At 40.4% G+C, this 144179-nt stretch overlaps 1 protein-coding gene and 1 long non-coding RNA gene across 10 annotated transcripts in view; one reads left to right on the top strand and one right to left on the bottom strand.

The window, feature by feature from the left end:
• Positions 1-14587: 14587 nt before the first annotated feature.
• On the bottom strand, positions 14588-98841 carry LOC135188236 (uncharacterized). 7 transcript variants are annotated; one of them, XR_010307626.1, is made up of 5 exons: positions 98724-98841; positions 91278-91391; positions 44812-44889; positions 30286-30424; positions 14588-14775 (listed from the first exon to the last, which is right to left on the bottom strand). It is a non-coding gene; the product is annotated as an uncharacterized LOC135188236 (long non-coding RNA). The 7 variants fall into 7 exon arrangements; XR_010307623.1 differs by lacking the exon at positions 14588-14775 and adding an exon at positions 21420-21532; XR_010307625.1 differs by lacking the exon at positions 14588-14775 and adding an exon at positions 25297-25977.
• Positions 98842-126521: 27680 nt separating this feature from the next.
• The window catches only part of TSHZ2 (teashirt zinc finger homeobox 2), a 231887-nt gene continuing 214229 nt past the window's right edge, over positions 126522-144179 (top strand). For all 3 annotated transcript variants that reach the window (XM_064168021.1, XM_064168022.1, XM_064168020.1), the window contains exon 1: positions 126522-128250. In XM_064168021.1, coding sequence (XP_064024091.1) covers positions 128211-128250 — 40 coding nt within the window. In that variant the 5' untranslated portion in view covers positions 126522-128210. The remainder of the gene's footprint in view (positions 128251-144179) is intronic.

The following is a 144179-nucleotide window of genomic DNA, read 5'->3' on the forward strand; positions in this document are numbered from 1 at the left end:
TGACAGGAACTACTCAGCAGAAAGGGGATCTACTCCAAACTGTTCAGAATTTTGGTAGATTACAGAAGTTCCTTTCCACCTATGCAATCTGTGTCATCAGATGTTTACCACGATGAAATCCCCAGCCCTCAATTTCTTTGTTTCTCTGTGTTCCACAGCTCTAAAATGGAAACATCCAGGCTTTCCTGCTCTTGGAAATAGCTTTCCTGCTCTTGGAAATAAAACACAAAAGCACATACCAAGCATAGGGAGGGACCTTGGTGCTGCAGTAAGGAAGTCCTAGAAGTTGAAGCTTAGGACATAGAAGAAACTGCGGAGCCTTTTAGTGCTCACTTCTATGCCATTCACCAAATGTTTGTTTTCTGTAGCATCTATCTGTAAATCAGCTATGAGCTACTCTTTTTCTGTTACCTCACATTTCTCATGAATTTATTTAATTTTGTCTACTTCAGAAGGACAGAAAGGACAGAAAAAGACATGTACATTGTGAAGGAGAGCTGGCACATTGAATGCTGGCCTTAGGTATTCCATTATGAGGTTTATATTGCCAAAATCCCTTCTGATCTGTTTCACCCCTTTCCTTCAGGTTTACAAAAGCATTTCATTTGGAATCAAATTTAATTTAGTACTGCCTGAGCTCTGCCACCAATGACTTATCTGTACTTGCTGTGAAATATATGTATTTAGATTTATACAAAGCATTATAAAAGTATCTATTCCAGTCCTCCAAGGAGCCTTTGCCATGTATCAGTTTGTACCAAATCAACCCAGTACAACATAATACATGCCTAAGTTCTCTACTCCTCTTCTCCATTCTCCTGAATGTTTTGGTCTCCCAGACCAATAGATTATAATCCACAATGGATTTGTCAATTGAGCAAAGAAGCACTGGTTAAATTTTACAGTTCCCCACAAATCAGCAAACTGGAAGTTTTACATATCAAAATGGAAAGAGGTGAACTTCAAATCCGGGGTGTTACATTGCAGATAGCTACCAAGAGCACTAGCATCTCTTACCTCTGTTCACCTCCATTGTAATGCCACTACATCAAAAGAAGTAGTAACTTAAATATGCAGGTATCAAATGGTGAAAAGGTCTTTTGCAAGCCAGAATTCAGACTGCTATCAACCAGCACCAATGTGATAAAAGCTCTGAGAAATGCCACCAAAAACTCCTGCTGTAAGAAACAGGAAGGAAAGGTCTATGAAGGGAGTTTAGAAGCTATGGTAACAGATAGTAAATAGCAACCACTGCATCTCTTTGTAAAGGTATAAAACCATCAGGCAGGCCTGATGAGTGATAATAGTTGCAGTTGCTTTAACCCAGTAGCAAGGATGAACATTCTCCCACTTTTTCACAGTACAACATTCACCACCCAGCTTTAACGAAACATTTTTTTCTTGTAGGTCCTGGGACAAAAAGAGAAACGTGACAGAACAAGCCTATTTTCATGTGCAGTATCCCACTACTGTACCCAGGGTTGATTTGCCTGCTGAACATTCTCAAACATCCATTTATATAAGAAATTACCCAGGCTGACAATTACTTGAATGCACAGCTGAAGTAACTACAGACAGAGAAAAAATGACTGTGCTTATTTTTGTGCACGTATTCACATTACCAAGTTTTGCCCCAATCTAAGGCTCTTACAACATTCACAACTTCCTAACACACCTTTGTCTGCAAACTCAGTCTCTTCTGTTTCTGGAAATAGCTACTAATTCATTATTATCACTGACATTTCTAGCAATTTCATGTGTTTCCCCAGCAGTGCCTGTTTCCTCAGTTTCATTATCATCAAACAGCTCTGCTGTGATAGACTGCTGATCCTCATCTTCATATTGATTAATTTCATTTTCACATGTATCATCCTGATTTTCAACATCTTCAGCACAGTCTTACAATGAGTCATTTGCAAGACAGATTTTCATTAGGGGAGTCATCTTCAGCGTAGGAATATGCTGGACCACTTTCAGGTACAAGGCCATATTCTGCTCAGATGGTTTAGTATAAATTCAAAACACATGCACAAAACTTTACAGAATTATTTGCAACCTCCAGTGGTGTAAAGAATAAACTGAATCTGGCCCACTGTGTTGGCTGTCTCAGGGAAAAAATATGGCAATCATACTTGGCCTTGATCATTATCAATGTAATTAGAATGCAATTTAGTTTTTTGGATTAATTTGCAGATTAAAGAGAGTCATTTTATTATGTTTATCTCGGACATCTGAAATATTTAAGCATTTAACATTACCAAGTTAGCCAAATAAATCTTTAATTTACTGTAATTAGATTTGTTTAAATTAAAAAATGCATTGATATTCTAAAATAGTTTCATATTCATTTGGAACACTAAATTGGAACTTTAAATAACTTGTAGTTGTCCCTTCTTTTTCAGTGTACAGGTGATGAAATACTGTTATCTAATACAATGTGTGTTCTTCTCTACATACTAATCCAGACCTTTGCAGCTTATTACACCATATCATCAGTCCTTCAAGCTCATTCTGGCAAGATGAGAGAGGCATCTGTGTTTAGCAGACACAGGCATAAGATGCTCTGGAAAAGTTCAAAAGCAACTGGGCAAATTGATTGAAGGAAAATCCATCATCCAAGACTGGCTGAGGAGGTATGAGCTAGGTCTGAGGCATGTTTGGGGCAGTATTGCTGTACCCTGTGCCCAGCCAATGGTCCTGCAAACAGGGCGCTGCCTGGACCTCTGTTGTGAACCTCAACATGAGAACATAATGGCTTTAACAGAAAGATTAGTGCTCTCTAATGCCCTTCTAAAACCTAGATGCATGAGATGAGGTTGCCTTCCTTTTAATGTGTGCAATTACAAATGTTATTGTAGGTCATAAAATTATCGGCTATTATATTAAAATCCAATTCTAGAGCCAGAATTCATCTGGTAAAAGGACTGGGAAAGTAGCATAGCCAGTGGTGACAAACAGTATGATAATATACACAAGCCAGAACCTTGCATTTCAAAAATTGCACTTTGGGGAGTGGCTCCAGAAGTGCCATTTAAGCGCTTTCTCTTTTGTGAACCTTTTCTTTATATGACATAGACTCCAGCCTGCCCCACAAACTGTCAGCTTTACCTGTAGGAAAGGGGAGAAGATGTAGGGAGTGTTGGGAACAGAGAAAGACATGCAACAGGGAAGCACTGTGAAAAGGCTCACTCAGATGCTGACTTTCTGGCTAAGTCACTGTAGTTATTTTGACCTTTCCTATCTTCTCAGATTCTTCAGTCTCCCTCAAACCTTCCTTTTGGACTTTTTAAAGATGCTTTCCACATTTTATAAACTGCAGCACTCAAAAACCAGATGTAGTTGAGGCAGCACTGAACAGAACAGAGGGATTGCTTCCCATGTCTTGAAGTTCTTGGTCATCATCTCACAGTCCAGTTGCTTGCCACAGAACAGCATTGATGATTCATGCTCACCTTGGGCTCCATGTGTTGACTTGCAGAATCTGTTACTAAGTAGTTGTTTCCTGATCTTCTTTTTGCTCAGTTGGTTATTTTCACTGAGGCTCAGGACCTTGAATCTGCCTTTCTTGAATTGCATCCTTTTCTTCAGGTTATTTTAGCTGCTTGTACCACTTTGAATTTGAATCCCATCTTCCAACATAATCACAACCCTTCTCAGTTTGTGTCATTTGAAATGGTAATAAGCACTCTCTCTGGTCCAACACACAGGTCTTTAATGAAATATTGCTAAATCTACAGAAACCCACTTGATACATTTTCTATTTCTACAGTAAGCCCTTGGAAAGGTGTTTGGTTTTTAAGTGATTTTTTTCAACTAACTGGTATATTCAGCTAGGCTATGCTGTTTACTGGGGTGTCACCTGAAGGTCTCTCCAAATCCTGTACTGAAGAAACTGGATATATTAATATGGACACTATCCACAGAGAGTGGCTACAATTTTGTTTTGAAAGACAATCACTCAAAGTCTTGAGAGGCTGACAGTATTTTTACCCATTAATTTTATGTCTTCCAGATGCAACAAAACAAAAAGCAGGGTCTGTTAGTTGTCAGAGGTTTTTTTTGAGCTTCACACAAATTAAGATCAATTGAAATTATCACAGTATCACAGTATTATCAGGGTTGGAAGAGACCTCACAGATCATCAAGTCCAACCCTTTACCACAGAGCTCAAGGCTAGACCATGGCACCAAGTGCCACGTCCAATCTTGCCTTGAACAGCTCCAGGGACGGCGACTCCACCACCTCCCCAGGCAGCCCATTCCAGTGTCCAATGACTCTCTCAGTGAAGAACTTTCTCCTCACCTCGAGCCTAAATCTCATATTCTAGTTAAAAGGAACTCAGCTTTAACATGGGTACACACACTCATCCGTATACTGACATATCTTTTCTGCTAAACTCTTCTGCTACAGGAAGTTGTACACACATGGTAGAAACTTTACATCCAGCTGTATGATTTGTATGAAGGTGGCTACAGATTCTGTTATTTACTCCCATGGCTAAACTTGGCTCAAACAAGTTATGGGCAGGATTTTATGCTGATATAACTAGTTTTCCCAGAGACTTTCTATTTCTACCTAGAGGAGTATATGAGCTAGATTTATCTATGGACCAAAGAATCACTTTGGAACCAAAAGATCTTTTTTTAGCTACTGTTATGGTTACTGTAATCATTTTGCCCTTCTCTGGCAGGGAAGGGTTAAGAGGAGGTTAAAGTGATGTAAGATATTTTAAGGTGATTGTTGTCCTGCCACCTGTCCTTTACCCATAGATTTGTACCTGCGCTACAGCTGCATTTACATGAGTGGCTGAATCCACACTTTGCACATTTCATCTGTAGTTCCTTTGGCTGCCTTTTATAAGGGTCAGTCCCTAATTTTAGGAAACTTCTCATCTGCTGGACCAGCTCTTAGAGGTCTTGCTTTAAAACCCCACTCCAAAAGTGCTCACACTTCTAATAAAATGCGGGTGCATCTGCTCTCAGGGATGGTACATTCCTTTTTTCAGTATTAGGGATAAAAAAAAGCCTAACACGAACAATCCTATTAAAAGATCATTTTGTTTGATCAGCTTGAAGAGGAAGACTCTGAAGTAGCAAGTTAACCTTGATTCTACAGCTTGTCTCTGCAGCAATCAGCAGACCATCAGGTTCTTGTGAGACATGGTACCTGTCTTGACATTACTGCGCTAACTCACAGGGAGGACAGTTTTATGAAAAAGTGAGATCCCCAGAGGAGGGTGGCAGACTTTGTGCAGGCAAAAAGCTGGCAATCCTGTGCACATATCCTTCTGCACATCATAAAGAGGTGACAGTTATGATAGTGTTTATTAGAGTGGAAATTTTTCATGCTCCTGTGGCATCTGATAACTGCTATATGCACTAACAAATGGCTCATGAGTGGCTTCCAGAAGCATGCCAGGACATAAACTAAAAAATTCAGAATTTAAAAGGAGGTTCAGATTTGCAAGCAGCAAAGGCTTTTCACATCTCTCACACACTCAAGAAGCCCAGAGCACCTCAGTAGAGTACCAAATGCAGTTTGCTTCACAATAAAACCAGGGAGATGTTACAAAACAATAATCACACAGACTCTGCCAGCTGTCTGCATTCTTCCCTTTCAGATATAGGCATTTTATAGACTACAAGATAATGGCCATAATGTGCCATTTGAACCAAGTTCCCATCTGACACTAATTCTGCTGCCATAAAATTTCACATTTGCAAATTACTGCTTGGATCTCATAAGACAAAACTTTGACTATCTGAAGGAAAATGAAGATGTTATCAAATATGCATTTTCCCCACCACAGTGCTGCTCAGCCACATGAGAGTCTCATGTGGACATCAGCAAACCTTGTATGTAACTCTGAATATGCACACACTTGCCAGGCTTCCCAATATCACTTGAGAGACAGGTTTCTCAAAGGGGACTCAGGTTTTTCATTCATTTAGCCAGCAACCTTTATTGTTGTAGTGAAGATGCCATTTATGTGTATTCTTCCTTAAAAATGGATTCACGTTGTCTTTGTAATTCTGTGTCTGTTGCATTTAACAGTCTGGAAATTGTCAAGGTTTCCTCAGACACTCAGTGTTGCAGTCACTGCTAAGGAGCAGAACCCAGCAGTAGGCATGCAGCTCTGACTTCTGTATCAAGATGTTCCCTTGTTTCATCAGTTGCTCATAAAGCTTTACTGAACTGCCCCCACTACAGAACTTTTAGCCTAATATAGGAGACTCTTGGAACACAGACAGTTATCAATGAAGCAGGAATCCATACATTTCATATAGCCCATAAAAGACTGTCATAAATAAATGCAGTTCCTTTTGTAACAGAAATACAGGACAGACAGCATTTCCCCTCTCCAGAGTTGGCCACAGCCTCCTTTCTTCTCTGCATCAAATATATCCACTCTCCCTATCACTGAAACAGTAGATGAGCTTCTCTTCCCCCTTGATTTTCTCTAGGTAATATTAAAATTCAGCATTCAAGGTGCTCTTTCAAAAGTAGGTTACCCCCCGATGAAAATAAGAGTTCATATTTGTGCTGACAATAGTGGATGATGTTAGAACTGTGCTGCCTGTATGAAAAAAACAAACCACAGAACACCAAGAACAAAAGATACCTTTACTTCCTCACAAAACTCCCTCTGTTTGAGTCAAGGACACCTTTCACCACTTTAAACAGCAAGCAAATGCTATCACACTCCAACCAAATTGTGAATTTCAGGGCAACACTCTTACTATTCTCACAAAACACCAAGGAGACTTTCATAACTGGAAAGACTTCTAAAAGCTGCTTTTTCATTCCCTGAAAAAAAGAGAAAGCTTGGATTTTTACAGGAAAGATCCATCCTCTGTGTATACCCCCACACCATGTCTCAGAGCTGTAATTCCTTCAGTACTCCCTGTAAGATCTCTAATCTTTACAGTCAAGCACAAAAGCTGCTAATATAAATATTTGCAATACTATCATATGCTGGAGAGCCTTGAGTGATGAACTGTTCTGTAATTTGCAGCCCACTAGCTGTGGGTGCTGTTTCCATTATGCAGAGGAATGTGGTAGTCTGACAGAAAGTATTAAACAATGGGAAGGTTTTACACAGTGCTAAGTACGGGGGTTTGCCACTTCAGAGCAAAATACTACCACGTATTTGTACTACTTCTAATAAGACAAGGATAAGTAAATCAGGGTCACCAAGTGGACTGTTCCAGTGAGTTATGAAAGTGAGAGTAACAAACTTGAATTTACAATGCATGCCCTTTAGCTAAATCTGAGATTTGTTGCAGTTATTTTGGCCTTATTAAAGTATAATATTAACGTCCGTAAGAGAAAATTTGTTATTCCAAAGACACTTCTATACCAAACAATGCTATATTTAGAGACAATAACTATCCTGTATTGCATAATCTGGCATTTGTACCACCAGGGAGTCATATGGCATTATTCACTAATGACAGAAAGGCTTCTGGCTCCTTTTCCTGCTGTAATAAATATCTCTTCAGAGCAAGTGAACTGGCGGTATAATGTGGTACTGTGGAAGTGAAAGCTTTTCTGGTTTGGGTTTTGTGTTGTTACGGTCTTCTTGTTTGTTTTGCCTTTTGCTTGTGGTTTTGTCGGAGTTGTTTTGCTTCTTTGGGGTTTTGTTGGTTTGGTTTTCCATTTTAAATTGTAAAATAAGTCTCTACTGTTTTCAGTCTTTACAACACATAATACTGCTGGTGTGGTAGGAGTTAAGTTTTATCAAACTTTGAGAATCAATAATAAATCAATTACAACTACTGAAAAATCATCTTGTGCTTAACCATGAAAAGGGACCTTTTACTACTTGATGTCCTGCACAAGTTTGGCAAACAGAGGCTGAGGGAATGGGGTCCCTTTACGATAGAAATCACAGCTACGCCCTGTAAGTATGGCATGGATTTAGGCTACTGCTTCTTCAGCAAGGATGAAGAACACAACTATTCTATGGCTGGACTGGTCTTGGGCTACAGCACACTATAAATCAACTGTTCTTGGCAAATCTATGTCTTTTGAGAAGATTTTGGCAAGTGGAATGTGATTCTTAGGTACCATTCTTAGACAAATAACGTTGGTTAAACAATAATAACTAAACTTTTAGGGGAAAAAAATTTTAAACCAATAAGCTGTACATACACCTATAGGAACTAAATACCCTGGCGAGGAAAAAGAAAAAAAGATGCCTACTTTTTTCAGACTTTCCAAGAAAAGTGTCTTCTGCTAGTTTCCCTCCCCTTTGTGAGAGACTCAGCCTTTTTCAGACTTGCCAGAATAGATCTGATTGTCTGTGCTCTTTTTCCTGTCCTAGTTAAAAGTGGTTGTGTCAGTTTGATGATTTTTCCTCATTCTCGGCTAAGTTAATACTTTGGCATTGCTCCTTTACAACTAAATGCTTTGCAATAAGATGGTGTGTCGCAGACCTCTCCTGCATGAGCTTTCTCTGTATCCCCCCGACAGTCAATCCTCTGTTGTGTTAAATCAATTTGATTGTAAAAAAAAAAAAAACAAAAGACAAAAAAGAATCCAAACTGCCATAAAAATAGCCGAGCAAGCAAGTAGTTATTGCAGAACAATTTCAATTCAGTGCCACCAGGGATCTGATCTTTGCATTGGGTTGAATCACAAAGTAAAAGTGATGGCTATTTCCAAATTGCCCAGCCCAATACCATGCTGTTTGCTGCAGGTGCATAGTCGAGTAGGATGGGAAAACAGGGCAGAATGAGAGCAGGAATCATCCAAATCTCCAAATTACAAAGGCTCATATCTCTGTTAAAAACTAATTGGAACAATAGGCTGAAGTTATCTACGAAGTTAACAGCTTGCTGCTTTGCATCACAACTTTTTGCTCTGACTTGATAGTGCTCCCAATTCCTTTTTTGGTATTTTACTCTCTTACGTCTCTTTGTTCCCTAGAGCCTTTGGCAAGCTTCCTTTTCAACCTACGTGTTTTTAAGGCATGCTGATGGGTGATGATGGGGTACCCAGATTACTGGCACCAGTGACTCATGAATCGCTCCCACTCCGAGCGCTGTATGGCATCCCCCATGTGTGTGCCTTGTCAGCTTTTGTAATTTCTCCTTGGAGATGCCTAAATGAGCCTGACAGACATTGAATCGATGTAATGAATAAGAGGGCCACACCTGGCAGCAGCTGGCCATTGTCTTCAGAAGTTTTGCACAAATGGAAAGATCTGATCCCAAAAGCATGGCTTAGAAAAGTCTGTACTTAAGAACTCAGGGGGCAGGGAAGATAACTCATGTAGCTGCTTCTCATTAAGATACAAGTGAGCAATAAAATGGAATGCAGAAAATTAAATCTCCATGGTTTGTGGCATTATGCCATTTACCTTCAAGTGCTCAGAAAAAAAAAAAAAAAGAAAAAAAAAAAAAGAGAAAATGATAAAGAGAAGAAACATAACCAAAAGGCTAAGTGAAACAGAATTTCAGTGAGTAAAAGGCAAACATTTCAGAGTGCTTTGCAGTACCCGCAGCCCTTCTCCCACAACCTTCTGAAATGGCAGAGAAGACACCTCCACATCACAATCCAGAGACTGATAAGTCATTCTTCTCTTTAAATTTTGTGGAGTTTAGGTTAGAAACCACTGCCCAGCCTTTCCCCTCCCCTAAAGGAAGCCTCTTAGCCCCTTCATTTTAAGAAAAAATATTTCTAGAGAACTGTAAAAGGCATATTGCTTCCTTTTTGTAAAGGAGAACTGCTCTGCAACAGGTTAAACACATATGTTCTTTTATATTTTTTTTCATGCTCTGGATAACACATCAAGGCATTTTATAGACATCAGGTCAGCACTAACACGTAACCATTGAAACCAACAGCTGCACTGAAAGTAACAGCCCATCTCAGCTCTATCCAAATGTAGGAAGTGAGGATAGACTCTGCATCACATCAAAAGTTCATCAGCCCTTTTAATAGGCAGAACACAATTATTTATACTGAATTCTGCCAATTCAATTACAATGAAGCAACTAAAAATGACATAAGTACAAGGAGTCGACAGCCAGCCAAAATGAAATCAATAACATCATATTGTCCATTCTGTGGGAAAAAGAAAAGCAGAGAAGTCCACAAGCAAATAAGTGTCTCTGTTTAAGATCTCTTTTCATCCTGGTTGTGAGAAGTCAGAGTGACTGCAGTAAACACTGGACCAGAAAATGAAACCTGCCACAGCCATTGTGTGAGATAGCTTCAGGCACAGTTTGTTTCTCTCATCATTAACAATGCATATTCTGATGAGACACCACCATCCCAATCTGCTCTAAGAGCCCAAAATAAGATTCCAGAAAATTTACACATATTGGCAGTCATGTATTTTACACAAACATGATTTTCCCAGTCAGGTCATAATGCCATCTTAAACTCAGAGTAAATTTTTGCAGCTAAGTTACAAACCCCTGAAAGCAGCATTTTATAATGGAAATGCTGATACAAGCTTAACTAGAGCAGCAAGAAGAGTGCCATACACTGTAAAAATAAAAGTGAATCATAAAGCAGTTAAGGTTTGATTACTATAAAATACCTGGGCTTGAAATTTTGATTCAGGGTTTTTTGGTTTGTGTTTTTTTTTTAATTGCTTCTCATGACCTAGAGATACTTTTTGGACAGATAATGTCTAGGGAATTAGATCAAAGATCCTTTTTGTAATTTCAGAATACAGCACTAATGTGTTCAATGGTCTCCTTCGAGCATAAAACACAGGACTTTGAAAGTTATTTGGTCTGCTTGTAAATAACAGAGCAAAGTGGAGCTTGCAATTAAAAGAGAAACTTCTCAAAACTCCTGTCAACCAAAATGGAAATTTCTAGGGGTAAACAAAAAAAACCCCCAAAAAACCCAAAAAACCAACCAAACAAAAAAAAACCCCAAACCCAAAAAAAGCCCAACAACAACCCAAAAAACTACCAAGAAAGAAAAAAAGTAAAACCTCCAAAGATTTCAAAGATGCCTGGTAGGAATATTTCTTAATTGAGCTATGCTTTAGAGCTGCATGGAATTGTTCTTATTAAAAATTAAATAAGAACAGAGGAGAAGAACATGGGAGCTTTTGAGAGATTAGAGCTTTGTAAGGCTTACTTAAAAGGTTTCTATTAGACTTCAGGGGTTCTCTCACATAAAAAAACTCACCTACACAAAATAGTTTGAAAAGCTGGGGTTCCAGCTATCAACAATCAGTTGACTGGGGGCAAAAAAAGGGGACAAAGAAGAGCCTTTCTTTCCAGTACAGCAATAATGCTCAATGTTCAGGCCATGTGTTTTCTTGGTTTTCTCAATAATCACTATCCTTTTTTTTAAAACTCATCACCTTCATTTGCAACCTACATTTCCTCCTGATATTTCCAATGTAACTCCTTGAAAACCACAGTATCACACAGTATCACAGTATCAACAAAGTTGGAAAAGACCTCACAGATCATCAAGTCCAACACTTTACCACAATTCTCAAGGCTAGACCATGGCACCAAGTGCCACATCCAATCTTGCTTTGAACAGCCCCAGAGACGGCGACTCCACCACCTCCCCAGACAGCCCATTCCAGTATCCAAAGACTCTCTCAGGGAAGAACTTTCTCCTCATCTCAAGCCGAAATTTCCCCTGATGTAGCTTGAGGCTGTGTCCTCTCATTCTGGTGCTGGCCACCTGAGAGAAGAGAGCAACCTCCTTCTGGCCACAACCACCCCTCAGGTAGTTGTAGACAACAATAAGGTCACCCCTGAGCCTCCTCTTCTCCAGGCTAACCAATCCCAGCTCCCTCAGCCTCTCCTTGTAGGGCTGTGCTCAAGGCCTCTCCCCAGCCTTGTCGCCCTTCTCTGGACATGCTCAAGCATCTCAATGTCCTTCCTAAACTGGGGGGCCCAGAACTGAACACAGCACTCAAGGTGAGGTCTAACCAGTGCAGAGTACAGGGGCAGAATGACTTCCCTGCTCCTGCTGACCACACCATTCCTGATGCAGGCCAGGATGCCATTGGCTCTCTTGGCCACCTGGGCACACTGCTGGCTCATGTTCAGGCGGGTATCAATCAGCAACCCCAGATCCCTCTCTGTCTGGCTGCTCTCCAGCCACTCCGACCCCAGCCTGTATCTCTGCATGGGGTTGTTGTGGCCAAAGTGCAGCACCCTGCACTTGGAGCTACTGAATGCCATCCCCTTGGACTCTGCCCATCTGTCCAGGTGGTCAAGGTCCTGCTGCAGAGCCCTTCTGCCCTCCAACCCAGCCATATCTGCCCCCAGCTTAGTGTCATCTGCAAACTTGCTGATGACTGACTCCATGCCCTCATCCAGATCATCTATGAAGATGTTAAAGAGGATGGGGCCCAGCACTGATCCCTGAGGGACACCACTAGTGACTGGATGCCAGCTGAATGTGGCACCACCACTCTCTGGGCTCGGCCCTCTAGCCAGTTCCTAACCCAGCACAGAATGTTGCCATCCAAGCCAGCTCTGCTGCTCACAGCTGCCCTGTTTGCTGATGTTATGAAGGGGTAATTAATTAATGCGAGATTATATTTTCCCAAAATTAATATTGTTTATTAATTTTGATGTTCAGAATTCTCACCATGCCCAACCACTAATTTTAATAATAATTGGTTCTTGCATGGTCATGAAAACATTATACAGATAACAACTAGAATCTTGACATAGCTTGCAAAAATATAAACATTAACTGAACTGGAAGAGAAGATCCTTGTGGCCAAATATCGCTTGCAGTCGATACCACTTGCCCACTAGATGGACTCAAGGAGCTCCTTTCTGCTTATGGCAGAAGGCAATGGTGAGTCACAAAGAGGCTATGCAGGCGATTGCGGGGAGGCATTTAGAGCCTGTTCCTGGCAGTTTCCAGGCAATTCATCTATAGCTTTAGCATAATGCTGCAGAAAGCAATGGCAGAATCACTGCCAGAAACAGAAAGTAATAGCAGCAGGTACGAATACAATGACAGAGCACACTGAGTTACTTGTTTAACTCTCTTTTATCAATGTAGCTGAAACTAATGGGCCTTTGGACACAGAATAGCCAATCAGAATGGCAGTTATCCAAGCTTGACCATATTACATAAAACCACAGGCTTGCTTTACCCAAATTTGGGAAAAGCATAGGCCTTGCACAAGGCAGGCACAAGCCAAGCATGTGCACCTTGTCTACCACAGGGGCAAAACAAGTCTGGGCAGGCCAGAGTCCTCAGATTCAGTGGCCTCAGGCTCCCTGTCCTCCTTCCTGTGGTTGCTTCTCCCCAAAACAGAAGGAGGGAGAGCAGAAAAACATGCCTGGGCAAGTCAGAACATGTACAAGTCCATTTTGGGCTATCAAGCCTACCACAGCACCTGACCAATGCATTGTGTGCAGCAGGCTGGAGATGTTTCAGAACACGCATTCGACAAAACTTTCCTTACTCTGACTGCCTGCTGTGACTCACAACATCCCCGGAGATCAGGGATATTGTATCTCTGGTCAAATAATCTATAGGGTGAGTAGGATGTAAAACATAGCTTAAAGATCTTGCTGCAAATGCAGGCCCCTTCTGGAATGTTATCACCTTTCTTCAGTAAAACTGCAGGTTTGCTTTGAAATCCTTAAATATGCCACCTGCTATCTTATTTTGGAATCCACCTGCAAAAATGGAGCCTAAAGATTCATCAGATGGGGACAAAAACGTTCTCAGTTCTTTGGCTCCCATCTGTGCTAACCCTGTCTTAGCAAGTGCACCTTCTGCATCATGCCAAGCTTTCAAGTATTGGCAGACTTTGGGGATTTCACAAATGAAACACTTAATACTTCTGGGCAACCTGAGGAGCTTTGCTGATCTTTGTTCATATTGCATTTCTAGCTCGCTCAAGTTGGCTCATGGACCAATTTCCCATTAGGTATTTATCAAAATCTCAGATGACACATTCTCAACCCATTCCCCTCTGCAAAGCTAATACATGTTTTAAAAGGAGCTAATCCCGAATCCCATATAACTATCAATGGGCATAGAAAGTTTTGGGATTTTTTTTTTTTAAAGGTACTAAATGTGGCTTGGGCTGATATTACAGATACATGGAAATACAAAAGGCTGCTAATACACTCAGTATATATTAATGTAATGCATGCTTTATTGCTTGCTTTAGTTTAAAAGGGTGCAACTGCTACTGATCAATTACAAATTTGTAGGAGATTGCTCAAGAAAAAAAAAAAAAAAGGAAGAAAAGCCATTACGAGGGATCTTATCCAAAAAGCTTGAACACACCAGGTACTTGGGGCTCTGAGCTGCCCAGTCTGCCTTGTTTCAGCAAGCCCTGTAGCCTGCCTGACCACAGACCCTCTCTGGCTCAGGGGTGCTTAGAGCCTGCAGCACCTTTCCCCACCATGCACTCTGTTTTTATAAAGCTTTCTTAACAAGCACCATAAACTCAGTCTCTTTTATAGCTTGCACCATGGCAGCCTAAAATCTCCTCTACATAGAGAAGATGTTAAGAGGAATGACAGGTCAATCCAGCTTTCTCCCAGAACTGCAGCAAGTGCTGTTTGGTTATGACTGAGGACACGAAGACTGCAAGTCCAGGTATTTCCAGCTCAGCAAGGATTTACTACTTGATCTTTATAAACCCCATCTCAAAAATACAGAAATTATTAAAAGCAGTAAGTGAGAATAAAAAGGATGCTAATTCTGTGCCCAGTTCTTCTGGGAACTGTGTTACTTCTGCAGTCAGTCCTTCTGGTAACAGCACTTCAGAGCTGTTGGTGTGCCTGTGCTTTCTAGAGACTAGAGCCAAGCAACAAATCAGAATTAATAATTTAATCTGGAAGTTTTGGGGTTTTTTTCTTGTTTTAATACTACATCTATGAGCAAACTATAATTTGGTATCATCTTAATTCATTACAATAAACACTCTGAGTTTGAAATTAAAGTGAAAAAGAATAAAATACAATATAAAATAATTAAGACTGGACATGGTTAACAGTAGAAGGGAGTTAACCAAGGCAGGTTAGGTACAGGCTTACAGTAAAATTCATTAAAGAGGACAGAAGACACCAGGATGGGTTACATAAAAAAAGACCAGAGAGTGCCAGCTCAGCTGTGCAATACACGACAGCACAGCTTTAAGGACCTCAGCATCAGCCTGGTGCTGACATAGCAGAGAGAAACTGCACAACAGCAATCAAGGTTTCACAGGTGAGAAGGACAAAACAACTGTACATAGAAAAAATTTTTGAGCACATGACAAATGCAGCCATGGGACAGATAAGAGGAGAAGAATAAGATATTTCTTACAATTATTTCCTATAGACAGATGTAAAGAAAAGTAAAAATTGTGAACACCTTAAAAGGTATGGCTGGGAATAATGGAAACCTCAGGATTAATATTAGATATTAGAGTTGCTGTGACCTCTAGCAGTCCAAAAAATAGCATCACAAATTAAGATGATTTTTACCACTTCCTTGCTAAAGAAACAGTGTGTCTAGCCTGGAGAAATTTAGTTCTTGTGATAAAGGAAAAAGGAAATAAAGGCAAATTAAAGTTAAGTGCTAAAACCCTTCTTATTCTACTAGGCATGTTAACTCTTAACACCACGCAATACATGTTCTTCATATGCAATCCAGTATTGTACTCCTGCTTTCAGCAGAACTGCCATAATTACTGTTTTCAATGAAATCTCAGATTTTCTTTATACACGCTATTTTTAAAGGGAAAGGTATGCAGTCTTACAGAACACACACATCTATCATATAATTATATTTCTTCTCCATTTTAATAGTCTATAATTTGCCTCATATCTCTATATGAATTTCATGTTGCAATGGTTAGACTCCACTGCTTGTAGCATACAAAAAACATTTTAAGAGGCTCTGAACAAGCCTTCAGCAAACTTGAATAAAATCTAAATTTATGTGCAACCAGGTTGCTTTGTCTTGGCTGTTCTTTTTTTCTTTAAAAATTCGAATCAATAGCCAAATAAAAATCCACCTGTTCATCATCTCACTGATTTAGGCTCTTAAAAAGGTCTCCCTGGGAATGTTCTTTCTTAGAACGTTAATATCCCTTCTAAAAATGACACTACACAACCATTACCCCAGCAAAGGACACTAGAATGTCTTAACATGCAAACCACATTCTTAAAAGACTCTTAAAGGGATTTTTAGTTGTTTTTTTTTCAGCAGGGTGAGATGGCTTGTGCTGACAGCATCAAATCGTGATTTCAACATAAGACCTCTGCTCTTCAGTATTAACTCCCACAAGCCACTCTGAGGCTCTCCTATATCTTAGTATAGAACCAAGATAACTAGAGAAACCTATGTATAGCTTAGTTTCCTCACAGAATTATCCAGAATTTACCAATATAATCTAAAGAATAATCTAAAAAAATCAGATCTAGTACAAGATATGACTAGAAAACATAATTTCTTAGAGGAAAATCTCTTGCAGCCTGTATCACTCCAGAAAAAAAGTTCTATGTAGAATTTTTACCTAAGAAGTTATTTTTGTGATGGGTTACATATAAAAACATTAATAACAGAAGGTAAAATGGCTCAGTATACACTGACATGCCAGGCATGGACAAATAGGTGTGTATGCCTTATTCTGTCTATGAAAACAGCATTTTTAAATTCCTAATCCTAACAGTCAGCTGCTGGACCTTTCTTTAAAAGTGATGGTGTCAATCAATTACATTTTAAGTTCTGACTAGCAATGAATCCAGTCACAGGAACCAAAACCGATGAAAACTAACAATGTTTTGGGGAGTTATTCAAATAGTAAGCTTCTGTGAACTTAAATGTGGTTTAACACATTTCCTGTGAGGGCTATATTAATGCAAACCTCTTTTTCCCTCTATCATTGTGCTCTGTATTTAGGGTCATCAACTGCTCAGTCAATGGAATTTAATTGTTTACTGACATCACATTAGTCTCAGATTGCTTCCATTCTTATTGCACACCAGAACAGCACACACAAAGTGAATATATCAACATCTTGTATATAACAGATATAAGTCTAATGGGCAAAGTCTCCAACTGCTGCTGCCATTCATTTTGATAAAATACTAGCCATGAATAATTAGTATTCATTTGCTCTAATTAAGGAACATAGATAATAGAAGCTGGATTTAGAATACTGCAAAGCAGTTTTCTGGGGCCTATCATGCTCAGTCCATGCCAGATCTAATCAAAGATATGGGTGCTGCCCACACAGGGCTGCATGAGTCTGCCAGTGCCCCGCTCAACAGGACAGGACACAGGGACAAAGCATTATGTAAGGAATTACTGAGACATTTCCAACGGCAGTCATGGACCGCAGGAATTCTCAGGTCCTACACTTCTCAAGCACCAGATTCTGTGAATTATGCCTAAAGCAGAAATACAGTACTAGAAGTACAAGTCAGCATAGCAGATGCACAGATGCTTTTCTTTATATATTATTATGCAGTAAACTTGTACATGAGTGAGCAAGTAACACATGTACCAGGCAGAGAGTTTGTACAGCTCTGTTTGGTAGCTGAGTGGGTGCAAATAAGCTTCGCCCAGTGGCTGAAGCTACACAGAGAGGAGATGGAAGTCTTGTTTCTTATCTGTCACTGCACTACTTGATAGCCATGGCTGAACTTGATCAATGCCTTTGTCTGTCTACTCAGAAGCAAGGCACAAAGGAACCAGTGTGCAGACACCATTGGAACAGAGTTTCAAAATCTCTTTCCAGAAAATGCTAAATATAAGCACCAAATTATTGACACCTTGGCCTAAACCAAGTCTTTAAATAAAGAAATGCCCTCTGCTGTGGGTGTTGCCAGGCACATTTGGGCAGGTCTGTGCTTCTGAAACACTGTAATGATCTCCCCTTCCTCCTTTGTCTAATTGCTGTATCTAAAAATTTGGGCAGGTTGAAACCTGTGGGTTCAGCCCAGCAAGCCACTGCTGTGACATCCAGACCAGCTGGCAAAGGCAGCAAACATTGACAGCTACTCAAACAGAAGCATGCAGGACACACAACTGTATGTCCAAACACAGCCTACATGCACTCTGAGGCTTAAGAAAAACATGGTTGATTTTTTCCTAACCTGAAGAGTATACACACAGGCACTCATCTCAGCCAAGAGGCAGGCGCTCTGACTCCTGTAACCTGCCAGCTTAATTACTACCTGCATCATTTCTTTGCTAAGCTCCATCACATTTAAGCTTTTTACTGCAGGCATCAGTGCAGCAGCACTCGTGATTTTTTTAGCCATGAGTAGGTAACTGGCAACACTCCTTACACTGCAGATAAAGCTCAAATCTAAACATTTGTTTCTGCTTGGTTTCTAAGAAGCAGGTCCCACTTCTGTCTGGGAAGGGTGCTGTTTACTGATGCTTCTCAGGAACAAAGCAGAAGAATAGCACTTGCTTAGTCTCTAGACTCAGCTAAGGAGTGATATTGTTAGTATCTGCTTCCAAAAAATCATTCTGCATGAGTGCCCCTTTGCTGTAACTCCCTGGGAGACTGGCAGCAGTGCATCAGTCATGCCTGGGAGATGGTGCTGCTTGTGAGTGCACCTCACTCAACGTTGAAGACAACCATTTGGGCAGCTGAGCTCTACTCTTGGTCAAAACACTATGGCTGGCAGCGGAGGTAGCAAGGAACAGCATGCACTTCTCCTTCAGGGCACTGACGACTCCCTCAGCCCATCCTGTGTAGCAGGTTGCTACAAAGGCCGCAAGGGCTTTGAGACCAAGGACAAGGAGTAATGCATGCAAGGCTTGCAGGTTTAACTACACATACAAAAAGAAGATAGGAATCAAACCTTAGGTCAGAGCTAGAAAATGGAAACATAGCCTGCGTATGTAATTTCATGTTTCCTCTAGCAAGCAGACACATTTTCTGTGTCTGTGAACATCTCTTACAAAACAAAAAGAAAGAAAAATATATTTGGAATTTAGGATCACAGCATGCAAGAACAACCATATGAACTTTGCACCTAAACCAAGCTTCAGCATCTTAATGTTAATGGTAGTGGGCAATATATAGGCAGTTGTTAACTGAAGTTCTTGGAATAAGCAGAGGATGTCATATCCATTACATGAGAGTTTTGATTTTTCTCTCCTTTGAAAATACAGAACCACTGACACATTAAAACAGAATTCCCACCTAGATTCTCTTGAAATGCTACCTCTTGACTAATTCCTCTATGTTTTCAGTTCATTAAAAGAAAACTATTATGCTTGTTAAATAAGTGAAATTTACAGTGCAACAGAAGAATCCTCTATCTCTAGCTTTAAAATGGTAATAATGTGTTTTGTTGGGTTTTTTTAAAAACCCCACCCAACCACAAACCAGACAAACCACATAAATGGACACAGTTTACCCCAAATCTCTCTCTGCCTTGGGTTTGTTTTTTTTTTTTTTTTGTTCCTCTTCCTAAAATACCTTCTGGGAGGAGGCCAGATTACATACTAAGCACTTCTAAAGGGCTTAATAACACAATCAGATTTGATGTGAAAATGGTTATAGATTCTGCTGTACAGTACTGTTAGTTGGCTCAGCTATAAAATATCTATATCTCTGTATCAATGATAGATGACCCAGTATAATAAAAGATCTTGACTTGCGTGTATGTTAACAATTAATGGGATGTATAATGTATCACATACTGTGTGTGGAAGGTAATAAAGAGGTGTAAATGAGAATTACACTGGTTAATTGGTGTCATTAATGGTTCTTTTGTTCTGCTAGAAAAGCAGTATCTTACTCTGAAGATGATATTGTAGGGCTGACTACAGACTTCAAGTCAAGACTTGAGACAAGTTAAAAATGCCAACTCAGCTATGAAATTGCTTGACAAGAAACCAGCTTAGAAACCCGATTCAGTCCTACTGAATAGACTTATTTCCTTCTTGTGATCACCCCTCAGGCTTCACCCATACTTTGCGAAGTAGATCACTGTGTGTCTCCCTCTAGTATGTCTGCAACAGATTGGACAATTGCTCTCCATGTTTCCAGACAGTCATAGTCTGGGCTGAATTGGTTGCAAATGAGCTTAGTCACCTTGTGATCTTCTCTGACTACCCTGTCCCATCTTAAACTATGTAACACAAGCAGCAAGTCACCACAGTGGATGACATTGTGATAACCTTTACTTTCTCCACACCACTCAATCAGGTTTTTTAATTCAACCTGTTCCCTGATGCAGTTTACAAAAACAATTGATGCTGACAATGAAAGAGGTAATTTTTATATGTAGGATGCACTGGCCTAAAAGTGATTCTTTCAGTATCTTGCCAAGCAGGATACCACCTACATCTAAACAGACCCTCTGGGCAAACATTTTGGATCTCAAGAGCTTTGATAAGTCATAGATATATGTAGAGTCAATAAGAAAATCTGGACCAAACATTTCATTCCTTTCATGAATCTAAAGTAAACAGAAGAACACAGCACAGAGACGCCATCATTTTGAGAAATAAAGTTGAACAGGGTGTAAAAGAAGTCCTGAGATCAAAGGAGATAGGCCCAGGAACATACCATTATACCAAATTTTCTGTTATTTGGAAGAACAGTCTCCTTAAAATCCTTAAATCCTATTATCATCATCAACTGGATGGAGGCTCCACAGTGTTTTTATACAGAACCTGTGGAACATTTTATGACAGGTGGATCTGAACTCAGCTATTGTGAAGGGGAAGGGGAGGAGTTAGCTTCTCCCAGTTCAGAGAGGAAGATGATACCTGGGAATAAAAGTCAGATTTCCAAATGCTATCATATCCAGAAGCAAATGCTGATAGTCCTCTACTTCAGGAAAGCAAGCATGTGAAAATGCAAAGCACTGCAAAGCCTCTGCCACTTCAATACAAATCTACGAGCCAGTGGCTCTGACTCAACAGCTAGGGAGAAGAGCCAGAATGCATACATCATTTTAAAGGTGAAACTCACTAACCACACCAAAAAATATTTAGCAATTATAATAAAAGATACCTTTTTAACGAGTGACTTTTTAATCAGCTCTACAGTGCTGTAAATCAAGTCATGCAGGATGTTTTCCGAAAGACTAAGTGCTCAGCCACTGAATTTAAATGGTCTGACAAACGACAGGCCATATAGTGCCCACTGACATGATCAGGAGATCTGTAGTGGATTTAAGGCAATGCAGAACTCCTTAAAACTACTGTATCATATTCTGAGTTTTGATTTTTACATCCTTCTTCAATATTTGTGTGTTAATTTAGTGCTTGTGCAATATGTCAGGTATACTGAGGCCCTTTTCAAGCTGAAGAATCGGCACAGCACAATGTAAGTCTACAGAAAAATTATATAAGCCTCCAGATATGCTGCTAGATTTGGTTTTTAATGTTAAGCATCACAATCAAGTAGTCTACAAGGGCAACCTCAAAATTATGCAAAATCCATCTCCCTGTGCTGTTAGATTGGTGGAGATGGATGTGTCACTGGAGAAAGCAGGCAGAGATGTCTCCTGAAGTCTGCCCCTACCTGCATCTCCAGATAGAGCAGGAGCTGTGCTCAAGTTTAATTCCTGTGAATCTGCTGGAGTGACAGCTGTGAAAGACAAGTGTGAAGGTCAAATACACAGAATCCTGACTGAAAGCTTTATGCCTAATCTTAAAGTCTCTGAGCCTAACAAGATATATGTCCTGAACAGTGACAGACCATACAACAATCTTTTTCAAGTATAGCATTGTTTGTATTGTGCCCAAGGCCGAAAGCAGGATCACCACCCCAGGGTGGTGGCTGCTTGCTGAATACCCAAGCAGTGAAAGACGATATTTACCCACGGAAGGAAGGTCTCCATTTCCCAGAGCTGTTGAACCATTTCTCTGGCCACCATTGCTAAACCCAGGTTATTTAGAGGGTTAACTCACCTTTTAAAAAATGATCTAGGCATGCTAGAAAGTTCCTTTCTATTACCATTTAAAAGAAATTGACTAATAACAATAATAAGCATTGCAGAGATGAAAGCAGTCTTCAGACAATCTAACTTAGTTCACCTCTATAACAAGCTAGTGCTGAAATGAGGTGCCTGAATGATACTATAAAGGCAGACCACTGACCAATGCCTCATTTTACTTATACTTGGAACCAGCCACAAACTTCAGATCAGCACATGCCCTTAACCTGGTTGGAGAGCATTGACTTTTTTATTTCTTTACATTCTGTCACACCACAGACATCTGTAGGTTCTAAAAATTTCAGAGCATTCTGAGTACATCGTTTCTCTTGAACAAATTTGCATAACTAAAAGCAAACAGGCAATATAAAAATGCATTTGTGTGATCATCATTTTAAGGGGTTGACTAAAACCTTTTTAGGGAGACAATTAGAAATGCAGAGGGAGTGTGGCTGATTTATGTGTATGACAGATTCACTAACTACTCTGTCTTGGTATATTCTGAGCTCTCTGTTCCCATCACCAACTGGTAAACACTCCTATTAAATATTTCTCTTTTGACCTGTACACTTACATTTCATTATCATACATTACACATAGTCCAACCTCAGAGTAATTTATCCAAACTGAAGTTCTGTTGGTGTAGTCAGTTTTCAGCATGGAAAGTTGCAATGCAAAATTAGAAGCCAGAAAGAAAAAATAAATCCTTAAACTACTCATGACACAGTTGTGGCTTCTAAATTAGCTTAAGGTTAAATAACCTTTGAATTTTTGCCTGAAATCTTTGCATGAGTTTACATTAAAAAAGCAGAACAGCAAACTATTTGCTAACTGTGTAGGACCCATAAGAGACCCTGTAGTGGTCTGTCTCTAGCTTTCCTTCCTAGCTTAAGCTGAGAAGCAAATCTAATTCTATTTAGTTGTCTCTGTCCTAGAACTATCTTCTTCAGAGAAACCTGAGGTGAATTACTGTATTTTTATTAGTTATTTGGGTCCATTCCTCAAGGATGTCTCATTGTGAGATTTCTCACCCACAGTTAATGACTTCAACTATATAGATCAAGGCATTTCACACAACATTAAGGGTGATACAATTTTCTAAATTCTGCACCTTTTAATTTTTGGAAAAAAAGAACAAAAAAAACAAGGAAAAGTTTTTACTTAAATGCTATGAAAGTATTCATCAACTGTTCTGAAATGTGCACTGTCTTCTTGCACAGCATCTTGAGTGCTGAGGTCCTGTGAACTTGTTATTCTTTTTGAAGCAATGTGGAATAACAAGAGGGCACCTCCTGGAGGAGCCATAGCATTTTTCTTGCTTGGTGAAAAACATGGTGCTAAGATACAGTCTTTGCCACCACAGACTTCTTATCTAGGACTTGTGCTTGCAACTCTCACTTCCTTGGATAAAAAAGAGGATGACAGTAGAGAAATATCAGTAGCACAATAGCCTGTAGTATAAGGCAGGCCCTGTCCTCTGATGCTGGTTAGGAATTGCACAACATGTTTTATAGAAATATGTGTTTTGATTTAAGGTAACAAGCATCATGCATATGTCCAAATTCTCACAATATCAGGAGCAGAAGTGAGCTTACACATAAGGTGGTATGCATATCTACCTCATGAGACAGAAATGAGCACTCATGCCTACACCCATGCCACTCTATATCGAGTCAGCAGTCCAATCTTGGGAGATGCTTTGGATCCAGAATTGTGAATGGATCAGATCCCAGAAAAGCTCATGTATACACTTGCAAAATTCATTACTTTGACAGTTGCTAATATTTTTTGAAAGATCTCATGGAAAAATATGCCTCATGTACAATAAGGTGGAAACAGCTAATTGACTAATGATTTTCATGACAAGAAGAAGAATAAACATTAAAAAATATTCCCTTTCTCCTTAGTAACTCCTCCAAAAGGACACATTATACACTTGCAGCCTTATAAACTCTAATGGGACTTTGCATGAGCAGACACTGCAGGACAGCAGCACTGAGCATGGCAGCTGTAAGCACACTTATCCTGAGAAGCTCATCTTTCTACTTTCCTGGACTCTAAGAATAGTCACCTCTGACACTGCCAAAGGTAAACCACATTTAGAGAACAGGAATAACAATTGTAACATTCAGCATGTCACCAGAGTCCTTTATCCTTTTATTATTCCTAGTTAGGCTGTCAGGAAACATTTGCTATGTACAATAGTGAAGAAGCATGGCACCAAGTGAATAACCAGGGACTAATCCTAACCAACCTCAATTCACTATTTCACCCTGGTTCTTACAGGATAGATTTCTAACACAAAGGGCAAAATGATATTTTGCTATTCTTTCATCCTTCGCTGTCGTTAGGTTCTCTCTGCTACAATCCTATTATCAGCAAACATGATGAAAGCGAATTTGTGCTCCTTCAGTTTAAGGACGTGGCTCAAGGCAGCTCAGTCCAGGCAGTCACCTTGCATCCTCTGCCATTTCTTCACCAGCTTTTAAATTCAGTGCAAGGATTTTAATTTTAGTTTCTATACTCTGATCTCGATCCAGATTAAGTTTAAATGCTAATGACCAACAATGAATCACGCTTATTTCAGATTATAAATGTGTCTGTACTCTGTGCAGTAGTTTTTAAGGAAAACAGGCTTTCATAGAAGACTTGGTTGTTTTTTTTCCCTTGCCTAAACACATCAACTCAAGACAGACCACTCCAAAATTCCAGTTTCATTTAGTTGTCATTGACTTCTTCACAGAGCTCAGTGCTGAAAAGCACACATCACATTGCCTCAGGAACCAGGGGAAGATTGAAAACTAAAGCTACAAGGCACACAATAGAGGCTCGCAGATGATAGGTGTATTACAGTGCATTTTGATTTCTGTGTGTGGGAATATTCCTACTAATATTGCTAAGAATTGGTATACACATCCGGAGGCAGAAGTATGCCTTTGTTTGCTTATAAAGAATTTTTAAACTCAAGGAACAAATGTGTCAGTGTTGTTTTCAAGGACCCCTTAGATTCAGGTGGCATTACAAAGACCAGAGGTCCCTGACTGGGAAATAATTTCTGTTTCAGGGAGCTCATTTCTTTGAAGCAAAGAATCTTAAAGTTTATAATCCTGACTAGAAATGAGTAATAATTTATTACTTAGAGATAGGTCTGTGCTCTGAAGTGTATGGGACATGGGATGAAATCTTGGACCTACTCAAGTTAATAACAGAACTACCACACTTTAAAAGGGTGTTAGCCTCTATAATTTACAGTCTAAGAGCAGATACTGGACCCTGGAAAAGTTTAATTTGAACTGTATCAGACTAGAAACTTCTCACTGATTTTAGGAATCACTTGACTGAGTTGAAGCAACTGCATTAAAATGCCTCTCCGGAAATGTCAGTGAATAATATTTATTGAAACAATGGATGAAAAATAATTAGAAAAATCCATAGCAAAACCACTCAGAAGCAACAATCAAGCTTATGCAGACACAGGACAAGCAACATGAAAAAATTAAAACAATTCTGAATCTTCAGGGAAATACAAATCACATCCTCACTTACAGGAGCTCATGATTAAGAAAGGGGAAAAAAAGGAAAAAGAAAAAGCACACTGACAGTGCCCTTTTAAGTGTACAAGCTCCCTACACTGAAGAATATAGTCTAGTTGAAATTAGTATAAATCTCACAGTGTATTAAGCATCAGAAGATGAGGGTAGCTATGGTAATTCTAGCACTTTATTAAACACCAGACAAATTGAAGAGTACATTTCCTGCTTTTTGAAAGAAATGAATGATATCTTCTGATTGGGGAATGCTAAAGGCAAAGGAAGCTGGTTGAAATGGCTTAAAACAGTACTGCAGTACATTTATCAGGACATTTAGTGTGGTTTTTCATGGGAAAATGGTGGAAGGAGAAGGAAGGAGTGATTTTTATTGCTAAAATTAATTTTATTGCAGTGCTAACTAACCCTCTTCCCCCCTGGAATCATACACAAATAAAGAAAAATGACTGGGAAAGCTCTTCCTCTCTGTGGCTTTTCAGTGCTCATTTGTGTTTTCAGCAGCACAGTGCTAGATCTGGGCTGTGCACTGCACCATTCTCCTGCCCAAACTACAGCACAGAAAACAGAAACATAAAGAACAAAAAATCTGATTAAAAAGCGTACATTTATATTTTGACTGTGTTTTATTTTTAACATAAAACATCTTGGAAAAAAAGTTTTATGATTTAGCATTTATGAATGACTAGATTTTAAGAGAATTGTAATATTTTTTTAGGGTATTTCAGCTCTATGAGTTATTTCTTGTAGATTCAGATAATGACATTATAAATCTTTCTGTGGAGGCAATTACTAAGGCAGAAATGGCCTATTCCCCATTGGCTTTTAGGCTCAGCTTACTGACATATTACAAGCAGGCTTACCATGGTCATTAAAAACTGATCTGGGATTTATTGTACCTCTTTAAACTCCCAGTACTTCGAAAAGTATCGAACAGAAAGGAATACAAGGTGAAGTTACAAAGAGATCCAATGAAGCAATCAGGGGAAAAATAGGCTTAATTTATCCCAGCAAGGCCCACCAGAAGCGCCACAAAAATATTTGAAATTGAGCTTTGAGTCCTTAATAGAGAGCACTCACAAGAGCTATTAATCATATCAAATGGAAACACTTTTAAACAGAGGGTTTGGGAACATAAAGGACATCAACGCAAGATCACAGGGCAGAAAACAAAGCCAAGATTTTAAGACTGCCAGTGATGACAAAATAGCTGCCTGGCGCTGCCTGGTGCAGTAGACGAGAATGAAAAAAATTCAGCTACAGCAACTTTTCTTGCCTAGACCCCAGTCACCTGCAGTGCAAGCAGGAATTTTATCTATACCTTGTGTTAACACCAGACCTCAGATCATTGCTCCAGTTGGTTTTCTGGGTAATCTCTGATGGCCAGCAGTAGAGCCAGCAGTTGAACAAATGCCTGAGAGCACAAATGCACCATCACCTTGTGCAAACGGACCTAAAAGGCGGCCAGAGTAAGAGAAACGCTAACTGCCACTGGATCTGAGCAGGACTGGCGCACTCACTAGCGGGTAAAGGTCAGTGACAAAATTTCTGTTCCATCGTCTGCCAGTTAACTTTCACTTTTGGGTTGCCAGTGACAGGACCTGCATCTTCAGAGCAGCTGCAGTTTCAAACTGCTTGCTCCTCTAGGACATATTCTAGAGTAGAGGGTTCAGAGTGTTTGGGAGATTGCCTGATATAGTGCACACCTTCCCCTTCCTGTGGCTTTTGACCTGAGCTTAAAGCTGCACTCAAACAGCTGCTTCTTGAGACAGCTACCTTATGGCTGTCTTCCTTATGGCTGTCTTTTAATATTCTCCTACAATCATCTCCAAGAATCCCATTCATTTCAGGGAAGAAACCCTCCAAGGGTGACTAGGTTCTCAGTCTATAATACAGCTTTAGAAGAGATACCTGTTATCTCTACGTTACTGTAGCCAAACCCTCAGTTTTATCAACAGCTTGCCATAATTCCCTGAAATAGAATAAAAATTCACTTTTTTTTTTTTTTTTTTTTTTTTTTAAAGCATCATCTTTGGTTATAATTCTGAAAAATAGGTGGCAATTTGGTTATCCTTCTAGAAAGCTGTGAACAGGCATCAGATTTGCAATGGATAATAACAATTTGGTACCTTTCCGAAAGCCATACTCCACATGTTTGAAGGCTGTTGATCTAAGACCCAAATGTCACTTTTGCCTTGTAAGTAACTTTTCCTTTCTCAAAATGATCCTGACAGGCACATGCATATTCCAATGTTGTACAGTATGTTAGGTTGGTCAACACTCATTTTGAAGAATGTGTTTTAGCATAATATCCATTTCAAATCTGAAACCAAATTATTACAGGTAAACCCTTCCATCAGGTTTGCATTTTCCAGAGAGATTTGTCACTCTAAAATTCTCTTTACTTTTCACCAGGAATAAACTGAACTGTATTTGAAAATAATGGCTTTAATTATAATTGGCATATCTGAGCCTACAGCTAGTGCCAGTCACTTTACTAAGTGACATTACTTATGACACTGGCAAGATCAGAGTCTTTTATCACTTTTTTTTTTTTTAATTATTAATAGGAGACCAATTTCCAACCTTCTCTAATATCTGATTATCTCTGGATAACTGGAGACGGGTAAAGATAGAGGATCACATGCAGAACTGGGCCCCCACTAGTAATCCCTAAAAATCCCTGGTATTCAGAGTACGGAATCTTCTCAAGATGAGCAGAAATTAAAAGATTTACACCCCATTTGACTCAAGTGGCTGTCGTAAGATTGCTATATATAAATCAGGAACGAGAAAACCTACGCCCCAGAACTAGGCACAGCCCACGACCTCAACTAATATTTTTGGTGTGTGTTAGCATACAATCCACCAAAAGTGCCTGACAGACCTATTCATCACTGCTAAATTCATGAAGAAATATTGGCTAGTAGAATTGGCAGAGTACTGCGCCAGAGACCAAGGGGTAGAAGCTAAGGGCCAGCAAGAGAGGGAAAGGGGAAGACTGGCAGGGGCTGGGTAGGCACATCTTTGTGCTGCACCAGCCAGGGTACAGCACACAAGGGATGAGCAGGCTGAGGGGTGCAACGTTACATTCTCTGTCCCTCCTCTTGCTACTCATGTGAGCCCAGCTTAGGCTCACACTAGGGTACTTAGGTAGCAAAACTAACAAGGTTAACACAGTCATTAATTAAAAACAGCAGCAGCACAGGTTTGCTTTAAACTCACCTTTGTTAACAGAGAAGGAGAGGACAGTAGACCTGATTGTAGAATATGAAACCATACATGCAGAAATTACCTCCATATATGCAGAATGTGTCCAAAATACTCATTCCATTAAAACAAAACTCATTCAGACCTGCTCTTCCTCCTTGGAATGTACACAGCATTGATTTACACTTTACTAGTAATAACTCAGCTATTAGAGTGCTCTTAGCATCCTTTTAAAATTGGCTTCAGGTATTTGGGGAGTTATTGTCAGGCCATCTAGAATGTAGATAAAGGGATCCTATGGCAGAGTGATATTCTGTATAAACTCCTGTTTGGGGGCGATGATATACTTCCCATAACTCTTGTGTTGTAGGCATTCCGATAACATGTGGACAAAGTGGTCCAGAATATATATTACATTGCCAGCCCCCTGATTATTCCAAACACCAGCAAACTGAACTCCCTTCAGAGTCCAGGAGATCCACAATGCAATTTTGTTGTTAGAGAAGGCCTTAATCACCAGGTGATTTTTTTGCCTGCTACTACAAGCATTATCCTAGGCTTAGTCTGACATTTGAGAGTTTGTCTCTAAATCAGAGTTCCTTCAGCATCCTTAGGTAGGTAACATTATATTGCAGCATTATTTTTAAAAAAATAATTATTATTTTAAAATATAATTATTTTAAACATAATAATAATAATAATAATAATAATAATAATAATAATAATAATTATTATTATTATTATCTAGAAGCATTGACTGTATTGAACCAGATTCTGGTTTAAGGCAACATATTTCGTGGATGATCAGCTCCTGATATTCCAGGAATGAGTGAATAGCCCTCAAACATGCCTAATTCTTCAACCAAACCATGTGAGAATTATCCTTCTGATAGCTGTTGAAATACTCTGCCTGATTGGCAAAGTCAAAATGGTATGGGCTATATCAATATTATAGTACAGATTATGGCTTCAGTTTTTAAATTTGCTTAAACTTAATGGTGTAGCATCAGCTGCAAAATATGAAAATGACACCCAGCTCAATTTTCTAAACTTGAGTGGTTAAAATTCTGGGTGGTTTCCTTTAGCTCCTTTTAAATGAGTATCATAAGGATTTCTTCTTAAGGGAATCATTTTGCGCTTTTCAAGATAGAAATAATAGATTAACACACAAGATTAGTTCGTGACAACTGCTGAAGCTTTTCTCAGTCTAGCAGAAAGAAAAAGAGACAGGTCCTCAAAGATGTAACTTGATAATGGGTAATGCCTATTTGTATTTTATATCATCACATAAGGATAACTATAAAGGATAACTAAGATACTCGAGTTCTGTGAATGTTGATTGCTTAATATAAGACAATATGTTAATTTTTTTTCTTCTAGGGAAAGCATTATATAGAGACACATAATTTAAAATAATAGTAACCAGAACTGGAGTGCAGCTGGAAGGGTAACATAATCATCTCATGTGATAAGTTCGAGTATACAAATTCATCCAAAGAATATTGGCTAAGCACTGCTGCTACCAGGGACAAGGAAACACTCACCAATGTGCATGCTCCAATTTTACCTTTGCAGATGCATTTAAATTTTTTTGTAACAACTTTTACTTATTTCCTGAATAAGTAAATGGACATCACAAGATGTCCTACCTGAGAGCTGGGTTGGAAAATCAGTGGTTCCATACAGACGGAAGTGGCTTCTTGTGGCACCATGGCTGTATACAGAGGTGCTCCCCTTTTCCAAGATCCCCAAGACATTGGCTCTTCTCTGCCGGTTTTCATGGAGAGTCTGTGGGAATAAAAGATCATGCTGCTGAGAGCTCAGTACAAGTTAGTGTGTCTGCCAGGGCTGCTTGCACAGAATAGCCTTGAAGAAGTTGGACAAAGGTCCCTCTAAGCATTGATCACACTTTTCTCTGATCAGGTGGATTGTAATGCACAAGTTAGATGAAGTAATTGGGCAGTTTTGGAAGTAAAAGCTCAGAAGTAAAAGCTTCAAGCCCACAAGACAAAGCAGAGACAGAAAGCACACCTAACTGATGTATTCTTTTACTCTCTCCACATATACTGTAGCCAGCAACCTTTCACTGTCTCCCTTCACAGTCATTGTAACAGACCATCAGCTGACATGAAGACTAACTTGCAAAATTTCCCTGACAGGTTGTTAGTGTAGGCAAGTAAGCATATTGCTAAGAGTGGGAGAAGTAATTAATAATTTTGGATTTGGGAATTTAAGTTTGGAAGGTCAATCTAAATACATTTTTTTCCCCTCTTCCTCAGAAGTGCGCATGAAACAGAGATAACTGAAGCACCTCCAAGTCTCTTAAACTACATAACTTATTGATTTTTATGCCATATCAAAAGACTACTGCCACTTAAGCACACTTTAAAAGATTCTTACTAATCTAATTTCTGGGGTAGGTTACAGTCTTAAGTGTCAACTGAAACTTCCTCAGGTGAACGAGATGGCTTCCAGAAGTCCCTTCCAACCTCAGTTATTCTGTGATTCTAGAAACATTCTGAATCACCATTTTCTATCCAGTATGTCTGGTGTTAAGAATGTCATTTAGCATGCTCAGAAACAAACTATGCAGCAACCGAGTTAGAAGTTAGAAGAATGCAATTTAGAACCCATTTTCTTCACAGATAATATGATACATGGTCTTCCCAGGGGTAACTTTCATGACCTGTTCCAGCCATAACCCGTATTTATGGTTGATGATGGAATGAATGAAACCTGCTGCTCCATAGTGAGAAATTGTTGTGATGCAATAACTGAAGTAGACATCACAGAAAATTACGTCCGTGTATGATTGTGTATGAAAATAGCTTGAAGATTCTCTCTAGACTAAGTGATTTACAGTAGAGAAATATTTCTCACTGCTACACAAGGTCCAAACTGAATCTTTGATGGAAGAGCTGTAATTCTGAACTGAGTAGGGGGATTTAAAGGTGTTTTTAGAAAATCTGGGAAAACTCTGAAAAAAAAAATCTAGATTCTGTAAAGATAATGAGCAGAAGAATTTGACCTTTTTTTTCTTGAAGACTGGCTGTTGAACCAATAATTTTCTTCTGCACAGAAGGGAGTTTTGTGGACAGAAACAATAAGATGTCATTAAATCAGAAAAAAAATTCTGACTGCTATTAGATATCTTGTACTTAAGTGGATGAAGCACAATGCAGATAAACAATGCTAGGGTGGATTCAAAATCAGTTTCAAAACTGTACTCAGAGTAGTCATCAAAGGCTCATGGCCAGAACGGGAGGTTGTATGAAGCGAGGTTCCACAGGGACCGGGGTTGGTACTACTCAATATTTTCATTAGTGACCTCATTGATGGAATAGATTATGCTTATTCCGTCTGCAGACAACATCAAATTGCGAGTATGCTGGAAGACAAGATTGGAATTCAAAATGGCTGTGACAAATCAGAGAAGTAGTCTGAAAAATAGGATGCTGTTCAGACGGGATGGGTGCATCAAATTTCATGTAAGCAGCCACATCCAAGAGTACAGCTAGCCAAGTAACAATACTGTACAAAAGAATTCAGGGATTATAATCGATCACACACAGCTTCTATCAAAGTTGGGCCTTAGATGTGGAAGTAAAAGCAAGAGACAAATCCGTGTACTTCATTTGCCTGAAGCTTTAGCTGATGGAAGGAAGTCACTTGCAAATGCAACTAGATTATTAAAATAATGTTGCTTATCCTGCTTAGAAATCCTTCTAGATGCAGACGTCCAAAGCTTAATCTTTCTGCAGAGATGCGTGGCTACTGGAGAGATACCTCTACTACCAAACTCTTAATTTGGAATTACTGATATGAAGAATTGCTGACAGGAAGACCTTTACCTCACTAATCCCAAAATATGGGTTACTTTAAGAAAAGCATGACATGATCAGTTGCTTTGATGCGCTTGAAGGACAAGAGTTGTGTGAGCATGCATTAAGTGTCTGATACTCCATTAGGCTACTGAATGGCACAGAAAATCAAATAGTAGTGTCTTGTAAATGGTTATAAATAATGGACTTCAAAGTAAAAATTGGCTAACAGGCCTTGTGCCAGAAAAAGTCCATCTACACTCTATCCACTGGGGGAAATTGCATGTAAGAGTTTATTTATATGAAAATATGACCATAGCACTGTTGTCAAGGTCAGTAAGACTTATTGTGATCTGCTGAATAACTCTTATTTGTGCAAGACTAATCTGCATAAGAAGTACCTTCAGTTTCCATAATAATCTGGCTAAGAATTCATGGAAGGATGGGATTAATAACATTAGTCTGGAATCACACTCATCTGTGATAATATTGCTATATTTACATACCTCGGGCATCTTTAACATATCCATCTCTTTAAATACTTGTACAATGACCTCATAGAGATATCAGACAAGAATGGAGTCTAACATTACAACATATTATTAGTGGAAAAGAAACTTCTTATGCTATCTGTGGGTATAATCTACCTTGTCTTGTTTATCCATTTTTGATGCTGTCCACACTGCATTTGAAATAGGTGCCTGGCTCCAATTTGCACCAAGATGATTGATAACCAAACAGCAGGAAAACTCATTTCAAATAATTTTCAGTAACATGATTTGTTAAAATGGCATTAGCAGCTAAGATTATGTAAAAACAGTATCACAATGAAAACATGGAGGAGTAGTATGTAGGGCATAAGTAACAACCAGATAAGGCTGTTGCATGTAGTACTTTCTCTCTGACCCCAGTTCATTAGAGAAAAAGCAATGATTTAAACTACCTAGCTAACCTCTTCCAGAGCTATAGTTTATAATCATAAATCAGGCATGTGACTACCTGGAGGCATTGGGGAATTTGCTGCTACACTATGTTACAGAGCTAGGAGGGAAAGAAAGTTCCTATTATTGGATCATGCGCTAGACATTGGTGCTTGAAATTTCCACTTACACTACATTAGCTCGAGGCAGTTCATTTGCTAAAATAAAAGAAACAAAGTGTAAAATATTCACTGACTTGCTCAACAAAGCAATCAGCAAAAGGGAGAAAGAGCCAGAGAGGGAAGGAGTGTGATTTCCACCACCACCCCACCCCCAGCTATCACACTGTTGATAAATACCATTAGTGTTTTAGAATTATCTCACCCATTCAGTCTAAATTTAAAAGTATTAGTGGCATTATCAGTCTGTCTATCCATCTCCTTTTATTTTGTCTGTCTCCTGCTTCTATTTTGTGTGAAATTTCAAGAGATGAATCCCATTTTCTATTAATTCAATGGCTGTCATCTTGCATTGCATCATGTAGCCCAGATCACAACAATGAAATCTAAGGGTTTAAATTAATAATATTGCAACACATCACTTTGTAAAGCATTGTACTCATCCATATGTAGCCAGCTCAGGTACCTTGCCTCCCGACTGATGCCTTTCACTGGTAGCTATGGGTGGGATTACACCTGTACAGTTGCAAACAATCTATAATTGGTAACTGAATACTCAGACTTCATGGTGAATAGCATTATTTAATAGGGTGTTGAGATTTAACAAGATGTTTTTGCTTAAAAATAAAATAGTTGAGAAAAGCTTCAGGGAATATGAGATCTCTGTTCTCTGAGTGGCATTCTCCACACCTACAAATATATGCTGACAGGTAACTGTATTGCATTACAATTGCCTTACATACAATGTCAGCTAAAGCTACATGGAAAGTCAGCATCTTGGAGCACCTATGCATCTTGAAACAGCTGATAGATTTGGTTAACTATTAGAAGTTCAGATATAATTTCATTATAGCTTCTAATTTGCAAAAGTAAAGGAAAAAAACCCTCAACACAAGTACCCAAGATCATGTGTAAGTAAATCATCAGAACCACTACAATTTCAGGAAGGAATAAAACATTATGCCTAAAGGAAAATAACACACAAGATCAAAAATACACCCTATCCAACATTTACTGTTGGTATTCAGGCATGTCTCCTATTATGTTTTGTCATGTAGAAACAAATCCACTAGTGGGAATCTACATTTTTAGTTTGAGTGTTTCTAAAAGAAAGGATAAAAAAGAAATATGACCACAAGTCCTTCAGTGGCCAACCCAAACTACAAGAAACAGACGTACAGCTGGGAGTTGCTACCTTTTTTCCCTCTTTCCTCAGAGCACACTTGCAGCTGCAAGAATATTCATAAGACTTTACATACTGACAAACACATGAATCTCTTGGTAAGCAGATAGGCACAGAGTTATAAGGGATTCATTAGATAGCTGCTAATCGTCAAATACGTTCCAGCCCAACCTGCTGAGTGTAAATGCAAATTTACCACCTTTGGAGCTGCCTCATTGTACAGCTATTGATTTATGTTTGAATGGGAGTTCAAAAAAAAAAAGTTGTCTTTTGAAGCCTTACTATCTGAGCATGGCTCCTTTGTCCAGGTGTCTTGGGGATCTCTTGCTGCAATTTTGATCTTTGTATTCCAAAAGCCTTAGAGAGTCAATTCAGGTAACTTAAAAGTGAGATATAATCAGAAAGGATTTGGAAATAAAGTCTTTGCCTTGTCACATTAATGCGGCCCTATCAAGTGGCAGTTTATCAAGAGGCAGCTCACAAGGTTTTAATGAGCATGCTGCCTGTTCTTGTACAATACTAATTAATCCCATTTTTTCACACTGGTGTGATTGCTTCATGAAACCCGCATTGTTTTATGCTCAGCAGCAAAGCGGGCTCTCACTGATTAAATCTCCTTCCCAGAGCTGGAGCCTGACAACTGAATTATACCTTGCTCAAAATAATAATGGGTATCAGCTAATAAATACGGTTTAACACACACAAAACTATGCAGCCAAAATCACACCACAAAATAGGAGTTTGACTTATAGGCACAGCAGTGTTTCATTAAACATCTGTATTATAATTCACTGGTTTTCCAACTGATGTAATAACTTAATTGATGAGAACAAAGACAAGCTTATTTATTCACCCAATTGCTTGCTTCTTGACTAACGTTTTTCCTTGGTGTTATTGTGGAAATAAATATGCAATATTCTTTTTATAGAAGTCTAATTTAGGCCCTTTTTTTCCCCTATTGAGAAGTCAACATCACAATCTGTTTCTGACAAGTTCTTGCTGCAGTGAAGCAGACCGCATTATGATAAGACAGCAGTGTGTTGTTTACCCTAATGTTCAGACATTCCAGCAAAGGTGAGAGAGGTGTGATGCTTCAGGCAGTTAATAATGAATAATTGTCTGCAAATTTACATTACAGGGTTCAAAAAGCTTGTTTTCTCTCTTTTCTCTTCCCTGTTCTCCCACATGATTTAAAGCCCCTTCCATCTCAGCCAGGGAAGGGATAACTGCAAAGTACTAATGAGAAGCATAGCACTTTTCTCTGCAAGACCAAGTCACATTAAGGGCATCACAGACATGAAATAATTTTGAAAAAATAAAGAAAAGAGATATTTTTACCCAAGCTGGCAAATACAAAAAGACGAGTTTTACTCCCTTGTACTCTGCATAGCTTGTATGTTGCAGAATAGGATGGTCAAAACTTAATTCTTGTGTTAAGACCCTCTGAAGAAAGCTACTTTACCTCCTAGGATTTCCTCCAGAAAGTGTTCCCCACGGAAAATAAAGAGTCATCATCAACCTTGAAGTTACTACAGACTTTTATATATAGCTTGGGATTCTCTAGAATAAACTGTCTATTAGACAGCGCAAAGGAAAACATAAAGAATTTTGTAGCTGCCTCTAAAAAAATAAAGGGGTGGGATTTTCAAGGAGAAAGAATATTCTTACGTCCAGCACCTCCAGTATCATTTTTGCAGCTGAATTTGAAAGGAGAAAAAGAAGTAGAAACAAACAAAAAACTCCAACAAACCAAAGATCCCCCCCAAAAAAACCCAAAACAAACAAAAGAACCCAACAACACACTTTCAGAATAAAAATATTGCTGTTACGTAAGTTTTTGCACAGGGCTTTTTTGTTGCTTAGAGTATCACTATGATCAGCACTTCCATAGGTATAAGAATTACTCCAAATCCTTAAAAAGTAAGAATTAAACACCAAATTGGAAGAGCATTCAATTGAAAGTGTTGAATGACAAGCTGCTATCAGATAAGGCCTAGAACAAGATGAAATAGCAGATTTCAATTTGTGCTGCTCTTTGATAGGATTATGAAAATGAGGAACAAGACAGCTTGGAAAACATGAGAAAAAAAAATTTGACCATCTCTTTCTTTTCACTTATTCCAGTTTTAGCTAAATTATGATATCACAACAACTGGACTAAGTCTCTCTAGTCTCCATTCAAATCTTCACCTGATGCAAGCTGCAGCTATCCCCTGGGGATCTTGTCCATGAAGTCTTCCAGACCCTCCCCTCCAGACTAGAGGACCGTTTCCACATTGCTCACAGCAGCATGATGCCAGTGCATTGCCTGTGTATGGTGCTACCAGACCAGGATTTCTCTCCTCAGACTATGGCACTACCTTATTTCACTAGGAGTGATTTTTCCCCATTGAGTGTGCTGTTGCTTATACTTCTACTAGAAGAGTGGAGACATAAAGACTAACAAAGCAGAACGGTTCTCCCCCTAGCTCACAGGCAGTTTGCAGAGGTAGGAGTTCCTGGGGAATCAGACACTATATCTATCCTCACAAATGTCGTAACTCCATGACAGATCAAGCTATAATTAGATCATGACCTATGTCTGATATTAGAACTCAATTCGTAGAATTTATGTGCCATATGAAGTAAAAACAGAGAATAATTAGTTTAGGTTATAAAAAAATATTAGCCATCTGCAACAATAACTTCTCCGTGCTCAGGGGACATACATATTGGCATAAAAATACCCAAACAACTTATTTATACTTTTATATATAAAAATATATGAAAGATAGGGTTTGAGGACCAGATTCAAACTATTTTTAAAGATCTGCTTGTAGGAACAGAAGGATTTGAGCCTATCTTTAAATAAAATAGCTGCAACATTATTTTCTAATAATTTAGTTCAGGAAAAAAAAAACCCTTTCCCTTCTTCTAGAGAATCTAATTATTCAGTGACAGCAGTTGGCTGACTTGGGCACAACACAACATGTCAATTTTCAGTTGCTTACACAGTATCACAGAAACTGTTAGAAATTGTTTTGAAATCTGGCATACTTTTCAGTCATCCTAATTCCTCCAAGTGAGCCAAACCTGATTACATTTGGCTCACCCACAAAAGATCTGCAAGATGGGGAATAGAATGAGGAGGAAAGAATAAAAAAAAAAAAAAAATCAACAAGATTTCCTCCCCCCTGCTGCCTTCAGCTATGTCTCACTGCAGCAGCAATCCCCTCTGCTGCCTGAAACCCTATGGATTTCAACGTTCTAAACCAATCTAAAATTCTTAAACTCATTTTTCTATCATAGAATGGTTTAGGCTTGAAGGGAGCTTAAAGATCAGCTACTTTCAACCCCCCATGCCATAGGCAGGGACACATTCTGCTAGACCTGGTTGCTCAAGGCCTCATCCAACCTGGCCTTGAACACCTCCAGGGAGCTGCTTTCCACAATTTCCCTGTGCAACCTGTTCCAGTGTCTCACCATCCTCATTGTAAGGAGCTTCCTCTGAGAGGAAGGCCGGGGAAGGCTCGTTTAAAAGGGTGAGGGGCCATTGCCTCCAGTTTGAATCACAGAATCAGTCAGGGTTGGAAGGGACCACAAGGATCAGCTAGTTCCACCCCTCCTGCCATGGGCAGGGACACCCTACCCTACCTCAGGCTGCACACAGCCTCATCAAGCCTGGCCCTAAACACGTCCAGGGACAGGGCCTCAACCACCTCCCTGGGCAACTCGTTCCAGGCCCTCACCATTCTCATGCTGAACTCCTTTCCCCTCACATCTAGTCTGACTCTCCCCACCTCCAGCTTTGCTCCATTCCCCCTGGTCTTGCCATTACCTGATATCCTAAAAAGTCGCTCAGCAGCCTTTTTGTAGGCCCTCTTCAGACTCTGGAAGGCCACAATAAGGCCACCTCGGGGCCTCCTCTTCTGCAGACTGAACAGCCTCACTCTTTCAGTCTGCCCTCAAAGGAGAGGTGCTCCTCTGGAAAAGTGGAGCAGAATAGAAACTGGAGCAGAGTAGATTTAGGTTAGACAGAAGGAAGAAGTTCTTTGCAATGAGAGTGGTAGAGTACTGGAACAGGATGCCCAAGGACATGGTTCCGGGCCCATTCCTGGAGACGTTCAAGATCATACTTGATGTGGCTGGGGCAACCTGATGTAGCTGGAGATGTTCTTGCTCACTGCAGAGGGGTTGGACAAGATGGCCTTTGAGGTTCCCTTCCAATCCAATCCAATCCAATCTGTAAATCTGTAATGTCCAGTCTAAACCTAACCTCCCCAAGCTTCAGTCCACTCCCTCTCATTCTGTTGCTACAAGGCCTTGTAAAAAGTCCCTTCTCAGCCTTCTTGGAGGCCTCTTTCAGGCACTGGAAGGTGACTTTAAGGTGTCCCTGGAGTCTTTTCTTCTCCAAGCTGAATTGCCCCAACTCTCTAAACCTGTCCCAATAGGGGAGGTTCTCCAGCCCCCTGATTACCTCATGGCCTCCTCTGGTTCTGCTCCAGCAGCTCAATGTCCCTCTCATGCTGGGGGCACTAGAACTGGACCCAGTACTCCAGATGGGGTCTCCTCAGAGCAGAGAGGAAGATTCATCCCCCTCATCCTGCTGGCCACACTCTTTCTAATGCAGCCTTGGAGGAGATTACAATCTGCCCATGAAGAGATAAATCCCCTACTTCAGGGGATAGCTCACAAATACATACTCATTTGCTCTCTCTTCAGACTTATGTCTGAAACCAGCCTTCCCCATGCTGATTTAGGCTGGGTCCTGGTTACAGTGTGAGACTATTCACGGCGAAAACATTCTCACCAAATTTATCCTATATAAGGTATTTTTGGAATAGCCAGTTTTGGAATGTGGTAAATGCAAGACGATGGAAATAGGCAAAACATTCCAAGTCTGAATATGAATTCAGATGCTGTAGTGAAAATAGTACCTGGCTCCTCATACACAAACTATTTTACTTCTGCAACATAATTCCACCCTATCAGCAATGTTCTCCAGGAGATCTGTTATTTAAACTCTTCCTTTGACACCAGATTAATGTAATGGATTTCCTTTTGGATTTAAGCAGGAAACATATACATTTATTACAGAATACTTGCACTTTTTCAGCTGCCAAAAATACAGAGCTCTATAAGCATAGAAGCTCAGACCAAACCTCCTGTTTCCAATATGAAATAAAAAGTCTTACCTTTAATACAAGTAAATATAATTTGGTCTTTTTACACTGCAACTACCAGATTTTAAGCCATTAAAAAAAAAAATGTGTTTGAATGGAAGGGTAAAAAAACTGTGAAGACCATTATTCAAATGTTTGTGGACCTTTTCAGCTAATGGATTCAAATCTCTAATTCTGCACTTGTCAACAAGATAATTCTTCAATCATATTAAGAGTCCCTAACTCAGTTCAGTCCGAATCTTCAAGGACTCTATTTTTGAAAGCAAACAACATTTCCTAAGGGGGAAAATATGTACTCATAATATCCAGAGTTCAGGTTCTCTCAATATTTTCTTTATTTTCTTGGTGTCTTTTTTTTTTTTTTTAGTTTTTGGTAATACAGACAGATTTCTTGTAGGTCTGGCTCTATTTACATAAAACCTTGTCCCCTCCATGCACTTACCCATCCAATAAGATACTCAGAAGAGCACTATTTTAGGGCAATTGTCTGTGTTCTCCAAGGTAGTACTGGACTTTTTTTACACTAGGTTTTCAGAGGAAAGTCTGTGCCTTATTGTAAGTAGCTTAGAAGGTAAATAGTTTAAACATTTAATTATATTTATGTCTTTATGAGAACTTGACTCTCCCTTATCACATTACATTACTAAAAGATGAACTAATAAAAAAAGTTTTGCACAAATGAAATTCAGATTAAAAATGGACGTTTTAAAGAAGTTTTGTAACTGTGCTTCTGATTGACTACCAACCTGAAGAAATTAACTATATTTTTAGAGGCCTATGGCACAGCAAGTCCTACACAAAGTCTGTAACCCAGCAAGACCCTTAAATATGGCATTCGTTAGGACAGATGTTTCAGTTCCCACTTGAATTATAATGCAATTTACACACATGTATCAGGAATAATACACACATCTTTTAAGTAAGAAAATAAGCAATACGAGTTTTAGCAGCAGTTTGCTTGTCTACTTTCATTTTCACCTCTGAAGGGAATACTGGAAACAACTGAGAGAATACGCCCATCACTAAGGGTGGGGAGATGACAGTGCTCACCTAGGACATTTGTAAAGCACTATCCATCATGGCAAGTAGCATCTAGCATTTAAAAGTTAGCATAAACAGCACCTCCAGACTTTCTGCATTATCTTTTAATACATCACTTCTATGGTCTTCAGTACTAGAATTGCCCCAACAGAGATCAGACTGTGCTGATGAAATCAGGTGTTTCTACTAGAAACACACAATTATTCTTCTAGACTATAAGACGTACAAAGCTGACATGTGCTTTGCCTTATCTATTCTTTCCTTTTTGATTGTTTGTGCTGGCATAAAACCCATTCTGCTCCCATTATCTACTTAAAACACTCATTAGAGGAGTCAACAAAACCTGCAGAATTAAATGGCACATGTGATGTAATGCTGAATTTCATATACTATTTGAGCATCATAATGCAAGCCAGGTGTGCAACATAGGCAAACAAATGGTATTTTAATAATATGTTAAACAGTTGCAAAAGGCAGATTGTGAACTACTGCTGGGCTAAGCAGAGCTCACTCATAGCTGGCTGGACAGTGCTGGTTCCAGTACCACATGATCATGTTCTGTATAGGTCAAAATCAGTACCATATGCTTCCCTGTAGCAGCTATATGAAGTAAGGCTCAATGACTGCAAGCAGGTGAGTTGCCATACGTTAATGAGTTATCACTCACTTGCTGAGCCACAGTAACTAGTTGCTGTTCACCAGAGTTGTGAAGCTTCGTAACCTTAAAATTTACAGTATTTTGAGAACCTTTAGGCCTCACAGGATGAAATACTTCCCTGGCTTCTGGTGGTTGAAGGAAAAATAGGAGGTGCCACTGTGCAAGCCTTTTTGCACTACAGACCAACCAATATTAACAGGCATTTAATAAGGATTCCTGAAGTGGCTCCTAGTGTCTGTTCTCCATAGAGAGGTTGAGGTACACCTAATATTCTGAAAGTAAAATACATTAGATTTGATGACCCTTTCTTCATTTTCTGCTGTGTACCTCAGAATTAGAGGTGGCAGCAGCCCCAATTTTACCTGAAAAATATTAGCATAAGTAGGAAGAGAGGAAAGACAAAAACTCTCCTTAATACAGGTTGATATGTGACTTTGCATAGCACTTTGAATGTTATTAAGTGTTTGAATTCCTTCCTGTGTCTTTTTAGCCTAGATGACTGTCTTTCTCTTTCACTGACAGCCTCTGCAGGACCAAATTGACAGCTCTTTAAAGCAGTCTGACAAAAAGCAGCATTAATTAAGTCATTGCCGGACTGTAATTGTGTTAAGAAGTAAAAATCTAATATGAGAAAAGGTTAGTGAGTCCTCTCTTGTGTCAGATTTTCTACTCTCTATGAATATTAATGTCCTTAATGAAGACAATCTTTGCCTCATCAAGCCGTTGTTCTGCATTCAGGTGCCAAATCCCTGCACCATTGATTTGTTTTTAAAGAACAAATATGTCAGGGGAGAGTGACTGTCCTGTTTCTTATCAACATCATAGAGAATGCTTTTGTATTCCTGGAAAGAGTTTATAGATTTTGTGTGCCATGTACAAGCAGTGTCTGTGATGGCAGAGGAGCAGCAGGGAGGGGGATGATGTTGAGGCAAGGTAAAGTAGTTTAAGTAATTTAATAGAAGCATTACGTTTTATCATGTTAGCTTTTTTTCGTGTGTGTTAGCAATATCCATCTATTAACGAGGTTATGATCAGCAGTTTTAATGATAAAATATGAATTATCTCTCCAGAAAGAATCCTGCAGCTTAAGCACTGAAATGAAGGAGCTCGGTGATAAGACGCTGATCGTCTCTTGCTGATTATCCCTCCCCTCCTCCTCCCGATCGAGTAGATAATGATGATGGTGCTGATGAGTGATGATCCTTTTTAAATAGGTTGAAGGCCCTTAGGAGTCTAACTCTGGTGAGGAACCTTTCCTGCGCTTCTCAGTCTTCCTTGCTCAGCTCCCACATCTCCCATCATTTCTCTTACTACCCTCCTCAAAGCTTTATCAGCTGTGAAATATTTCTGCATTATTAGTTACTACAGTATTGCCAGTGCTTTTGGTAAGAAAGTGTTGTGTCTCCTTCAATGAACATATGACAGTCCTCTGACACCCAGTTAAAACTCAGCACACCACACTGAAAGGCAAAAGCATTCTCCTGACAGTGCTGGAAACCAGATTGAGTGTGAATCCCACTGAGGGCATTAGAAGGTATATGAATTTCTATACAGGGTATTTAAAAGATTCATGCCCCTTCTGAGAGCTGAGAGGTAATTAATATTCTATTTTCCAAGCAGATATCCCTGCAATAGCTCAGTTTTAGAAGAAATTCTGGTACGTGTTTTACTGCAGAAAAGTAGCAAAAATCTGAGTAGCATGGTTCTTTTTAAAGAAAATCTCAGCATATGTTACACTGACAGAAGAACATGAACATTTTTCCAGACAAAATTAAACATTTTAAGTTTTTAGCTGAGATGGATTACGTCTGCCAGTTAAGATGGCTACAAGAAATGTTAAGCGATGATAGCACCAACAATTGCAGAATGATTTGTACGGCAAGAGGAGCAGAGAGAGTTTTTGACCCTACGTACTGGAAAGTACAAACTCAGACCTCAGAAGCTTCTTAAACCAAGAGCCAAACAACACTGACAAGAATCACAGGGACTAAAGAAGATGCATGAATTTTGCACTTAAAGCACAAAACAGCGCACTCCAAACTCATCCTTGGCCAGCGTATCTTATTTTTCGCTCTAGAGCAGTATCTTTAGCTGATAGTCTACCTATATGGGTTTCTTTGTTTGGCTGGTTGGGGTTTTTTGCCTTTACTTAGTCAAGCTAGAGATGTGCAGCTGGTCACAACAGAACAGGATGTACGAAAAAGATACCCAAATTCATCTGCAATCAGTAAATCTACACTGGAGCAAAAGCAGTTGACTTCTGGATGCCAGACTGGTTGTCAAGAACAGCTCAACATTTTTAAAACCTGGCTGCAGCACAAGACCTGAACTGTTGTGTTATAGCAGCATTCCCCATGGAGATGAGGGATGTGTTACTATTTGGCAAGAGTTAGCCTTCTCATTTCTCGCTGCCTCACTCTACATCTGACCAGGCTTCCAGGCACCAGCACAGAGTTTGCCTCCTTTTAATGTTTTACAGAAACTGCAGCTTTTGTAAATGGTCTGCTCTTGCTGCCCCACTGTGTACCACCTTATTCTCTACTCAAAAGCTTTTCTTAAATCCAAGTCTGTGATTCTGCTTTCTTGGCTTCAGATCAGTTCTTTGTCCTACTTTCCCTGGATACTACCTGCTCCTTAAAACTTCTAATCCACACAACAAGACGTAGGATGGAGTATTCAAGCTCATTCATTAGTTAACTATTCTCTGCACAATCATTCAAAAAATATAGCAATTGTGAAAATGTAAGTGGAAAAGGGATTGAAACCAGGATGTTTTAGAGAAGCAACAAACTGGGATTGGCCCTTCAACTATTTATCAATCTAGCAGCTCCTTAGCATTTCAGCTTGTTATTCCTATGTCTAAGAAAAGGAGCAACCTTGATTGCAAAAATACTTATGTGACATCAAATAGTACTAGGGAAACAAATAGGCTAGTGGCATAGTAACCCACTTTGGGAAAAAAAAACACTTCAGGATATGTTTGGAAGATATTTTTACAGCAAAATAGAACCTCACTGTAAACTTTTTCCTGGATGAAAAAAAAAAACAACAAAACCAAACCCCCTTAATCTCAGTACAGCATCCATGAAGATCATAAAGGTTGGGATTGTTTGGGTTTTTTAAATTAAAACAACAACAACAAAACAGTCAACACAATGAATGTCCTTAGCCCCCTCGACAAGGGAAAAGAAGTTTAATGCCATATTCTTACCTCATTGGGGAAATCGACTTCACTGTCCTTCCAGTGGTTTAGTGTGAAATCACCAGCTGGCTCCACCACTACATTAACCTATGGGACATAAAAGCAAGTCTCTAGCACTTATCTGTTCCATCTAACTTGCACTGAATTTTCTAGAGGAGTTTGAATAACATCACTGAGACGACACTTTCTGAGGTTTGCAGGTGTTCCCAAAGGCACAGAACAGCTTTAGTGAGTCCCTCCTGAATCACAGAATGGTTTAGGTTGGAAGTGTCCTCAAAGATCATCTAGTTCCAGTCCCTCATCATAAGCAGGGACACCTCCCATGAGAGCAGGTCACTCAAGGCCTCATCCAACCAGGCCATGAACAGCTCCAGGGAGAGAGCATCCACAACCTCCCTGGACAACCTGTGTTAGTGTCTCACCACCCTCATTGTAAAGAACCCATTCCTAACATCTAGTTTGAATCTCCCCTCTGCCAGTTTAAACTCATTAGCCCTCATCCTGTCATTACAAGATCTTGCAAATAATCCCTCCTCAGCCCTCTCGTAGGCCCCTTCAGATGCTGGAAGGCTGCTACGAGGTCTCCTCAAGGCCTTCTCTTCTCCAGGCTGAAGAGCCCCAGCCCTCATAGCCTGTCCTCACAGCAGAGCTGCTCCAGCCCTCTGAGCGTCTTCATGGCCCTGCTCTAGACTCACTCCAGCAGTTCAGTGTCCTTCTTAAGTAGGTGATACTGCAGCATTGGTGCAGACACCGAGGAGAGTTCAAGAAGGACAGAGATATCCCCAAATGCAAGGGAAAAAAATTCATGAGGTTGAAAGGGAATGTTTGGAGTTTGATTTAAACGATAATTGATGGAGAATTTGACAGATGCTCAATTGCTGGCTTTTATTCAGCTCTTCTCACCTTTTGAGCAGAATGCTACCCCTAAGTAGGACTCCCCTTGGCCTTCTGAGGGTCTTTTTAGGGGCATCCTCACTACTCTGGAATATCTGAAACTGTACAAATAATGTCAAGCCAGCTCCCCTCAACTGAAGTTCAGATTGGCTCCTATGTAGTGAGGGGAATTACTGTAGATATGTGCTGTCAGTGACTTACACTGTAACTCTGAATCCAGGTAAGGGAGTTATAAATACAGTATGTAACATGAGTGTTTCTGACATCCCATGTGGGAATTGTGTTTTTCATACTCATTTTCCTCTCAGATTTTTTTCCCTCAGCTTTTACTGGTCCATCTTAGCTTGTTAACCTAGAAGTCTTCTCTTGGGACAGCCTTCCTTAATTTAGCTTTCCTATTGTCCAACTGACCCACTTGTAAAGCAGATGGACAACACAGAGGACATTTAGAGGAAACCATATAGTCACACCATTGTGTGACCAACAGGTCAGTTTTCAATTAGTTATCAAAATAATTCATTGTAATTCTAAGTTAATCATCACAAAGCTCCCTTTTCTGCATTTAATTATTCTTCCTGCAAGTGTGACTCTCTTTAGAAGGATGGGGACTGTGGCCTCACTAAGTTTATAGTCTTTAACCCCTACTTCATGCTCATGTCCCTATATTTGATCACTCTTTGTCTGACATCCCACTTCCAACCCCTGACAGCACAGCTGGAAGTCAGTGTTGCTAAAACACCTCAAATTATATATAAACACGATATTTAAAATTGTGTGAACATTAAATATAATTACTTTCTGTCAATCAAAACTTACACACTAGTAAAATAGCTATATTCCAGGCTGTTTCCTACTTGTCTTAAAATTTCTGGACAACTCAAAGCAGTCAGAAATAGTCAGTCCAGTACTAGTGATCTTTTTTTTTTTCAGGGCACTACCCTGCATTTTGGCACTTCTTAACCAATTTGCCAAACACCTAAGACGTGCGGTGTACATCTGAACACTTATCCCATCCGCACAGAAAATTCTAGGCTACACAGAGAATACTAAACTGCAAAGCTCTCTTTTCTCCTCCCTACACAGTGAAATTTATAGCCTAAGTTATATTGTATAGAGAAAGTTTCAAGAACACCTGCCCAACTGTGTTTTAAGGGTGCCTGCCCTACTTTCTTTGTTCTCTCAGTGTTAACTCCCCTTTGCACATAGTGTGAGCCAAGCACATATCTGATATTTGGTGTATTCTACTGAGTTCCAGCTATAGGCAGCCTGGCAGATTAAGTGCAAGCTTTGTGAACAGAAGAGAGATAATTCAGAGGCTTCTTATTACTTCTGATCTCTGAGCTGTGCAGGGATCACAGCTCCTGGATTGCATCTGTTCCCAAAATTTTCAAAACAAAACAGCTTCTATGCATAATCTGTTTTCTTACTATTATGGAGGAAGATATTCAAGAATCATTTAAAAAAAACCCCTCTAAAAGAACACAACAACCTTCAGGTGATGAAAGTAACCACTGATAAGATGAAAATGACAGGACTTTTTTCGACGTATATCTCTCTGCAAGAACACACACACACAAATTGTGCCCCTCAGTTGAGAATTGCAGGAGAAACCATATGGACCAGGGGCAAGCTTAATATATGGACCCTTTTGCAGATGCAGCACAGTTTCTTCTGCAGTCAAACTGAGGTAGGAGGTGGATTTGCATGCACCGATCTAATTATGACCTTGAAAGGTCACTAAGAGAATAGCATTCACAATTTCCTTCCCCACCAGCAAAGCTCAAATATTCCCTTATCAACGTATGAGTTTGATAATTTATTTTCTGACTGTGCAATTGGATACAATGCCAGAGGTCTCTCCTTGGATTTTAAAAATATTTTTAAAGGTGATGTACTTGTATGACAGTTTTGTACCACAAACACATGGGACTGAGTGCCCTTAATCCAACTCTTGTATCTGTGTGGGAAATGCCATGAGCTTCTTCCTTTCTAGCATGTAAGTATGCTCCATCTGTCCCAAAGAGACTACTGCTTCTTCCTTTCTAGCATAAAAGTATGCTTCATATCTGCCCCAGAGAGACTACTTTTACAGGTGAAAGGATATAGTAGTAATTTCAACTATAAATAGGATTTGAGACATGAGACGAAAGAAATTAAGAGGTGTATAAATGAACCTTGCTATAACACTGACCTAGCTTCTTCTCTCCAATTAATTTAATTGAGAGTTTTGGTTTACTTAGCACTTTTCATCCATAGATCTAAAAGCACTTTATAAAGATATGTAAATGTCAATATCCTCATTTTACAGACGAGGATAAAAGGGCACAGGGAACTTATATGAATCACCCCAGGTCAGCAAGTAGGTGGCAAAACTAGGAATAGAAACGAGCTTGCTTGGTCTGTCTGCTGTGCCACTCATCCACCAGAAACTGTGAATTCCAGGTCATTCAACAAAAAGCTACAAAACTGAGAGCTATGCATTTTACATACAGAGGTGCAGGCAACCCTTCTGTAGAGCTCTGCAATCTCAAACCTTAGTAAAAAGAGCTGTACAGTTGTGAAAGTTTGTACTTTTTAAATAATTAAACCAAACCAAAATAAAAAACCAAAGCCAAACTATTTTAGCTAGCTAAGATTATGAAAACAGTGGTATTTCTCAAATTTTCCCCTCCAGAAAAATGTTATGTGCATAGAAGTAGCACATAGCAGCCCTGGTTGTAGCTATTTAAAGAAACCTGATTTTATCTCCCTGAAAGCTGATATTCTCAGACTTTAACTTCTCTTCTCCCATGGCAAAAACACTGGGAGGTGACCGAGGAGAGAGAAAGGTTAGAAAGTCTCCTGAAATGGAGTTATGATCATAGAGTGGTTTAGGTTGGAAGGGATCTCAAGGATCATCCAGTTCCAACCCCCCCACCACAGACAGGGACACCTGCCACTATAACAGGTTGCTCAAGGCCTCATCCAACCTGGCCTTGAATACCTTCAGGGAGAGCATTCACAACCTCCCTGGACAACCTGTGCCAGTGTCTCACCACCCTCACTGTAAAGAACCCTTTCCTAACATCTAGTTTGAATCTCCCCTCTGCCAGTTTAAATCCATTACCCCTTGTCCTATCATTACAAGACCTTGTAGATAGTTCCCCCCCAGCCTTCCTGTAGGTTCCCTTCAGATATTGAAAGGCTACTATTAGGTCTCCTCAAAGCCTTCTCTTCTCCAGGCTGAAGAGCCCCAACTCTCATATCCTGTCCTCACAGCAGAACTGCTCCAGCCCTCTGATCATCTCCTCTGCACTCGCTCCAACAGTTCCATGTCCTTCTTGTGCTGGGGTCTCCAGAACTGTACACAGTACTCCAGGTGGGGTCTGGCAAGAGCAGAGTAAAAGTGGAAAACCCCTTTCCTTGCCTGCTGGCCACATTTCTCTTGATGCAGTCCAGCACACAGTTGCTGTCTGGGCTGCACTCATACTGCCAGCTCATGTTGAGCTTTTCACCAACCCAGACCCCCAGAGCCTTTTCCTCAGGGCTGCTCTCAGCCATTCAGCACCCAGCCTGGATTTGTGCTTGGAATTGTGCTGACGCAGGTTCAGGACCTTACACTTGGCCTTGTTGAATTTCAAGAGGTTGGCCTGGGCCCACCTCTGCAGCCTGTCCAGGTCCCTCTGGATGGATCTCTGCCCTCTAGCAAGTCAACTGTGCCACACAGCTTGATCATCTGCAAACTTGCCAAGGGCTCACTCAGTTCCTCTGTCCATATCACTGACAAAGATGTTAAACAGCACTGGTCCCAGCACTGACCCCTGAGTGACACCACTTGGCACTGGTCTCCAGGTAGACATTGTGCCCTTGATCACCACTCTCTGCATGTGATCATTCAGCCAATTCCTTATACAATCAATGGAGTTGGTAAATCTGACTATCTCTGCTTCTGGTTGGTGTTTAGAAGAGATGCTGAAGTACCCTCTTCAAGATTTAGTACTTATTCAATGTTTTTCACAGAACATATAGGAGTACATCTGGACTATTGAAGTTCAGGTAAAATACTTGACAAAGTTCCTCCATGCTTTGCTTCACAGTGACTATGACAGCTGTGCTAGTTTGAAGCAAGCTGGAATGTTTTGGTAACAGAACTAGATAACGGGCAGTGAAATGAAAAACAATTGATGTCAACTTCTCTCACAGTCTCGCTGAGAACTCTGGGAAGAAGAAGAAAACATTCTCCATTTTGTTTCTCACTCTTGCTTTTGCCTTAGACCTGGTCACATCTCATTAACCCTGCTCCTACTAACCCTGCTCCCTAACCTCTTGGCTGCACCTCTCTTCTTCCTGAGAACTGGGGTAAGGTTGAGAGGGCCGGGGGGAGGTGTTGGGGTGGTTTGAGAGCCCCTCCTGGGGACCTTGGTTTCTGGGAGGGGAGTTGTGCTTTTGTATTGTTTATCCTTTGTATATTTCTGTATATAATTGTATATAACTGTATATATTGTAAATAGCTGCTTGTAAATTCTGCTAGCTGTAAATAAATTGCTTCATCTATATTCCCAGGGTCCGTCTGAGTTAGCTGGGGCAAATTCAAAAGTGTGGGGGGGCGGGGTAACCCCCAAACCATCACATTTTTAATTGGCGCCCAACGTGGGGCTAGATATTTCAGTGAGTGGAAATTAGCTCTGGGAATTAAGATGAAGCTAATCAAGCAGCTATTGTATTTGGTTGGTGCATTGCTCTGGTCTGGTTTTGTTTTCTTGGTATTTAGTTGGTTAAAAGGTCAAATTGTTGCTTATTTCATTGATCTGGCTTATAATAAGGCTAAAGCTAAGGTTTCAGATATGTTCTGGAGCTGGGGTGATTTTATTCTTGGTTATGCTGGTTTTAATATCTCTGAAAATATTACCAAGGACATTACAGGAGCTCTGGTCAATAATGTGACAATCAATGGAAATTCTGCTTTAAATATGGCTCTAATGAGAGTTATTCAGCCTAAGACAGGAATTCCAACTGTTTGCCTAGGCACATGCTCTTGTAAAACTGTTTTTCTTCTCACAATTTTTAATATTTGCCTCATGATTTTAATATTCATATTAATTTTGGCATTATTGGTGAAAAATTCAAAACCAGGTTCTGTAAGAGCTAGGAAAAATTCTGTGTCTCAGAAGCAGTCTCTTTCACAGCAAAACAAGGGAACACAGTCATCGGCTTCCCCCTTGCCAGCCTCTGCCCCTCCTTCTCCAAGTGCTGGGAACACAGCCAGTGTTCCCGCCACTAACGTAAACAATGATAAGGATAACCAAAACAAGCCACAGAGTTCAGCAGGAGCCTCAGGAGGACAGGCAGGTACCCAAAATCAGAATGTCCCTAGCAACAATCAAAACACGTCAGGGTTGGCAGGCATCCCAGGAGGACAGGCAAATAATCCCACTAATGTTAATAATACCACTAGTGCTAGTAACGCTAGCCCAGTCAGTCCAAATCCTAATGACACCAGCTCAGCCAATTCAAACCCCCAGCCAGCAGACCAGAACCAAAATCCTCCTGTTAAAAGCAAGGCAGATTTGAACTCACAAGCTCCAGTTCAGACCCCTAAGGATACAAATGCTCCAAGTCAGACCTCCAATAATTCAAATGCTCCAAGTCAGACTCCTAAAGATTCAAATCCTCCAGCAGACACATCCAAGTCTGTTGCTGCTCAGGCCCTTCTAGCACCTGCTAAGGCAAAAGCTAAAACAAAGAGTGGTTCGCAGGAGGATGTAAGACAGGGGACCTCTGGTGATCAGCAGCAAGAGGAGGATGAGGAGGCAGTTAGTCTACGAGACCTTGTAGATGTGCTGAGACAACAATACTCAAGTGAGAGGAGCGCTGTGAGGTTAGCTGCCAGGAGAGAGGATGGTTCCAATGAGTTTAGGAATGCTATGAGGAAGATTGTGTTAGGCCCGGCACCACCAGAACAACAGGAGGAAGAGGAGGAAGATGACATCCAAGGTTCCAAGGATCCACTCAGAGAGGTCAGGGAAGTTAGGAAGGAATACACAAGGGAATCAGGTGAGCCAATCTTAAGCTGGTTAGTGAGATGCCGTGGCATTGGTGCTAATGCTCTGCAGGTAGGAGACAAGTCTGCCAAGCAGCTGGGACCACTCACTAAGGAGAGTGGAGTGGACAAACACCTAGCAAGTCCTCTTGGTAGGGTTAGCTTGTGGACACGCCTTCTGTTGGCTGTGGCTATGAGATATCCTTCCCGAGATGATTTGCCATGGGCTGCCAAGAAGTGGAACACCGTTGAGCAGGGAATTAAGCTTCTGAAGGAGTTTGCTGTGAAGGAAGTGCTTTATGGAGATCATGGTACTCATGAGCCTGACGATATTCCTTTGGGAACAGGTCTCATGAAGAAGCTGATTAAGCTTGCTCCTTCATCCTATGCTAACATCTTGGCCAGTAAGTTTCTATCAAGGAGTGATAATGGAAGATCCTTCACTGTTGGTGAATTCACTGACCAGCTCAGGCAGATTGAGGACAGCTTGTCACATTCTGGTATAATCTGTGCCATAAAGACTATGACTACAGAGCTTAAAGATGGTATAAGAGATGGCATTAAGGAGAGCATGAAAGAACTGAAGGAGGATCTCAAAAATCTGGTAAAGGATACCATTCCTGCATCATCTGAATGGGTGCATGATTATCAAAGATCTCGATAGGCTGTTTTAGCTACAAAGATAAATAGAGGATAATATGATATGAAACAGAGCTTAATCCATCATACTGAAAGTCTCAGCCACAGCATAAAGAGAATCTAAATTGATTCATCTGCAAACCCACAGCTGAGAGACCAGTTTACAGAGAACTCATGGTACCCTGCAATGGCAAACTGCATTTGATCATATTCCAGTGGAGACTCACAGGCAGAACCATCAACAGCTACGCTGTTAAGTCAAAGTCTGCATATCTCATTGCTGCCTTCCACATTGAGATTTCATCTGAAAGCCCAGGGACATTATAGATACTTGAGACATTCCGTCAGTATTTTATATCACCCAAGGCTGGAGAAAAGAAGCAAGAGAAACTGGCATCTGGAGAAGCAATCACTTCTCTATATAAATATAGTACCAAACCTGGAAAGTGAGATGGATTTTCTGATACTAACAACACTCACATACCATTTCCTTCTGAAGGACTCACTCTCCAGTTGTGAGCAAGATAAAGGTTGATCTACTAATCAGAGGCTTATGGCAATTTCTTCCTGCATCTTTTCTGGAAGAGAAAGCTCACTGACCAGTTACCCTAAAATGTTTGAGAATGAAACAGAAGTCTGGAAGGGCAGATTTTGGCGTTCTTTTGCTGAGCTCTCTGTGATATTTCAAGACTTCAGTATAGTGCATGACTCATGAATTCTGTAGTAAATAGGCCAGACTCGCAGCTCCAGGTATTTTTAACCTCCTAAGCAGAAAAGGGGAATATTTAGGATAAGAGATGAACATGAATTTAACAATAAAAATAGAAAGACCACTTTGCATACAGCACTTGGGTAACCCTCTGGGACAGAACTATACTGATTACCATATGTTCTTTTCCAAGCAATATAAAAAACAAACAACCAAACAAAACCACAACCAAAGACAAAATGTGCTTTATGAAATTCTTTACAGTGTAATAGCACTGATGCAAAGCTGTAGCTAAAATAAATATGATACTTTCCTTGTGGTACTCTAAGGCACTGGTGACCTATCAATTTCTCAATCTGAGTAGAAAGAGAGCTAAAAGATGACAGGCCTTTCCCAGTAGAATGGTTGATATACAGCAAACAGCCATAGCTCTGTCCCTGATTATTAGTTGTGACTAATACAAAGCAAGCAGATGCTAAGAATGCCTGGGGCTAGCTATGAAACTGGGAGGTCTCATTTTACCCTCCTCCTAGTATGTGTGTTGGGATAGGACGGTGACTACCTGCAAGAGGGTAATCTGATGACTAGAGGTGGTCTTCAACACACTGCTATTTTTCTGTGTTGATGAAGTACACAACAAGTCAATCAATCTGTCTCCATGAAATTCTCATTCTTGTGTATCCCCTTTATACTGTGGAGCTCTGGTGTGACCAGGACCTGAGTAGAAGCATGCAAAACTCTATTAAAAATAAAAGAAGGAGAGGCAAAGGCCCTGCCTTTGAGCAGAGCTACAAATTAGGTCCAATTTGGAAGAGGATGAAGAAGTAGTAAGGTGGTAGAACTCACAAGCACCTGAGAGTGGCTTTTACATTGGGTGTTTTCACTCATGCCTACAAGCTACAATTTTCAGGTGGCTATCAGATTCAAGCACTTAACTGCCATTGAATTTGCTAGGTTTTGGGCAACTAGCTCCCTCAGGCTTTTTCAGAAATCCCATCCGCAGTCATTTTCCTGTCCTTGTTCTCGCTAATTAGCACGATGCTCCTGTGTGTGACTGTACAACACTGCAGAGGATTCTCCTCAATATGTGTGGGGGTGGAGGGGAGTTATCTTATTGAAATTTGATTCAAAAGAAGGAAGAAGGAAAACATTTCCATTCACATTAGGTTTTGTAAAACCATTTAGTGTTATGAAAAGCCTAATGTTTAAGCCTAAACTAAGTAGACAGTGATCCTTTAAGTCCCTGTCTTCCAGTACGTTTCACCATTCCGCTCTTTCAGGGGAAGTTAGATTTGTTATTCTTTCACCTTCCAAAGTCCTTGATGGGTTATTTCTAGAGAATATTTAAAACTACAAAGTATTTTTGTCAGCACAGATGTCTATAGAAATTTTCTTAAAATCCAGGAGATATTTACCCACCTCTCAGAAATTCTTCTTCAATTTTCTATTAATATTATTTCACTGGGATCAGTCTCTGTTGAGAAATTTAGTTTAAGCTGCCTAGCAGTCTTAAAAGAGAAAGATCTATTAATTTAATCATTTATATGAATCATGTCTAAATGATCTCAGCAGAGAAAATGTGTTAGCCATTTAAATCCCATCATTACATATTATATAATAATTACCACTAATTCTAGTTTGGATGGGACACAATATTGCTTTACATACCTAATATATTCAGAACATCTACCTTACCTAGCTCAGTCTTTTTGTGACCTTTGAGTTTATGCTTGTCTCTTGATTACGAACACAGGACAAGCACTGCGAGGAATTAGGTATGCAAAACACACACAGCACCACATTTATTTGACATGCACAACTACCACTTTTTCTTTTTTTTTTTTTTAAATATGTCTCAAGTTCTTTTTGTCTCTGGAAGGTATCAAGCATGCCATTGATACTGTTGTAATCAAAATAATATTTATTTATTAAGTATTCTCAGTATAGTCAGTACTGTACGTGACACTAATTCACACTGCAGCAAGCTGAGCTCACAGTGTAAGATGGGGTTACTCACAGGAGGCTGTAGGGTGTAACTTCCACTGGATTTCCAAATTTCTTACTCTGAAAAGGCTGCTTGAACAGTGAAAGCAGGCAACTATACATAAATGAACTGCATATACACTTTTGTTGACAGCCCAAACTGGTGGAATTTTCATGGATTTTTTTTCCAATGAAAAAAAGGCACAATATTAATTAGCTATAAGGACAGGTCTGAGCATAAGTTTCACTCCATACTACTACAGAGCTCTCATGCATTCAAAGCTCAGTGAAGGAATACAAATTGCACAGCAATGAATGAAGGTGCTACAAATCTGCTTCTCTGTTGGGCAACCTTAGTAAAGGCCATCAATATACAATTCCTTACTAGGAGTCAATTCATTTTTACATGTACATGACAAAATAGCATTACACAGACAGAAATGAGTCTAAACATTTTCACTGGACTGATGTGAGATGATGCTGCTGGCACCATGAACAGACAACAGCTTCCAGAGTTAGAACTCTGCAACTTGGGTCACAAATGGCACTTCCAGGGAGTGGTTTCCAGAAGCAGCACGATATTTTCTGTGTGCTCACTAGGAGCCCATGACTCCAGTAAGGTTTACAGATATGGGTATCTGGCTTTGGCCTTGAGAAAGTTTCAACCATGTCTCTGTTATGTTAGAACGACATGAGTAGCTTCATCCAATGTGGACACTCAGTTTAATTTTGCCTTTTTTTATTCTTTATTCCATTCCACCAGCTCTGCATGAATGCATCTGCCAGAAACCTTTCCTCTACTCTATCAAAATCACAACACAAGATAAATCCCTGATTAATTACAGAAGAGTAAGATTTCCAAGTCTCTTATCCCACGGGTCAGATTTGTCCCTGGTGTATGCCGGTACTCAGTAGTGAGACAAATTTGGCCCTAGGTGACTTTTTTCTCCCAACTAACTCATTACACCGTCCCTTCTGTAGCTGATGAATTGAGCCCCTTGTGTTCTGTTTGTAACCATAATTAGTATTCATTTTGCAAGCTTAACGTTCACCCTTGATACAGGACTGAGCCTAATGTTAATCACTGCGGTGTCTTACCGCCTTTGACTATGATCTGTCAGGTTTGCATTACTTGTCCCATACCTAATTTTTTGCCCTTACCAGCCAACTAGCACCTCGACATCACACTGTGTCAGAATTAGAAACTTTTGACAGATCTGTAATCATCTAGTTCTCATCAGCTCTATGCATGTTAGTCACTTCATTTCCACATTCTAACAGTTAATATGCCTTAATTTCTCTCACTTTGTGAATATTTAATTCCTCCCTTTTCAACATCATTTTTAGGTTGTGTGAATCATTTTCAAAGCCTTTGCTATTCTCCCTCCACTATCATCTGCATATTTTATGAAATGGCACAGTTGAGTCTCTGAGGGCTCTTGATAAAAATGAAACTGGCAGGCTGCTCATTAGTTGTTTACCTGGAGCTGTGTGAATCCCCTCGAATGGTGGATTCCCATTTGGATTTGAATTAGGATATTCTGACACATAAGAATGGAAAAGCTTTCCAAGCTAAGCGGGATTCTTTCCCCCTCCATCCCTTCCCCTTCCACCCCAATTAATAGCTCTCCTAGAAAGTTTGCATTCTTTTGACCAATCTGCTAGTCATACAGTACCACCTACACCAACATCTGAAACAACTGGATTGTTAAAAGGTGAGAGACAGAGGCTGTAGCCAATTAGCAACTGTAATGAGGGGGAAAAGTGTCCCATCAAGAATGCACAGAGGGCAACATGACTCACATGTGAACTTTTCAGGCTTCCACAGTCAAACCAAGTTGCTGGGAGTTATTTAAGCATTTATTTCAATGGGCAAGTAATAAATAAAATAAAATACAGTGCAATTAAAAAAATTGCTTTCAAAGGAAATTCTGTGAGTAAGGTTTTTTAAAAAATAAGTACTTTGCAATGATCAGAGCTGGCAGGTCTCATACAGCTGTTACGTAATACAACCAGCTTTCAGCATCTCCTTGATCTTACTCATGCAGGAAGGCACTTCCATGTCTCACCACTGAAACAAACTTAGGAGTCACACTCAACAACTCATCAGTTACGAGACATACAAAAAAGACACCCGTGTGTTTACCAGAAAAGCATGGATCATCAAGAACTGAGTGGGTGATTTAGTCCATGCCTGGTGAAAACCACTTTCCCCCTACTGCATCTGAGCTTCTCTCATTCAGAAGCTGCGTACATGTTCTTTGTGTATCTCCATGCAACTCTCCAGGTCATGGCTACAAAGGCCCACATTTCTACAATACTTTTAGTTTTTACTGTTCAAAGGTTTACATTTAGCTTGATTGTTTTAATACTGATATGCTTTCCCCATGGATTTTACTTAAAAGCAGTAATGCTATCTCTCTCTATGCACTACATTTTTTTATTATTTTTTTGGCCTCTGCTAAGTAAACAGGGAATTGGAGTCATTATAAATAAGGGAAAGAGAAGTATTCCAGCTGTAGAAACTGCACCTGCATTGGTACTTTGGTCACACAGGTGCTATGGTGAAAGGAAAAAAAAGAAGCTGAGAAACTGAAGCAGCTTTGGTTTGATAGATGCCATCTTTCTATTCAATGCTCGTGTCCCTGCTTCATCTGTCTTAGCCTTAACACATTTCTTAAAACTTTCTACACTACAAATACAAATAACCAAGAGCTGAGGTCATAATTAAAGCTTCACAGAGTTTCTGGTCATCTGATGTCATATATATTATCACTCAAAAATGAACAGTCAAGAAGAATCCAGAGATAACTTCTCTAGTCCCTAAAACTTTACCTCCTTAGTAGCAGTAGAGAGGGCAGGTGAGAAACAATTTACTGGCACATCCTATTGCTTGATGCTAGCTCTTACAATCTAATCATCTGCCTCTTAATGATTTCTTGTTACAGTCCCAGCTTAACCTCTGAGTATTTAAAAATCTAATAATGAAAAGTGGTATTTTTACAAAGCCTTGGCTAGAGCAGGAGTGGATTTAAGTATGTTTTGTTTATCAGAAAGGTTAAAAAAATAGATATTTATATTAAAAACATTTTTTTTTCCAGTCTCATGAAGCTTGGCAGCCTGTATGGCTGGGATTTAATTCTTGGGTTTGACAGTGTTGCATTCTTTTGATTTGTTATATGTGCTTCAGATCTATGACTTTGTAATTGGACAGGAACACACCTATGAACCAAACTTGGTCTCAAAGGCTTTGCATAAAATTAGCCAAGATATGGTGCAAGCAGAGTTGTCACTACATCTCGAAACTGGCAGATACTGCAAGCAGTTAAAAATACCAATAGCCATAAGGAAACTTGTGTGGTTTCACCTAAGCAAACACAAGCAGCAGCAGGTTTGGCAGAGTGATGTTAACTCACCTTTCAAAGATTCTATCCCCACCCCCACAAGCTAAGTATTTAACATTTTTCACTTGCTAAATTTTAATATTTTTCTATCTTATTAAATATTAATTGGATTCTTATCAATGCTTATAAATACTTAAAGGGTGGGTGTCAGGAGGATGGGGCCAGTCTTTTTTCAGTGGTGCCTGGCAACAGGACAAGAGGTAAGAGGCACAAGCTTAAACAGAAGAAGTTCCATCAAAACATGAGGAGGAATTTCTTTATATTGAGGGTGGTGGTGCACTGGACCAGGCCACCCAGGGAGGTGTTGTAGTCTCTGTCTCTGGAGTCATTCAAAACCCACGTGGATGCCATCCTGTGCAACCAGTTCTAGGTGAAGCTGTTCAGTCAGAGAGGTTGAACTGGATGATACACAGAGATTCCTTCTAACCTCTATCATTCTGTGATTCCCTGGTACTTTCATCCTACCAACAAGAAGCGTACATATCATTTAGGTATAAGTGCACCATTCATTCAGTGACGAGCAGCCTTTCCAAAATCTTTACAATCTCAGCCTGCAATGTAATTCTGTTTCAAAAGGTTCTCACTGTTACAATTGCACACAAAAGGACCAGAACCATTTTTTCAGCTGCTATGGTGCTAAATTAAGTTGTGACTTCAGCCTTGCAGTGCGAGCCAGCCTGGTTACCCTCATGCAAGGAATACTCACAAATTTGCTTTTAATAAAGTGTTGATACTTCTGAGGTCACTTTACAAAAATCTGTGTTCTGTTTGATGAAGACAATTGTTCTGTCTCTCCTTACAATACTACTGCACATTCTAGGCAAACCAAAGAATTTCTGTGGGAAATGGCAATTTAAATCAACATTTCAATTGCCTCCCTTGGGCCCTTCAACTGTTCTTGTTTTTTATTGAAGTAATCTGCATCAATCTTCTGTTGCTTATCTCTGCTGACCAGAACATTGTATGGAGCATACGGATCTCTGCCAACCCAAAGCCAGATAAATAGATGAAATGCTGCTTTTCTTAGAAATAGGTATTCCTCTGCATGGGGATGGTATAACAGTGCTCACAGGGAAGCACGAGTGACAGTTCTGACAGGAAACCAGGACTCAAGAGGAGTGGTGTATTAAACCAGGAGTGGGGTGGTGGTGTCAGAATATGTTACTCTGGCAATGAAGGTGGATCAAGGGACTCTGAGAGGAAACACCAAACCATTTGAAGCAAGCAACTGAAGGACTTGACCAGAAAGGCTGTCTGCAGAGGTACTGCTCTTCCCTGATCTCCCTGTCAACTTTCTCTGAAAAATCATTAAAAAAAAAAAAAGCTTTCCAATGGCTTGGTACAATACAGAGCCAAGGTTTGTACTTCTCTCCCTGCCCCCCCTCCCGCATGTTAAACAGACCAGAGACCTGACATTTTATGTTGTTTGTTTGAAATGATAAACTTAATCATGAGTGAAATGTTAGGAAGTGACAGCGCTGGCCACAGTAAGGTCATTTCTCGTTTCAGCCAAGTACAATACAGCTTTCCTCTTAATTGCATTGCCAGTCCTTGCCACAGGAGGACCCAGGCATTTGCAAGTGGGGAACTGAATCTGTCTTTGTGATAATTAAACCATGGACCTCTGTAAAGACTGCCAAATCTGCCATATGGTAGTTTTATGACCTAGACTGCTGTTATCTCTTGAGAAAGCTAACATCCTAATCTCATTTTAGTTATCTGTGATCAGAACCCACATTTCTAGAGGGCAAAATGCAGGAGTACTGCTTGTCACAGAGCATCCTAAAGCAATGAATTTTTTTCCAGGGGTTCACACTAATACAATGAAGAGAGAACTCATTATTGACATAATGGAATTAAAACAGAAATCAAGAAGCTAAGCTCAAACAACCCATGGGTTACCTTCACATAGATTGTAACATCTCTGAAAATTTCCTGAGACTTGACTTTAGACAGATGAGCACTCTGGTAAGTAATTAAAACACTCATTGCAGGAGGGCTGAGAAAAGGCCACTGAGTTTTTCCAATGTGAGCACATTATTTTAAAACACAAACACAAGTGGCTGGTGCCTTTGGAAGTCTGAGTTCATTTATTAGAGCTACACTCCTTTAAGAGCATCCTTGTAAGCTGTCAGAGCTGAGCAAATATTTTACAGGCAGAGAAAGCCAGACTGTAAGATGCCCAGGATGAAGAATGAACAGATCAGAACTGGTGCTGGATAATGCTTTGTGCCTGGCCCTTCTCATACTTCTATTATTTCAATAAATTAACCCTAATTTGTCTTCAATTCTGTGATACATCCATCTGAACACTTGCACTGTAGTTCAGAAACACACTGCCCTTTAGAACCAAAACACAAACACTTATCAGCTATGGTCACCTTCTTACATATCTTTTGGGGCTGGATCATTTCATATCCAAGAGAACACATCTGTTCCTTTCAGCAAGGTTACGCTTTCCAAAGTGCACTGAAAGCATAAGAAAGAGGAGGCATATTTTTCACCTCACTAGTAGCAAGCAAACACCCAGGCTATACTCTTTGATGGCTAAGAGAGCCTTATATATAAGTAACTTTAGTATTTGAAATTGCTATTTGAAAATTATCCTCGTTGCAGGTTTTTGAGATGGGATTTTTCTTTGCAAAGCAAGACCTAATGGCTACTCAAGTCCACTCTAGGTTCTCCAGACTGATGACCTTCATCACATTTACCTGCTAGACAGATAGTCTTACCCAGAGATTACATAGGTCTGTTTTTTACTGAAATATTCTGGTTATATGATCTAGATAATGCAGCCTGCTATAAATCACCCTGGTTGTCCCCTGATATTTTGAAAACTGATGAGACTGCCGATTCTTGCTTCTTACTTTGTATGCAAATGATAAATTATAGATGGGAAATAGGAAAAAGAAGGTTTTACTCATTTGCTGGATTGAAACAGACTGGATTAGTGAGCGAGCAGTAGTACCCTTGGACTATTTATTGTGACATTGCTTAGAAAAATTCAAACCCCAAAGCCTTCAAATCACTGGGGACATTGTTAGCCTTCTGCAGGAATTATTAAAATGTACAGAAATGTATGAGCATCACTTTATAATAATTAATCAGGGGCTGTTGATTAATAAAGCTCATTTTTTAGTCCCGATGATTCAGGGTATTATCCAAAGGACAGTGTCCTTGTCATATTGATTAAGAAAGCAGACTTTGCCGTGGAAGAAAGTGTAAGAGCAGTCGAGCTTCTTCCTTCCCCCCTCCCCCCATATTAAATAAATATTGAATGAGAATATTAACTCGTTAACCTTGACAACAATTTGTAATTTTCATAAGGAGGAAAACTCGCATATTCAGCAAATAAATTGCTGCAGGGATTTCAGGGAAACAAATTGGAGAGAATGAAGAATGCTACCATATGAATTCTGTCGTTTTTATGGGCTGCAATGATAAATTTGTTTGGTTATGTCCCTCAATTAAGGCCACAAATACTGTAGAGCGTCAGAAGCAAGTTAACTGGTAGAGCTGGTACAGCGGAGTCTGGGTGACAATCTAAGGTCATTCAGGAAGTTGAGATTTCTTTCTTCTTTTAGATCTAGCTCAGATCTGGAGCGAGCATCTTAAGCAAGTTACAGAGTGCATCTTCTGCAGAGCATATTAATCCCCTTAAAGCCTTTGTTAAAAGATAACTCCATTTATTAGGTATTGCATGAGAAAATCTTTACGTGGAATTAACAGCACCAGTCACAGGTTTTACAGGGTTATCTAATTATTTTGAACTCTGTTTAACCAGGAATGCAGGTAAGATAAATAATTTGTAAGATGTTTACCTCTGCAGTTTTTGAGCACCACTTTTTAACCCCCTATAAAAATGTTCTGCTTTGAAACTCCAGCTAGGTTGCTGTTTCAATGATTACAGGAAAAAGGGACACTCTTTGCTCTCTTTCTTATATTTCCAGCTGTAAGAACCTTTTTGTTCAGATCATTGCCCAAGTCAGCAAGCCAGCAAAACACATTTAAGCACGTGCCTACTTTTAAGCTTGTTTTGCCTCAGCTGACATCAAGTAATATTACGGGTGCTTAAAATTAAGCATATGCTTAACTGCTTTGTTGGATTACAGCCTAAATTATCTATTAATCCAATTGCATGGTTTCCTCTGATCGCTGCCGTCTTGAAATTCTTGCTGTACAATAGATTTAATATAAATGCATTATGTTTGTCAGGCGTGCCACTAGATTTGCATGCTGTCCTTGTCTGCTTGGGCATATTAGCAGCCATAGGAGAATATGAAAGATTTAATATGATTTTTAAAAATTTAATTTTGGTGACTTTTGGAAGGAGATGAATGAAATGCATTTTGTTTGAGAAATTTAAAGGGACAAAAATGAAATGAAAGTGTCGAACACTTTAAAGGTCCAGATAGAGAACAGGAGGCAAATGAGCAAATGCCCATGGAAACTAGCAGCCTTGAAACAGAGGCAAGGCAATACAGACAGTGTTTGGTATGCTGCTAGTTACTTTTGCAGGAACAATAACTGGTGTCTGATTATATTCTGATTTTACTGTATTCATTCTGCAAGGACTCCAGGATAGAGAAATGTTGTCCCCCTATCTTACACGTGGGAAGCTTAGGCATAGAGAGACTGGCTGCCAGGCTATTAAAGGTATGTAAGTGAATTCCCATTCATTTCAACACATGAATGCATATGAGGTGCCCAGATATTTCAGTGAAGGGGACCATTGAACTCGCAGCACATTTGCTGCTGTTTTGCTTTCCCAATCTGTACCTTTTGATGGTGGTTTTTCCTTAGTGTCCTCATACATTTTAATGATACTAAGAGTCATTTTAAGTACACTACAAAAAAGAAAAGAGCCTCACAAAAGCAATCTTAAGTAATTTGTCCATGATTTCACAGGACTCTGTGAAAGAACTGGTCTAAATCCTGTGCACTGTGCCGTCCTTCTCCTTGCACCTGGCCAGCCTTGATCCTCCCAGGTGAAAACCTGGCCATCTTGCAGCAATGGTGGCAGTTTGACCACTCACAGCAGTTTCCAGTCCTTTTCAGCTACACATGCTGTGCTGCTTTAGCTGAAGTGCAGAACGAAAACTTGCATAACCCTGATAAGATGTTATGAGTAAGAAGCAACGGGGTACATGCTCAGAGATGCAGTTATCCACTCATGATACATTATAGAGGATAATAGTAATAATGACTTTTGCTAAGCCTTTTTTGTTCTCAAAGTGCTAAAAGCAAAAATAAATAAATAAAAATAAGAAAACCCCTGCATTTCTATTACTGGTGGCACTGGAATATAATCAGGCAGTACCTGCAGGATAAATCAAAAGATTAAATTAAGTTGGGATTTGAATCCCCACTAAACAAAGAATCAAACAGAGATTAGGTTTTTCTGGACTCTAGTCTCAGAATAGCTTTCAAGGGCCTCCCTTACAAACATAATATCATTATTTGCTTTGACCACTGATACGTTAAAGAAAATACAGGCGAGGGGGTGGAAGGGGGAGTAGTCAGGCAAGCAACAATATGGAGAGCGGTATGGGGCATGCTAATTTTTATTCATTGCCTGGCCTCCTGCCTGCTTCTCCTGAGTCTATTCAAGCCCTAGCCTTGGGTTCTGACTCTTGACCGATATCTGTCAGCATGTTCTGTATCCTGCCTTCTGCTGCTACTTTTGTTCAGCTTAGTATTTTACCTTGCTTTTTGCAGGAGACTGATACCTGTCCTTCCACCCATACTGCCGGCTCATAGAGCTGTTTATTGCTTCTCCACAAAAGCTCAGTCACCAAAGCCCTCTACCTTTGAGGAAACGTTCTTCAAATACAAGCATTTTAATTTTAACCACAGAATAACATTATATTTAGAGGCATGAGAATCATTGTCCTAGCTCTGACTCGCAGGCTGCACAGTCCTGAATTCCTCTCCTGACAGCAACTGAAGAAAGGTGAAAGAAACACCAAAGCTTACAAATAATTTATACCTGCCTGCCCACAAGATGTCACCCTGAATTTTAACAAAGGTAGATTTACCCTTAAATTTTCCTTCTTACTTCCCATATTCTGTTCATAAGAATCAACTACCTTAACCCTTAAAGATTTGTGATTTACCCAGGACCACAATAATCCTGTTTGAATCTTGCTGCTCCTGACTTCAGTTGCATATTTCCACCATATTCCACCACCAAATTCCAGGCTGTATTTCCTCTAATTTTTCATCATGCAGGATAAATATTTTCAGATCAGTCTGCACAAACCAATCCAGTGGTACCAAAGGCTGTTTCAGTGATGTCCATCTCAAGTTCAAGAAGAAGTATGAGGGAGATTCTTTAACGAGCCTTACAGTGTGTTATCTGATAGCAGAGACCTCAGATTTCAAGTGTTTCACAGCTTTTGGAGGATAAAAAAATTCCAAGCATGAAAAAAAAAAGAATGAGAAGTCTCTAAACCTCCTCAAAAGTGGAAGTGACAACAGCCTTACAAGAGTGCATTTGCCAAATCTTTAGCCTTGGAAAGTGATGTATTTGAATTTCTAAGGTTTAGTATGTACTGTTATTTTAAAAACTGATTCAGTCTGTTTAGACCCCAGAGCTGCAACTCCATCTTGAGAACACGCCGATGTGTACACAAAGCTTTGCTGCTCTTTTCATCACGAAAGAAAACGGTTTCTGCCAGATTTTTTGCACCCGTTTTACATACTCCCTCAGCTCTGTCTCTGCACAGAGACCACAGACCCAGTCGTGGGAAGGAAGCGTGTCAATGACCCATTAGAAACCTGACATGACATTTATGTGCACGTTTACCAGGGTCGCTCTCACAAGCACAATAATTACACACACAAATGAGGTTTGAAATTGCCCTTTTATGAAAATTCAACCCTTGATATTTAACTATTTAATAAGAAACTATCTTGCATCTGATTTGCAAATCAAATGTTTGTGTTAAAGGCTGGATTTTTCAGAGGGAGGAGGTCTGACACTGGTATGCATTTTCTGTGTCTGTTTTGTGTGCTCGTTTGTGGAGCAAGTACAAATGAATCTGGCTTTTGGAAAGAACTATTTGTTTCATCTCTGGCTGTGAGTGTTTGCATGCAACCACCAGATAACTAATAACTGGACACACAAAACAGACACAGAGGCACACGTATTAAGTTGTATCTTAGAACTTCCTAAACACCTTAAAAGCAGATCTCCCAAATTTATCAGTGGGTGATTATAAACACCTTTGCACTAGAGCCCTGCATGGTACTGTAAGGAGCCTATGGCCAAGTAGTCCCAGCCTACTGCTACACAATCAGAATAGAGTTTTCCAAGCTATGTGCTGTGCTGAACCAATATACCATAGGCAGCGTCTGAAAGTATATTATTTTATGGTTAAATCAAAACATTGGGGCCACTTTCAAGGGAAATTTCTTCCTGATTTTATGTGAACAGAGTTAAACACTGACTACCTTGGAAGTCTTATCCATAGATTATCTTCCTACTTGCTGCTCTTTCCCTAATTCAAGACAGCTTCAACTTTGGAGATTTGGATACAAGTGTCAAGTTTGAGAAAAGAATATAATCAAATTTCTCCTCTTAATCTTTATGCTACATCAACAACATTCTCTATCAGTTGCCACTGAAGATCTCCAAATACTTCACAAGGCAGCAAGAAGCAAAATGCTGTATATCAGGCAGTTAATCACTGTACCTACTGTACCAGTGGGAAAACAGAAGCACAGAGTGTTCAGCTGATTTGCCCAGAGCCACATGTCAAGTTTATGGCAGAGCTTGGAAGTAGTACTGAGATCACCTGGCTCTCAGTCTTGAGCTTTAATAGCAAGGCCATCTGTGCTCCTAGACACTATGACAATACAAATATTTAATTCTGCTGATGAGTTTTAATGAGTTGTACGTGCACACAAATCGATGTCCAGACCAACAGGGTGTGTCAGCCCTGTCACGTCATCGTGCCCCAGGAGGGGATGCAAGTGCAGTAGACATCTGATGAAAGAAGCCAGCACTCTGGCTCTGAGAAGTGGGAATTTTAGGGAAAAAAAGGCCCCTACTCCCAACTTGCTTATCCTTCCTTAATTTTCTCCAACACCAGAAGAGGGGAAGCAGGATGCTTAGACAAATTTCCCAGAAAGAGAGTATTTGTGGAGCAGCTGTACTGGGCTATTCCTACAGAAGACCAAACTGTTGAAGCACAAATATTTTTTGTCTTAACATTTGCTACAGACATCATTGAAATTTCTGCCCTTTCTACTAAGCATTCTAATCTGATATGCAGTAGCAGATGTGTTCACGCCAAGTGCACTGTTGCTATGAAAACTTACCAGTTATCTATCTTAACATTACTTCAGACTCCAAGTGAAAAATAAAGACTGAGATACACTGTAAGGACAACATCATCAACTAAAGCCAAACTAGCTGATGGGAAAATAAAGCTTATTGCTGTTACATTTTCACCTATTTGCACCTATCACACAAGAATTTATGAGAAATCCTAAGGGATTAACTAAATTTGCTCACAGAAAAGCAGATTTTTTCACACCCCCCCATTACATTTCCCTGGATACCCTGGATAACTTTTACTCCGTTAATACACATCACCAAACCCTGCAAATATTTTGATCAGCTCTGTGAGGTGATACATTATGAATGCACATATTTAGAATGATCATTTTAATGGATAAACCAGGGCATCTTTAATGGCAGGATCCCAAAGGTCCATTTAGCACAAATTTCAGAGGCAGAAACCAAATTGTTTCAAACACCACCCATCTTTTCTGATAATTACATTTTTCTTTCAACAAACAAACAAACCCAAACCAAAACCCTGTACCAAAGCAGGAATTGGTCAAGACCAGTTCAGAAGGCCTGAAACAGACAAAATTAATTTTAAACTATGAAGCAATGAGTCATGCTCACCACACCTGGTCATATCAGGTAGTGACAGGACTAGGGGGAATGGAACAAAGCTGGAGGTGGGGAGATTCAGACTGGATATGAGGAGGAAGTTCTTCAGCATGAGTGTGGTGAGAGCCTGGAAGGGGTTGCCCAGGGAGGTGGTTGAGACCTTATCCCTGCTGGTGTTTAAGGCCAGGCTGGATGAGGCTGTGTGCAGCCTGATGTAGGGTAAGGTGTCCCTGCCCATGGCAAGAGGGGTGGAACTAGCTGATCCTTGTGGTCCCTTCCAACCCTGACTGATTTTATGATTTCTCCAACAATTCAAACCAGGCCCAGGTTCAAGGGAACTTGTTTAAAAGGGCAGGTGAATTTATCCTGATTTTATCACCAGTACTGATTTTAGTAAATGTCATTTATCTTGAAAGTTTATATGCTCAGATCCATTCTTATCTCACTTTTTTTCCTCTGAGTTGCCATTATATTTAGTTCTCCTGTGAATTTTGTTAATAGTTTATAAACAGTGATTACACATAGTCACTCAATAACCACAAATTGATCAACCTGAGTTGATACATTTTCTCTGCAGAGGCTTCCTGCACCACACAGTTTAGGGAAATGCATAGACCAGTTTTAGAACTAGAGAATTAATTTAATATTTAATGTCAGCAGCCAGCTTCAGGCTTTTATAGCCTGCCTAAAATCACAAACAGTGAAGACTTACAAGCTTTTGGTGGGAAGAAATGCAACTTACAGGCTGCAAGTTCACAGTATCACAGTATCACAGTATCACCAAGGTTGGAAGAGACCTCACAGATCATCAAGTCCAACCCTTTACCACAGTGCCCAAGGCTAGACCATGGCACCAAGTGCCACATCCAACCTTGCCTTGAACTGCCCCAGGGACGACGACTCCACCACCGTGTTTCAAAATTGGTCAAGTGTATTAGAGGGAAGTCTGCTTCCTGAAGCCAGACTTGACTGGCTGCCTTATCCTACAGACATGAACAGAAATTCAGAAGGGTGAAGTGAACCCCCTCAAACAGCACTGGTGAGCATGTGGAAGGTGAAATTTGCCTTTGCAGCACAATCCTGTGGCTTCAGTAGAGCCCTTCTCAGAGCTACAGCCCCTAAAGCAGAGCTCCTAGGGAAGTAGTTACAAACAGAGGTAGCAGCCACACCAGAAACGCTAACGCAGGCTGCTCTCAGCATGGATTAGCACTGCTATGGAGGGGACAGGAGGGTGGCTACCACCTTTAGACTGATTGCTTCCAGATGTTGGGCACATGGTATCTTGTCTTTCACTCAAATCAGAGCAAATGACTCCTTTTGCAAATCGCAGTTAGCTGATTTGCACACCTATCTGAAAGAGCTGCTCACTGCCCACGAGGCATAACTGAGGGCACATTTCACTTCTGCCCATCTTTTGCTTTCATCAGAGGAAAATGACTGCATTTGCAATAGCAAACTGCTTCATCTCAGCTGACTACTGTACATTAAGCACCACTCAACACCAGTAAGGAAAATTAAACCACTGGATGTAGTTCAACTCAACCATTTTTGAGACAACCAACCTGTTTGAAAACTCCCTCTTGAGCTGGACTGAGCCCCTCCAGTGCTGCTACAGAGCCCTGCTCACATCCAGCCACAGGAGCACACAGAGCACAGGACAGCCAGTGGGCAGAGAGAGTTCAAGGTCGATATACCAACTGTTTACCACAATTTCAGTTGGGGGAAGGCCACTAAGGGTGGCCCTGCTCTCTAATCTAAAGCAAAGTCTAAAGTATGAGCATGAATCACATCAGGTTTTGTGCAGAAGAAAATGTTTCTGGCAGTCAATCCTTTCTTATTGACCATTTCTCTGAGAACAAAAACAAGAGTGAAAACCCTCATCGATGAGTACTTGAGACAATTGTACTATCCAGCTGGCCTACCTTCCACAGGAGTTAAGGAAATAAACCATGATACTTTCTAAAGGGGCAGAATTTGTTTTTCAAAGGTGCCTGCATCACAAACCCAGAATGTGGAGAAAAGGGAAGGCAAAGCATCCATCCATCCACAAGCAGTCACTCACTGTGGGGGAAGTGTCTTCAGTGCTGTATTTCCATAGAAGTGAGTTAAAATACAAAATGCATAAAGCAAGCTTTTTAACTTGGACAAATATCCACCTTTGACTATCACACCTACAGCAGAGAGCCAAATCTTGGACAGTGCTGAGCCTTCCTAAGAGGTACTGAGTGCCCTCATAAACAGCAGCTCAAGCCCTTGCTGCAGCAGGCTGTAAACCACTGTTTCTTTTCACAAATGAAAGAGGAATGAATATTTTGGAAATCAGCAAGCTCGCATTCCCTGCAGCCTTAAACATTTTCTACAGTTCAGTAAAGAGGTATCAGGATTAAACTCCACGATTAAGCCATTGATAAACTGGCATCCATGCAACAGGCCAGGATTGGTTAGTAAATTTGGCCTACAAACTTCTCCTACCTAAAGCTGCAGCAGCTCAGTGATTTCTTGAAATGATTTGATAAAGCTGTTTTCAGGGTGTCACGCATACAGGTACACATAGCAATAATTACCATAATATTATAAAACACAAAGGAAGAAAAGTGCAGTAATTTGCACTGATTATTAAGCAAAAAATAGGAAACTTTAATTATTAATTTTTGCACTCACTGAAAGGAGAAAATAGCATACCTTCCGTGTGCAGACACTGAAATTAGATTAGCTTGACAAGCCCATTTCAAAGGAACAGGAATTCTTTAGTGCATTTATTTAATAGACCTTGAACATGTTATGAAGCAACTCTTTATTACAGCATCCTAAAAATGTGAGAGAAAGGATTTTAAATCCCACACCTTGCTGCTGCTGCTTTTTGATTAATACAAAACATTGAAAGAATCCTAATAATGACAGCTTGCTATTCAAAGCACCCTCTAACAAGATCAAGAAGGGTAGCACCAGTCAGGATAACTAATGGTCCTGTGTGGCAAGTATGGTTCAGGGGGGAGCGAGGTAGGGAGTGAGGGGGAATGAAGGGTCAAAAAGAAAGGAGAGGGAAGAGAAAACAAATGGTTTCCCTATACATACCCACACACACCTTGTAGCATCAAATCTTTTGCCATCATGCAGTTGTGCTGACCACCTAAGGAAACCCTCTGCACTCGTCACACCTCTCTCAGGACCAGAGGATCCAGAAGCAGCTGTACACCCAAATCCATTAGCTAGCTGGCCAAAAATATTACAGTGCACCCATTTTCATGTGTGCAGAAATCTCAGATGAGAGACTGATCCCAAACACATTGACAGCAGTGGACCTTCTCCTTCAGAATCTGCCTGGCCATGGTCAAGAATCCACTTGTCTGTGCAAGCACTGGCTTGTATCAAAGCACAGTTACAGCTGTTCCCAAGGATTCTCTGAAGACTTGAAGCTTTTCAAGCGACAGAGTAATCTACATTTGCTGTGTAAAGTTTCACTGCCATATTCTTAAAGGTCATGCTCCTCTTTCATCTCACTCATAAGCATACTTCCAGTAAGACAGAAAAACAGGTAAACAAGGAAGAAGTCTTGTAACATGCTATTAGATCATTCCTCTCAAAGCTCACATATTAAGGACCCTATCACTCACTGAGAACTTGCAGAAGGGATGCATTTGGCCAGGCACACTGAAGTTGCTTTAGTAACTAAGCTTTGCTGAAAATACCAGATAAATATATAATTCAAAACACAAACATGTTGAAGGCTGTTGTGCTTTAAAATGTCATTAAGGGAAAAAAAACAACAACAAAACCAACAAATGAGTAGGGTTGATAAACCAGTTTTGTGCTCAACCAAATGAGTTTTGCCTAAGGACTACAGAAGGTAATCGTTATGTTTGAGTCTGAGCATCTGTGCCCCTGAGGTTCTAGGTGTATCAGTCCAAGCCTGACAACCATTTATCTAAGTATAATTATTACATTGTCCTTCTAAATGGATTCTAAAGCAATCCATTGTCTTTCCTCTTTAAAGATTTCCAGATTCACAGGTAGAAGTTGACACAGATAAAATTATCAGCAAGAGTCACTTTGGAACTGCACCTGCTTTGATTGCATCTTGTCTACAAGTGAACTCGCTTCCTCCAGTCACTGCACTGCCTGCATCAGTGTCAGATTTCTAAAATGATGTTGTCTGATGAGGAGTAACCAAGAACATTTACATTACTTCATGCCACTGTTTCTGCTGTCGAGCCAGTGACCCCTGCTATGACAAATATGTATATTACTCCCACATTGACGCATTGTACCTTTTTTCTACCAGACTTCTCTTTCATAATGCACTTGACTTCAGAGGTTCCAAGATTACATCCTTTCCCAGTAAGTCCTGTTCTCACTAGATTTTCCAAGACTCTTGGAAGAACTCTTTTCCTTTCCTTAAATCCGCAGAACAAGCTGCTTTGACCAGTGATAGCCTATCTAAAGCTGCTTTCATGTGCAGCAGTACAGAAGGACACATTATAAAATAGCATTGCAGTACCATACAGAAGTACCTGGTTCTATAGATCAGCTTTGTTCCATCAGCCTTAATTTTCCATTTTAATGTTAGCGGTTTAATAACAACTATATGCTTTCCAGAGACTTCTTTCCCCCAGGAAACTATATCTCTATATAAATAATTTTATAGCATTTACTGCAGCTATTGGCAGTTTTGTCGAAGGAAGGGATGTCACAGAATAGCTAAAGCATAGAATGAAATCAGTTGTGCTCTTAGAGATGGACTGGGAGAGAAGGGAACTGAAACAAGAAAAACTGAGGAGCGATCAGCACTGGAGCTGCCTGGGTTATGGACAAGGATTTTGCTAGCAGGGCTAGAAATTATAAATAAAACTGTGGGAATTGTTTTTAAGGAAAGAAGGAAAAGCATTTAAATTTGGCTAATGATGCAGAAGACTCTGCAGAGGCAGTAAGAGTAGAACCAAAAGGGATGGGACTTCTTTTGTAGTTTTTCTCTTCCTCTTTTCATTAGGCTGACTTTTTTTTTTTTTCCCCAGACTGAGCAAATATTGTGTTATATATCTCTGTCTCATTGTGTTCTGTCACCTGAGTAACACCTCTTTTACTGCTGCCAAAATGGCTACTCCAATGCTAGGTCAGACCAATTATTTCTTAAATGGTTTGTATTCACCTGCACTTCAAATGTGTGGCTTTGAGAAACAAAATAACAGCGCCTCATTCTCAGTCTGCTCCAAAGATCCATTATGCTAGCAGCACATCAGTCTGCTCAATTAAAGAGCCAACGACTACAAAGCAACTGTATATCATTTGTATTACCTTTCTAGAGCAGACACTTTATTCACAAATATCTGACTCCAAGAGGTCCTTTTCTGCTTAGCTATGTGCTTTATCCTAGCTTGCATTTATGTTTTTTAAAAAATAAATAAATCAGCAATGTGCTTTAAGTTAAGGTTTCTGTGTCCTGTGTGCAGCTATAGTCATTTCTTTTCTGCAGGAGAATTTTGCCATTCTTTGCAGCCTTCTTCAAACTGATTTGTTAGAGGCTTTCCAAGTCCCAGACAGTTTGAAGGCTTACTTTCAAAATATTAGAGATCCAACGTTTAAAGCAATATACTGTTTTGCCAATAACCTGAACGCTCAGTTTTGAACTGTGTACACATTAAATAATTCGAAGGAGCTTGTTAGAACTTCTTAAGCTATGTTCACTTTGTGTCAAGCACTATCCCAGGGCTCAAGGAGGTAGACAGCACTTCCCAATAGTGCACTCACTCCTCTAAGAGAAGACAGATGTTATGCCAGTCCTGCCTATATTCAGGATTCACCAATCTGTCTTTCAACCACATCTTCTCCTCTCACTGTCCCTCCACATCTACTGAAGTTGCTTGAAACTGTCAGGTGAATTTCTCTCCCCTCGTCTGGTGCTGGTATTCATATCTCTCAATAGAATAGCAGCTCTCCAGCACCTAAAGCTTGCAGAAAAGAGGGACCCAGGCTCGTTGCTGAGGTGCGCAGTATGAGAACAAGAAACAGATTGAAACAGAAGAGTTTCTGTATTGATACAGAAAATGTGAGGATACAGGTCTGAGGATAATTAAGCACTGAATGAAACAGGCTGTCCAGGGAGGTCACAGCATCTCCTCCATCCCTGGAGGTTTCTAAGATGCAGCTGAAAAAAGCCCTAAGCACCCTGGTCTGAACTCAGTCTTTCCCCCTGCTTTGAGTGGGAGGTTGAATGAGACACCTCCCTAGGTCCCCTCTAACCTGAGTGATTCTGTGATAAGAAGCAATCATGAAATAAACCCAACTATTCCAGCATCATAGGTCTTTTGCACAGAAGCTTATTATGACTGCCAGAAAACTTCAGGCAGCTCCTTGCTGAGCTAATTTAAAATAACAAGGCAGAGCTCTGAAATATGAGGTCTTATTCTCCACTCTTGCACACTTCCATAGTAACTTGCTTGCATGACAACTTTGTATAAAGTGCTACAGGAACAGAATTCTTTACCTACTTATATTAGTAGCAGAGCCACACATCCATTTGCTATTCACAGGGCCAAACAGCTCTGTTACTCATTCTCCTCCTTTGCACAGCCATGCAAGCCACATGCTCCTACGAAAGGACAGGATCAAACCCATGGATGGCACAGGAGAGTAAAAAACTTCAGTCCTGCAAAAACGGTGACACAGGGGTTCCAAAGCCTTTAGGACAGCCCAGGTTGACTTCTTTTCAAGATCTCGTGAGGAGGTAAGCTCCTAAGAGTGCAAATTCTGCCTAGTGCAAAGAAAAATTACTTTGAATTAACTGGATAGATGTTATGAATAATCCACATTAAATTCTTAATTTTGGGTTACGATAGAAGACTTAATAGTGGTCAGATACCCACTGCTTATGCAATTAATTCTTAGCAAAGAAAATGAATGTGAGATATAAAATATTTTAGGCATAATCTTTTCTTACAAAAACAATGGGCAATTTGAAGACGGATTAAGATTTAGTGTCACAACAGATTATAGTGTGAACGGAGTATGTCCTTACAGAAATCTATTTAACTAGTGATATCCTAAAGGGAACAAACTATAGGGCTTCTTGACAAGAAAAATGTGAATTTGTTCTTTGTGTTTACTAGAGCTCACAACTGGCAGGAAATGAGGCATGAAATGTATTGTCAAACATACAGTGTTCAAATATAATGCATTGCTTCAAGCTGAGCATTGCTTTTAGGGATGCTAATGCTCGGACCCCCAGAAGAAAGTAGGTCTGAGGCAACCCTGAGCCCTATGCTCCTCTGCTGCCAGATCAGTACTGAGAGGAAGAGTTAGGACAGAGGGACTCCCATCAGCCAGCTCATAGAAAATTTCAGCTCAAAGTTACTCTTAAGTGGTAATGAAAGTATATATCTTAGAGAAAGATAATTGAATCGTAACTCAAGACCTACAGACTCTTGAAGAGAAGCAAGAATATCAACCTCCTGTAAAGTATCTTTCCAAGATATTGTTTCCCTACTGCGGCCAGAGATGTCAGTACCAAAAAAATCCACCAAAATCTAATTCTTTTATATTAAGGCCATTAAGTAGCAGAAAAAAACATACAAATCTGCTGGTTTGTGTCATCTGTAACCCAACCTGACTCATACTTCAAGACTACTTGAGCAATCACTTACTTGCTTACGATGACATAAGCTCCCAGGTAAAATGAGTTTTACACTTTACAGCCAAAACTGAGTATGTAAAAAACATTACATAGGACACCCCTCTCCAAACAATAGATAATGCAATTAATTAACTAGGCTGTGACCAAATCCTCTCTTCAAACATAACTGATTTCTTTAAAGTTTGCCACAAAAAACAACCCTGGAATGAAATAAAAAAAAACAAAAAACCAAGAGAAGAACCAAGACTAATTCAATATAAAATATCTTTTAGCTTTGATCACAGGAGAAATGGCAACGATTCCATTAAACTAGAGATACAAGTGATTGCTGGTGTCTTGCTGGAGAAGAGTGGGGATATATGGAACAAAGTAACATTTTGCCAAGCTGTTTGGAAGGGAGATTTGCTTTCTTTAACTTCACATTTTTTCTTCTCACCATAACAGTGACCTGGGTGGTAGCAAGTGGCTTAATTCTTGTTTGTTTAAGTTTTACAGGGGAATAGACTAAAACGTGTAACAATGACTTTTCAGTACTGGGAAGGTAAGTAAGGCTAACTATGGTTAAGCCATTTATTACTGCTTAGTCCTTAATGGCAGGGAGACTGCTTTGCTTCAGCTGTACAGCTACTAGAACTGGCAGAATTATGGCAGGGATAGATATGGCCCATTTTCTTTAAGTCAGTGTCATTTATTTCTACCAAAAAGAGGCAAGAGAAATTAATACTTCTCTCTCATCCTTCATGCTTTGATTCTTTAAGTTATTGAACACTTTCTATTCCTGTATGATTGAAAATTAAATGATAGAGACAGGCACTTATCAGAAGCAAATCCCAGAACAGACCAGGGAACATATTCTCAGCTCAGTGCTAGATGACTTCACTGAAATTAGCAGCAGCCTTTTCCTATCAAAGATCAAAGCATTTCTATACGGTGTGGCAGTTTGGGCTGAGGGACTAGCTGCAGAAGCACAGACTGCTGCTCCTGGGTACCTGGGATGAGGTCAGCGTGGGGATCTCACCACTGCAGCAGGTGGTGCTGCATATGGGCATCCTAGAAACCTGCCCTGCAGTCCTGGACTGCAGCATCATCACCCTCCTGTGATATCTATGTATAATACCAACGTGAATCATTGAGATCTAGTGGTTTGAAATCACATCAGTAAGATTAGGATCTAGGATTGAAAATGGGCTTCAGAGAATATTTTCTACACTAGAGAGCCATGAGAGAAGAGACTTAGAATTTAAGTTGCTCTTGTTTGGTTTGGTTATTTATTTTGGGGGGTGGGGGGGTGTTGTGTGTGTGTCTGGTATTGTTTAGGTTTTTTTTGGGGGGGGGATGGTGATTTTTTACAAAGAATTTTTTTCTCCCACTTATGCTTACAAGAGTTTTTTTGGTGTTCTTGTTCTTAAACCTCCAGAAGGGCAACTAGAAATCAAGTTCATCATATGTGTTGTAATTCATCTATTAGGTAAATAAAATCATGGGAAGCCAATCCATACATAACACAGTATATTTAGCAGGGCAATGCCTTTCAGACATCTAACCTTTTAACCACATGCACAATGAGTGCTTTTGACAATTTTATTAGTTGGATACTTGTCCATTTATGAGTCCCATCACATTAAGAATGGGGTTTCTGTATTTCTGCCAATGTGCTAGAAGTAGAAACGTGTCTCTTGTGTTTTCTCTTCTTAGGAGAAAAAAAAAGAGGTTAAAAAAGACAGGTTCAAACAGTTACCAGCCATCTTGGCAAACATGCTACTATTGTTTGTAAATCCATGAAGTTATTGTTTTGAGATGGTTTCTGTTACCTCTTTATAACAGACAAGCAACTTCCAGTGCATCAAGGAAACCTAATAAAATATAAATACAAACCATTTGCCTGTTATTCCCTTTTATACTTTGAGCATGGACTACAGCAACAAAGCAATAGCAAAATAAGACTGCAAAACATAACTAAAACAATCAAGATTTTAGTGTACAACCCAGCCAGAAATGCTTTGTGTTTATTAAGTTTTAATTTGTAAGAGCCTGCATCCCCTTATCTATCTCAAGAAAAGCACTCTACAGCACTTGTTGGCTAAGGCCCCAGTCCAGCAAAGTACAAACATATGCACAGCTGTAGGCAAACAGTGTCACTGTGCCAGCTTTAACCTATGTATCTCCAAGTAATCTTCTCTTCAAGCAAAAGTCAGGACAAAAACTGGCCTAAGGTGTGCCTTTGCAACCAAAATGGGCTTGCATGACCCAGGGACAGAAGAATATTTCCCTGCCAGTGACCATCCATTCAGAATTTCTTGTTACTGATCTACCAATACTTCAGCTTAAGGACTCAATGGATTGAACTAAGCCTGAAGGAATATCAGAGTGATGCTGTCCAGAGAAAAGCCACCAAAGAGCTTCACAAAAAGCCAGATACATGAATGCCAGATACATGAATATATCAAGTTGATCTATCTCTGAATTAGAAAACAAGCTAAGTGACTCCTGAGGTGCATCAGAAATTTCCAAGAAAGCAGCTGTAGTTCTCATTTAAGTGTTTTGTTACACCAAATGGTATCTAATATTTCCCCCCCCACAGATTAATATAAGTAATACTAGAAGAAAGTTGTCCTTACAAGATAGTAATTCCCTGGTTTAATGCAATGAATTCTTTGGCTGATCTGTCTCTTGCCTACAATATCTTTGTGCAAGGAACTAAAAAGAAGGAAGTTTAGGTTATCATTAAATAGGAATACAAGTTCAAGAGTTGTTCCTGAGCCTCCTCTCCTTAATGACAAATGAAGCAAGCTCAGTTTTAGAGTCATTGTTCTTGTGCCAACACTCAGGGGTTTGCTTGTTTTTTAACTTCTGCACCTCCCTTGGGCTCACTGCCTGTTCCAAGTAAGCAGTTGAATGCCCTCTCAATCTTGGTCTTACAAAGTTCTGGTACAAAAGAATATTTCCTCAATCATCCTTGTATGTGCCCTGATCTTCACATCTTAATGTCTGATTTCACCTTTAGCAACAGTGCTAACAAAGTATTCTAGGGTGTCTCAGGAGAAGCTCTCAGTGGATAGTCCTCTGGTCTGCCTTTGTTGAACTCAACTGCATTTTTATAAAGTTTAGATTTAGCTCTGTCTTTACTCCTGCATTCTAAGGTCTCACATGCTACTGAGGTCAGACTGCCAGGCAGATGGAGCCTTTTGTGAAGAGGGGACTTTGTTTGCTAGTCTCTACACAGAGCCTGACAACCCCAACATTATTAGATAAAAATCCTTGCTGCCAGGCTTCTGCAGTTCTCTGCACTGGTTATTTCAGCCCTTTCAGATGAGGATTGCCAATTCCTCCTGCCTTGAACATATCAAGCCCTCCAAGTTTTGATTTCACCTTGGGTGTAGTGCTTCTGGTTCCTGGCACCTGCTCCACTTATCCATGCTGTCTTTGGTCCCATCATGCTTTTTCAAACATAGAGGCCCACTCACTTAATTTTGGTGCCCTAGTTAGACTATCTTTAATTTGGCAAGAAATTATTTTTCAGTCCTTGCTCTTAGAAACAGTATTGAACAAAACATCTTACACTTCTTAACACAGAATTCCTTGAACCGGAGGGTTTCTCCTTCAAAAAAATACCAGCCTGTTGTTTTGTTATCTGCTAACATTATTTGACAGCAGACAAAAGTCAAATTATGGCAATATACCACTGGCACTGGACATATGCTTTGAAGTGCAGACTAGAGTTGGACATCACTCCTACTACTCATGTTCAAATTAGAAAAGGATTAAATCCACCTCCCTTTTCAGTCTGCTTATGTTATTTCATCTGGCAAAGCCCATACAGAAATTAATAATAGCTTTCACATCCACAAATAAAAGTATGCTACTTAAGATTTTTGGCAGTGAACTGGCATTTTGTCATTTAATCATTTCACATCATTACACTGCAATATGCAATGTAATGATATGACACTCCTAAATGACAAACACTGGGTACCTCCTATACTGGGAGAAATAATGTACCAGGGAAGAAATTATACACTTAAGGTTACCACAGCTCAACTCCCACAAATTGGGATTAAAGTACAGAATGATTGCAAGGAGAGGTTCACCTACAGATGACCAAACTGATCTTTAAGCAAACATTGTCTTCAGACTCAGAAATACCAACCCTAGAGCTTGGATCTGATAAGGGTCAAATATCCTAAAGCTGTGCCAAAGTGCTCATTACTTGAGGTGCTAAGGGAGATAATATCCAGCACTTCCCAGGGTCAGACCACAGACAAAGGAAAGCCAAAACATCCTTATCTCTCTGGCCCACTTGATTTTGAGGATATATTAACCTTTAAGCATTTTGGAGAAATGCCGCTAGACATCACCTGCCAAAGCCTGATTTGATTGTCTGGCGTGGTGGCAAATAGGGGGAAAAGAGGTAAAAGTCCAACAAAGCCACAAGGCAACACCTGTTTGCAAGTATTAGAACATTTTGAAGGCAAAATCTAAATGTCTAGGGCCCTCAAGGACCTCTAAGATACTCAGAATTATTTTTTCCCCACCATTTCTTCCTACTATCAATTCAGCTTACATAAGAGTCCAGTAAGGAAGTTGTAAATAATAGTGTAAGATAAAATGTCACTAACATGCTGATAACCCCTCTCCTGATGCACATCCACGTAACATCAAAGTGCCACTTCCCCTGTTTTTCTTGAGCTTGCTGGAAATCTGCAGCTAGATGAAGTTTTTACCATGCTACACACTAAAGAAAAGTCCCAAACCACTGGAGTGAGTGGAACGCTAGGGAAAACCACAGACAAATGTGTAACTTCAGAGGGCTCTATCTGTGCAAGAGAGCTCTCTCCATCTCAACCTGACACTGCAAGCTCCAGTGTGTGGTTGTGACCACTGGTGCTTGAGCACAGAGTCCAGCTCTCCAGAGGCTCAATCAGGTTCCTGTAGACACCAAAGGACTCTACAGAGGTGGAGAGCTGGCAGAGAAAGCCATAGGACACTGTACTCTGCTTGAGAATTGGTTACTAATTCTCTGAGACTACTGCAATAAATTTATCTCCAAGAACTTCTGAAGGGGCCGTTTCAGGCACAGTTGATCTCAGTTCAGTTGCATTAGTCTTTTTTTGCCCCCCTTTTCAGTTCCCTGAGCCATTCAACAGCCTCACTATGCCTGTCAGAAGACTTTAGAAGAACTGCGAAAGAGACAATAAAATTCTGAAGTGAAGAGCTCTTTAAATATTAGCTCAGCTGGTATTATCATACATTTTTCCAAGTTCAAACATGATAAAGTGATTTGAGAGTTTGCCAACTCCATATTCAGGGGAAACACGCAGAGAGAGTAGAAATGCTGATATCTTTGATGTAAGTTCTTTTTCTTTTCTTTCTTATTGTTTACTTTAAACAATAATCTTCTTAAAACTCATTTCAGAAGTCATCAGAAAATACTGGAAATTACACAACAGCTTTAGGAGCACAAAGTTGCAGGTGGCGAGATATTTATTTACCAAAAGAATCTATCCATGAATGGATGAGTTATCCCAAAGAAATGGTTATTTTCTTTGCCATTTTAATCACAGAAAAAGCCCCATTGAATTTCTGCTATTCAATCATTTATTATTCAGTGGCTGAGAGAGCTGGCTTCTGCATTCTTCCTCACATCAGTAAGAAGAAACAATCCTTAAAAACAAATTCCTAAAGTGACAATGAACTTCTGGTTCCCACTATTTAAATAAGCAGCACTAAACATTTCTCTCTCTAGGACACACTGTCACAGCAACACACAGCAAAAGCACTTTAAAAGCAGAGATCTGGCAAGTAGGGCACTTCTGAGGTGCCTTGACTTTGATGTGCACTTCCCCAACTCAGGTTGAGGTTTAGGGGGTCTAAGACAGCCTAGCTTTGCCAGAATTGAAATCAGCACTTGTGGAGGGGCCATGAGAAAAGCGTGTCCCAACCCACAGTCAGCCCTTCCCACATCACACTGCAGTCTTTGCTTATTTCTCATCATATTTTTTTTGCACAGCTCATTCTAGCACATGTTGCAAGGCTGAATAATAGATTTAAAGACAAAGTGTTTCGGGGTTCGGGGAGAGCTCAGCTCATTTGAATTTTACCACCTTTGTAAGCATCCAGTAAAGAAAAACAAAACAAAACAAAACAAAAAACCCAAACCCCAACCCAAAAAGGCAAATACAGCAATAGTCATTAAAATGTAATAATATAGACATAAGTTTACTTAATCTTGCTTCAGAGTGCCATAGAGAAAAAAAACAATATTCATTACACTTGGCAAGAGCAAGAATGGTGAGTGGGAGCCAAAGCAGTCCTGGATGGTTGCTTGTTTCCTCATCTCTTTTTAAAGCCTTTTTTATTTTCTTAAATCGTTCTGCACTGGCATATTCACTAAATGCAGAAAAGACAGAAGGTAATTACATATCATGACTCATTAGCAGAAAAAAAGGAAAAGTGGGAGCAAAAGCAATAGGTGGGTGGGGGTAAATTTACCACATAATGATTTAAAAGTTTTGGATTCCTTCACACAGGGAGGGGGGAAAGGAAGAAATTTAGTCATTCAGACTGAAATTCTAGGAGAGTAAGTGTCTACTTCAATTATTTCATTACATATTCATTAGACCATCTCAAGAAAACTAGTTATATTATTTGATGGGGTTTTAGTCCTTTTCTGGCACCTTGGAGAAGACAAAGAAGAATGGGCAAACTGAAAAGATGAACAAAGGAAGTGGCAGGGAAAGGGAGGCCAAGAAGTGTTAGAGAAAACAAAATCCCATAGACCTCCTGAGCTATGACACAAAATTCCCAGGTTTCATTTCAGCCTCTGACACTGCTACCTACTTCAATCCCAGGCTTGTTGCTTATTGCCACCAGTCCTCATTTAGCCATCTGTAATGCCAGCACTGCCATTTTCTGCTTGTTTGTCTTCACTAGACTCCAAATAAATCAGGAGTTATGTTTCAACGTGTTTCTTCTATAGCACTGAGCATGTAAAGAAATTTATCCTCTGAGTCCACTAGACTGTAAAACAAATAAATATAAATAATGATAAAAGAAAAGGAGAAGGAAAGTGAAACACTTATGTGGAAAGTCAGAAAATCAGTTTCATCCACAGTTACCATCCACAAACTTTCTCCTTTAATGACTACTATGATGCTTTTCTGCTATGATCATTCAAATTGTTAAGCTAGCTCCTTTTAGAAAATATAATATATCCCTCTTTTTGGCTGTGTCACAGCAGAGGATACTCTGCTTACTCCCTTCGAATGTTAAAATGTGGACTTAAAGACCCAGGAGAACAGAATAAATTTTCTGCTATTTTAAAGAATTAGAATGTGTTGGGGAAAGACTGTACTTGGCTGGGAGCTGGTTTATTAAAAGGATGTTGCAGCTAGAGAGTGGAAAAAATAGGACAAAGCATCCAGTGGGAGCCATTGTTCTCCTTAGGGCAGGCAGCAGAACTACACATTCAGCTTGGGAGGGAATGGTACATTCAGACTAGTTCCAGCCAAGTGCAGGAGATAAAAACTAATCTATCCATCAAGTAGCCAAATCTACCCTGTACAGCTGCATCTTCTTATTCAGCTGGTAGAACTGACAAATTCAGCACAGCTCAGCAGCAAATTTGCCATCAATAGACAAGAATGAGTGCTAACATCTGGGTGAAAGAATGCGATGGATGCTGGTTCGTTCAGCACACCAGCTTTGTACCCAAGGGGCTTCTAAAGACAAAAAAACAGAGGTGTTTCACATAAAAAGACTAAATCTCTACAGTGAGGCCTGAGAAGAAAAAGCTCCATAGGGTGGCCTGAGAGGAACCTCAGACATGGTTAGTAACAGCAGACTTACAGACATTGCTTAGGTGAAAGATTTTTTGAAGGTTCAGCCACAATGCCTCTGCTGTGACTTGCACCTACATAACTTCACCATTCTGTTGAGACAGAAACACCCTTTGGAAGACTTCTTTCTATGAGGTATTTGTTCTCAGTGAAACAAAAAAAACATCAAATGTGATGGGATATAGGTACGAATTATCAAGCAAATGAAATGAAAGATTTGCATAAAAAATGTAGAAGGTTTAATTTTTTTTCCCCCCCAGACAGTTAAATCTTTCCTTATTAACTGTAGCTATCCCAAACTCCTTTGAAAACAACTGTCTAAGTCCTTACTGTATTTAACTAAGGCAACTCAGTTTTACCTCATTCAGTTCCAAAATCTAGAAGGGGACATTGCACACACCTCACCTCACCAGTGTGGGAATCCAGTCAGGCACAACAGTAGCAGTAAAGAGACTGGTGCTGGTGACAGCAGAAGTTTGGAGAACAGAGAGGGATTTTTTTCCCCCCAGCTGACACTAGCTTTTTGGACTGTAGTTTTATTCTGTAATGAGTGTAATACTGCCCTCCTAATTTAGGATCCACAGCTTAAAGGACAGGCCTCAAATAACAAAGTATTACTATGCTGATAATAATGATGTATGAGTCTCCTTGTCTTCACAGTATCATCAGGGTTGGAAGAGATCTCACAGATCATCAAGTCCAACCCTTTACCACAGAGCTCAAGGCTAGACCATGGCACCAAGTCTTCTACAGTTTAAGTCTGGGTTTCTGGTCAGACCATCACTTTCAGAACATTAGTCCGTCATACCACAGTTGTTAGCATTAACACATCATATCCCAGCAGATTAAATAACAGAATCACAGAATGGTAGATGTTGAAAGTGACCTCTGATGATCATCGAGTCTAACCCTCCTAACAGAGCAGGATGTGCAGGAGCACATCCAGGTGGGCCTCGACAGTCCCCAGAGATGGAGACTCCACCATCTCTCCAGGCAGTCTGTTTCCATGCTGTCACCCTCAAAGATAAGTTGTTCTTTGTCATATTTAGATGATATCCCTACTTTCCAAATCCATGCCCATTATCACTGAGATGACTTCCCCATCTTCTTAACACCCACCCTTAGATATTTGTAAGCATTAATATGATTCCCCTTTGACCTGCTCTCCTCCTGGCTAAACATTATGGTTCCTGTGTTTGCAAGCACATAGCGAAACTCCCAAACTTACAAAGCTTCCTGACTACCACAAACATTTAGCTTTCAGAAATACACTTAAAAAAATAAATTAAAATAAGCAAGCCCCTCCCCTGACAAATAAGGCTGAGAAGCCAGTATTTGTGACTCCCCAGCATAAGCCTCTTTGCTGTCACAATACAGAGCTCATTAACTGCGCTTTGGAGGTCCTAACAATTTTCAGCTTTAACGCAGCCCAAGTCTGCAGCAGGTTCAGTCACAGCAAAACCAGCACTGCAATTCTCTCCAATTTAATACCAATAATCCCATATAGGAAAGAAATCAGAACTCTTAGCTATTATTTGCAATGACATCCGCCTTTTAACTTTAAGCAGCATCCTTTAAACATTTCTAAACTTTTCCTATTTCTTCCCTCTGCCTTGATACGAATTTGCCTGTCACTGAAGGCTGTACACAAAGAGAGACACAGACACTGAGCACAAAGATATCAGGAAGTGGTTTTCCTAGCAACAGTAATCATCTGAGAGATCCCAGAACATCCTTCCTATTCATGCAGCATTTTGTGTTTTGAATAGTGCTGACAGGTGAAGTGGATTCATAGTATTTAATACAAAAAATATTGCTGTGGATGGGTATGGCACAAAAGCAAAAATATCCACACTATTCATGAACAGATGAATTCACTGTTTTCATAATGTTCCAGATTATTCACTAAGGCATAGTACCAGAAGCGAAGACTTTCACCTTCCCACAGAATGAATAATCCACTGTACTCTTCTCAGAGTCACCAACTGGTTTTCCAGTAGTGATTGTGTATCTTCAAATCCTATTCCCTCTAGTCTATCAAACATGACCATCAGATTCTTCCATGCATCCAAGCATGCCCACCCTGCAGTGGGCTTTACCAGTCCATTCTTTAATGAGAAAGTGCTGACCTGCAAGCTACTTCCTCTAAATGAGCCTCGAGTTTCCTTTTCACATCCTAGATCCAGAAACCAAGGTCAAACCTGATTATTTGTTATTCTACAGGGCTGTCAGATCCCATAAAACAAATGGGATCATGAATGATTATGACCAAAAATCCAAAGCAATTCAGCACCCCTCTCTCCACTGGTGGAAGTTTAACAGCCACAGGGTTTTGCTCCTTCAGCTTTTTGCCCTCCCATTTTTTCATCATTTACTTTCAGACTTCTGTTGTCTCCTGGGGAACCAACCATTAGTTTTCTGTCTGGGGCACATCTCAGGTGCTCACCTGTTGCTCTCCCTTCCTTGTACTTTAAAAATATGCTTTCCAGTTTCTGTTTTCCCAAATGTTACCAGTTTCACATCTGCATCCCAGCCCTCTCACGTGAACTTACTCAGCAGACACTGACTTAACTATCTAGAACTTTGTAAATCTTTTTCTTCTTGAAGGTCTTTTCAGTTTGTACAAAGGCAACATATTAATTATTACCATTCCCTTTAAAATCTCATCTAGTCTCTTCATAAACCTATCTTGTTCTTAACCTGATCTTAACCTCCTTTGCACTTTGAGTCTTTCAGTTGTCAGAGTATTAAACTGTTTCCTTCCTACCTACACCTGCACCTCAAGATATATAATGGAAATGTCAACAAATTCTTGGCTATAGGCATGCCAGAGGATGGGACTTATTACCTGGACAATTTGTTACTGGTTCAGATTTTTATGCATTGAAAGTAATAATAAATTAAATTGAAAGGGATAAATTCAGAACAGATGTGAACAGGTATAACTAATGGGAGTGTCAGAGAAAATTAAATAGTGACAAACAGTGGTGTAAATTACAGTGTCAGTTTAAGTTGATTTTAAAGGGACATCAGCAAGGAAGCATTCATGGATTTGGCTTTTAGAAAGTACAAGTTAGCTGCAATTGAAATACATGGGGCATGGATTATAAATGTCTGATAAGAGAAACTACTAATATGAAGTTGTAAGATAGCAGAAGATTAATCAGCTTCCTTCTGCTCTCCGGAGCCTTTATATTGGATCTTTTTCCCCATTTGCCCTCTGCCTTCTGCAATTGTTTACAGTGACACAGAGTGGATATAAAGTCCTATTGTTTCAGTAAAATTAGCACACTTGCTTTGTGCTGCTGCTAATCCTCATGCATGATATGCTGTACAGCCTAGTGATAAAAATGGAAAACTGAAGAGGCCTTCTAACTTCCTTCTTGATAAAAGGGCCCTTCCCCCCCCCCCCTTTTAAAATAGCATATTTTTTAAAAAATATTTTGAAAATGTATCCCATTAAAAAGTTATATTAAAATTCTTGACTCACAAGTATTTCATAACCTTCTAGAAATCCTCATTGATATTTAAAACACCCAAATCCTTCATGGCTTCAAAAATGCCAAGGAAAGTACTGCTATATTCCAACCAAATCTGCTCCCTGCATCTTGCAAACAGCTTGACTATCTATAATGAGCTAAAATAAATCTTTAGATTGAAGTGCTAATTAACTTTGGAGTTGCTTGTCTCTCATTATGAAACTAAGTTTCATGGCATTAGCTAGTCTCCAATAGCTGTCCCATAGACTTTTTTTAAGTGAGCCAGCGTTAAATAGCTCTACTTTCAAGGACAAGAAAGACATCTACAGACAGCCAAATTCATTACTGCTCTAAGCATGCTCCTCTCCAATCTGCCTGTGGTGTATCTGGCCTTAAAACAGTGAGGAAAAGGTGGCAAACAGCATTCAGACATTTGTATAGTCAGAAGAAGCCGCAAACCATCCAATTTTCCTTACTGAAGCAATTATTTAGTCACCATTTTGTTTACAAGTGGGAAACAACATTATACTTTGCTTTCATGAGGTTGAAGCTAAATTGGAACAAACTTGCAGCAACACCACCAATAAAAGCTCATGGAAACTCCTGTGTCACACCCTGTGGCTATTGATACATTATTGATATACGAATCAACACTGACATCTTTGGTAACGGATTCTCCTGAAACAGTAAGGTTTAAACTAGGAAAGGAAGCCATCTTTGCTAAAACCAGAACTATCTTAACCCAAGGCATGATAGAACCTCTAAAGAGGCAGAAAGGACAGAGCATTGGCTATTAAGCTCACTATGAACCCATAGTAAAAAAAAGCTCAAAGACCTAACAGGAAAATGCTCATAGAAGAAACGAAACTCTTGCCTTTGAATGTAGAATCCAGCTACAATGAGCTTCAGCACTTTCAATAAGCCAGTATAAAGTCATTGGCATTTCTGGAGGAATAGAGTTTGTCTGTTTCTCCAGAAGCCCTAAAAGAGGTAAGAATTGCTAGGCTGGGCCATAATCATTGCAGGAATAGTGTTATTTCTAAACTCATGAGGTAATCTTACACTAGATTAATATCCTAACAGTAGTTCTAAGACACATACATGGCAGCTTGGCTAAATGACAGCAGAAACCAAGAAACAGCAATGTAGGCCATAACTACTGCACTGCTCCTCAACCTACTCAGTAAGAGCTTTCTGGTCTGACATCCACGTATTGTCCATGTGTTCATTTCTTCTTTCTGCTAAGAAAATAGCATTTTCTTGTAAGAGCAGTTTGCATGCTGGAGAAGCAACTGCACACAGCTGGGAAGTACCAGCTGTGTGTGTGAGAGGGGGAATGCTCCTAGATTCACTGCAAAAAATAATTTAAATCATATATTTGTTTCCCCTTAGTCTTATAAATTAATAAATCAAGTCATAGAATCACAGACTCAACCAGGTTGGAAGAGATCTCCAAGATCATCCACTCCAACCTAGCACCCAGCCCTACCCAGTCAACCAGACCATGGCACTAAGTGCCTCATCCAGGATTTTCCTGAGCACCTTCAGGGATGGTGACTCCACCACCTCCCTGGGCAGCCCATTCCAGTGGCAAATCACTCTCTCTGTGAAGAGCTTTCTCCTAACATCCAGCCTAGACCTTCTCCAGCACAACTTGAGACTGTGTCCCCTTGTTCTGTTGCTGGCTGCCTGGCAGAAGAGACCAACCCCCACCTGGCTACAGCCTCCCTTCAGGTAGTTGTAGACATCAATGAGGTCACCCCTGAGCCTCCTCTTCTCCAGCTCCCTCAGCTCCTCCTCACAGGGTTTGTGTTCCAGGCCTCTCAGACCATAGTGTTTGAGAAGTGCTTCTTCTGACTATGCCAGAATCATTACTCTACAGACATTTGTGCAAATCATGCTCAAGGTTAGAATGAGATTCTTCCTTCTTTAACAGAGACCACACCAAGAATTAATTTGGCTGTTTCTCCACCCCTGCCCTATCTCAACTACTGCTGCAATTAAAACAGTAGTATTGCAGTTCCACAAAATACCAGAGAGTTTTCATCCCTTGAAGGACAGTGGTCTTCAAATTACCTCTTAATATATTCTTTGGGGGGGTGGGGGGGGAGTGGGGGGGTGGAGGGAGAAGCCATTTCCATTAAACATTATTTGAAAATCTAAGAAATAAAGCAAAAGCATATTACCCAAAAAATCACATTTCTGATCAATAAGCACCTTTACAGGAGCCTGCTGTGGTCAGCAGATAGATGGGGATATGCTTTAATTATAAGCAAGTTGGCAAGAGCTGAAAGATTGTTACTTAAAAAAAAAGAATCATTCCTGTACTAAAATGGTTTGGATCTAGTTGAGGTTTAATTGCTCAATATTTATTATTCCACTTGCCTTCAGATGAGAGTGATGAGGATTTTGATAAATGGATTGAAATGCTTAGCTTTACAACAGCTTCTGTGTAACTACCTCTGTGTCCTCCTCACTTAGAATGCTGCATGGCAGCTTCTTACACAAATATTTTTCTGTAAATCAAAGCAATAGCACTGGACTTCTCATACAGGCAGCTCACTAGAGGGATTACTTTTCTTTCATTAGCAAAAATCTAGCCCTAGTACTAAAAGCAAAATTGATCTATCTAAAAGGTAGTCAAAAAGCATGCAAGTCTTCCTTTCACTTCCCTTTATCCTCAAGCTTTAATGTAAAAAGAAAAGCAATCCACAATAATAACATAAATTCTGACTTGCATATGAAGGAAAATTTCTGGGGGTGGGTGGGTGGGGGGAATAGAGAACTAAAACCCTACTACAAAAATAGACAAAAGTGTCTTTGCTTTAACGTATCAAGCATGGCTTCACAGTTCAAAGCCCTCACTGGCTGCTCAAAAATCTTTGGGATTTCAGTAATTTCCATACATTTCCAGCACATAAACTGCCCAGATCTCACACAAAAAAGAAAAAAACAACTGCTGCCACACAACATATTTTTTAAAATTATACTCTATTAGCTCCTGAAGGCCTGATAGAGTGAAAATGAGCAATTGCAGCAACACGTATTGACAAACCAAGCTGTGGAATAGGATATATCTGTTAAATAAAGAGCAGCAGGTTCCACTGCACACTATACCATCTTCTGTTTTCACAGGAGTCCATTTCCTTGGCAGATAGAGTCCTGTGTAAAGTCCATCTACCTGGTTTCTCTAAGATCAGAGATTTGCAGAATTAAATGCCTGATATTCACAGCATAAAGCAAATGGAGGGAAAAAAAATCAGCTGCATGAACTTGGAAGCAAGCTTCACTGGCACCATCGCTTTTAGCAAGATGCTATCTGACATCTTTTGGCTGCACAAGTCCCTTTTGTGGGGAGGATTGTACAGCAAATATTTCTGAGTAGCATAATGTTTGTTGGATATTGCTCTGTTAGGGCAGCTTGTGTTTTCACTCTATTCTGCTTTTGTATGCGAGGGTGTGGAATTTGTTAATCTAAATAAAACTCAAAATAGACAGCATGGCTCAAAGAGCTGCTGACGCCTGGTGGGAAATTTTGAAAGAGTTCTCTGTTGAAAAGCAATCCTCTGCATGAGTTTATCTCCAAGCTTTGCTTTGCTCTCAGTCTGCAAAGCAAGAGGCTTCCAAGAAGTGGATTTAGCTGTTTAATGGAAACACAAACTACTTTTAGCACAGTGTGACCCACTCACTATGCTTTGCAAGCATTTACACTCACCTTGGCACCTATCAATGTACAAAACTGTTTCAGAGAAGGGAGTGGAGATACAAGGGTGCTGCTTAATTGTGGTTACTTGTGCCTTAAACTGAATATAGGATGCTGGCTGACGCTGGTTGCTCTGCCCTCAGCATTTCTGGGCAAAGTCCCACACTGAGTATCTGTTCTGGACTTCTCCAGAACTACAGACACAGAATAACAGAATGTTGGGGGTTGTGAGGGACCTCTGGAGATCGAGTTTAACCTCCCTACCAAAGCAGGATCACCTAGGACAGGTCACACAAGAACACATCCAGGTGGGTTTTCAAAGTCTCCAGAAAAGGAGATTCCACAACTTCTCTGGGCAGCCTGTTCCAGCACTCTGGCATCCTCAAAATAAAGAAGTTTCTCCTTAAGTTCAACTGAAATCTCCTGTGTTCTAGTTTGTACCCATTGCCCCTTGTCCTATCACTGACCACCTCTGAAAAGAGACCAGGCCCATCCTCATGGCCTCCACCCTTTAGCTACTTACGTGCACTAAGATCCCCTCTCAGTCTTCCTTTCTCCAGGCTAAAGAGCCCCAGGTCCCTCAGCCTCTCACAAAGAGAGATATTCCAGTTCCCTAATCATTCTCATGCTTCTCTGCTGGACCTTCCACAGTAGTTCCCTATTCTTCTTCAACTGGGGAGCCCAGAACTGGACACAATGCTCCAGGTGGGGCCTCACCAGGGTAGAGTAGAGCTGGGAGAGAATCTCCCTTGACCTGATGGCTGCACTTTTATTAATGCACCCCTCAAGCTTCAACAATAGAAGGATTGCAATAGTATGCAGAATTGGTACTACCTGATGGCTCTAAGGCACACAACACCTGGGAAAAGAAAGCAAGAGTTGCCAGTATCATTACAGAGAAGCCCATTCTCTCTGTATGACAGAATGTGTCCTGAGAGGAAGCTCAAAACACTGCAAAAACAGCCATGAAATCCATGTTCTTTAAATGGTAAAACCAAGCAAGACAACTTCTGTAAAATTTCTCCCTTTTGAATCTGAATAGAGCAATCCACACTTTCATTCTTAAACTATCTCCTCATTACTCCTACCCAGAGGAGGTAAACGTATCAAGATAATTTGGCAAGTACTAAAAAGAAATCACAACAGATCACTGCAGCCATGAACCCATTTCTAATGGACTGTAAGGTATTCTTTTTTAGTACTTGTTTCCAGTATGAAGAGCTTAAAAGAAAGAGCATGAATCTGGCAAGTGGACATATATGGAGAGATACTCACCTGTGCTGGGTCTTGTACTTCATATAGGTGGGTGAGTAGACAAAGATCAGCTTCTGCTAATGCTGAACATCATTTCAGAACATCTGTGAGACTGGAGTATTTTGGTTTCATTTCCTTTTGGAAACAGAAAAGAAAGGTTGAGGTGGATAATCTCTCTAACATATAGCTGGAACTGATTTTGACTGTCATCCACAATGCAGGAAAATCTACTAAGTACTAACTAATATTTTCACATTGATGTAATTACTTGTTGCCCACTTCAGCTTGGCCTGCCTCAGCAGAAGCATGACATTTTGGATGATGCCTCAAAACCACTGCCTTTTGAGCCCTCCCCTGTTTTCTCAGCCTTTGCAGAAATGCTGCTTAGATAACCTGTAATAAAAGTGTGCAAACTTTCATTGCCACCTGTGATTCCCAACTGCTTGAATTGAGCCTTCATGTCATTTCATCATCTTTGCTTCCTTTATATTCTTGCAATTCAGCTGAGTCTAGTGGACTGTTAGACTCAAACTGGTATGAGAGTAGACTTGGGATCTACAAATCTGTATTTTATGAACAAGTCTATGTGAGAAAAACTCTGTCACTATGAAAGCCTGTCCTGCCACTCACCAGATCTCTATTCCTTTCAGCTCTTCAGTCATAGACCTCATCCCCATCATAAAAACAGACGGGGGAGAGCTCTGTGAAGCTGATTGCAAGAGCTGCCACTGTGAGAGCTTCCTTCAGTAGAAAGGATTAGAGCGTCCTGAAAATGTCAATCAGATATCAAAGAATCATGAAGGTTGAAAAATAAAATGTACAGTTTATAAAAATAAGTCTTCAGGAGACACACTCGAAGTCCCTTGAAAAATTTAAGATAAATGTCACCAAAACAAATACATCTTTTACTGTCCAACTGTAACTTTTCGCTGAGAAAACTCCAGCCACTGCAAACAATGCAATAAATAAACCAGCTGCATCCAGCTACATTGGATACACAGTATCCAATTTCCATTTACCATGACTGTCTCCTGCAGCTGATGCACTTCAGCTCATATGAGCTCATACACCTCCCACTAACCAGGTGCCCTACACGTCAATGAAAAGACACTATCAGCACTGTCACAATCAAGAACACGCTGCTGCTGCTGCTGCTGTTGTAACAGGAGCTGCATCAACCACCCAGCTAAGCCACCCTAGTAGCGCCTGCCTGTTGAGTTTTCTGTTGTTTGGGTTTTAATTCACTTTACTGAGATTGCTTTTCATTCACTTAGTGACAGGTAGTTATTTGTTTGCAGGGTTCCATTTGACATTTATTGTTAGTGTAAAACACTAATAATAATAATTAGTGCCTTTTTAGAGTTGTCTGAGGTTTTAGTGCTGGTGCATTGTTAATATAAAACATCCCAGTGCTTTGCTGTATATAGGATAGTATGATAGTATTTAAATATAACAAAGGGGCTCATTATACTGAGGCCAGATTGCAGTATCTTTGAGCCTCCTGTTAGCAAGCCACGATTTAACATCCTCTAAACTTGTCTGCAATGCTAATACTTTCTGGAAAGGGGGAAAAACCCAAATCAGAGATTAGACAGACATACAGCATTTCCGTTCACTTAGAGTTTTAAGAGGTAAGGTAAATTTAATGGAAAAAGAATGGGAATATTTGAGAATAAATAAATCCTACAGTTACTTTGAGAACCTCAAGATACTCTGAACATCTTGTGCAAGCTCATCTCCATGTATGGGAATGAATCATTCAAAAACACTCCATAGTTACCTCACTTATTCTGTCATGTCTCAGATAATCATTTTCATAACATGACCAATGAGGCTATGGACAATGCTTTCAGAGCATCTCATTAAAATATATTTGCAATACTATTATGGATTCATGTTAAGCACATTGGAGTATGCACATTCCTTGGTTGGTTACTCTTCACCAAACCACTTAATCACAGCAGTTTTCTGTTTCCTATATTATATCAATATGTTGCAATGGTTTCTCCACTTCAGGAGACATTTTATTCCAGAGGGATCAACTGAGGAACATTTCCCATACTGAGATTACTAGATGCAGTTTTTAATATCAGGAATCATTTTAAAGTGAAATAGAGTGTTTTCAATTACGTGGCATTCCAAGAGGTGCTGCATGGATAATGAAAATAGAGCTGAAACTATGAGCCAGGCATTTGCCAATCACAACTGCCCTGTTCTCCATTTTTTATCCTGTAGTTCACTTCTAATCATAGTTGAAAGTTTGAGTCAGTTCTCATTTCTGCTGGGGAAACTCAGGGATGATCTCATCTTTGTAGAACTCTGGGCTTGGATAGATCTTATTCCAGGGAATATCCAGAAGTCAGATCTGTGCCAGCTGACATTGCACAAGTGAAGTCTGACTTACAACTGAGAAGAGCTCACCCTTCATCTTCTAATCAGATCACAGCGGGAGAAGAGAAATAGGAAAACCTTGAATGGAAGGTCAAAAGAATAGGCAGAGAAGCTCAACCCATCAAAAGAAGTGTCCCACACTATTATTACTTTCAGAAACAAACATGAAGAGCTGAGGCAAGTTGCAACATGTGCTCCAAGAACTTGCCATAACTACATGAGGAAAAAGATAAAATAAAGAGAAAGAAAAAGAAGAAACACTCAGTTATTCCCTTTCGTTCTTTCAAGAGAGAACTCATTCTAACTTAAGAAAATGGCATTTATTATGACAAACTGAGTCTAGACAAGATATGTCAGATTCAGCTGCACTGTATAGCTTAAGGTACACACATTTATACTACATATTGTAAGAACAGACATATGAAAAAAGAATTTCAATATTGAGACCTGCTAGATCTTTTAGGCTTTCTGCCTGAAAACATGTTTGCATGAAGTACTTGTTGCTGTACTGTCTTGACAGCCACAGGGTTAGCTGCTCCCTTTTCCCATCTGTCCTTTCTTGAGGCCATTGGGCAATGCCAACTTCCTAGATATCAAATTTATCCTTCATTTAAGAAGTCACACATCCAGTGGACAGCACTTACTGTATTTCATTTCAGTTCTCCAAGTAATTGAATTCAATAAGCCTTTTAAAAAGAAATTCTGCTTTGTGCCAGCTACGACCTGTGAGCCAACAGCTTTTCTTTAGAGCTTACTCTGCCCAAACCATTGAAGCATGCAGCAGCTTGAGAAAGAAATGAGGGGCAGGGTTTTTCTGGTGGGTGTTTTGCCTCTTTGGATGGAGCAGTAACCACTGAAATAATTCTGATATCACATACTTCTCTTCCACTATATTTGGCAAGCGAAATGAGAGAGCCTACAAGCACCCCAAAAAGTTCAATAATCTCCAAAGCCTGAAGGATGAGCAAGACTATAAAGCTCCATTATTTGACTTGTAAGCTGCAGGAGCTGCTGGCATTGCTGGGAAACCTTGGAAAGAATCATGACTGGTTGGCAGCCAGTCACTAATGGTGTGCCCCAGGGATCAGCGCTGGGCCCAGTCCTGTTTAATATCTTCACTGATGATCTGGATGAAGGAACTGAGTCCAGCATCAGTAAGCGTGCAGATGACACCAAGTTGGGAGCATGTGTTAGAGGGTAGGAGAGCTCTGCAGAGGGACCTGGACAGGCTGGATAAATGGGCATAGCCCAACAGCATGAGTTGCTACAAGTCCAAGTGCCAGGTTCTGCAGTTTGGCTACAATAACCCCATGCAGCACTAGAGGCTGGGGACAGAGTGGTTGGAAAGCAGCAAGGCAGAAAGGGGCCTGGGGGCACTGGTCGACAGCTGACTGAACATGAGCCAGCAGTGTGCCCCAGTAGGCCACTGGCATCCTGGCCTGCATCAGGAATAGTATGGCCAGCAGGACCAGGGAGGTCATTCCACCCCTGCACTGGTTAGGCCACACCTTGAGTACAGCCCAGTTCTGGGCCTCTCCATTTCAGAAAGACATTGAGGTGCTTGAACCGGCCCAGAGAAAGGCAACAGGGCTGGTGAGGGGGGGCGGAGTAAGGTCCTTTGAGGAGTGACTGAGGGAGCTGGGGGTGTTCAGCCTGAAGAAGGGGAGGCCCAGGGGAGACCTTATTGCTCTCTACAGCAACCTGAAAGGAGGTTGTAGCCAGGCCAGGGGTGGTCTCTTCTCCCAGGCACCCAGTGACAGAACCAGAGGACACAGACTCAGGCTGCAGCAGGCCCGGCTAGGCTGGGTGTTAGAAGCAGTTCTCCACAGAGAGAGTGTTTGCATTGGAATGGGCTGCCCAGGGAGGTGGTGCAGTCACCAGCCCTAGTGGTGTCTAAAAGGCAGCTGGAGGTGGCACTTGAGCACTTCTAATTAGTGCTATAGAGTCCAAGCTATAATATCAAAGGTCTTTTCCAACCTGGTTAATTTTGTGATTAAACTATCTTTGCAGAATCACCACAGCTTGTCAGGAAGAAGCAAGCTGTTTGTGGGGTTTTGTTTCACTTTGGTTGGTGGAGCTTTGTGTGGGTCTGCTTGGTTGGTTTTGTTTTATTGGGGGTGGGGATCTGGTTTGTTTTGTCCTTATTGAGTTTTAAAAGGAGATATTTGAAATGAACTAATAAAAAAACCAAAGGTTACAATGGAAAACAAAAAAAGGTAACATTCAAAGGGAATATTTGACTCACTTCATTTTATTTATTGGAAATGTCAAGATGAACATTTAATTACAGTGAAAATAGTTGGAACACCTACAAAACAGTTTAAGCAGCTTTAATTTTGGCTTAACACAGATGAGGAGAAGTGTTGTGGGTTTTTTCATTGGTTTCTCCCCCTACCCATGATTCACACTAGCCACACAAGTTAGATCTCAGCAGAACACCACTCAAACCTGCTACTGACAACAGCAGAACAGAAGTAAAATCTGAGAAAAAAGATAAAGCTAACATCTTCTGAAACCTGTTTTGATTCTGTGACCCAGACACCAATAGGGAAATAAACATTTGTTGTATGTTACACTTGGTTTTCTATCGCAGAGCTGAGCCTCAAATGACCCTGGAGCATCCATTTTCTGGATTATAAGCTTCCTCAGAAAGCATCAAAAGTCAAGATGTTCCCACTGACAAGCTCATTTTGAACAGCAGAGTTTTTGCTGAAGGTGAAGAGTCTTGTTTACAAACAAGTAGCTTCCATAATTGTGTCTCTACTAGAGAGCTAAAGAAATTACTACTAAAGTCTCAAGGATATTAAAAAAAAAAAAAGAAAATCACCAAAAACCAAAGTTAAATTTCAACATCAATGATATTTTACCTTTTAAATTACTGCATGCATTAGAAGAGGCTTTGGACAAAATGAAGAGCACTTTTCAAAGTATTCTCTCCCCTTCAAATGTCTGAGCTTTGCCTTATTTTTTCTTCTATTGAGTCTAAACTTTTGCTTTCTGTACCCTTAAATTCAGCCAATATCCAAACTGGAATCTCTGCTCCAAAACTGGATGATTTCAAGGGTTTTCCCAACTCTAAATTGAAAGCCTTTCCCTCCAGAAGCTAGAGCACTTTTGAATCCTAGGTTCTTAGCATTATGAAAATGCATCTGATGATGTGTGTGCCCCCAGCCCTATCTGATTTCACCTGATGGTGGGTGGGCTGGCCATCTGTTCAGGGAAGAAAAGAAATTCCTGTGTTCCACTTAAGTTTTCTCCCTTTCCCCAACCCTTTTCCCCTCAATTCAAGCTACAAAAAAATTGTTTCTCCAATCTCCTGTCTGACCCATAAGTGGTTTCCACTATCCTGCACATGTGATGTGATGTAAGAGGACATGATTGATGCAGCCTGACCTGACATGTCATGACGCTGCTTGTCACATGTGGAACTCAGGAAGAAAAAGAAAATAAGCAACCTTGATGCATTCATAATACCTGAAGATTTCTCTCTCCTTCGTTATCTCCAAATTGCTTAGGCATTTACTACACCAATGTTATTGCTAGTAAGGAAGCAAGCTATCTGCTCTTGAAACAACAACAGTTGGACTATGACCACACCCCCCACACACCCCCCCCCAAAAAAATAAAATCTTTACATGGGCATTGGCTTGCCCAAGGAAAATTGACAGAGGAAAGACTGAAGACTTACACTGCAGATTCACCACTACCTACTGTGAAGTAGGTTGCACATTTCATCCCTCCTGTAAATTAAAGAACAAAAACAGCTTGTCATGCCTCTTGAGACCAGTAGGTACCTTCAACAAAGTGCTAAAAGCTGAGCCAGTGCTAATGACTAGCTCTACATTTGCTTGAAGCAGATGCTGGACTCTTTTCCTTGAGCGTCTATTTTAGAAGGCAAGAAAAACATAAGGGAAGTCAAGATTATGCATAGCCTCCCTGCAGTTCTAATGTGCTGTGTATTACAAGGCAGCAGAGACTGACATTACCAATGTATACTTTATGGCTACTCCACTTCTAAAATGCTACTTTTACACATAAAAAGTGATAAAGGTCCTAGAGTACCTCATAGGCAGCTTTAATAGCTATTACTGCCATTTCCCCAGAACATTTCTTCATTTAAGGTGTAAGAGGAGCCTACAGAAATATCCTAGTTCAGAAAGTGTCCAGCATCTCTGCTGTTCATTGCAGGCACAAAGAGGCTCCCAGCAACCTCAGATCAAGAGCAAGACAGAACAACTGGAACCCAAATTATTTCACACTCGAATCAGCACACAAGAGAGAAGGTAGAGGTTAGTTGGTGTATTAATAAGAATGATTTGAAATAACTCTAGTTGGTGTCATTTTCACTAGAAGGATATTCTAGAGAGTTGTCAAACACTTCATAATGCCCACTCTTTAGGATTTTTTAGCATTCTCCACAAACTATAGACAGAAGAACCTCTAAGTTTTAACTGATTACGGGTAAATCCCTAACCTATTTCCTGGCAATTTCAGCATCCTTACTAAGGCAATCCTGCAGCTGTTCTTTGGGCATCTATTTACTCCTCTAGCCTTACAGGAAGACAGGGTAAGCAGATTCTCATCACCACTCTTTTGTCCAGGGCTCTTAAGCTTTCCTCAATATTTCTCACGTCAACATGCCCATTACAATTTAAGGCATTCTGTTACCACAGAGGCAGTCACGTTCTTCCTAGAAATGTAAGCCAACCCACCAAAACAGGACAATAAAGAAACCAACCACATAAAACTTACCCAGAATTTGCTTAGCACATGGAGGAGGTTGGAGTCCTACAGCTATGAAATGACAGCGTTAAAAGGTCCTGCAGCAATAGACTTCATACTGGCACTAGGGCGAAATGGAAGCTTTTACCTTGAAATGAACTAGATTAATTATAGCTCAAGAGTTGGTACATTGCTGGGCTTGCTGTATGGTCCAACAGAAAATGGAATCAAATGATAAGCAACTGAAAGTCTCCCTGGAAGTATAAACAAGCAAAAGCAAACTTGAACTACATTTTAGTAAATACATACCTCTGTGGCAAAGTAATACTTCATACATCAATTACTAGTGCTTACCTCCAGAAGACCAGTTGCTGACTTTGAAGACTGGTGGTGAGACCTTTAAATAATGCAGCTTCATTGTCATAAACTGGACTGCAGCAAAGTCAACTCCAAGAGAGCCTGCTCCAAGTGTATTTGACTTTAAGATCAAAACAAACAGTAAAATTTCCTAAGAGTGAGTCTAGTCACTTAGCTAGGCAATGTTATCATAGTCAAATACACATACAAAGAACCAAGGCAGCTATCAGAGCTACAGTGCTCAGGGGCAGCCAGCAGCTGCAGAGCAGGGCACACTGTGCTCAGGGTTGTCAGTTGACTCATGCATCTCTTTGCAGTTGTGTTTGAACACAGGAGCATTTTACACTGTGCACCAGCCTACAAAGAACATACGATTCATGCATCAATCTGTAATGTGGAAGCACTTCAGATATGGACAAAGACATGATTATGTGTTTGGGCTAGGCAAGCCAGACTGTGTTTGTTTTGCTCTGAGCTGAATTTCCTCTAAAAATGAGCAGCCATGTAAAAGCCAAATATTAGCAACCTAAAAGTTTTTTGAACTTCAAGTTTAGACTGCATTCAGACCAAACAGCTTGTCCCTTCGCTTCCTAGTTTGCTGAAAGATTCACCTACATGAAGCCACACATTTCTGTCTCACTTTGACCACTAACCTTATCACACTACAGCAATAGCTAGGAAAGGACAGATTCACAGGTTGCATTGGGTTGGAAGGGACCTTAGAAGGCAATCTTGTTTAACATCCTTGTTTGCAGGGACACCTCCAACTAGATCAGGCTGCTCAGAGCCATGTTGAGTCTCTGGGCACGGGACCTTAACCATATCCCTGAGCAATCTGTTTCAATATTTTGCCACTGTCATTGCAAAGAACTTCCTCCTTATGTTCAACCTAAGTCTACCCTCATCCAGTTTCAAACCATTGTCCCTTGTCCTATTGCTACAAGCCCTTCCAAACAGTATTCCTGTAGGTCTCCTTCAGATATTGAAATCTAGCTATAAAGTCTCCTCAGACTCTTCTCTTCTCCATACTGAGCAGCCAAAGTTCCATTCTGTCTTCACAGGAGAGGTGCTCTAGCTCTTTGATCACTTGATGATATGTTTTACAGGCAAAATACTTACACCTTGAAAGGAAATTCAGCAATTTTAATATTATATATAGTGGCTATTCCACCGCCAAGTGCAAAACAATGTCACAGAGCCATAAAGACAGCCTCATGGTATATTACCAATTCCAAGAACAAAGTTTGCCTCTGGCTGCAGTAGAAAGACAAGCTGCACCCGAATCCAGCACATAAATTGCAACCAAAGCAGCACTGGGAGCTCAACTCCTGGGTGTGCTCACCAGGCTGGGCATGGCACTGAAAGGCAGAATTCAGACACATGCAAAACCTCCAATCCTGGACATGTGTATCTCACACAGGCACATGTGGCACATTTTTATCTACTACACAGCTTTATCTAGGGTGAGACACACACAGAAATATCTTTTTAGTAACCAACTCCTTCCAGTTGCACGGCAGCTTAAGCCTACCACTCCCAACTTCAGCTTCTCCACGCAACCCCTGCTCCATCACCACCCTTCACTCTGCCAAAACAGCTCCTTCTCTACCACCACCACTTTCTCACCCACCTCAGAGAGTGGGGCAAGACCCTCACCTAGCCAACATACCACACAGAGATGCTCAGCTTAAGTAAGAACATGCAGCCAGCACACGTTGATGATATTAGAGTGACCATCAAGACCCTATCCTACCTAGCCGGGGGGCCACCAGGCCCCCCGGCCTTTGTCCAACTCCCATTCACCCAGTTCACACCATGGGAACTCACCAGTGATGAAGGAAGGAGGATCCCTCTGCCCAGTCGGGCACAGCTTGAGGCTTCTGCCTTTCCTGGGACTGGTTATAAAGGGGAGAAGGCAGGGAGGGTAAAGTGGTCACACCTGGGGTGGGAGGAGACTCCAACAGCACTCAAGTGCTCTGAGTTTGGGGGAAAAAAAGGAGAAAATGTGGGGTGGGGCAGGGTGGGAAAGCGACAGACATGGTGGGAGATTGGAAGTGGTGCTGAAAGGAGGGAGATGGAGAGGAAAAGAGGAAGTTGGGGGGGAATAGGAGGAGAAGATTTCAGAAAACTAAAAATAAGAGCTGGACTGTAGTGTTTACATTGCACCCAGCCTTCTCATGACCAACTCTTTTGTCACCTCTGCTTGGAGTAGTAGCCAGACATCTTCACCGGCTCACCATGTTGGCTGAAGAAGGGCAAGTCACACCGGCCCGTGAGGAAAAAATGAGGAGATAAAGAGGAAAACCAAGAAATAAAAGTGAAAAAGAAACAAAAATACAAATTATAAATATACTTATACAAAGTGTGAGGTCTTTCAGCAAGTTCTCCATAGGCAGGGATGTGCCCTTGTGGCCAAGAGGGTCAGCAGTGCCCTGGGGTGCAGCAGGAAGGGTTGTGGCTGGAAGGTCTAGGGAGGTTCTTCTCCCCCTCCACTCTGCCCTGCTGAGACCACACCTGCAGTGCTGTATCTAGTTTCAGACTCTCTGGTTTGAGGGAGATGGGGACCTGCTGGGGAGAGTCCAGTGGAGGGCTATAGGGATGCTTGGGGGTCTTGGGCATCTTCCCTATGGGGAGGGATGGGGAGACCTGGGGCTGTTTAGTCTTGGGAGGAGAGGGCATGGCGGGGATCTGATCAGTGTCTGTCAGTGCCTGAGGGGTGGGTGTCAGGTGGATGAGGCTGATCTCTTTTAGGTGGTGTGCAGTAGTAGGACAGGGAACATTGCATACAGACTTGAGTGCAGGGGGTTTCACCTCAGCATGGAGAGAAACTTCTTTGCAAGGGGAGTGCTGGAGCCCTGGGGCAGGCTGCCCAGGGAGGTTGCAGGGTCTCCTTCTCTGGAGAGAAGGCCCATTTAGATGTGTTGCTGCGCAGACTACCCTGGTGATCCTGCTTTTGGCAGGGGTTTCGGACTTGATAGTCTCTGGAGGTCGTTTCCAGCCTCTGGCATTCTGTGATTCTGTAAAGACTTCCATTGAAGTCTTTATGTGCTCCTCAGGAGTCCAAGTGAGGTGCAAAATGCTGCAGTGGGTCCTCAGGGTATAAAGAAGTGCTCAGGTAATGGTCTCAAACAGCAACAGAACTTCAGGAGAAAAAAAAATCACAGAAAGAGTAGTCAGACATTGGAACAGGCTGCCCAGGGAGTTGGTTGAGTCACTATCCCTGGAGGTCTTTAAAGGTCATATAGATGTGGTGCTTGTGCACATGGTTTAGGAGTGAACTTTGTAGAGTAGGGTTAATGGTTGAACTTGATGATCCCGGGGGTCTTTTCCAACCTGAATGATTCTGTCTTTCTGTGATTCTGTAAGCTGGAGAAGCCCTGTGCATAGCTGAGTTATAGCTCTCTTACAGTAAATGCTCCCCAGATAAATCAGTAGAGAATTAGTCACACACCTTCCTGATATTTGTATCATCTTTATGTATAATAAATTCCTCTACCATTGTCTCAGTCTCACTCAGCATCATACCCTACAAAGTCTTTGAAACAGCAAAAGATGCTGTATCTACTCGATGCCATCAATCTATTTAAGCATTTTTAAGCTTGCTAAAATTGGTGGGGTTTTTGGCCCTCAGTGATTTCTAGTACCTATATTGTCATATGGAAAGACAGAGTAAAAAAGAAACCAAACCCACCCTAGAATAGCAAAGTGCCTTGCCCCCCACCTTTCTAAGTGCCACAGCTTTCCAAAGAGAAGCTTTTATATCTTATATAGTAACTGTTAGCAGTTTGTGACATTTCTAGTCTGTCCAGGGTGTAACTAGTACATGACAGGTCAAGTCTGTCACCTTCATAAAAGCAATGAACATCTACACTGGCACACTACACTGTGGAGTCCCTCTGAGAATTACCAATGTCATACCAAATATCATCATCAGTATTTATCTTCTCTTCATCTCTGCCATTCGTAGGCGCTTCCAAAAACTTCAGATTATTTTTACATGAAGACAGCTCTCTCCTTACCCTTCTGAAGTGAATGCCACAAACCAAATCTTGAATGCATGAGATTTAATTTGGCCTTGTGGCAACTATAATTAAAATGCATCTCTCTTTGGGGAATACCTGGAAAATTAAGGTTATTGTTGTCACTATTATTAATTAATTATCATCAGGTGCTTGCTTTTAAAAAATGATCAGTCTTTAGGTTTTGATGCTCCCTATTATCCTCATTAGGTAAATGGTGAAATAAAGATGAATAAATTGCAAGCAGATGAATTAGTGATTAGCCAAGAATATTTTAGATTGAATTCTGTAACCAGTAGGTTTCACACCAGTAGAAAATGCTTGCAGACTGAGCTCTATTTTGTGTAAAAGTTCACATTAAAATAAGGATCTGATTAGGGAACTTTCCCTTATTCAGAGAAAGAGACAGATAAATCAGGTATGAGGAGAGGAAGTTAAATCATTCTCATGTAGCTGGTCAAGGATTTTGAAAGGAAGCAATAGTAATTGTGGGCCCATGCTGGACACATCAGATGGCATTATCCTAAATAAGAAATGACATACAAAGCAGTGGATGATTTCTGCAAGGGGGATAGGGGATATTAATAATGGGCCAAATTTAGGGTGAAGAAAAGCATCGGAGTCCTCCAGGGAAGCAGTTATGCTTCTCTGATTTCCAGAGCAGTGCCAACATTTGCACAGCACACGCAGCATGGGAGATGCTCTTCCTGATGTGTTGGATGTTTTGCCAATTGTATTTACTACTTCTTCTCCAGTCTCAAGCCCAGTATGTTCCTTGTTCTGGCAGGTGCAGAAATATGGCCTTCATAACCAGATGGGCAACCCCTAGGAGTTCTCCCATGTCAGTAATTTGCCAGAGGTTTCTCTTGAGTCCCTTGACCTGTTACAAAGCCATCAGCTCCAAAGAAGCCCAATTCTCCAGCTTCAGACTTTGCACACCATTTAAACTGTTCCATGAACTGGGGGGTGTGGGGGGAGGGGAGGAGGGGGGAGGCAGAATAATATAAAAGATTGATTTGGAGGAAACTTCCATTTCTTTAATAAAGAGGCAGGAAAAGGGCTATTGAGACCTACCCTAAAAGATCAAGTTCTCTAGATCTCTACTTTCTAGTACAACTTAGAACAGAAGCTAAAAGTTAAAGAAACACTCATCAGATATTCAAATGCATTTGTTGTGCAGTGAAATAGAATTGGCCTTTGCTGTATATAATGTCAAGAGATGCTATTTTAAGGAGCAATATCCTCCTTTGCCAATCTCCCTGTAACACACTGCCACACACTGCTGGCATGATTCAGCATACTTAAGCTTTCCACCAAGAGTGTATCTGTTGCAGATGGAAGTTAAGGGCATCTTCCTTTCCATATTTGTATTAACAGGGTCCTGCCTCAAATGAAGCTTAAGCCTCACCTGTGTATTGTCCTTATTTCCCAGAGGCACAGGCCCTCCATTCTACTGCCACCATTAATAGCCACAGAGACCTCAGAGTCAGACCGGTGGCAGCCCTGCAATGCCCTTCAGAAGCTGTCTCCCTCAAATACAAGCAGTACTCAGGTGCTTGCTAACCAAATACTGTTCTGCATGTGTTAGCATCCAAAGCCAACCTTACTTGTTATTTTATCACCTACTTATCACTTCAAAAAATCCTGAGGTAGGCTCTTAAATAGCAAACAAATTTAAAGGCATCTGTTATCTAGTTTATGATTTAGCATGGCTGTGCTGCATGGCACCAGCATGCACTACAGATTTATCCTCTCAGTGAAAGCTCACACTATAAAGGAACAGAGTCCATCCAGTGTCAATGCTGAACCACACGGGCCAGGGCTTCCAGGAGGCAAATATGACAACAGATATATGTTTAAAATATCAATTATTGAATACATTTGTTGTGCAGGCACAGCAGCTTCCTATTTATAATGTATTATGTATCAGATCCACTTACACAGTGATTTCTATGGGAAAACAGTTAACAGAGTCATATTTGCTGCCCAATTTGTAGGAGAAATGCTGACTGCCCCATCACCAGGATCTTCCAAAGTGCTCAGGAAATGCCTAGCTTTGGTCCCATTAACTTCAATAGAAAACAAGACCAGTATTTCTGAAAGTCTTGTATATATTGTCAGAGGTTCAATCCCTGGGTTCATCCTTCCACTCCCTTATTCACACTCCAAGAACTGTCATCAGAGAACAACGGCTTGCAGAATTACATCCTTCATTACTCATTCAACTAGATATATTTAAAATATATTGCTAACATGCATCAATACTACTTGTATTTAAAAGCTAATACATGTTTTTCTGCTCTAACCCTAGTTTTACCTTGTCTTCTTGCATGCCATGGCACATAGGCTGGTGATCAAAGTAGCATAAGGGAATCAGAAAATGAGGCTTTTGTCCCTCATTCTGTTGTAAAAGTATTGGTTTGGTACTGGGAGTGAGACTGTGCATGACACTGGTTTATGAGGTTGTAGCTCAACCACAAATTTTCTGGTGGCATCGGTGCCTAAAGCACCCCTCCCATTAGCAGCTTACTCTGTTTCCAGATCATCTTCACCTCCACTGTAGCCTGGCTAGACAAGCAAGTCCAGGAAACTTAAAACCACCATTAATTTTTTTTTCTGACTGAGCCATTTTTCAGCTAGCTCACTTCCTGGCTCTGCTTCACTGTGCAGCTACAAACACGATAGCGGGGTACAATGATAGGGGCAGTGTATGAAGTCAAGATACAAGCACAGATTGTAGGGAAAGTATAGGAGCTGTTTAAACCAGTTTAATCCCTTTAGAGAAGCACTACTATGAAGTGTCACAGAGCCAACATCACAGATGACCCAACTGCTGTACACTCAATTCCTTAACTGCTCTTCAGGAAGAATGCAAGAAAACCAGCAGTCCTAGCTGAACACCCTTGGTTTCATTCCTTTAAATCACACCTTTTGTACTAGTATTAATATCTTTAAAAGAACACTGACAAGCAGCATTAAATCTTTGTTCTTTTTTTTCCTCATTGTTAGCTCAATGGGCTGTTAGCTAAAACATACAAAAGAAAGACTGGCTGACTTGAGACCTGCTGAAGAGCCTTTTGCTTACACTGCCTGCATGTCTTTGTTTATCTGACTGTATTGTTTTGCTTCAATAGTTATATTTAGAGCATTCATAAAAAGGATGAAGAAGTGGCTTTTTTTCCCCCCTCTAAGATACTGTGGCTATAGCAAAGTTCTACTGAGCATGCAGGAGTTCTGCAAACAAAGAACTGAGCAAACAAAGAAAAAAAGCTAAACAGAAGCTAGGAACTCCTGCCCTAGCCTGAACACAGACAAACGGCCTTGGGTGGCTATTGAACGTGTAGGGGTGAGCACGACAAAGGGCAGCTGCAAGAGATGGGCTGTGGAGTGTCTGTCCCTGGTAGGTTTATTGTAACCCTCCTCTCTGTGTGTTTACTCAGTTTGAGGGCATTTCCACATGGAAGTGGATATACAAACAAGGGGCTGTAACAGGATAATTATTGCTTTGCATTTGCACTTTACAAACATTACTGAATTAATTCTCCCAACACCGCTGCAAAGTGATGTCATGTCATTCAGTTAGGCATGAAGTTCAGTGAGAAATCCAAAGAAGGTCTGCAAGAGGCAAGCAATCAAACCTATCTTTCCTTAGTCACATCATATCTACAAATATTCTCTCCCCATCAGATAAGCAAGAGTTGGGAAAGGAGTTGCAAAGTTTTAGCAACCTTATTTTCACTGAAGTTACACTATGGAGCTGGTGGACACATAAATAAGCTGGAATAGCTCAACTGTAAACTGCCCAAACATGCAGGCACAGACTTGGGCCTGACTCAAGTAAATATGCCATATTGTCATTACAGGCTTAATTTTAAAAGTAGCTAGCTGTTGTGGCTTGAGTCTTTTTCACCCTACCACATCCCTTTTTGGTGTTCTCCTCTAATCCTCTCTAAAAGGGGTTTGGGCCAAACCAGGCTATTTTAGTGAAAGAGAAGCCTCTTTCATTAGAAGCAGTACAGAAGGATGTATGCTTTTTGCAAATATTTAAATTTTTACCGTAGTATTTATTAACCTATCCTAATGTTGACTTATGCTTCAATAAGGTGTCCAAAGAAGTTGAGCAGTATACAATTGTTATGAAGAGAATGGTACATTATTGCTGATCTCAATTTGCATCAGAGAACAATCAAAGGACTTTTATGGGAGTCATTACTACAGGCACACAGTGAGTGCAGAATCTGAATTTAAAGCACTGCAGCCGTGGCAGAACTACCACTTTCATTTGTCACCTCAATAGAAGACATTAAAAAATATATAGGTAATGAAACTTAAGCATAACAGGTTAATAATTAAGATAGCACAGATTTCTCAACACTGAAACAAGAACAAAAAGACAGTACAAAGCATCTGTGCCATGACAACATAGCAGGGAGGAAATCTGTAAAACCACAGATTGGACCAAGCTAGGATTCAAGGGTGGGCAGTTATTCTTCAGGATATTTCAATGTTTCTGTTCAGAGAGATTTGTGGCAACTTTACAATTTTCAGCTACTTCAGCCCATCTTTCTTCTTTCTCCCTTTCCAAAATATATACATTCTTCTGCCAGAGCTAACCATCATCTGCCAATGCCTGCCAGTCTCTTTAGCCTCTGAAGTTGGATTTTGAAGAGGTGAGGCTTCACTTCAGAAGACGTGAGATAGAGCTAAAGGAAGAGACAGCCCCAGAGGTAGTTTGAAGCACCTGAAATGATAGAAGAACACTTTTAAATTGGCAAAGAGAGAAATGCATACAGGAGGACACAGAATCAAGATAACAGAAAACAAAAAAAGTGAGAAGAATGGGAAGAAAGATAACATGAAGATATGCACAATTTTAATAGCAGAGAGGGTCTGAAAACAAACCAAATAGCTGTAATTGGAATAGTAGCATAATGAGCAGCTACCTGAGCCCCATATTTCTACACCTGAATTTTTAGCAGAGTTTATAGCACATTCCAAACTTACCAAATAAGAAAAGCTCCCTCATCCTCCTCTTGCTTTACTTGGTGCAAAGCAGCAGTAATCTTCTCCTTCAGAAAAGGAGCCAAAGCTTCATTTCAAGGCTTCTGCCCATCACCCAGCAGTCTTAACCATCTCCACACTTCCTCCAGTCTTTCACCCTCTGTCCTCTCCCAGAGGAAGTTCAGCCCTGTGTTTTGCTACCAAATGTGGTGATGTGGTGGCAAATGCATTAAAGAATGAGACAACTTGTCATCTCAGGATAGTCTTGAGAAAGACTGTTCTGTTTTAGTCTGCCTCCAGATGTGAATGTTTCTGCCTTTCATTTTTCTCCCACTGCAATGTGCTAGCAAGGTTTGTATCTGGCAGATGCTGGAATCGGGCATGGTGAGAGTCCTGGTAACAGCTCAGTATGTGCTTCTGCACTAGCCTCTCTGCCAGGTTATCTGGAACTCAACATAGTGAATCCCTGCTTAGAAAAGGGACCAGAATCTGTCTTGACAAGTGTTTTGCATGCAGTTAAATAGACAAATGTATTCTGCTGCCAGCCTCTTGCAGGAATTTGACTTGATGCCTGTCACCAAACAGCTTCTTTTGCACTAGAAGAATTACAAAACACTCATACCCTATAATGATCAAAAAAAGAGCCCCCATGCCCACATTAGATTTCAGAGATGCAATCCACACACTTCCTTGCAAGCTAATAACATCTAAGCCTACACAAAATTAGGACACATGTTTCTGAAGGGTAAAACAAATGTGAAACAAACTATTGTATTATATAAAGATCACTGGTCCATCCTCTCCTGTAGCCTGTTTGCAGCAGTGACAATCCACCTCCACACAAGACATTGTATCATAAGTGTGCACAGTGCTGCAAGCCTCTCCTCAGTTCTGCTTGTTAGCGATTACCCTCTCGTATAGAGCAGAAAGGACAATATAGCTCAAGCTGTTTTTAAAGCTAATGCTATTTGGATACACTCAGCCTGCATGCAGATATCTAATGTGACTCCTACCAAGCCATTTCATTGATATTTTGCAGCAGTAAGTCCCAAAAGAGAAGTGTGCATTTTATATTGTGTAGTTCATTAACTATTTTTCCATTTCACTGTTTGGTTTTGTGCTACGGTCAACTAGGAGTCCATTCGAATACCTGTTACTGTGCAGAATTAGAAACTCTCATTTTGGAAGAGGTTAGAAGTAACAGGGCATACATTTTAAAAAAAGAAGCTCTTAAGAGATCAAATAAGTTTCTTCCTCACTTCATTTTCTGCATCATTTTCCTTCCACTGTGCCCTTTTTCAGAGTACAGAGCACCCAAACCTCAGAATCCCAAATGAAGACATTAATGGTAAACACCCAGATTTCAGTCTCAGCTAGAGATTGTGCCTTTTAGTTATCAACACTAAATACTGCAATTAAAGACTTAAAAAAGACACTAGCAATTTACATGACAAGATCTAACAAAGCCTGCTTTTTATGGGTTTGCAGTCAATTGAAACTCAAGATGTGGCAACATCCACCTGAAGCTAACCCTGCTGCTGGAGCATTTGTAAAGGATTCCCCAATTTCCTTGTACCAGTCTGCCCTTCATTGATGGTCTCTTTCCCCTTAGTCAACTTACTGAAACTCTGTTATCCCTCACAACTTAGATTTATTACCCATGTACAATATTATTGCATTTTGTTTGTTTTGACAGGAAATTAAAGAGAAAAACACACTTAACAAATCCTCTCTTTCATGGCTTAGTCTTGATTTCAATGCAAGCATATTGCAAAATCTCCATCCACTGAGACATTAAAAACTCAGTTGAAGAAGGTCCCAAACTGATTTGACATCAAAGCTGGATCTAACTTCAAAGGTTCAACCTCCTTTAGGTTGCGCCAGGTGAGGCCCAAAGTACCCTCTAATGTAAGTTTGTTATGCTGCCAGTCATTTTGAGCACTTCTGGTAAGCTTCCACAATATTTAGGTACCTAAATTGAGATGTCTATTAAAGCTTACTGATTAACAGTACAGTAGTCTGGAAGCAGATCAGGAAGGATATTGGAAACACTCCCCTCTCTAAATTACAGCAGCCACTCCATGATTGATGAAGATAGCATGTCAAATTTTTCACTACCTAAAGCATGCACACTAAACAAACATTCAACACTTCACCAGCCCATGAGCACAGCCCTTCACTTTGGAAAGTACTTTTTGAAAGGCATTAGCTGCAGTGCCACATGAACCAAAAGTCAAAAGCAGTTAGAGTAGCAGTTTCTTCCATGGTTCACTCATTCTTTGATTAGTCAAAAAAGAGAAAGGCAATAAATTGACTGAGCCCCAGCAACTCATCTTAAAGGCTTCCAAAAATGGTAACAACACTGTCACTTTTGGCTATGACTGAATTTAAGTTGGCAATTCTACCAACCCTCTGAGCCATCCAGCCCCTCTTGCCTTTCATTTTTTAGGATACGGTTTGATTAGCCCATCCATTATAAATATGACACAGCAGTACCCACAAACATTAGAGAGTTTAGAGCATTTCAGCTAAAAACCCCATTTTGGAAGGATTTATAGCTTGGCTGCAAGAGTGGCGTCTGGATAAAACGTGGCATACAAAGCCTCACCATAAGAGCTCAGCCGTTTAATAATAAATCAATTTGGCTATTTTTAAATTAGAAGGCTGAAAAATACAAATGAAGTTTACCATTTGCTGACACATCTTTGATCTCAGAAGGAATGTGAATTCCACAGGCCAACTCTTCAGCTGATGTAAATCAGCATAGCTACACTGGCATCAGTGGAGCTCCAGTGATTTACATGCCACAAATCTGTCCTTGTATTTATTAATGGAATATTTGTAGTTAGCTTTTGGGTCAAATCTTTGCTGTTGATGTAACCTACTGGAATCAATGGGGAGTTGCATACACAAATTCAGAAAAAGACTTAAGTTTCTTTCTCCCCACTCCTGATTATTTAATTTTTAATTAAAACAAAATTGCAGAGAACATGCCTAATGATAAGAAAACCAGACTATTTCAGGCAGTGCATATCATGGTTAAGACCAAAATGAGATTTATAAGGCAGCTGTAGGACATGCATCAATGGCTCTTTTTTAATCTTTATAGACTGATCCATATGGAAACCTGTGCAATTCCTGAGCCATATTTACACCACAAGCCTATGTTTTAGTGATTCCATGAAGGGGCCATGCTGAAACTCAAAATAACCTCTGAAAAACAGAGGCCAAAGATTTGGTATTATGCTCAGGACTTTCTGATCCTTCCCCCTCCCTGTCCCTAGCCCCACTACCTCCTACCTATTGCTTGCTTTGTGTTGTAGAAAAGGCTAAACTTTTCTGCCTCTGCTTCCTCAAACCATGCATCTGCAGAGCTTCAGCTGCTGAGACCAGCTAGCATCAAGGAAGCAAAAAAGACAAGGCACTAAAGCCTAAAGCCAGAAGATCCAAGCTCAATTTAAGTTTGTCCCAATTTCCTCTGCCACACAGGGTAAGTTCTGTCACCTTTTGGCACTGCTCCCATCCTCTCTGCCTGCCGTAAAGCCAAATGGGACTAATGATATTTACTAAACTGTGTGTGGAGCTGGGATTTATGTATGACATATGCTAAACATACCATCTATTTGCATGTTTATGATTGCACATGCCATCATAAATGCAAGGTGGAAGTGCCTTTGCAAATGCATTGTTTTACACCATTTCTGAAAAACCCATGTATCATCTGGGTTACTGACCAGACCTTTCAAAAATAGTATTTTGTATTTAGTGATGCTATAAACACCAAAAATATACTAATGCTCACTACAAGCAGTGCCTCTCTATTATGGTGTACGCAGAAAGCATTGTAGCATTAATTGATGTAATGCCCAAGACAGAAACATTTCCTTGTTTCACACAGTACATTTCTTCATTTGCTGAACAATTCAGCTCCCATACAGGTTTAGCTGACCTTTGCTTGATAAAGTCATATTTTTAAGCATTTGCTTGTATTTGATAGTTTTAATCAGGTTCAAGTCCACTCACTACACATCAGAGCTGAGAATAATGATGCAGATACATGTTTTAGCCAAATGATGTTCCTTATAGCGCACACACTTCTCCCAAATCACTCAGTTGTTAACTAAAGTGTAAGAGAATTTATGATGCTAAATAAAACCAGGGGGAAAAAAAAAGGAGGAAAAAAAAAAAGATGTTTTAATAAGATGAAAATCCAAATGTTAAAATAATGAGCCATCTGTATGGGTGGCCCTCTCCTGAGAGATGCCAAGAGCTTTACCATCTGTGAAACATTTACCAGCTGTTTCCTTCCTTTTTCGTGAGAACATAAGAAATCCTTGCAGTTGGTGTTTCTAACTGACACATCCTAGTGAAGGAAACAGGTTTGTTCAACGTCAGGGACCTCTCATGAATGCTAGCCTGGCTGGAATTAACCTAGTAATATTTTGGTAAGCATCCCTCTTCCCTGTTTCAAAAAGGTCTTTCCAAACAATGATCCAGAAGGCCACAAAACACTCTGGAAAATGGAAGAGGTAGAAAACACCCCACAAACTGGTTTCAGGAAAAAAGGAAATTGAATATGGAATCTGAATATTGCTTTACTGTTTTGCTGGGTTTTTTAAAGCCTAATCTGTTTCAGGAACTCAGAATAAATTTGTAGCCCATATGAAGCTCAAAGACACCTGCAATAAATAAGCGTAACCCAATTCTAGTACTGGACCTTGCTTTTTCTCCTCTGATCATCATTACACATACCTGCAAATCAGCATCTCCCTGCAGCTTTTGACCTGACACACACTGTATCTCAGAGCCAGTTTCTTACTTGGGATCCTTAGATCAGACGACCATGCTTTGAAAGACTTTAGATTATGGTAGACAGAGATCAAAGGCTACAAAATGCAGACAAGTTTAATTCATGAAAGGATATATTGGCTTATATTTATTTATATCCTGATGTGCTGTAGCCCTAATTGCACAACATTTAATTATTTCCTTAGTGTTCTCTTATTTCATTAAATATGCCAATGTGAAATGAAGACAATATAATTTAAGAAGCAGAATTAGCTCTTAAATTCCAAGAGAATGAAATTTGCCCATAGGAGTGATAAAGAGAATTTCTATAAAGTATTCAGTTATGTTTTAAAAAGTTAATATTTCCAAGACACTTGTGAAGTGACTCAGGGGGGATAAAAGAAAGTAAAATCAGCATCTGATCAAGTTGATAGTCTATGCAGTTGTGTAAAGAGCAGCATTTGGTTATAATTTATATGTCAAACACCACGATATCCTGAACTTCACAACTATGAAAATTGTGACAGACATGAAAGAAGACACATCCCTGTACACAATGCTCTAGCAACACCCACAAGTCCAAGGCCATTCTTCTCAATAAAAGTTTCTTCTCCCTCCCTAAAAAGGGAACATTAGCCATGGTGCAATGAAATGAAGGAGGCTTGTCATTTCTTGTGTGGGGATGCACTGAGACACGAGTGAGGCCATCACTGACTGGAGCAGCCAGCATTGTGAGCATCTCAGGACAGATTTCTGACAAGGCACACAGAAAGCCCTGTTTTTTCTTGCAGGGGAACATACCCTGCACAAATTGCAGAGCTGCACTGGACCCACACAGCACAGAGCTCACATGTTAGCTGTACATAACAAAGCAACCCCAAAACCTTTACAGCTTATACCTATCAGAGTACAACCCCCATAATCAGCTCAACAATTCCCATTTTCCAAGCGCTAAGTACAGAACACTTGTCTCATATATTGGATATCTATACCATGAGTAATGTTGCAAAGCACAACCTTTACATTTCAGTTAGGTAGCATCAGAATAAGATCAAGGCAGCATACAGTGGGCACTGTCAACATAAACACAAGGAGACCTTTGGGCAGTTATCCTGCCAGGATGTACAACATAAGAGCACCAGAACTCTGCACGACACCAATATCTGCAAAAACTACCATTGGAGTTGCTCTGCATCTTTCAGCAGTAAGCCAACAGATCACACCATGCTCCACAGAAAAAATCCTCTCCTTGAAATCTGCATTGAATCTGAATTAGCCAGCATTGCAGGTTCTATTCAGATTGTAGTTCAGTTAGAGCATTAAACTTGTTTCTGTATACACAATGCTTCTTTCATCATAGTGGAACCTTTATCTTTAAGGTAAAAAAACACTCAAAAGCAACACTTTGAAAGTACCAGCAAATGGAATGAAAGGGCACTGGGCAGCTCGAAGGAGTGAATGAGTCTTTTACAACACAACTATACAAACACCTCGAACTAAGAATGGACATAAGTAAAATTGGGAAAAAAAGGATATTCTCAAGGTCTTCAGGACTGATTATAGCAGTATATTAGATACTTCATTTATTATGACACCAGTTGAATCTGCAATGTGTGGAAAGATGCAGACATAAACCTGTGATTCCATTTTTTCTCTATGATTTCAGGAATCATATTTGCAAGTACATTGCATCAGAGTTTCAGATACTTTTTCCTAAGCTACTTTGAGTACAATGAAGCAGCTACCAAAAAAAAAAAAAAAGTCAATCAAGATATAAACCAGAGCATGGATGTTAAGCAAGCACAGATGAAAATAAAGGAGTCACTGAATCATTTACATCCTCCTGTGCAAACCAACTTCCCCAGTATAGAATAGTTTCAAACACTGAATGATACCAAAGAGTTTATGATCTGTTCTTTAAAGAAGGACAACTAGGTTTGGTACTCACACAATGTTTTGTAACATAGTTATATAACTTTCAAACTAATCTATCTGTTACCAGAAAACCTCAAGTCTTACAAGAATGGTGACAATTCAGTTTCATCCAATCCTGGAAAATATCAGAGACACTGAGGAATGAAGTAACACATAATTATTTTCAGGCTGATATAGTTATGTTTGCCCCAAAACAAGCCTAATGGTACCATGGGCTTTATATCCTTTAACTGTTATAAAAACTTTGGAATACAGGATGGTATAGAAAATATGGGTTACTTGAGTGTTACCTGTTCAAAGAAGCAGCTTCTTCTGGAGGTCAAGTGACTTTCATTTACTGTATCTTCTGGTGACTTGAGCCCACAACAGCATCTACACTTCCACGATGTTATTAGTATGTGCTTAAAAAGGAATCAGCAAAAAGCCAACACTGTCTGCATCACACACTAGCATAGGAATAAGGTCATTGGCAGGGCAGACCACGTAGGTGTAAAGTTTACATTGCAGATATCTTCACTGCTTTGCTGAAGTGCTCATAATTTCAGGCACTCAATACTTTTCAGCTTTGTGAGTCTAGAACATATGCAATTAATCAGAAAGCCAGTACTAACAACCAAAAAAAAAAGAAGTAGGGGGTGGGTAGGTGTATGAAATCCTGCATATCATTTAGGATTTGTGAAAAAAACACAGCTCAATCTGTTATTTAAGACAAAGAATAGCCAGGTTTTAAAATTAAGCAATCTTTTGTTGTTGCTACTTTGAGATCTCTCAGGGTGCTTTTTCCAAGGTTTTAAATCCCTTCTATGGCATTAAGCATAGTATATGCATTTGTTGTGTACATTAACCCATTTTGTTCTTGCTTCCAGTTCTAAGGAACAAATATTGTTCTGAACAAAGCCCATCTTGAATGCTGCCCTCCCACACACAAACAAGGAAAACCTCTCTTTAATGCTGAAGTACCTGTACAACTGAGCAAGTGCTAAGCCTTGCTTTTCTGTTTTTGAAAGCCAGCAGTTTTAGCAGTTTGTACTTCTAAATGACACAAGTTACAGTGTTCAAAGTACAAATTCTAGATTATAAAAATGGTTTGTAACCATAGCCTCTTTTCTCTGCTCCTGGAAATGCTCTGCTGCTATAAGCTTCACAGCGGGTTGGTAAGAATGTGACAGAATGGGCTCCAAGTAACACCAAGGTGACACGGGTAGGGTTACTGATGATTTAGTGGGCTGCACAGTGCTCCTGGTTAGTAGGCGTTTGAGATGTAAACTCAAAGAATCCAAGCACTCAGCACAGCTAAAAATTCCATTTTAGTTGTTGGAAGAGTAGCTGTGCTAACCAGAGTATCCTGGACAGTCTCCAGCATAGGTAACTGCATTCTTTTTTGCAGATCCTGCCTCCAGTTCCAACTAGAAAATGCATTCCTCAGTTTTTTTAGTTTGTGCCACTCCCATGACAGGGGGTGAACAAAAGCAACAGTTGACACTGATTGTTTTTTTGACACACAGGTGGAAAAAATGGGCTTGCTAAGTAGGTAATGGTGATTATTAACGTTTTAGATGGAGATCAGTGAACAGTTCACTCAGGGACAAGTGGTACTCAGCCATGAACTAGACAAATCATTGTCAGCATAAGGTAAAGAGAAACAAAGGCTAAAACCAAATGCTGGGGCTGCAGCACTACAGAGCCCTGGGCAGATCAAGTGATAAAGAACTAGGTAGTATTAACAGTCAAGGAAAGCTCCTGTTCTTTCTCTCTCTAGTTCTAGGTAACACATGTCCATCTTACTACACAGAAATTGCTCAGAGAAGAATTACCACTAATCAAGAGAAGAACAGACTCAGACCCTATATTGGTAAGTTTGCTGGGAAGAATGGCTCTATAAACCTTTTAAATCCTTGTGCACCCTGTGCAATCCATGACACTGAAGTGAGTCACTGACTTCAGTGGATGTGTTGAAGACTGAGCATATATATCCATATACAAGCAGCAACTTGGCTCCAGCATTTCTGCCCAACTGGGGATTTCAACCATGTAAGTGCTTTGGAGTTGCTCTTGACCAACTACTTTCATGAAACAGAAATGCTAATGTAAAATTTATATGTTTGAATACACATAAAAGTATAATCTTTTCTTGTCCAAAAGGCCCTTAAGAGCTATAGGACAGGGGCAATAACATGTATGTAGGCAAGGTGACATTTCTTCATGTACAAGGACATTTCCTAGTATTATTTATGTGAGTGACCAAAATGGAGCTGTTTGAAAAAGATCCTCCACAAGCATTTCTGGCTTTCCTGACCCTGCCCTTCTCCTGATGGTATAATACTTATGATCTTGTGTATCTTAACTCTTCCATTGAGATTCTTATGCTGATTCACAGACCAGGTGCTGTGTGGGTGGGTGCTGTGTGGGTTTCCCCTCTGCTCAGATGCCTGAACTACAAGAGCTAAGCATCACGTTCAGCCAGGCCTGAACACCCTTTGAGCCAAGATTAACAATCTATGCCAAACTATGGAGGTAGTCTGAGATCAAAATACCTTTTAAAAATGGTTGTTAATATCTAGTTATATAAACAGTACAAATCTGTCCGCAAAAAATACCTCTCTTAATCACTTCTGCAGTCAGACAAACTTACAGCACATCTGTCAATGTCATTGAACAGCAGATGCCCATCCTTGATCTCATACCAATTCATTATTATTTAACTCCCATTGAACTCAATGGAAGGCTTCAGGAATCTCAACAAAAGAAAAACACATCTTTTTTGGCACTTCCTTAAGAACTTATTTGTAAGCTAGAAGTAGCTGCTGTTTTCAAATTTCAAAGGATGGTCTGCTTTACAGCCTTTGTTTCAGTTTATTAATTGCCCAATCTCAACAGTCTGCTGGGATCTTCTGAAGAGAAAGGCACTTAGTCATAGTACCAACATATTTAACATCAGCTGAATCCTCCCCAGCTTCTTAAGAGGAAGACACCTCAATTTAGCATCTGGACAGGATTTCTGAAACACTCCAGACTCCACCAAAGTCCTCATGTACCTCACCACTGTCAATCTTCATGGGCTGTCAGTCTCTTTTACTGAGTCTTTGGTAAAAAACAAATACAGGAAGCAATGTAAAATTCAAATAGGACTGGGAAGTACATTTGTGTCAGATTGCCTTGAAACCTACTGCAGCTTTTTGCAAAACTATACCCATGTTCTCCCAAGTTCTTGGGCACATCTGGAGTTTCACAGTTTTGGATCAAACCAGATGACAGCAGTCTGTCAAAAGACAGCCAGAAGCCCATCAAGCAGACATGCAAAAGAATTAAAGGAAGAAAACTCTTTTGAACCCAAAATAGAATTTTCTGTAACACAGAAATAGTTCTTTTCCCAAACTTCCTTTCATGGGAAGGATAGAAAGTTAATTCTTTCTGTCTGAAAGCAACACATTGACTTTACTGATGACAGTCTTCAGGAACTGAAAGGCAAGAACATTTACTACTGGCTGTAATATCATTTTATGCATGCAAAAGTAGTGTTCATCTTGTGCATGATGGGGAGATGAGACTGAAACCACAGCAGGATTTGTGGTCATCTTGGGAGGCACCCAGTTCTGATCCAAAAGTTTTACATCTTGGATACAGAAAATCTTAATGAGCTCAAAACATTGATTCAAAGTGAAAAACAAGCTGAGCCTGCTCAGAAAGAGCTTCTGGCTTGTTGTGAAAGATGGTGGTCCAGAGCATTGTACGTGGCCTCTGAAATTTAACTGTACCTAAATGAAGACTGAAAACTGATCAGGTTGGATTAAAGCCTAGTGGGATTCTGGACAGCTCTGTCCTTTGCTAGTAATTTTCCAAACTGATTTTTTGGCAATGCTTTTATTTTTGCCCCCCATTTCCCCTGCAAATGAGCAGTGAAATTCCAAGGGACACTATCAGGAGTTAAAATCACTCAGTATATATTTGCCAGCGCATGCAGTGTTTATTTTTAAACAGTGCCAAAAGTGTTTATAGATAGAAACAACAGGACAACCCATAATTAAGTAACTGTTTCTGCTACATCTGCTATTTAGCAACTTGAAGGAAAATAATTTCCCAACAACAAATAGGAATGGTCAAGAAAGCTCTCAAGTTTAGGCCCATTATTACCATATAAAACAACATATTAGTTGCTTAGCTACCAATCATAAAAGAAGCCCAATTAAAAATGAAAGAATCTTAACTAGCTGCATGGAATATAAAAGTGAAAAGTTAAAAGCTGTCAGGTGGTTAGTGGAGAGAATACTGAGAAGTGATTGACAAACTGGGCTTGCTTTGCTTCAAATTTGGCTTTGATTCAATAAATGATTGACACGCTGATGTCGTCTGAAATAGCAGATTGTACTTTGGAGAGGCTATTTAGCAGCCCATTGATTGGCAGGTTACTAAAATTGTCCCACGGACAGAGGTAACCAAACAGAGCTATATTTTGACAGGTGGGCTTTTCTTTTTTTTTTTTCCTTTCACCTGTATTTACTATACAGTTTATATTAAAAGCAGAAGTAGAGAAAGGCCTATAAAAGTGTCATTCAATTTCCATTAAAATGGCTTGATATCTCCTTTTGTAATACTGTTCCACAAAACTAGAATTCCATTCCTCCATTAAGTATCCTGCTTTTTATGGAAGACTCTTCAAGCCAAACTGAGCAGCCTCAGACATTTTTTCAGAGATGAGACATACTCTGACCATGAAAAACATTTGCCCATTTCTACACCAAGCGCCCTCATCTTTGCAAGGCAGGAACAGGGAGCATAACCAAGCATGCTTCCTAATCAGCACTTGGTAATAAAGCTTGTTTCTGAGTGCCTCCTTTTTGTTCCTAAATTTTTAGTTAGGAATGATGTTGCCTACTTTGCCTCTCAGATTTCACTCTTAATCTTTTAGACTTCCACAAAGCTATAGTGTTTCTGATTTGCTTCTTTTGTAACTTCCAGTGATTTATATAGAATGATCTTTGCAATGTGTTGTTTGTGATCCACTGATAAACCCCCATTACTTAACCCAAAGAAGCTTGTGCAGCGCAGACAAAACACCAAGGATGGGCACTTAGCTTTAGGCACAAGCAACCTACGTTCAGTAGCTGAGTTGGCAGGCTACACTCTCCACTTACAAAGTCAGAGATGGTTTCTCTCAAAGAAGCTCCTTCACAGCACATATTTACACCAGACTACACAAGAAAAAAATACTACTGATAACCACACACCTGACAGAGGCATGTATGTCCCTTTCAGTGGCTTTGGCATTTCAGTTGAATGCTCTGTACATTGTTCATTAAACAAACGTGCTCAGCATGTGTCAGCTGTGTTACTTCTTACTGATGTTGTAAAAAATCCCACTATGGCTCCATGGTGGCGAGGTACAAGTTGAAACAAAGAGAGTTACATGGTGCTAGGTGCCTCAACTTTTCCCCAACAATTACCAGAGATAAAATGCCAGTACCATTTTAGCCCCCATATTATTTTACCCCCCATATTATTTAGCAGATATATCAATTATGCCAATTACCACCATAATTTTATTCTCCTATAAATAACAATAACAAATAATTCCATCAATAAAAGAAAGAACAGACCTACACTGAACAAAGAATTAATTATGCCATAGGCATAAGGGATTGCATAAATCCCAATACCATGGTGACTGGGTGCTTTATGAAGGAATTATTCAGACAGGCAGGGGTCTTTCCATACTTCAGCAAATCCACACTACCTAAAGAGCTTTAGACCTAAACATCTATGCCTTTACCATGCCGTCTGATCAGGGGAAGCAGCTTTTTACCCAAAGTTTCCTGTAGATGTTTATCAGTTTTTTTCAACTCTGTAGCATATTTTCACAGTTTATCTGCTCTCTTTATTTGGAAGGCTACCCAGTCTTTAAAAGGGTGAGAGAAATACAGCATCAAAGAGCTCCCAATATTTACTTACCTGCCTTTGAAAGTAGCCTGGCCTCTCCCATCCCCTCAGTGCTTTCAAGAGAGGAAAGATGTTCTACTTTCCAAAGGAAAACTGCTTCTGCCTACTTTTTGTGCCTCCTCCAGAAGACACAACCTCTTAACTAGTGGCAGCCAACAAACAAGACCTTTCTAAGTGTGAATTTCATATGAGCACAGGGTTCCTTAGAACCACTGCTCTTTAAACAAAAGGACCAGATGCAGCCCTTGTGTTTTTCATTCCCCTCCTTCCCACTTACAGTGGTACACAGTCATTTTTTTGATTCACTTAAAAAAAACCCAACCAAATGAAATCCTGCTATAATCTTAAAAATTCTCTTTTGCACTAAGGTATTCAGCAGGTTTGGAGGCACTGCATGAAACATGCCTGGTTTGTAATTTGAACATTCAGAGCATACTTTAAAAAAATAGATTAAAACATATTTGGCAATGAAACATGGTATTTTAGGAAAAAGGTTCTGGAAGAACACTGTCTTCTTGATGTTGCTTGTTCACCCTAAAAATGGCATTTGCAGGTTTTCTTTCTTTTTTCTTCTTTTTTATTTTTCCCAGTAATGTATTTTTTCCCCCAAGGACTGTTTGAAGGCTACAGTTTGTTTCCTACCCAGTTCCAACCAATTGTTATTATGTTTTGTTAATTCTAAATAATTTTTTTAATAGAAAACAAGATAAATCCACTAGTCCAATATGCCTGCTGATCAGGAACTTAGCTCAGAATTCACTGCAGAAAATAGAAGGTTTGTGGATTGCTGTGTGATCAACTTTCAGATCAAACTACTTCAATTAGCTGATTTTGCTGTCTTGGTTGGGCAATGGCATTACAGTGTTTGTTGCTCTTATTGCAGAAAAAAGAGAATAAAGTGGCGTGTTTATTGCTGGGTTTTTTAAACTGGAGATTTGTTGTGATTTCAAGAAGGAAAAATCAGTTCCTAAAATGAGAGCTTCCAGGCTGTTTCAGTCTGCAGTAGGTTTGTAAGACTGAATTATAAATTCTGGAAATAGGATGTCATAGTTTAAAAATGCATGGTGAGCTGTATGTATAGTTCTGTATGAGATCTCCTGTGATATTTCAGCTGATGACATTGTGATGGAAGATGAACCACAGATGTGGCTGGAGAAGGTAGCTGCAGCCAGAGCAGTGCAAGCCATTGCAGTGTTTTAAATTCTCATTACTTGGCCACAAAAGATTATTTTTTGCAGTTAGATGAGAGTTCACAATCAACTGCCTTTCTTGCAGCCAAAGGGTGAATCCTTTATCTGAAGATTAGAAGGCAAGAGGCTCTGGAAATGCTGCCTGCTGTTACTCAAAGTATAAATTATTAGCAATATCAGGATTTCATCCCAGGAGGTGAAATTTAACCTTGTCTACCACAAAACTGGAGTAACTAAACCGTGTGTAGAGAAATGCTTGAAAGGAGGAAAAACAGATTTTACCCCAGTGCTGTTGTTCTACCTCTTTGTGGGAGAAAGACTGTTGTATAGTATGGCAAAGAATAGCTCTACAAAAAGTCTCAAATATATGTTCTATAAACAAATGAGTATTTGTCCAAATGTGAAAAACCCACAGAAAAGAGTTCCTTTAACTGACCATGAACACACAGGGGAAAACTACAAAGAGAAAGTCACAAAATGAGATACAACTAGAAAGGAACATAATAAGAAGTGTTTGGTAAGTGCCTTCTCTGTGCAGGAAAAGACCTAGGAAAGATTACATCTGTCACTCAGCAAAGAGAGAAAGCTTTTGACAGATCACCCATAGAAAGCCTCTTTTACTTTCATCTTTGCTACAGGAATCAGCTGTGATCAGATTGCAAAAATAATCAAGACCAGTGCCAGAATAGAGGAAGCTCTGGCTACAGTAGGAAGAAGAGTTTCATGAGCACTCAGAAAGCACATATATAAGGTCAGGCCAATAAACTCATCTTAAAAGAATTTCAGAACTATCAGTGATCATCCCTGAAGGCCTGTGAAGGACCAGTGGTTTACAGACGAGTCAGGCCTGTGCAAACACAGCAGCTGTCTTTAGGGTGGAAGGGCAGGGATGGACCATTGGGTCATCTCGCCTTCCATTCATGTGAAAACACTGGAACAAAATAAACTATCCATGAGAACCTAGAATAATGGGTTTGGAAGTGAACAGAAGCTAAATATGGATTTATTCAGGGTAAATTATGTCAAATCTACTCCATGAGAGTGTGACAGTTCTTGTGGACAGAGAAGTTACATATCTTGATTTTACCACTGTCTCACAGAGCAGTTTCATATAGGAAAGATACAGAATATCCTTGAGGTGACATTACTGGAGGGGGCTGGAAGAGGTCAGGAAATCATATTCCAAAATTATACCTTGATGGCCCATTGTCAGGCTGGAATAATGCCTGGAATGAGTCTTGGATCCAGCAATATCCAGTACTTTTATTACAGAAAATATTTTGCATGATATTTGCAGATGGTACCAAGCCAGGGGGAACGGCAACAGCCTTTGAAGACAGCATTGTAATACAGAATGATCTTGACAAATTGCAGGAACAGTCTGAAAAAATAGGATGCAATTCAAGATGAATCAGTGCAAAGTTGTCACTGATGCATAATCAGTTGTTCAAATATAGGATGGGGACAACTGATTACAAAGCAGTTCTGCAAGAAAGCATCTGGGGTTACAGTGAATCAGAAGCTGTACATGAGTCAACAGTGTCATGCTGCTGCAAAAAGGGCATATGTCAAACTGGGACATATAAACAAGAGTGTCATATGTTAGACATGTGAAGTAATCCCACTTGGTGCTGGGAAGATTTCAAACTCAATGCAACATCCAAGTTTTGGCACTGCACTTTGAAACATATGTTGTCCAGCCACAGAACAAGGAAAACAGTGCCAGGTGGGGAAAACATGACCTGTAAGAAATGATGGAAGAAGTTGGTGGTATTTGGTGAGTAGATGTAGCAAGTCTTCCAATACATTAAAAATTGCCTCAAAGATGAAGGAAATGAACTGCTCTGCATTTGCTTTGAGAACACCATAAAAAGAAGCAAGACAGGCTTTCAAAAAGTATTCAGTAATAGGCAAAGTGTCTCATGGTAAGGCCACTAGAAGAGATTGCCCAGAGGAACTGTTCAATCTGCACCATTATTGGTCAATGTGCCTCAAGTGTGAAACAACAGTTAATCCTGTCACTGTACAGAGAGGATGGCACCAGATCACTTACCAAGGTATCCTGTTTTGTGCAAGAAATCCTCAGTCTCTCTGTCAAGTTGATTCTTCCAAAATTGTTGTAATCCAAATCTTTTTCCAAACATCTTTTCCCCAGTAATTGTCAATAAGAAGGAAGAAAACACCAAAGCTGGCAATAATACTACCCACTGGAAAATTTTTATTTATCAAACCCAAATAATTTCTGTCTTTTTTTTTGCTTGTTGAACTTGTCAGAATTTCCAGTTTTTCCTTCTCAGAAGTGGTAGGCAAAGTGTGAAGGGGATCATGATCTCTGAGATGAATTTCATTCAAGATGAGTTATGTACCTACATATATATATATAAGTTCTAGAAAAACAAATTAGAAATAAGGAAAGAAAAAAACCCTACTTTTAATTATCAGCATAGCAGCCACGGAAAGAAAGTCAAACAACTAAAGTAAAAGACACTCCAAGTAACACAGCTGAGTTTGTTGTGACTACTCATGATGGGAACTGTTATCAAAGTCAAGTACACGAAGCATATTTGGCCCTTTAGTGAGTGCAGAAATGTCTGTAAACTTTACTGTGAAGCACAAATCACATACATTATTTTGAACATCAGATCAAACCCACCCCAAAGCTATAGCAACAGAGGATCTTCACTGTCCCATATCAGACTGTAATTCCATGTAATCTGCACCTAGTCAAGAAATTGGAAAACCTATAAGAACATACCTAGTTGGTTGTACATTGCTGTACTTGGGGGTGAGGGGTGGGGGGTAGAAAATTCTTTCCAGATCCCAGTGGGGTATTCAGCTCATGCTCTCAAGCATGAGATTTGATTACTCTTTTTTTGAACATGCATAACTGCCATTGATATTACTGGTCATAACATTTTGTCAGGGAAGAGAAATATTATTCTGCAATGTAATAAAAATAGATAAAATTCAATATAGTTTCAGAATCATTTGCTACATTTCCAAAGTAAATATTAAGCACCCATCAAGATTATTCCATTGGATAAGCCAAGGAAGCCTCCAGTGCTATCTGTTCATTTTATTATCTCTAATTTTCAAGTGTGCAAAAATGCTTTCAGTAAATATTATGGGTTCTTCCTGTGCTAAAAGAGATGCTAAATGACCTTCACCAACTTAGTTATAAATAACAGAAACAGGGGCACAGAAATGCTGTCTAGTTTCAGCTCTATTCAAACCAATCAGCGAATTCTGGACAGTGAATAAAAATGGACACCAGATTCTGCTTGCTTTTCCCCTCCTTCTTCATAATCCCACCCCAGTTCCCTCTTGAAAGGCATTCTGTTCTGTCAGCCATAATGGCATCTGCTGGTGGAGACAGGAAGCCATAAATCTGTAGGGTTCCTCTCGACCAAGCCTTGTTAATGCTCCCATTTATCACCGAGGATAGGGTGCCATCTCACTAGTGCTCTACTCAGAAGTCCATCTTCTCAATTTGCCCTTCCCAAAGGAGTAACCATTTAAAACAGTGACTTTCTCATCTTGCATGTTGAGCCTGAAAACACCACTGATACAAATACCATACCCCGTGTGTAGCATTTGGATTTAAGCCATGGCTGAAGAACAATAGCTGCTACTTACTGATCCCAGACTACACTGAATCACTGCTTTGCTTACATCCAGGGCTTCTCTCTTTTCAACTTGCACAAAAGTAGCAGATTCCATTTGGAGAGGTTAAAATCTGAGCAGACTCTGTCATTTGCACACCCACACACCCCCCCCAGTGCCCACTAATGTCCCAAGACATTATGCTGGGTCTCACGGTTCAAGAGAATTGTTAACAAAACATCACTCTGTTAGAACAGTATTTAATACACAATTCTTCCCCACAAATAAACTATCCTAATCAGGTGCAGCATCCTTCTGTGCAGCTGAGGAGATGAGAAACAAAACCAAGTAGTAGTATTAGGAACCGATGTGCAGAAGCAGAGGATTCAAAATCACAAATCAAGGTGGGATGAAATGCACAAATAAAATCCTAGTTTGCCAGCCTGCCCCTGAACCACCTGATCCAGGTCCAGTGCTCCACTTACACATTAGATAGTCTGTCCCTTCTCATCACAGTGCCAGGATAATTATCCTACTGCTGTGGATGCTAGCCACTCTTGGTCCCGTGCTCACACCTGCCTGAACTGGAGACCAACTAGAAATCCCTTCATGTGCAGCAACAGGATTTCACATGTGCTGCACACAGGTATAAGAGGTCTATGCAATTCCAGCTGATTCAAGCAGAGCTGTTCACTTCTGAGTGAGTTATGCTAGGCAGAAGTGGAAAAATGTGTATTTTATAGTAGCGTTATCCTATTTTATCTTTCAAACTAAGCATTTGCTTGCACCAATAAATACTTTTAAATTGCTTATAAAAATTGCTACAGCTCATACAGGGAAGGCTATCAAATAATTTAAGCTAAATCATTTAGGTGGACACTTTCATAAACACAATCTTGTACTAGGCTGCTAAATACAAAGGTCACTTAGGGGTCTTCCCAGAGAAACTCATTCCCTGCCCGATCTGCAGGACTGCAGTTTGCAGATCGCCGGTGACACTGGCTATAACACAGCGGCTCTTGCTGGTGCTTTGTTATAGAGCCTGATCTTGCAGATTGATTTTATAGGGATGTAAATTATTCCTATTAAACCATCAGTTTCCTTAGAAAGACAGAAATGCCAAAACACAAGGGGGAAAAAGTTCCACAGCAAACTCTGGGATTAGGCTATAGACTACTGCAAAATCCACTTTTAAGAGATCTTACACAAATTATATTTGAACATACGAGAATTAATCCAGCCTTTCAGCCCCAAATCACTTTTAAACCTTCAAGGTGTTAACAGCAGCTGTGTTTTCCCACAGCTGAAATGAATAAATGGGGCAGGGGAAGTTATCTTCATGGGTCCTGGGGAACAAAACCGTTCAGGGCTCCACAGTCACCTGTCCCTCCTTGGCCTGCCAGGTTGTTGGGATCTGTTAAAGCGTGAGAAGCATTGCGTGGTCAGATGGGACACAGATTTGGGTTGCCATGAGAGTGCAGAAGCATCTGATGAACATACCTGATTGTGATTCCCCCTGTACGTGAATGCCAGGGGGAGTCTGGAGAGCAGAGGATGTTTTAGCGTGCCATAAACCCTGCTCTCCCGGGCTCGTCCGCGGTGCAGCACTTTCCTACTACAGACGAACCTGAAGCGAAGCCTTAGGTTTCACCTGAACTTCAGCAAACTTTGCATTCACATTCAACCACGCCAATTCCCCCTGCTGCTCCTAACACTGAGCCAGTCGTTTGGGTTAAAGGTAAGCTCGCAGGAGAGGAAGGCGCCCGCAGACATTCACACCTGAGGACGCAGTCCTCGCAAGTCAGCCGCCAGCCGGTGGTGCTGCAAACCGGCGGGAGCGACAGCCGCGGCCCCCCGCAGCCCTCACGCACGCCGGGGGAATTGCCTCTGATCCCCGTTATTCCAGAGAGCTCGGCTCTTCTCAAGGGGCAGAGGACGAAGGGCGAAGCCTTCCCTCCCTCGTGGGCACCCCCGCCGGGGTTCCACACGCTTCCCGCCGCTCCCCCGCAGCGCCCTCCCTCGGGAGACAAACTGCATGGGGGTGGTCGCGCCTGGGGGCGGTGGCGGCGGTGCGGGGGCCGGTGTCGCGGGCGGCAGTGTCGCGAGGGGTGGGGGCGGTGTCGCGGGTGGCGGTGTCGCGTCGGGGCGGGCGGTGCGGGGCGGCCCAGGTGTCGCTGAGCCCGCGGCCGGCGCGCCCTGTCTCTTTAATAAACTGCTCTGCCGCCCGTCTGCGCGGAGTAAATTTCATCCTGTCATCAGGTCGCGGAGGAGGAGTTTGTTAATGTTCAGTTTGCTCAGTGGATCGATGTTTGCTGGCATCGCCTCGCCCTGCCTGTGTGTGTGTGTGTATGTGTGTGTGTGCGTGTGCCTGTGCGAGTGTGTGTGTGTGCGTGTGAATCGCAGATTTCCTTCCATCCAAAGCCTCCCTGTCCTCTCCCATATCACTCACCGCCTGGCATCTGACAGCACGGAACCTGCAGCGCTCCGCGCACACACACGCACGCACACACACACCACGCACACCCGGGCACCGCTCCGCCATACAGCTCTGCGAGGAGGAGGAGGAGGAGAGGAGAGGAAAGGGAGGAAGCAGCCAGCCCCACAGTCTTTCCAGAGCTGCCTTTTTAATATATACGTATCTATTTTGTTATTTATTTATTGCCATTCTGTGGCACTGTGGGCGCCTTTCATTTGCTCCTGAGCTTGGATGTTTGAATCAAAGCAAAGCAAGTGTTGCAACAGTTAAAAAAAAAAAAAAAAGAAAAAGAAAAAAGAAAAAGACAAAAAAAAAAAAAAAAAAAGAGAGAGAGAGAGAGAGAAAGAAACCTAGATCTTTAAAATAAAATAAAATCCAAACAGGTTCCTATCAGTGAAGTGGAAAGGAGGGGGGCAGGGGAGGCTTGAGGGGGGTGTTGGGGAAAGCAGCTGAGAGGCAGAGGCAGAGAAACACGACTCAGGAGCGTCTCAGGGCTCTCGGATCTGGGGACAGAAGTGAGATTGGAGAAAGTAGAGCGATGCCAAGGAGGAAACAGCAAGCACCCAAACGGGCTGCAGGTAAGGAGAAGCCATCCACTTACACAGCCTCTGTCTCTCCGCTCCTTCCAATCCTACCCCCCATCTTTATTATTATTTAGGGTCACCCTTGCTTTTCCGGGCTGGATCTTTATTTATTTATCCCCCCTCCCCCTCCCTTTCCCTCCGTAACTCTGTGGAGCTAGTTTCATTCCTTATTGCCAAGATCTTTACTCTGACAGGGGCTGTCCTCTTCCACCCTCCCGGCGCTCCTACCGCGCTCGGTCCCCGCTGCCTCTCGCTCCATGTTAATATCCTGCCCTGGCTAAACTTTTCCCCCCAACTTTCTTCCACTCGGCTCCCCTTCTCCCCCGGCCCCTTTCGCGTACCGAACCGAAAGCAGTCTCCCTTTCGCTTCCCGCTTTAGTCTTTTTCATTTTTCCTCTCTTCTTTCTGATTTCCCCCCCCCTCCTGGTGGGTTTTGTTTTTAAAACGTGTGTTCCGCGAAGTGGGTCGGTGTGGTTTATCTTTTATTTGGCCGTGTTTCTGGTGGCATTGCTGGCGGGTGTGTGTGTGTGTGTGTGCGCCTTGTGTATGCCTGAAATAGTGCAGGGACTGTCTCTGCTGATGAACCCGGTGGGGAAGTTCAGCCTTTGATCATCAGTGGTGAAAATTGCAACAGGAAATAAAATGAAACGTTCTGACTGTTAGAAGACAATCCACATTTTCAAATCAAATCCTTCTTTTGTTTTGTACCCGAGTTTATAGATTTGCACATGCCAAGTGGTTTTGCAATTTTTTTTCTTTTATTTTTTGTTTCTAAAGAAGAAAATAGTTTGCAACTTTGGAAGTGTTTTGCTTTGTCGTCTGTAGGGTGTTCTTTTTCTTTTGGGGGCCAAGAAAAAGAAAGAGATGAGTGGGACTGTATAGTAAATCTTTTCAAAGAGTTTTCTTTCAGGCTGCTTAATTGCTTTTTATTTTTTTTTAATAGTGTGGTGAGGTTTTGTTTCTGGGAAGCGCAATATGGAAGTTCATTTTTCTTCTGCCAGACCCACCCACTGAAAAATCAGCTTTCCAGTTGATTGCCAGCTTTGATTTGACATTTGATTGATCACCTGTCATCTTGCTGCCTTTGATCTATTCATTCTTGATATATATCAATAAATCACTCTCCATGGTAACCCAAGTGCCAATGACGTAAGGCTTGCCCTCTAGATTCTCTTAGCCAGACATGCACAATTATTATCTTATTTGGCTTTTAATGTAGGCAGGTTTCTTTCCTTTTTGTTGTTGGTTTTTTTTTCTCTTTGTATCCTTCATCAGATTAGTTTTCAAAGAAAACTATTATTTTATGTTTTTACTTTAAAAAAATGTTTACTGATTTCTCCACACACACACACACACACACACACACACCCCGAATATTTTCAAGGTGTAGCATATTATATATGGGATAGAATGTACTAGCAAGTTTAGTAGCATACTGGAATAAACTTTCCAAAGTAGCACTTGAGATTTGTTCAGAGGTAAATGTTATTTCAGAGGAACTGGGACACACATAACTTTTATAAACTTACATATTTTTCTGTATTCATAGAGGTGTAGGACAGTGGTATGCAGACAGAGTGTTTTGGGATGTGACCAATAGATGTACCTATGCAGGCTGCTACTGTGATTCCTCGCAAAGATCCCCTTTAAGCACAAGTAACAGTTAAGCTGGAAATGAACACACACACGCACACACATATATAAGTAGGTAGGTAGGTATGTATTTGGAAGAACTCTCTGATGAGTTGCTATTATTGTTGTATTCACAAAGAGGCTGTATCTGAATAAGGCATTAACGTTTTCAACTCGCAGGATAAATAGCTGTTTTTTCATGGATGCTGATCATCATAGTGACAGTGTTAGAATTGCTCCCTTTTTCTCTCTGTCAGGAACATGAAGCTTCATTTTATTTTGTTTTCCAAGTAGAATTTTCACTTTGAATGTGTCTAATGCAATTTTGTAGAAGGGGCACCCTGTTCTTTTTCAGAAAGATAGGCTAGAGAGTAAGTAAATCTTTGCGAGCAAAGCTCATGCTGTTGTTTCCCGGGATTTCCCTACTGAGCACACAGTAAGATGTTTTTATCCAGAAGGATACAGCATTTTTGAGAATCTTAATGATGACAGAGAAACTTGAATGGCCACAATCAGATCTCTCCTTCCTTATTCTCATTATAAAATGTTCATTGCTCTTCAGTGGTGCGTTTCTTTGGTGATATTTGTCCTCAGATCAATGTTGTTTCAGGTGAGCAAAATACTGCAAATACAGTCCAGTTTCATCCAGCATAGCCAATTTGAAGTAGGTTTGTGCATTTACAATATTCTCCTGCTTTGAAGATGTTTTTGTGTGTTTCTGGGGGGTAGAGGGGGTTTCAAAGCACAGACACGCCTGTTGTATATAGTTCTTAAAACTGACTTTCATTTTCAGGGATAGTACTGAGGTTCTGTTTAAGTATGGTGAAAATACCTCAAAGTGACAGTAGACAGACTGTGCAGTAAGAAATGAATTGCTCATCAAGGCTGATAGCAAAGCTCCTTGCTCCTTTTATTTAAAGGAGTTAATACATTATATAATTACTTAATTTTCACTTTTTTTCTAAGTTGTACAAGTTCAAAGGTATCAGTTACACTGAATTTTGTCTTGATGGCAGCAGAGATATTGAAGAGAAGTTTGCAACTTTTAGCTTCTTTAGGTAGTTCACCTCCAACAGAAAAATAATTATAAGAGTTATGATTCTGGACATGCCTGCTTTTGTCATTGCTTAAAATTAAATACTATGCACAACTGTAAATAATTACTACCATGCACTGACTTTGAAAGCAGGTTTCTAGTTTGATTAATGAATAATGTAAAGGTTAGAGAGAACCAGTGAGTGAATCAGAAGTGAAGTCCTGCTGCTAGATGAAAATCTATCTAGAGAAATATACATGGCAATTTTGTCCTTTTCTATTATTAATTTTAAGCCTTGTATTCCTAAGAAATATATTACAGACCATTGTAATGAAACAAGGTAGTGTAATTGGATAAATGGAGCACTCTTTCTGTTTGATAATGGGGATTTTTGATCTCAGATTACACTTTTGAAGACACTATTTCACAGCAACACCAAAACTCTGTCAGACGCATTTTGATCTTTCCAGGGCCGGATCTTTTCTGAATCGTCATTTCTTTTTGAGGGAGTCATTTCCATTTTGATAATTCTTGAAGCAGAGAGTTGGCAGCTCTTCATATGAGTGCCTGCTTTAATATCATACTTCTGTTTATGATAAACAACCCGTTTGTGCTGTAGCTTTCACCCAAATGAATCACAAAGGGCTTTATGAGCTGTGGGCCTAATTCTTCTTTTGCTCAGGTGCAAATCATAAATAGCTTTACTAGCAGCATCAGTGCAGTTGCAATGAGTACTGTCTGCTCCTATGCGTAAGAGACTCAGGCCCAGAAAGTACTTCATCCTTCAATGAAATGCAGCCACCTCTGGGGTAGAAGTCTTGTAACGATTCCATAACAAATGGTAATATATTAACAGAAGGGTGGAAAAAGGGTGGGAGCAAAGCAGAATTGCTATTCAGATTTTATTCCTAGGGGTATGAAATAGCTTTCAAACACAATTTCACTGGATTAAACTCTCCTTTCCCCTGCAGCTTGTTTAAATGTGCATATTTTATTTTGTGATCATGAATTGCTACTTTGCTTTTTTAAAGCCTGCAAAGAGGAATCTGGACTTAATGCCCTTTCCAGCTGCAATTCTGTAGTTCTTCCTTTCTTTCTCTCCCAGCTGCAGTAGGCTACCTAAGAACCAAAGCTCAGGAAAAGTACAACAGAAGCAAATATCAGCCACATTTGTTTTGTTTATTGGAGATGTAGAATAATATAGGTTTGGTTTTGGAAGAGTCCTCATAAAGCAGCAAACAGAAAACAGTTAGTAGTCAGTACTGGAAAGCTGCAGTTTGCACCTTAGTAATAAAAGGTTGTTTAAAATGAACGTATATTTAGAAAGTGAAATTCTACTGCTGCAAAGAACAGAGTAAATGGCCTGCTAGGTCTGGTATGTGTATTTCTGTGATAGAAGGAAGTGATATATACATATATTAGTAACCAAGAGCTTTGTGGCTTTTTGAGTGTTATTTGTGTCCGTTATTACAGTGGCAATAGAGGCAGGTTCCAGGCAAGATGTACTGAATGAAGCTGTAGAAAAGGCAGTACTGCTTTGTTTAAACATCCTCCAGAAAAGCAAGTGCACATCAAAACCACCTAAATAGCTCACGCCTCAGAACCTTTCAGTTACTGTGCACATCACGATGCTGACAGATGACAAAAAAGCCAAGGTGTTCACAAACAAGAGGAGCCTTTAAATCTTGGTTAATTTAATATATTCCAAAATAGGTACTTTTGCAACTAAAGAGGCACCAAATTTAGTTGCCATCTGCATTAAACTCTGAAATCAGCTATTAAACCCGAAGCTGCTATGCAATTTTTTTCCCATGTCAAAACTAAAGCCTGAATGGGACAACTGAAATCACATTCGTTATAACTACTGTTTCCTTATATCAGTTTTACTCTCACATAGCAAAGCACAATGTATTATCACTATAGAAAGAGTGAGACTCACCAAGAGTTCAGCCCCTATGACTGTGGAATAAAAGATGTTTTCCCTCAGTAAATGACACAATCTTATAGCATTTTAAAAAACATCTTCATTGTCAGAAATTCTTTTGCATAAATGTTCTCCCTCTTCTGTGCTTTCTAATTGAAAAGCTCATTTTCTTCAAAAAGGCAGGATTTTGGTATATCCTCGCAGAGTTTTCTCTTCCTGATTTTTGCTCTCATGAGTAGCACCCACCTGAAGTAACTGTTTCCCCTAGAAGAGATCCATGGAGTTCCTCTGCAGCACAAGGCCAGAATGAGCCTTTCTCCCATCATTTTACTTCTCATCCCAATGAGGACATCACTCCCAGAGAGCAACTCCAGACTCAGGGAAAAAAAAAAAAAGAAGCTGTCAGTTGCTGTGGCTGCAATTCCCAACTTAGCAGCAGCAGAGGGAATGGAACTGTACTCTATCAATTACAGTTGGAACCAGAGGCTAAACACTTATTGTGTTAAGCTATTGTGCAGATCTTAAGAGCTCAAATGTAAAAAAAATATCATGTCAGCTAGTGGAGGGGAGAATAAGGCCTGGTTCTTCTACTGGATGACGTATTATTAGCAAATGTAAAGTAATAGTATTCAAATTCCATTTAATACCTCTCAGATTGCAACATGTGTGTACCATATTATGCCTTAAAAAAGGGAGATCCTACTGACTTTACTACTAAAATAAGCCTTTGTTTTTCTCTCTTCTCTGTAAACTGGAAATATTTGTGAAGTTTTAACTCTAAAGCGTACTCATGCAATCAGAGAGACATTTTCATCTGTCTCCGAATCTGATACAGAGTCAGTTGGAAACACATTACACTCTCAGCTGAAGTCTTACATTTCATTTGTGCAAGAGCAGTGATTTTTCATTACCTATTTAATTACAATAATTTACATGAGAGTGGGTCCAGTTCTGCAGCTCTTACTCAGCACTTTGCTTCGCTGGGTAGCTGGCCTGTGTGGAGATTGCCTACGTAAGAGGGGACTGTTTAGCTACAGAGTTAAATGTACATATTTTTTACTAATGTTTTGCCTCTGAAGAGGGACCAGATTCTGCCATTAAGTTTTAAATCAAGGGAGAGTTCTGCCTGTACCTTGTGTGGCACATGCTACTCTGTCTGAAGTCTGTATGACTGAGATGTTTTGCTTGCTCAGCTAACTTCACTTCTCAAACACATTTCCATTCTCTGTGTTAATTATCGAACACTGTTTCTTGGTACCAGGAGGTGATTATAACCTTTTGAAGGATCCTTTCTGAATGTGCAGTGTTAATGTTGCACACACAAGCAGCAGCTCTCAATGCATGAAGACAGTTCTGCAAATCAGAAACCTGAAAGTTCCACGTAGTCTTAGGGATGAAAATCAGTTCTTTCTCATTAAGATGACCTCTCACTTGAGGCTGTTGTATCTTGGCCCTGAGTAATTTTTACTGCATTATAATAATATCTTCTGAAAAATCAAAATACCTTGAGAGTGAACTGTGTTTTTTTTTTAAGGTTTCAAGGAGAAATGTATCATGGAAGCACACTGTTTCCCATTAGATTTACATATCCCTCTTTAACTGTTTCTGGCTTTCTGTCCGTTACCTTGAGAGGTTTTTCAGGCAAAAAGAAGTGGAAAAACTGGTCTTATGATCTAAGTGTTGTATTAAGTGTTCCATTTAGAAAAATGAAGAGAATCTTTGTTTCTCTAAAAGAAATATTTTCAGCCTTTGCCCTAGGAAAAAGAAAGTCACAACAATAGCTTCAAAATGACAGGATTCGGTTGTGAGAAATACATAGTTTATAATGCGCGGCACCTGATGGCCCCAAGTATTGGTAAAATTCCACAGTTAAATAGAACAAACAGCCCTAAATGTATTGGAAACAGATCCTCTTCAGGTGTGCACACATACATACCTGAAAAATGGAGTGACAAGCACCTGCCTTGGAGAGGCATGCACCGTTCTTATTGACAGCAACTGGGAAGCTCAGTTGTTGAGAGCAATTTTTAATTAATCCAGCTATATTTGCCAAAATGTTAAAACTCCTGCCATGTTAGTTGTAGGCACTCTAAGTCCTCTGTTACTATTTATTTTCTTTAAATCTCCAGTCTGGGACTCTGGTGATTGTGCAAGTGCCCAATACACATTTCTAAAACAAAATTTCTTTTAAGCTCCCGGATATGGAGAACTAAGGAACTTGCAAACATGCAGCCTAGAAGGTCCTTGTGCCGGAAGAAAAATGCTATGACTCTCAAAGTGACTGCTTTTAACTTCTCATAATTTTCAGTTCATCTTATGATTTTTGAGGTTGTGCTTCCTTATCTTTGAATAAACAAGGTTGGCAATAATGCTTTTGACTGATTCAGATGGTGAACTGGCATGTGGCTGCATATGTAATTATATATGTACACACACATAATGCCAGTAAACAAAATAACAATGCACTGATGGAGTGGAGCTATGTGAATAGTAGCTCTGAATTCGTATTGCTATAAACAAAGCAGTTAAGAGATCAGACCATCGGCTCTAGAGGAGTGGCTTTCAATTGAAGTTTTGTGGAAACTGCTGTTATTGGCAGTTAAATCTAGAAAGTTAATAGGCAGTGGCTGTTCTTTAAAGTCTAAACACTTGCAAGACCTACGAGGAATGCACAGCCTACTTTTTTTTTCCAGATATAATCAGGTTCAACTTTATTGAGAAAAAAGAAAAAATTACAACTAGCAACATTAATGCTGTATTTTTATTGTATTAATGCAAATGAGATGCTGACTTCTTTCTTTCATCTCCTTGGCTTGTATCTATTATAGCTGGATCTTAGCCCTTTCTGTGTCTTTTCTCCCTGTTTTCTGTAAACTGCTGTAGTCTAATGATACTGAGGCTCATTAGTTACTCATGATGCTAAAGAGACTATGGGAAGTGTGCTTAGCTCTAGATGGCTATAGAGAAGAAAAACTACAGAGTATGTGGGGAAAACTAATCCAGATCGACCCCTCTATTGCCACCTTGGGGAACCCTTAAAATCGATAAGTCAGATAGGGATAAAAAACCTGCAGGAAGGACTGTGCATTGAAAACAGGTCATTTTTAATACACATCCCTACCTGGCAAAGATAAAAAGCAATAAAGTTTTAAGAAGCTTTCTGGCTCTTCCTGCTTTTCTCTCAGAAGACTCGTTTAATTGAAAAGCCTGTTGTGCTTGTTTTTATGCATGTAAAAGAGAAAAGGGGCAATTTTGCACAAGGCCTAATATTCCAGCACAATATACTCAGAATTCCTTCTGGCTGCTTTTTCAGTCTCTCTGTTCATATAAAATTAAGACCCACTTATCTTAAATTGTAGTAAATCTCATTCAATATTGCTTTCATAACTTAAAAAAAAAAAGCTGTTACGTATTCCCCAAACAACTTTATCGAAGTGATATTCGGTCTGTTTATGTGGAATCAGTGCAGAATGTTTCTTGAAAAAAGGACAGCTCACAGTTCTTGGGTTTAATGAAAATAATTAAATTCTCTGGAATACCTCAACAGCAAAGACTTTTTTTTTTCTAGTTACACTCTGCTTAGAGGAGATTGGAATGAAAATCTGCACATTGGTGCAGTTTGATAAGTGCAGACAAGCCTATTTCTATCACTCACCCTCCACATGGACAGAAGTAATTTTTTTTAGCTGCTGAAAGATTTTACTGTGAATTTCCCATGTATAGATAATTTTGTCTGGATTACAATGGGAGTCAACACCACAATCCGTGGGGCCTGCAATTTTCTTTGTACATGTAGGAAGAACTAATTTACTCCCAGAGACTTCACAGAAGAGGGCAGGATCCTTTCAAGATGTACAGTTTTGTGCTGAAGAAACATAACCTTACACTAACTGGTATATTGGTCCACCAAATAGTTTTTTTTCAACCATGTCACAACATTTATAAGCTCAGTACAAGCAGCATTAAATTAACATGTGAAGGGAGAAAGAAGCTAAGTACTTATATTGATCATCTGTAGCATTAAATGTTAAAAATATTAAAAGCTTTCTAGTGCTTTTGATTAGCTGCATGGTTCCTGCTTCATATCTGTGTGCTTTGTTAGAAAGTGGAGTAATATTTCTTCACATTTAGCACCTTTCTTCCAAGGATTTCTCAGTAATAGGTGTTCCTCAGAATAACCTCAATGAAGTAGAATATTTTCCCCAATTTTACAGAAAGGCAAATTGAAGCCAAGAGAGATTAGCTGATTTGCTCAAGGTCAAATAGCATCTGCTCCTAATTCCCTTCTGTAGGTACTAGATCACAGTTCTATCACCAGTGCACTTCTAGGAGAGAAAGCTGGGATGGAGGCTCAAGGCATCTGCATGCTGCTGGAATGAGCAGAGCAGCCCATCTGGGACACTGGGGAACTGGCACTAGAGGCAGTTACATCCCTTCTGTGCAACTCCCCATAGCAGAGGAGGTGATACTTTGCTAGTGTCCAGGAGCTCCCAAAAGTGGAAGGACTCACAGTGTGAGAAAGCAGAGCTCTGTTAAATCTGTTAACAACCCAAGGGACCTTTACAAGACAATAGCTTTAGGCAGAATAATTCAAGTCTTTTACCTTTCCTAAATTATCCTTAGAAGTGTTTTTGGTCAGTGATAAGCTTCAGGACCAGAGAACTTTGTCACAGTCACTGTTTCCTGATATACTCTTCTATATTTCACTGTCAGACCTGGAATCTAGCTTTGTACTTCTGTCAGTGTGTAATGAGAAATATGAAAAGCCTGGTTTAATTGCAGCTAAACAGAGCATACACATTTTTCCTCCACCCAGACTGCCAGAGGTGGTTGGGAATCTCTGATAATAGAGTTTGAGAGTCTAATTTTCGTAAGTCAGCTTCTAACATTAAGGATCTAAATCCTTACATGGGCGTCTGAAGAGAGACTTGAATTTTCAAAAGCTTTTAGCACCAAGCAGTTCCCATGGACCTTCCTCAATTCCCTCTCTTGTGTAAACTGGAGGTGTTAAGCCTCAATCGAGGGCAGTGTTGTTTTTCTAAAGTGGAGATGTATGTATTGCCTATAGAAGAAATATGCTGCAAGTAATAGCCTATGGATTCATTAAGGATTGTTTATGTTTATTTTCACACCATATTACCTTTCAGGAATGGTCGTTTCAGCCATTATATTGACAGGAACTCAGAATAAATCTTAGGCAATACAGGGCTAATCTGCCATACCTGAGAGACCACCTGCTACCCTCTCGAACTGAGGCCAGATCATTCGGCCCTGAATCGCCAGGTAGGGCTTTCTTCTCTGGAGCTGGGGACTTGGGAAGCTCTCCCATGGCTCCTTTTCATGTGGAAATTAATGCTTGCCTCTCTTTCTGAATAGTAGGTTATTAGAGTTCGCATGCAAATTCCCGGGGTGGAAATTTGTCTCTCTTTGATAATTGATATAATAATATACATTTTTAGTGGTCCAAAGTCCTTGAGCTTGAGCCTTGTATACATAATTTATGTTTATTTCTTACTGTTATTAACTGTAATTTAGTTGTTGGCACCTTTCATTGCCTTAGATTGAAGGGAGTGTCTCTATCCCATTGCCCCTCCATAAACAATGCCCTTTTAGGGTTTCTTATGCTGTATCCTTGCCCAGACATTTCCTAGCCTGTCAAATACTGTCATTTCATTCCTTACAGATCATTCACAGTACATCTCCTGTTGCACACACAAATAAGGAGCAAATGCAATCAGAATGCATCATCATTTAGCATAACAAATAAAACCCGATCTGTGCAGATTTCCCTTAAAGCATCTCTTAATATGTATTGTCAAAGTGTCTGAAGATGTCTTTTGCTCATAAGCATTTAATTATTTGTGACAATTAAACTAATATTCAGAACAGGGAAAAAATTAGGGTATTAAATATTTTCTCTTGTCAAAAGCTAGCAAAATGTCACCTGACATAGCAAACTCCTTTCAAACACACCTTGGAACTCAAAAGGCACTTGAACAAAATTATGGAGCCCCATTGCAGAGCTCTAGAATTTTTTTATTGAATTCGTGGAAATGGTAGTTTTGAAGCTAGACCAGAGTTTAAGGGTGCATCATTAAAGCATGTGTCAGTAATGAGCAGCAGAATACTTGATGATTAAAAGAGAGTTTCTATGAATTTTTAAATCTGTGCTGAAATGTGTGGCCAAGGGCCCCTCCAACTGAATCAAGGACTCTGGCCTGAGTTTTGTGGCCTCAAACAGTTACTGTCTTGTACATCAGAAAAAAAAAACCACCCCCAAGCCCATCTCAGATAACACTGAACAAGCCATCAAGTTTTTCTGTGTTCAGAACTACAGATTTCTTTTGTTTATTTTGTCTGATGATCCTTCTAACCAGGTGATTATTTTAACTGGAGAAGCATCATGCTGTGGATGGGGCAGAGCAAGTAGCCAATATTGCTGCCCAGGGCTCAGCACCTTCATCTGCCTGGCCAAAAGTTCAGCTATGCGATAATGAAAAGGAGAAAAGCAAAACAAAACAAACTAGAGAAGACCTTGAAAAGACCAGAAAGCCAGCAGAGGCCTTAGAATCATAGAATCAAACAGGTTGGAAGAGACCTCCAAGATCATCCAGTCCAACCTATACCCCAGCTCCTATCCAGTCAACTAGACCATGGCACTGAGTGCCTCATCCAGTCTTTTCTTGGAGACCTCAAGGGATGGTGCCTCCACCACCTCCCTGGGCAGCCCATTCCAGTGGCAAATCACTCTCTCTGTGAAGAGCTTTCTCCTAACATCCAGCCTACACCTCCCCTGGCATAACTTGAGACTGTGTCCCCTTGTTCTATTGCTGGTTGCCTGGGAGAAGAGGCCACCGAGCAGTGTTGTATGGACACTCCATAGCCAGGGGCATGGCATCAATAACATCCATAATTTGGGGGGCAACTGTTCCTATAGTCCAGGTTGTTTGGGGTTTTCTGCGGAGACATTTGATTTCTACTGGTTATTACGTTTCTGGTTCTGAGATGCTCAAAGCAATAATTTCCATTATCAAAATCTGTGTTTCTTTTCTTAAAATATTCTTCCTATAATTTAGGGTAGGATGCTACTTGGCAAAAAAACTAAAGGGTTTCTTTCAGAGCTGTGGGACCACCATGCTTTCTGGCAGTGACGTGAGTGTTTTTCAGAGATATCTCCTGCTTTCTCTGAGAAAATCCACCCAAATTTGTCTGACTTACAAAGTCTAAAAGTTGTCGTTGCCAAAGAATTTTTAGAAGGTGACACAGCATTCTCCAAAGTGCCATCTCCACTGCACATGCTCTGTTCTTGGTTTCTCTTTTTCAATTATACTCCCCTAAAATATGTTATAGCTGGAGATAAGCAGGACAATTGTGTTCCCTGCTGCAGGACAGCAATGGGTCTAAGCAGTAAAAGGAGAATGAGGAAATGGTCAGTCTTGTGTGCTCAGCTAGAGTCTGGACTCTGAAATGGGAAGCAGGGAAATTTAGGAAGCCGAGCATGGATGAGCAGGGGTAAGGACAAGAGAAGAGAGCATAAAATTACCAAAATCCATAGAAAAAGGTGGTAAAAATGTACGCTTGACTCTGCTGCTAGGCCAGTGTAGACCATGATACTGAGCGTTAGCCTTTGAAATGCACGCATCCATCAGTTTCTGTCTGGGTTAAGACCTGGGTAAATATAAGTGTGACTCCACACTCGTGGTTCCTAGCTGTCCTCACCTGCTTTTTCATAGCCCAGCCGGGCTCTGGCTTTGCTGCAGGCAGGGGGTGGATCTGTGCGGGAAATGAATCTGCTTCAGACAGAACAAGGGTCCCATGTGTTGGGCTGCTTGCCACTGGGACTGTGTGGGAGCATAGGGAGTGAGGAGCCAGAGCCTCCAGGCCGCAGTGGGGTCTAGCCTGGCGCTCAGGTGGGTGCTCAGCCTCAGGAAATGTCTTTTGGTGAGGAAAAGGCAGAAAAAAATTGCTTAAAACTTGCCAGAGCTGAGCCCTGCTGCAGTTAAATGGTGGTGCCAATGCGCAGGCAGTCCCCACGGCACTGCGCAGGCCTTCCAGCAGTGTCCGGCAGGACCGCCGCAATGAAGGAAACCCTGATTCCCTGCTGGAGGCTGGAGGGGAGGCTGGCGGCCAGACCTTGGCGCAGAGAGCTGTGGAGGAGTGAAGGCAGCACACCGAGAGGTTGGTGGAAGCCATGTGTAGTGTGTGTAACAGAGATGGCGGCTGTGAGGAGCTGTCTGGTCAGCAGGCCGGGGCGGTGCGAGGCCCGGGGGAAGCAGGGGAGCCAGAACAAAGCGTGGAAGTTACCGGCAGTTAGGTAGCTGTGCGAAAGCAAGCAGCTAGGAGAAAACACAAAGAATCATGCCAGGAGTTTCAGCCACAGATAGCTGTTGAGATAAAAAGGGCCTGTTAGTCTAAGATCTCTTCTCATGCTGCAACATGCAAATTGCAGTGGGCTGATCCCTGTGTCGCTTGTGTGAGCAACTGCCACTTCCCTCAGAGGATCTGGGCCCTTGTGCCTCTGGCTTGGATTTCACTTGGGACAGGGGGTTTTATTTTGTTACATTCGCCGCCCCAAGGGAGATTTTTCTCACAGAAGCAAAGTATCTTCCTGTCTGGAAGACAGCGACAGCACTTGAACTAGGATCAACGAGAGCAGGGCATGTTGCCTTCAGGATGTTGTACAGTTCTGTGTCACCTCCAGGATTTGCACATTAAGTAACTGAACCCCTGTGAATGTTAATTCAGAGAAAGGCCACGCTTGCATTACTGTTCTGTTGTTTCTGTGAGCTTGTCAAGGAATTTATGAACTTGTGATCTGAGTTAAGGAGAGGTAAATATTTGCAGGGGGAGCAGGGGGATGTGATACCACCAACAACTGGATTTCCACTTCTTCGGTTTAGGGACATTCTACCTAAATCATTGCCAAGCATCTCTGCTTAAATACCTTCTTTCAGTTTCTGTCACTTAAGAGGTATAACCAGGCAGTGTTTTAATGATTTCGGGGTGGGGGGGGGGGGGGGGGGGGGGGGGGGGGGGGGGGAGGTGTGTGTGTCTCTGTGTGTGCGTGTTAGGGGCAAGTGCAGAGATCTGTTGTCAGAGTAGATATATAAACAGGCTCATATTTATATTTATCCCCTTTGATTACAATTGTTTGAAAACATTTCAGTTCACTTCAGATGCACTCTTTTCAATATACAAAGTACGTACAAGGGAATGACTATGGGTTTCCCTGAGGAAATAAGCATCTCTTAGCCATCGTCCTGCAACTGGGAAAGTTCTAATATATGACATCTATATAATTTAACCCAATAATTTTCTTTAAAGTGATGTAATGGGGAGAGTGACCTGGACTTTGTAAAAGTTCCCCTACTTACTACAGATTCCCAAGGGCAATGTAACATTCTAGGCAGTGTTTTATATGCCCTGATTAAAATGTAACATATTTTTGCATTTCCTGTGCAGTGACCTGTTAGTGCTCATAGACAGAACACTTAAAGAACAGTTACAAGGAGACATTTCCAAATGTGCCTAATATGCACAAGTTTTTATAACATTCTTATTTCATTTGAAATTGCAGCTACAGCAGGAACCATTCAGACGGCACATTGATTTAACTTTTTAATCCACTGTTTTGCTACGTCAAGTAAAATAAATGTTTGTTTTTAGCTCTCTGTTTTTTTGCATTGCTAAAACTCGTAACTACTTGCTTTAAGCTTGGGATTCTAAAGGGAGCTACATTATCTGAAATTTAAAGCTTGCTTTTTGTAGCTGCTTTCTCACAACTCCCCCAAGGAAAAAAAAAATACAAAAGTACAACTTTAGCAAAAAGGGCTTTTATATCTCTATCAATTATAGAAACACCAGCTGCAGTAGATTACAAATGTGTTTGGCTGATTGCGATGTTGTGTGGGGAAAACTGTCACAAGGAGCTGGATTCTGTTCTCCCCGACACCACCGGGATGTCGCACAGCTCCCCGGGCTGCAGCCAGCACTACTGTCAAAGCTGGAGTGGGCAAGAGTAGGATTCATCTCTGAGATTGCCAAATTGCTTACTGCCAAATCCAGCTCTGTACTTGCGCGCTAGGGGAAAAAAATGGAGCTGCTGAATGCGAACACGAGTGCTAACCGTGTGTCTTTGTGTATGCATGTGTTTTGCTGTGAGCTGAAGCAAAAGCCACACCAATACGTCTGCAACATGGAAAGAAGCCTCTGGGGAGAATCACTCCAGTTGTTGTTCTTTGCATTCTTTAGTCAAAACATTTGCTTACTTTTACTTTCTTGATGAACAAAGTGAGGGGAGAAGGCACCACAGAACAAAAATTGTTTGGCTAGCCCATATAGGTAAAGTAGCTGGAAGTCATAAAGAAAATAAATACAGTATCAAGACAGCAATACAAGATGGGCAGTTTGACTTTTTTGGTGTCGAGCTCAAGCAAAAATAATGTATCAAGGTGTGTGAGGGTCATACCACTCTACTAATATCCTGGGGTAAAAGAGTAGCGACTTAAGGGCTTTCAGTTAGTTGCATCTTGGTTACAGTTTCATTTATCTTATTGTGCTTTAGGTCACTCTAGGAGGACTTGCTTGGGCCCTGGTTTATTTTAACAAAGGGAAACTGACATAGCAAAGTTCTGTGTATACTTTACAGCAAAAATGCAATTCTCTATTTTCATTTAATCCTAGGAATGTTGACATTTTCCAGGCTGTCAAACAAATGAATGCACTGGAGGACAGTTAGATGTGTCTGTCTAGTTCATCTATCTAATCTACCTCAGTTCTGATGTGCCCATCACTATGGTGTCTAGGCAGAAAGTATCTGCCCTGATTTTGTCTTTTGTCTTTCTTGGCTGTGGCGACTTAACTGAGTCCTAAGAGCTTTCAGATTCATCTGCAAAAATAATATCAAAAACATTATCAAAATAACGAGTCTTTTTTCTACTTGTACTCAGAATTTCCCCTTTCTGTTCTGAGTGTTTTTGGCTAGTTGATGATTATTGCCTTTTCTATAAGAGATTGTGTTTTAGAGATGTTATATTAAATTGGAGTTTTACCTGAGTCATCAGTGACTTAAAACTTTATTTGGCTTCTGAAGTGAATTCATTCATGTCCTTTAACTTCCTTCTGCTTTTCTCTGCAGAAGCTGACTTAAGCCACCCAGTTTAGAAGCTGCATCTGTTCTGTGACCCTTTGCCATATAAAACATAAGTAAAGGTAATAGAAAGTAACAGAAATTGTGGCTTCAAAAATTGTACCTTCATTTGGAAACCTTGGTTTCTGTTAAATGTAATCACCTCTCTGCCACTTAGGTAAAAATGCATCACAAGACATAAG

This window comes from Pogoniulus pusillus, chromosome 29, assembly GCF_015220805.1.
Source record: "Pogoniulus pusillus isolate bPogPus1 chromosome 29, bPogPus1.pri, whole genome shotgun sequence".
Lineage (NCBI taxonomy): Eukaryota > Metazoa > Chordata > Aves > Piciformes > Lybiidae > Pogoniulus > Pogoniulus pusillus.